This window comes from Dama dama, chromosome 4, assembly GCF_033118175.1.
Source record: "Dama dama isolate Ldn47 chromosome 4, ASM3311817v1, whole genome shotgun sequence".
In the NCBI taxonomy this organism is placed as follows: Eukaryota; Metazoa; Chordata; class Mammalia; order Artiodactyla; family Cervidae; genus Dama; species Dama dama.
The window spans coordinates 36,348,216-36,492,394 of NC_083684.1; positions in this window are offsets into that span (position 1 = coordinate 36,348,216).

Here is a 144,179-nt window from a genome sequence, read left to right on the forward strand (position 1 = left end):
GTTATAAGTTTGGTCCAAACTGTTTGTTTTTGCTTTTATTTCTACCAAATTTGTATTCTATTACTGCATAACTAACTACAACAAAATTATCACTTTAAAACAACAAAAATGTATAACCTGCTATTCCCAAACCCCACACCATGGTACCCCATGAACATCTGCAACAGTGTTCAATGAATCATGAAACATAAACTCTAAAGTGAAAGTGAAGTCGCTCAGTCGAGTCGGACTCTTGGCGAACCCATGGACTATGGACTGCCAGGATCCTCCGTCCATGGGATTTTCCAGGCAAGAATACTGGAGTGGGTTTCCATTTCCTTCTCCAGGAGATCTTCCCGACTCAGGGATTGAAGAAAGTCAATTAAATATTGATTTTAATATTAATTAAAGGTTTCCAAGAAAGTCTAATTAAATATTTAATGCAAAGTGTTTGAAAATCAAGGAAGGTAATATTGCCAATGCGTCGTTTTTGTTTTTTTTTTTTTTTTTTTGCTTGTTTGTTTTGTTTTGTTCAAATAGTTCTATTACTACAGTCAAATAGGTATGATTTAAAATGTTGATTGCTAAAAGGAAAACAACCAGCTAATAAGGACTGGAAAAGGCCAGTTTTCATTCCAATCCCAAAGCAATGCAATGCCAAAGAATGCTCAAACTACAACAGAATTGCATTCATCTCACAGGCTAGCAAAGTAATGCTCAAAATTCTCCAAGCCAGGCTTCAACAGTACGTGAACCATGAACTTCCAGATATTCAAGCTGGATTTAGAAAAGGCAGAAGAACCAGAGATCAAATTGCCAACATCTGTTGTATCATCAAAAAAGCAACAGAGTTCCAGAAAAATATCTACTTCTGCTTTATTGCCTATGCCAAAGCCTTTGACTGTGTGGATCACAATAAACTGTGGAAAATTCTTAGAGATGGGGATACCAGACCACCTCACCTGTGTCCAGAGAAATCTGTATGCAGTTCAAGAAGCAAAAGTTAGAGCTGGACATGGAACAGCAGACTGGTTCCAAATTGGGAAGGGAGTACATCAAGGTTATGTATTGTCACCCTCCTTATTTAACTTATACGCAGAGTACATCATGAGAAACACTGGGCTGGATGAAGCACAAGCTAGAATCAAGATTGCCAGGAGAAATATCAATAACCTCAGATATGCAGATGACACCACCTTTATGGCAGAAAGTGAAGAGGAACTAAAAAGCCTCTTGATGAAAGTAAAAGAGGAGAGTGAAAAAGTTGGCTTAAAGCTCAACATTCAGAAAACTAAGATCATGGCATCTGGTCCCATCACTTCATGGGAGATAGATGGGGAGACAGTGGAAACGGTGGCTGACTTTTTTGGGCTCCAAAATCACTGCAGATGGTGATTGCAGCCATGAAATTAAAAGACGCTCGCTCCTTGGGAGGAAAGTTATGACCAACCTAGACAGCATATTAAAAAGCAGAGACATTACTTTGCTAACAAAGGTCCATCTAGTCAAAGCAATCATTTTTCAGGTAGTCATGTATGGATGTGAGAATTGGACGATAAAGAAAGCTGAGTGCCGAAGAATTGATGCTTTTGAACTGTGGTGTTGGAGAAGACTCTTGAGAGTGACTTGGACTGCAAAGAAATCCAACCAGTCAATCCTAAGAGAAATCAGTCCTGAATATTCATTGGAGGGATTGATGTTGAAGCTGCAACTCCAATACTTTGGCCACCTGATTCGAATAACTGACGTATTTGAAAAGACCCTCATGCTGGGAAAGATTGAAGGCAGGAGGAGAAGGGGAAGACAGAGGATGAGATGGTTGGATGGCATCACTGACTCAATGGACATGAGTTTGAGTAAACTCTGGGGGTTGGTGATGGGCAGGGAGGGCTGGCGTGCTGCAGTCCATGGGGTTGCAAAGTGTTGGACATGACTGAGCGACTGAACTGAACTGAAATAATGGATAGAAGAGTTGAATGTATATTTAGCCAAAGAATGTATTATAAAAGCAAAATAAGGAGATAAAAATGATTTTCAAAATCAATAGTAATTAGGGAATTACAAATTAAAACCACAATGAGCTATGAGTATATAATTTAGTAGTATAGCTAGACCTAAAGATCAGAATTACCAAAAATTACAGAGCAGGGGTTGCCTGGAGTATGGAGTAGTTGTAAAAATTGAGTGAAAAGGGGTAATGAGGAACTTTCTGTTATAATGAAAGTGTTCTAAGTCTTGATTGTGGTACTTATTTCAGGACTACACACACTTGTTAGAATCCATCCAGCTATACATTTAAATTGTACACTTTAACTATGGAATTTGCTTGGAAATTATAACTGAAGAAAGATGTTTAAAATGTTTATGCTGTGTTATCTCCCCAATCTTCCTATAGAATTTTTATTTAAAAAATGTTTAGTTTCCAAAGAATCCTTTAAATAATGCTACATGCATCTACATATACATACTCACACACATACATACATGCCCAAGGAAACAGGTAGTTGTGAAAAGCTAGGCTGATAATAAGACTGATAGATTCTAGGCTAGCCTCAGATCCAGGGGAATTCAAATCCACATCCAAGGTAAGGTACAGGGTAAACAAAGTAAAGTCAAATATAGAGAGGAGAATTGAGCAAACACCTGACTGGTAAAAAGAGATCTCTGTGGTTGTGTGTGTGTGTATGTTTGAAAGAAGAATGCTTCAGTACATGATTTTATACTCTTGATCCTTCAGTCAGACAACTACTATTTGAGTGAATTTGTATGGAATTTTCCCCTTCCAAATAAATACACTTGATTAAAATGGAATGGAATAGAGAAGGAGGTTTTGAATGCTGAATTTTAAATGGTGACAAAAACCATATGTATGAATATGCATGTATGCATGAGAGTACCATGTGTTAGGATCTGGATATAATTTGGTGAATCTTGAGTGTTCATTAAGCCATAATTTTTTGTTGTGCTAGTGTGAATCTGGGCTGTTCTGAGTGCATTTTTATATTCTCCTACAATTAATTCTCATAATAATTTTTAGATGAGGATGTTGGTATTTCCAGCAAGTTATGTGAAACTTACCTCCGTCTTGTATTTAGAACCAGTATTGGAATAAGAGCTGGGGATGGACATAAAAATAACAGCTTAGTAAACAATAATTGCAGAATGTACAAAAGGTTTTTTACTAACCCTTTATAAAACATGTCACCATCTCAAGTATATACTTAGAAACAGCTCACTAGAGAGAAATTTGGCATCTCAAATAAATCAGGGTCCCAAAACATGTCTTGCACAGCAGAAAACCAAGAGGACTTGTTCTTAATCCCAAATCTTTCGGTTAGCACGACAGAACCAAGATACATGAACCAAGTAAAGTAAGCCATCCACAGTGAGATCATTGAATCTCTCTCTTCTCCCCTCAACACAATTAAAGACTCTGAATTTTCCCATTTTACAAATGGGAAATCTGTGCATTGATGCAGATGGTATACAGAGTTACATAGCATACAATTTTGAGGTGTACATTTGAATACCAGCTGATTTATATAAGGATTATACACATAACAATTATGTGGTTTTCTTTATTTAATGTGGAGACTTCAGTTTCAAAAGATAGGGTTTGATTATCTAGGCCTGCAGTGCTAAGGTATTCGAATTCCATACTGAAATTATAGAAAGCAATGTACAATACATTTTGGGAGGTACAGCAAATGACACATTTGTTTTTTAGAAGGAAAAAAAAGTCACAATAATGTTATATACTCAAATCCAAACTGCGCTCAGTCTTTATATTTTCAATATCTAACTTTTCCTGTGGTTATGTATTATACATTCCTTCTTCCTTCTGTGGGCATATTACATTTTTTCCTGTGGTGTTTTCACCTTCTCTTGCCTCTCAGGCACATTTGGAAAATAAGGTGATAAATTGTGTGACTGGAATAAGTGAATTTGTGAAGAAAAAGAGAATTTTTTTACCAATTCTTTTCAATGTTCTATGAGATTCAGAGTTAACACTGTGTGGATTCTGGGTGTAAATGGGACAGAGGCAAAGAAATTGACCTCTGAAATGAAAAAAGCATGTGGTATTGTAGTAACTTAAGAGGTAGAGATAAGTATATATGTATACACATTTTTCCAGTTCTGAATCCCAGTCAGATTCCTCAACTCCGCCAATGCGTCCTTCACTGAAAAATAAATGTCATGTTGAATCCTTCTCCAACATCTTGTTTCCCTAAGGGGATTAATTTCATATTAACTTCATCTTGATTGAGTATAGATACCCAATCCAAAAAAAAAAAAAAAAAAGAGAGAGAAACCACATCTAGCAAGGTTAGCTATTAGCTAGACCAATTCCTTCATTATTCAGATGGTAAAACTGAGTCCTCTTTCTGAATAGACACTAAACTGGGGGCCCAGTCTGGGGCTCAGTTACTCCAGTTTAGGAAGAATCCTGCAGACTCAGTTCAGCAAAAATCCCCTACTCTTTGTCTGACCACCCACTCACCCTGGCCTGCTCTCAGGTAAAATCCTTTTAGGGCAAAGAATCACTCTAGCCTCTCCCTGGTGGCTTAGATGGTAAAGAAATCTGCCTGGAATGCAGGAGACCCAGGTTCGATTGCTGAGTGGGGAAGACCAGGGAGGAAGATCTCCTGCAGAAGGGAATGGCTACCCACTTCAGTGGTTTTGCCTGGAGAATTCCATGGGCAGAGGAACCTGGCAGGCTACAGTCCATGGGGTTGTAAAGAGCCAGACACAACTGAGCAACTAAATACTTCCACTTAGTAGCTTTCCATCCATCAGGCCCCTCCTTACCCCGACTATGAAACCCCTGCCCTTGACTATAAATCCCTATTTTTCCTTATTGTGTCCAGAATTACACTCATGTCTACCAAAAAACTTCATTGCAGTAGCCCCTCCCTTGAATATAGTCTTTGCCATTGTCTTTAATAAACATCATGAATAACTTTTCTAAGCATGAGATATTCTTATTGATATGGGCATATCATTGATTCTAGACCTTCTATGCCAACTGAGATGGATTATATATGCATTATTATTATATATAAAATATATTACCATTATATATATGCATATATAATTATTACATTCTCTGTGGTCTACATTCTCTGTGAATGTAGTAAAATGTGAGTAAATGTAGTAAATGGTGAGGGTTTTACATCTATATGATATTTACATGTGTATGTATGTGCCTATATGTACACATACATATATATGCACACATGTGTGCTTTTCTATAAGTCATGCATTATTTCTTACAAGATGTTTTCCATTTAAAACTGGATTTTTCGATTTATGTATGTGAGTATATGCAAATAAAATGGATTAATTTTGTATTCAAGTCCAATATGTGTAAATATAACATGAAGCTTCAAAATATGACTGTTTAGTAGTCAAATGTATACATCACAGTTACATATAGATTCTACTAGTGACAGAAACTTCAGTTGCCTACAACTTCTATCGCAGTCTGCCAAAGATGGGAATGTGGGTGCTGAAAGAAAGAGAAGGCAGCACAACCACCTCCAGCTGTTTATAGAGGGGATGAGAGAACTGTCTCCTGGTACTGAGAAATAACCAGGTTGAAATCCTACCCTGCATCATTTGTAGAAACAGCTCCCTTGGAATAGCCTCCCTGAGGAAACCTTAGGATCATTTGTGACAATATCTTGCACAGATGACACATCTAGTGCTGTGATTTTTTACTCCGGGGAATATGCTTATTAATGACCATTGCTTTTTGAAATGACTGTTGGTTTACAATCTAAGCAGCACCAGGGGTGTTTCCTATTCCCTCACTTCCTCAAGCGTTAGTCAGCTTTCTACTCTATGGAAGTGACAATGTAAAGTGATCTCCCTTTGTTTTGTAAAATTTTAATTTGTTCATTGTATTTTTGTCATACACTTGTCATACATTTACATCCCTTATGTGACTTTCCTGTTCATTTAGTGTACGTGTTTTTCTTGATTTCCTGTCACTTTCTTGTTTTGCATCCAAACCTTATAAAAATTCAAGTTATTATTTACCCTAAGTTTTAAATTTTGCCAATAACTTTTCCCAACTTGATTCATATCTATATTCATTTTTTTGAGTGAAAATTTTTAAATTTGATACTATTTAACTGAGCAAGTTTTCCCTATGTAGTTTGTTTTCTTTTTTTTCCAGGGCTAACATAATCCTCTCTCACATTGACTAATGGTATTTCCACTCTTCCCCTTATAATTCTAAATTTTGTGTTTAAATACATAAACCCTTCAAGGTTTATTTTTGTACATTGTGAGATATTTATATTATTATTGTCCATATAATGTGAACTTTCTCAGTGTATCCATAAATTAATAGTTCTTTCCTAAATAAGTTTTGATCTCCCATATGGAACAACAGACTGGTTCCAAATTGGGAAAGGATGACATTGAGGCCATATATTGTCACCCTGCTTATTTAACGTATGTGCAGAGTACATCTTGTGAAATGCTGGGCTGGATGATGCTTTTGAACTGTGGTTTTGAAGACTCTTGAGAGTCTTTTGGACTGCAAGGAGATCAAATCAGTAAATTCTAAAAGAAATCAGTCCTGAATATTCGTTGGAAGACTGATGCTGAAGCTGAAACTCCAATACTTTGGCCACCTGACGCCAAGAACTGAGTCCTGATGCTGGGAAAGATTGAAGGTAGGAAGAGAAGGGGACAACGGAGGATGAGATGGTTGGATGGCATCACCGACTTAATGGACATGAGTTTGAGCAAGCTCCAGGAGTTGGTGTTGGACAGGGAAGCCTGATGTGCTGCAGTCCATGGGGTTGCTGAAGAGTCGGACATGACTGAGCGACTGAACTGAAATGATCTATCATAAACTAAGTTCTCACACATAGAAAATTCTGTGTTCCGTGTTCCATTTTATTTTTTGTCTATTTTAGCCTAATTATTTTTAATCACACCTTTAGAGAGTGTTTTCAATCAGGTAGAGCACATTTTCTATGTTTGCTCAAAATTTTCATGATTGTCTTGAGCTTCCAGGATTTTTCCCTACATAATTTTTTTAAATGCAGCTGAAATTTCATTAGACTTCCAAATATGTATAAATTTATTTGAGAGTGAATTGGCACCTTTATAATGTATCAGGAATTCCCTGGTGGCTCAGGCAGTAAAGAATCCAGCTGTAATATGGGAGACCTGGGTTTGATCCCTGGGTTGGGAAGATCTCCTGGAGAAGGGCATGGCAACCCACTCCTGTATTCTTGCCTAGAGAACCTCCAAGGACAGAGGGGCCTGGCAGGCTATAGTCCATGGAGTAGCAAAGAGTCAGACATGACTGAGTGACTAAGCACACATAATATATTAAGTGATCGTGTTCATCAACACATTTTATCTCTTTTTTCACTAAAATGGTTTTTTACTTGTCTTGCTATTCAACCCTTCCCATCATCTCAATCATATAAGCTTATCAGCAGTCTATATAAGTGTCTCAATAATACTTATTATAACCTCTCCAAATTATATTCCCTAAATAGTGCATACCCCACTCCTAGAATTCATGAATGATGTGACATAAACATAATGAGTTCAAAGAATAATGTTATATTCATTCATTAAGTTCCTTAAGACTAGAGTTTGTTACACCTTTTCCTTCAACTAACTGTGAATTTAGAAGAGGCATTGTACATCTGTATCTCCATTTTCTTCCCAGTATAGATTAATAAGACATGTGATGGTTTACTGTAAGATTCTGATTGAAATGTCTAGCTGTCTAGAGTGCATTAGACTCACCAACCCTTAGTAATAAATAATCATAATAAAATATACTATACTTAGTATTCTGCTTACTTATTACTTAGTAAACACATTAAATTCTTCATGTTCATGAACACTGACATGAATGTAATAGTAATCATTTTATGTTATCTGTGATGCCATTATAACTTCTGATTGCTTTAAATGGGTACCCACTAATTCTAGAGGATGATACATTTATAATAGTGTTTTTTTAAAGAGTTTTTAAAGGCCAGATCTATGATCAGTATTTAAATGAAAAATATTGATCAAAGTAAACAAGCACGCTATGTGTTAGATGCAAATATTACCCCTATTTATACATGGTTAAAATTTGCTCCACTAATTTTCCTTCAGTTCAGTTCAGTCGCTCAGTCATGTCTGGCTCTTTGTGAGCAGCACACCAGATCTTGCTGTCCATCACCAACTCCTAGGGTTCACCCAAACCCATGTCCATTGAGTCAGTGATGCCATCCAACCATCTCGTGCTCTGCCGTCCCCTTCTCCTCCTGCCCTTAATCTTTCCGAGCATCAGGGTCTTTTCAAATGAGTTGGCTCTTCACATCAGGTGGCCAAGGTATTAGAGTTTCAGCTTCAGCATCAGTCCTTCCAAAGAATATTCAGGACTGATTTCCTTTAGGATAGACTGGTTGGATCTCCTTACAGTCCAAGGGACTCTCAAGAGTATTCTCCAACCCCACAGTTCAAAAGCATCAATTCTTTGGTGTTCAGCTTTCTTCATAGTTCCACTCTCACATCCATACATGACCACTGGAAAAACCATAGCCTTGACTAGACGGATCTTTGTTGACAAAGTAATGTCTCTACTTTTCAATATGCTGTCTAAGTTGGTCATAACTTTCCTTCCAAGGAATAAGCGTCTTTTAATTTCATGGCTGCAGTCACCATCTGCAGTGATTTTGGAACCCTGAAAAATAAATTCAATGACTGTTCCCCCATCTATTTGCCATGAAGTGATGGGACCTGATGCCATAATCTTAGTTTTCTGAATGTTGAGTTTTAAGTCAACTTTTTAACTCTCTTCTTTCACCTTCATCAAGAGGCTCTTTAGTTCTTCTTCACTTTGTGCCATAAGGGTGGTGTCATCTGCATATCTGAGGCTATTGATAATTCTCCCAGCAATCTTGATTGCAGCCTGTGCTTCCTCCAGCCCAGTGTTTCTCATGATGTACTCAACATATAAGTTAAATAAGCAGGGTGACAATATCCAGCCTTGATGTGCTCCTTTTCCTATTTGGAACCAGTCTGTTGTTCCATGTCCAGTTCTAAATGTTGCTTCCTGACCTGCATACAGGTTTCTCAAGAGGCAGGTCAGGTGGCCTGGTATTCCCATCTCTTGAAGAATTTTCCACAGTTTCTTGTGATCCACACAGTCAAAGGCTTTGGCATAGTCAATAAAGCAGAAATAGATGTTTTTCTGGAACTCTCTTGCTTTTTCGATGATCCAGAGGATGTTGGCAATTTGATCTCTGGTTCTTCTGCCTTTTCTAAAACCAGCTTGAACATCTGGAAGTTCATGGTTCATGTATTGCTGAAGAGTGACTTGGAGAATTTTAAGCATTACTTTATGAGCATGTGAGATGAGTGCAATTGTGTGGTAGTTTGAGCATTCTTTGCCATTGCCTTTCTTAGGGATTGGAATGAAAACTGGCCTTTTCCAGTCCTGTGGTCACTGCTGAGTTTTCCAAATTTGCTGTCATATTGAGTGCAGCACTTTCACAGTATCATCTTTCAGAATTTGGAATAGCTCAACTGGAATTCCATCACCTCCACTAGCTTTGTTTGTAGTGATGCTTCCTAGGGCCCATTTGACTTCACATTCCAGGATGTCTGGCTCTAGGTGAGTGATCACACCATCATGATTATCTGGGTCATGAAGATCTTTTTTGTACAGTCTTCTGTGTATTCTTGCCACCTCTTCTTAATATCTTCTGCTTCTGTTAGGTCCCTACCATTCCTGTCCTTTAGTGAGCCCATCTTTGCATGAAATGTCCCCTTGGTATCTCTAATTTTCTTGAAAAGATCTCTAGTCTTTCCTATTCTGTTGTTTTCCTCTATATCTTTGCATTGATCACTGAGGAAGGCTTTCTTATCTCTTCTGGCTATTCTTCATTCAAATGGGTATATCTTTCCTTTTCTCCTTTGCTTTTCACTTCCCTTCTTTTCACAGCTATTTGTAAGGCCCCTTCCGACACCCATTTTACTTTTTTGCATTTCTTTTTCTTGGGGATGGTCTTGATTCCTGTCTCCTGTACCATGTCATGAACCTCAGTCCATAGTTCATCAGGCACTCTGTCTATCAGATCTAGTCCCTTAAATCTATTTCTCACTTCCACTGTATAGTCATAAGGGATTTGATATAGGTCATACCTGAATGGTCTAGTGGTTTTCTCCATTTTCTTCAATTTCAGTCTGAATTTGGCAATAAGGAGTTCATGATCTGAGCCACAGTCAGCTCCCGGTCTTGTTTTTACTGACTGTATAGAGCTTCTCCATCTTTGGCTGCAAAGAATATAATCATTCTGATTTTGGTGTCGACCATCTGGTGATGTCCATGTGTAGAGTCTTCTCTTGTGTTGTGGAAAAGGGTGTTTGCTATGACCAGTGCATTCTCTTGGCAAAACTCTATTAACCTTTGCCCTGCTTCATTCCATACTCCAAGGTCAAGTTTGCCTGTTACTCCAGGTGCTTCTTGACTTCCTACTTTTGCATTCCAGTCCCCTATAATGAAAAGGACATCTTTTTTGGGTGTTAGTTCTAGAAGGTCTTGTAGGTCTTCATATAACTGTTCAGCTTCTTCATTGTTACTGGTCGGGGCATAGACTTGGATTATCATGATATTGAATGGTTTGCCTTGGAAATGAAGAGAGATCATTCTGTCATTTTTCAGATTGCATCCAAGTACTGCATTTCAGACTTTTTTGTTGACTGTAATGGCTACTCCATTTCTGCTAAGGGATTCCTGCCCAAGGTAGTATATATAATGGTCATCTGATTTAAATTCACCCATTCCAGTCCATCTTAGTTCACTGATTCCTAAAATGTTGGTGTTCACTCTTGTCACTTCCAATTTGCCTTGATTCATGAACCTAACATTCCAGGTTCTTATGCAATATTGCTCTTTACAGCATTGAACCTTGCTTCTATCACCAGTCACATCCACAACTGGGTATTGTTTTTGCTTTGGCTCCATCCCTTCATTCTTTCTGTAGTTATTTCTCCACTGATCTCCAGTAGCATATTGGGCACCTACCGACCTGGGGAGTTCATCTTTCAGTGTCCTATCTTTTTGCCTTTTCATACTGTTCATGGGGTTCTAAAGCCCAGAATACTGAAGAGGTTTGCCATTCCCTTCTCCAGTGGACCACATTCTGTCAGACCTCTCCACCATGTCCCGCATGTCTTGGATGGCCCCACACAGCATGGCTTAGTTTCACTGAGTTAGACAAGGCTGTGGTCTGTGTGATCCATTGGCTAGTTGTCTGTGATTGTGGTTTCAGTGTCTGCCGTCTGATGCCCTCTCTCAGCGCCAACTGTCTCACTTCGGTTTCTCTTACCTTGGACGTGGGGTATCTCTTCATGCCTGTCTAGCAACGCACGGCCGCTTCTCCTTACCTTGGACGTGCGGTAGCTCCTCCCGGCTGCTGCCCCTGACCTTGGACATGGGGTAGCTCTTTTCGGCTGTACTTCCTTTAATGTGACCAATTTCACATAGATTCATCTGAGATATAAACTGAGGTCTGCTGAAATCCAGAACTTCTGTGCTTAAATACTAGGCAGACCTATTAAACAAGATTAGACAAGAGCATGTTCTTTCTGCTCTCATTATTGTGGAATGAAAGGACGTTTACACAAACTTTTCAACAATTAGTGGGGAAAAAAAGGGACATTTGTGGTTTGCTCTCAGGAAGCAGAACATAATAAAGAATAATTTTCTGTTGTCTGAAGGTCCTATTTACTTGAAGATTTTTCTCTCATTTTTTCTGAGAATCTTAGCTAGCCATTACAATTCTCTTCAGCAACTAAAGGGGAAAACAGGCTATCGAATGGAATTTGTTTATGGAAAAGCATTCTACAGGGCTGTCAACTCAGGCGCATGAATTGAAGAACTTAGTGTGTGAGTGGGAATTTAATGTTAACACCCTGGGACCCATTGCCCAGCTGTGGGTTTTGTCAGGCAAACATATGCAGCCACTGGGAAAATGCATGTACTTTAGCAAGAACTTTTTAGTCTCAGTTTGAAACTTTCATAGGTCTAAAAGTGTCGTATTGCCTTCGCCTATGTTATGTGGATGACAGGCATAATTCTCTTGTACTCACTGCAGCCCTCATTCATGATTTGTGTTACATTTGATCATAAACTTTCTGACATACTTTTATTAGATTGAATATAAATTACTCACTGAAGATTACACTCACATTGCAAAATGGTAAATATATTTTGGTCAAGATGCCCATTTTTCCTTTTTGCTTTCTGTTCTAGTGTTTAGTATATTATTTTCTCCTGCCTGTTCAGAATCATTTTGCCAAAGAAGCTTATATTATGCCACGTAACTATATGTCCTTGGAAGGCAGAGACCGGATTGGGATGGTGTATGCACAGTGACCAGGGAGAGGTTAATAAGAGCCAAGGAGGAGAAGTGGGAAGCAAGTCAGCCTTGGGTGAAGGTGACATTAAAGTTTTGTTTGGGCTCAGCCAGTAAGTAGATGGGTTATGCTTTGGCAGTCACTTTCTCTCTGCACGTTAGTCAACAGAGACACTAATGGAGGTCAGATTTCCCTACAAAATTTCAACAAAAAGTGCTTGCAGATCCTGTACCTCTGATATCCTCCCCAAGACTGTCTGTGTGTTCCCAGCAGTCTTATGTTCTCATTACCAAAGGTCTCTCATTTCCTAACTTGATTGAACTCTTAAGGACTGGCTTTATATCTTGAGGCTCTCCTCTATTGCTATCTTGTTGTTGATCTAAAGGTGGAATCCGTGCCCTTGCCATGATTTCCACAGTCAACAGAAGAAGCAGTAACAACAAAGAAGACATCAACAACAAAGCAAATGCAAATGTATTTTTTGCATTGCTCAAGTGTGGATTATGAAGATTTCTTCTGGGGGATTCCCTAGTGGTCCAGTGGTTAGGACTCGGTGTTTTCACTGCTAGGGCTTGGATTCAGTCCCTGGTCAGGGAACTGATATCCCACCAGCCATTTGGGATGGCCAAAAAAGCATTCTGGAGAAGATACAATCACATCCTCAAAACCCAATAAAACACACACACACAAATAAGATAAAATATTCTAATATGTTAGTATTATCATACTAGTGTTATCATAGTATTTCTGATTTTAGAAATCCATAGGAAACAGATGGCCCCAATTATCAGGTTACCTGTCCATGTAATTGTCTTTTTTCCCCTAATTTCTCCACCCACATCAATTACCTTCCCTACGTGTTCCTGCCTCACCCCTCGTCTGTACATTTCTCTATTTCTGTTCATCTTTCCTTTTTTACCCAGTAGCATGACTTACTTTTAAGTAAGCACACAATTTATTCATTTGTCTATTATGTGTATTTTCAGTCTTCACCCACATTGCTAGTAGAATTTAAGCCAAAAACAGAACATGATTTCTGTCTTTATTTTTCACTGATGGATCCAAGCACCTGGGACAGTTCTTTGCTGACAGTAGTCACTCAGTAAGTGTTTTCTTAATGAGTGAAGCTATATATCACTGCTGGGAAACTCTAAATTCCTCTCCTCTTTCAGGACACATGGCTGTGTGTGCTCAGTCACGTCCGACTCTTTGTGACCCCATGGACTGCAACCTTCCAGGCTCCTCTGTCCATGGAGTTTCCCAAGCAAGAATACTGGAATGTGTTGCCACTTCCCATGCCAGGGGATCTTCTCAGCCCAGGGATCAAACCCGCATCTCTTCAAACCCACATCTCTTGCATCTCCTGCATAGGCAGGTGGATTCTTTATCACTAGCATCACCTGGGAAGCCTAAAAGTCATCACTCAATAAATGTTTGGTCAATGAATGAAGACACAGATCATTGTTGGGAAACTAAATTCCTCTCCTCTTTCAGGACACATCACTATATACCATTAAAATTGAAAGTCTTTGTTTTTTTTTAATTTCGTCTTTGTAAACTAAAAAAATTTTTTTTTAATTTTTCTTTTTCTTAACTGAAAGCACTTTTCTTAAAATGCAGTTTTGCCTTAGATAACTTTGTCTGTTTTTAAATTTTTTTTGGAGGGGGCATTTTTTCGTTTTTGGTTAGTACATGTGTAGGATCTACCTTGGTCTATGATTTTCTTTTCAGGAGGCAGACAATAATTTTATGTGCGGTTAGTTTTTATTTACACATGAGCACAGTTTCTGTCAGAGGCTTTTCCTTAGATGAGTGTCCACCTCCTAAACAACGTACTTAAAAGAGTCAGTTTTACTGTTCTGGCCTTATTTTGTTTCTTCAGTCTCACATGAGGTAACAAAACTCTTAAAGTGAAGAGCAAATGTTTGAGACACAGTACGTAGAAAACTACAGTTACTGATCACCTGTGCTGGAAAACTGGCTTCCAGTAAGAACTTCTCCCTTCCATGCCCAGTGTCCAGTCCATCCTACCTTTTACACCACCAGCACATTTCAAAGACCACTCTCCACCGCCTTCATACATATGTGGGCATTCTCTTCTCTTGCATTTGTATATTCTTTAGTTTCAAGGGCTCTGTAAGTACAGTGCTTAAGATATACTGCTTAGTGAAATGTCAGATAATGTTTTTCCTCATATATGGGATCTAAAAGATAAATGAACAAATATAACAAAACAGAAACAGACTGATGGATATAGAGAACAAGTTAGTGGGCACCAGATGGGGACAGGGCTCACAGGAGGGGCAAGATAGGTGGCAGAGATTAAGAGGTTCAAACTGCTGATGTAAAATAATTGTTATAAGCATGTAATCACAGGGAATATAGCCAGTATTTTCTTATAGGGACTTTAGAAAATTTATTAAAAAAAAAAACAACCCCCTATGTTCTATACCTGAAACTCATATAATATTGAATTTAAAAACATGGTTTTTAAAATTATAGAAACCTAAGTTCAAATTCTGTTTCTGAAAACTTGTTTTCAATTCTGTATCAAAGTGACTATAAATGGGGCAGGTGACCTGTCTGCTTATACATAATATAAGGCTAATGGCACTGCTTATATCATGGGAGTTTAGTGAGATGTTTGCATGAAACGATGCATGTAACCTTCTTAGCAAATCACCTGATGCAGCAAAATCTCATTAAATAGAAGCTATAATTTTTATGGATATGAAATATTCCTATTTGAATGCTTATTTGCATACCAAATAGTATGAAATTTCATTTGAATTTTACCAGTCATTTCAAACAAGTTTATCTCCTTGCAGTATATGTGTGTGCATGCATACTTAGATATGATATAAACATTATCAAATTAGTTAATAACCTGTTCTTAAAAATCACAATATGCAGAAATCAGAAAGCTACAGTCTTGGTCATCTTTTACAAAATTTAAAGTCCTAGATATAACCTCCTTGAGGAAAAAAAAATGAAAGTGATTTGGCTAATTCTTAGATGAAATCAGTGGTACTTCATGTGGCTTGGCACTGAAAATAAACGCCAGGATGTAGGTAATCATGACGAGTATTTCTGGCTCTCTGGAAACCTGGAGACCTGAAGCTGCATTTTGGTGATGCTCCTCATTGATGTATATGTGCCTTTTGTGTGCTGGGTTCTCTCTAACTCCTATCCTTTTTTCATCAGGTCTATTTATTGGTCTACCTCACAACCTCAGGCTGTTTCTAGCTCTCAGTGTATACTGTAGTCATCAGTGGCATAAATTCTGATGTCAGATGATCTGGGTCCTAGTCATCCGTAAGCCCCCTGTTGTATATATATTACAGCACATTACTTATTTCTCTTTTTGCCTTAGTTTCTTCATTTACAAACTGAAAATACCTTTCAGGATTTGTGCTAAAGAAAAAAAATTAGTATACACAGAGCTCTTTGAAGACCAGCCTTACAGAGAATGATGAATAATATAAAATATTATTAATAGTATTATGTATTTTAATATCTGGCATGGCAAAGCTTTACTTTAGCAATGTCACACTGTTTAATAAAACAAGTATTCTATTTTTTTTTTTTTGTACATGCAATGTATACTATTTATTAAAGTTGTTTCTAAATCCCATTAACCCCACTGTGATTATAATTGGAATTATATTAAATCCATTTATCAATTTGTGAAGAATCAAAATTTTATTGGTATTAATTACCCCTGAATCTAGCAAGGACTATAGTATGTATCTCAATTATTAAAAATTTTAAGGCCCCTAAACAAATGTAATATGTACTTTATGTGTGCTCTACATATTGCTTGTTATTTTTAATCCACATTTTACTTTTGTAGATGAAATGTTTGCTATGGTTTCTAATCAGCTCTTGTGAATATATAGGAAACATGCTTTATCGATATAGTCATGGTAGCTTAGTTGCTAAGTGGTGTCCAACTATTTGCAATCCCATGGGCTGGAGTGGGTTGCCATTTCCTTCTCCGGAGGATCTTCCCAACCCAGGAATCGAACCTGAGTCTCCTAATTTGCAGGCAGATTCTTTACCAACTGAGTATCTTTATGCATATTCCCTAAACTGTCGGAATTTCATTTTCTTGATCAGTTTCACGTTGTTTAAGTTGCATGTTGTGAAAAGTTTATCACACAACTACAAATATTGATGTTTGACCTCTTTCTCTGCTTAATCCCTTGAGAAGGGAATGGCTGCCCACACCAATATTCTTGCCTGGAGAATTCCAGGGACAGAGGACTGGTGGGCTATACAGTCCATAGGGTCAGAAAGAGTTGGACAAGACTGAGTGACTCACACTTTCACTTTTCATCTTTGTATTTTACATCCTTTTCACATAATTTACAGTGTTAGGATAATGTAAGTTAAATTATATATTAGCCATCTTTCATCTTAACCTGATTCAAGTATGATTATAGTAAGGTTTCTTTTCTCCTCCATTAGGTGAAATATAGAATTTCATCACTCAGTATGGCTGAGAAATAATCTATTCCTAATTCTTTTTTTAAGGGGAGAAAATAAAAGATCACAAAGTGTAGCAAATCGTCTAAAGCTACCCAGTCAGCTAGAGGTGTAAGTCTATCATAGCCCGTTTTTCTTTAGTTGAGACAGTCCTATCTGGTGTATCTTATTCTGAATTAATCAAATAAATAATTAAGGGTTTCCTCTCACCTTTCCCATTGTGATTAAGTTACTATTTCAGTAAACCAAAGTTTAGAATGGTTAGTTCTACTAACGGTTGCTGAAACAGCAGCAGGGGAGCTTGTATCACTTTCTGATCTGGGAGGAGATATTCTTGGGTGTTCCTCAGTTTCTGGAGTTCAGTTCAGTCGCTCACTCATGTCTGATTCTTTGCAATCCCATGGACTGCAGCACACCAGGCTTCCGTGTCATTCACCAACTCCTGGAGCTTATTCTTACTCACGTCCATCGAGTTGGCGATGTTATCCAGCCATCTCATCCTCCTTTGTCCCCTTCTCCTCTTGCCTTCAATCTTTCCCAGCATCAGGGTCTTTTCCAAAGAGTCAGTTCTTCGCATCAGGTGGCCAAAATGTTGGAGTTTCAGCTTCATTATCAGTCCTTCCAATGAATATTCAGGACTAATTTTCTTTAGGATTGACTGGTTTGATCCCCTTGCAGCCCAAGGGACTCTCAAGAGTCTTCTCCAACACCACGGTTCAAAAGCATCAATTCTTTGGTACTCAACTTTCTTTGTGGTCCAACTCTCACATCCATACATAACTACTGGAAAAACCATAGCTTTGACTAGATGAACCTTTGTCAGTAAAGTAATGTCTCTTCTTCTTAATATGCTGTCCTGGTTTGTCATAGTTTTTCTTCCGAGGAGCAAGCTTTTTTAAAATGTCATGGCTTCAGTCACCATCTGCAGTGATTTTGGAGTGCAAGAAAATAAAGTCTGTCACTCTTTCCATTGTTTCCCCATCTATTTTCCATGAAGTGATAGGACCAGATGACATGATCTTCATTTTTTGACTGTTGAGTTTCAAGCCAGCTTTTTCACTCTCCTCTTTTACTTTCTTTCTTTTTTTTTTTTTTAAAGAACATTAGCATTTAATCAGGTTATGGGCACACAATCTCAGTTTAGAAAAAACATATTAAAGTAAATATTATGAAATCTTTCCTAAAACAATAACCAGTGCCAGGGAAGCACCTGCTACACCTTCAGTCCTCCTGGTTGTCAGAGTGTAAAGTATAGTCTTAACTGAGTGGGTCGATGTATACATACAACAAAATAACTATGAATCAGGTTAAATGTTGACACTTCAGTTACAGGTGAGATTCGTATATGCTTAGATTTGGACAGATTCCAGAATGCCCAATCTTTTTCTTTTTTTTTTCTTCTTCTTCTTTTTTTTTTTATTAGTTGGAGGCTAATTACTTCACAACATTTCAGTGGGTTTTGTCATACATTGATATGAATCAGCCATAGATTTACACGTATTCCCCATCCCGATCCCCCCTCCCACCTCCCTCTCCACCCGATTCCTCTGGGTCTTCCCAGTGCACCAGGCCCGAGCACTTGTCTCATGCATCCCACCTGGGCTGGCGATCTGTTTCACCATAGATAGTATACATGCTGTTCTTTTGAAACATCCCACCCTCACCTTCTCCCACAGAGTTCAAAAGTCTGTTCTGTATTTCTGTGTCTCTTTTTCTGTTTTGCATATAGGGTTATCGTTACCATCTTTCTAAATTCCATATATAAGCTCTTTAGTGCCTCCTTGCTCTCTGCTGTAAGGGTGATGTCATCTGCAAAACTGAGGTTATTGATATTTCTTCCAGCAGTCTTGATTCCAACTTGTGCTTCATCCAGCCCAGCATTTTGCATGAGGTACTCTGCATATAAGTTAAAAAAGTAAGGTGACAATAAAGAGCTTTGTGGTACTCCTTTCCCTATTTTAAACTTGTCCGTTGTTCCATGTCCGGTTCTAACTGTCATTTCTTGACCTGCGTATAGATTTCTCAGGAGGCAGGTAAGGTGGTCTGGTATGCTCATCTCTTTAAAAATTTTTCACAGTTTGTTTTGATCCACACTTTCAAAGGCTTCAGCTAGTCAATGAAGCAGAAGTAAGTGTCTTTTTTTTCTGGAATTCTCTTACTTTTTCTACGATTCAATGGATGTTGGCAATTTGATCTCTGGTTCCTTTACCTTTTCTAAATCCAACTTGAACTTCTAGAAGTTCTTGGATTTACATACTGTTGAATCCTAGCCTGGAGAATTTTGAGCATTACTTTGCTAGTGTGTGAGATAAGTACAATTGTGCAGTAGTTTGAACACTCTTTGGCATTGCCTTTCTTTGGGATTGGAATGAAAACTGACCTTTTCCAGTCCTGTTGCCCCTGCTGAGTTTTCCAAATTTGCTAGCTTATTGAGTACAGAACTTTCACAGCATCATCTTTTAGGATATGAAATGGCTCAACTGTAATTCCATCACATCCACTAGCTTTGTTCATAGTAATGCTTCCTACAGCCCACTTGACTTTGCACTCCAGGATGTCTGGCTCTAGGTGAATGATCACACCATCATGCTTATCTGAGTCATTATAATCTCTTTTGTATAGTTCTTCTATGTATTCTTGCCACCTCTTTTTAATATCTTCTGCTTTTTTTAGGTCCCTGATGTTTCTGTCCTTTATTGAGCCCATCCTTGCATGAAATGTTCCCTTGATATGCCTAATTTTCTTGAAGAAATCTCTAGTGTTTGCCATTCTATTGTTTTCCTCTATTTGTTTGCATTGATCACTTAGGGAGGCTTCTAGTCTCTCTTTGCTATTCTTGGATTTTCCTAACTTATAAAAAAAATGAATTTTATACATTTATTGTCACAAAGCAGCTAATAATTAAAGAGAGCTTAGGAATTCTCATAGTCTGTTTTCAAATGACTAGAATTCAAGATCTAAGCATCTTAAATTTCCTTTCTCCCTGAGAGATGAAACAAGGGTGGTTTCCTATAAAATCCAAGTTGCTAGATCCTGTGCAAAGAGACAGATTGTTTTATATTGCAGTTATTTGCTATCCGTTGACTTCAGTTAGGTTCATTGTTATACAACACAATACAGGCACACTGTTTTCATAAAGAATGTATATTATGGCATTGGGCCATCTCTGCAGACTAGTCCCACGGTCTTCTCTGTTATGATTCTAGCTGGGTGGTTTGTGCCTAGTTTGAGGCTCAGAATCTGAAAGATCCATTCTGAAGTTTCACTCCTGGGTGCATGGTCCTCCTAACGCTCCTCCTTACAACCTGGGAAAATACCAACCTTTGATTCCAGAGCCCTAAGACATGAAATAGGCATTTAAGGGTTATTATTACAGGTACAAGAATGGGTAGGGTTCTTGTACAAGGTAGGATGCAAGAATGGCAAACAACTTAAAGTGCTATGGAGTCTTAGTTACAGGGGCATCTATGTAGTTAGCAGATTTTCTGAGTGAGGAGTGGAGTTCCTACATACTCTCTATAGAAAAAAGAAATTCAGTGAACTAATGGAGGGCTGAGAGCTGATTCTGTCTTCCTGTGCTTAATTGAAGGCAGACTCAGGAACAGTGACTTGAAATGTATATCTCCCACTGGAAAAGGAAACAAGGCGTTTGCAGATTCCCTTTTCCCAGAGGGTAGTGTGGTTTACTTTGAGCATTCTAGCCTTTTCTATAATGGAGGGACTATGATGATTGAAGACACTATTTAGAAGGTTTGGAGAGACAGAAGGCATGCCTGTTCTTGAGATGGGATGGTAGTTATAAGGCGCAGGGGGTGGGGGATGCCTTTTGCAGATGGTATCTCTGCAAAGCAAGTCAATGCTCTTAGGTGTCATGAATCCTGAGCAGGCAAGTGTGACATACTTCAATGCTTGGTATAGACTGTTTTGTGAGAATCATGTTCTTAAATTCAAGTTATTCACTCTTTAAAAAATAGGAAGATTCAGATTGTCATTGTTTTTTAAAAAATATTTATTAGAGTATGGTTGCTTTAGCATGTTGTGTTTCAGATGCACAACAAAGTGATTCAGTTATACATGCATGTTCATTGTTCGTTAGATTCCTTTCTCACACAGGTTATCACAGAATATCGAGTTCCCTGCACTATACAGTAGATCTTTGTTGGTGATCTACCTTATGTATTCTAGGGTGTCTGTGTGTTCTTTCCAAGCTCCTGATATATTCTTCCCCCACCCCCCAGACTGTCAGTGTTAATGTACATATTTCATGAAATAATGCTTTTATAATACAGTCCTTAAGAATCTGAAGATACACTCACACACACACACATATATCTGAATCACTTTGCTGAAACCCAACACTGTCAATACACTGTATTTCAATAAAACAAGTATATCAGAAGAAGCCACAGCTGTAGATGAGGCACTAGGAGGTGAGGTAGGGTTGATGTGTCATCTGTTAGGCCTGTGGGCTTACAGTTTCATGAATAAAGAATCGTCTTCCATACATGTGGCTATCTCATGCAGGTGGCAGTATATTTCTTTAGATATATCCAATGATTAGCTCTTTGATACTAGACATTATAATTAGCCACTTCAACATTGTTCTACAGAGAACGGGATGATATAGGATTGAACAATTTAGGCAATCTCTCTTTTTTTTAAGAATAGCTCTTGCTAAATAACAACATTCTTTCAACTCACTACTTTTTCACATGATTTTTCAGCTTTGTGATGTGGTATATACATTTCTGAACTCTGAGAGAGTAGGATGCTCTGTGAGATTGATACACTCGCTCCAGCAATGAACTTGAAGGTGTTGCAAGTATCTGTGAGATAAAGGGTTCCAGACAGAATGATGTTCAAGTCTTTATGGCGCATGTGCTTTCTGTCTTTATCAAGTTAAAAATGCTTGCACTTAGCAGTCATTTGCATATTATATAGACATTTCCCCTGATATTTTTAATCTTTGACACCTTGTATCATTATTAAACCAATCACCATAACAGCTACTTCAAAAATGATACATTATATCCCTTGAGTTTATCAATCATAGAACAATCTCAGTCCATCATCACATGAATTATTACAAAACTCTTTGATATGTGTACCAAAAAGGGAAGAGTAGTCTCTTGTCTTTGAACTTTTTAAGACAATTGCATTAGAGCTGAACTGTAAAGCACTCTCATGTCAATTATAAAGACATTATTCAGTGGCTGTGCTCAATCCATCTGACTTACAGTTAACCCCACAACTTTCACTATTAACTTTACTTTCCACTTCTTTTAATATTTGACACTTACATATCCTAAAAGATTGGTAGGATCTTTGAAATAGAATTAGAAATCAAGTAGTACAGGGTTTGCCAGAGTGGAGGATGTGAAACAAGGGTATAAATCAGGATGAATTTTAGTGGAACACAAGATGGTTTTAGATGACATGCTGGCAAGGCAATAATTAACCTTGAGTCTTACAGTGAGAAAGTTATTCCCATCTCAGCCTTCTTTCATTCCCTCTGGATACATCAAGAAGAATGAATCAGAATGTTGCTAATGTGTCTTTAACACACCTTCAACACTTGCCATTATAGCCGAGACTGGACCTTAATCTCAAAGCCTGGAAGTAGAGCAGGATAAAGGTGTATATTTGTTATTTGAAAAATTTTGTAATCTTATATTTAAGGTAAGTGAATATGGTGATTTTCCATTTTTAATTGATTATGATAAAAACTTTCCTTTTAAATATATTTATAATTGAAATAGCAATTTGATTTAAAAATATCAACAAATAGTAAAGATAATGTGTGAAAAGTGTCCAAGTCACAACACTGATTTTACAGTTAGTTGGAGGACAGAGGTTTGGTGTTTTTCAGTGTTGTTTTTGTTTTTTGGCTGTGCTGGGTCTTAGTTGTATTGCTCAGACTTCTCTAGTTGTGGTGTGCAGGCTTTAGAGCACAAGGGGTCAGTAGTTAAGATGGGCGGACTTAGTTGTGCTTTGTGGGATCTTAGTTCTCTGACCAGGGATCGAACCCAGGCCGCCTCATTGGAAACACATCCATTGGGCCACCAAGGAAGTCCCGAGAACTGAATTTTTGAGTAAACAAAGTTGTTATGGACTGAATTGTGTCCTCTCCAAATTTATTTGGTGAAGCCCTAGCCCTCAGTTCCTAAGAATATGGTGACTGTATTTGGAAATATTAATAGGACCTTTAAAGAGGCAGTTATGGTTAAATGAGATGGTTTAAGTGAGGATTGGGGGGCCCCTAGTCCAGTCTTGCTAGGGTTCTTCTAAGAAGAGTGAACATCATAGTGTGGACACACAGATGAAAATTCATGTAAGGACAGAGTGAGAAGGTGGCCATCTTAAAGCCAAGGAGGGAGGTTCAGAAAAACTAAACCTACTAACACCTGATTTCAAGTTTTTAGCAGCCAGATAAAAGAAATACCTGTTTTTAAGCCACATAGTGGGTGGTATTTTTGTTATGGCAGCCTGAGCTGGCCTATAGAGTGGTCAAAAATTTAATCAGAGCAGGAGAGTCACAATTTGAACTGATGCTTCCTTACTGCTTTCTAATCCCTCCTTAAGAGTTATTGGTGTATTCTTCATTTATAGAAGCCAGAGTGTCTTGGGACTTAAGACACAAATGTAAATAAGGCAGTCTGTGGCCTCAACTACTTTTGAATGATACTAGTATTGAAAAGAATAATTATGTACAGTCCAAATAAATAGTCCTAATGGGAATACAACTGCCTCTATCAACATCTTCTTGATTGTGGATGCAAATTATAGTTTCTCAGTAATTATAGACCAGTGATGCTCAACTAGAAGTGATTTTGTTCCCTTAGGAATATTAGGAGACATTTTTTGCTGTCATGACTTGCAGGTGTGGACAGTTGTGCTAATAGCGTCTCATAGGCTGAAGTCATAGAAACTGTTAAATAACTTGTGATGCACAGAACTACCTCCAGGACAAATAATCATTTGGTCCAGAATTTCAGTAGTGGTGAGGTTGAGAAACTGTGATGTAGAGAGAACAGAATGATGGAGAACAACTCGACCCCAAGTTTGTATGAATTTAAAAACCATTCTCTGTGCCATGCAATAAAATATCAATACAGAATTGGAGATGTTGAAAACATGGTCCCTTGGTTAAAATGTGCTCAGGTTTCTTGTTTTATAACCTTTTTCTTTGTTTATAAGAGAAATGGGGATGAGATGATACATGTGTAAGACAGGTGTAGCCTGATATACTTTATTATTTCAATTATGTTAGACATCATAGACTGCCAGCTTCTAGAGAACTAGGACTTATTTATCAGTTTGTCTCAAGTCTTTGGTATGAAGATAGAATAAATTATTCAATTAATCAGTGAGTTAATACATGAAGTAATGCTCAGGTTAAGCTTCCTCACTTATTTCCTCTGTGAAATCAAGATTTAACATCTGCATGATGGAGATGGTAGAAGAGAAGCCCAGAATCTGATATAGGTAGAGACAAATTATACAGTATAAAACTATCATACATTTTCTTGATTTTCAGTAATTTTCAGTTACATTGAGGTGGTGCCTTGGAACACTTGCTTTTGTGAATAAAGACACATATAAATTTTGGTTAGGTTTTGCACACTTAATTCGTGACTTAGTTTGTTGGAGAAAATATCATTGAACTGGTGGTCATGTCCTTTTCTTTCATCTATTTTCCTCTCTCTAACAGATGGTTGGTTTGTGATCCCACTGGGTGCTCCAGTGCTGCTCATTAAAAATTTCTTGTTTTATAGGCCATGTGCCTTCATACCTCCCTTGTCTCTTAATTAAAAGAGACAATATTCCTTAATATTTGGATACATTCCTTAGGACTTTCCAGCCAATAATGCCACTGAAAGACTTCCACTTATTGGTACTACTAGAAAAAAAAATAAGAAATAAGTGTATCTAAGACTTTTTCAGATGTATAATGCAAATCATCCTGAATTCAACAGACTATTTAGTTTATTATTGTTCTTAATAATTTATTTTAAGGACTTTAAAAATTATTTATTGACTGCACTGTGTCTTAGTTGCAGCACACAGGATCTTTAGTTGTGGCTTTTGAGATCTAGTTCTCTGAACAAGGATCAAACCCTGGTCCCCTGGATTCAGGGAGTGTGGAATCTTAGCCACACTTAATGAATAATTTAAATATAGTATACCTAGCAATATCTAGAAATAGAATTATTTCTGTATTTCTCAGTTCAGTTCAGTCACTCAGTTGTGTCCAACTCTGCGACCCCATGAACCAATAATGCCAGGCCTCCCTGTCCATCACCAACTCCCAGGGTCCACCCAAACCTATGTTCACTGAGTCAGTGATGCCATCCAACCATCTTATCCTCTGTCATCCCCTTCACCTCCTGCCCTCAACCTTTCCCAGCATCAGGGTCTTTTCAAATGAGTCAGCTTTCGCATCAGGTGACCAAAGTATTGGAGTTTCAGCTTCAACATCAGTCCTTCCAATGAACACCCAGGACTGATCTCCTTAAGGATGGACTGGTTGGATCTCCTTGCAGTCCAAGGGACTCTCAAGAGTCTTCTCCAACACCACCGTTAAAAGCATCAATTCTTTGGTGCTCAGCTTTCTTTATAGTTCAACTCTCATATCCATACATGACCACTAGAAATACCATAGCCTTGACTACAAGGACCTTTGTTGACAAAGTAATGTCTCTGCTTTTTAATATGCTGTCTAGGTTGGTCATAACTTCCCTTCCAGGGAATAAGCGTCTTTTAATTTCATGGCTGCAGTCACCATCTGCAGTGATTTTGGAGCCCTGAAAAATAAAGTCAGCCATTTGCACTGTTTCCCCATCTATTTGCCATGAAGTGATGGGACCGGATGCCATGATCTTAGTTTTCTGAATGTTGAGCTTTAAGCCAACTTTTCCACTCTCCTCTTTCACTTTCATCAAGAGGCTCTTTAGTTCTTCTTCACTTCTTGCCATAAGGGTGGTGTCATCTGCATATCTGAGGTTATTGATAATTCTCCCAGCAATCTTGATTGCAGCCTGTGCTTCCTTCAGCCCAGTGTTTCTCCTGATGTACTCAGCAAATAAGTTAAATAAGCAGGGTGACAATATCCAGCCTTGATGTGCTCCTTTTCCTATTTGGAACCAGTCTGTTGTTCCATGTCCAGTTCTAAATGTTGCTTCCTGACCTGCATACAGGTTTCTCAAGAGGCAGGTCAGGTGGCCTGGTATTCCCATCTCTTGAAGAATTTTCCGCAGTTTCTTGTGATCCACACAGTCAAAGGCTTTGGCATAGTCAATAAAGCAGAAATAGATGTTTTTCTGGAACTCTCTTGCTTTTTTGATGATCCAGCGGATGTTGGCAATTTGATCTCTGGTTCCTCTGCCTTTTCTAAAACCAGCTTGAACATCTGGAAGTTCATGGTTCATGTATTGCTGAAGAGTGGCTTGGAGAATTTTAAGCATTACCTTATGAGCATGTGAGATGAGTGCAATTGTGCAATAGTTTGAGCATCCTTTGGGATTGCCTTTCTTAGGGATTGGAATGAAAACTGGCCTTTTCCAGTCCTGTGGTCACTGCTGAGTTTTCCAAATTTGCTGTCATATTGAGTACAGCACTTTCACAGCATCATCTTTCAGGATTTGAAATAGCTCAACTGGAATTCCATCACCTCCACTAGCTTTGTTCGTGGTGATGCTTCCTAAGGTCCACTTCAGTTCACATTCCAGGATGTCTGGCTCTAAGTGAGTGATCACACCATCATGATTATCTGGGTCATGAAGATCTTTTTTGTACAGTCTTCTGTGTATTCTTGCCACCTCTTCTTAATATCTTCTGCTTCTGTTAGGACCCTACCATTTCTGTCCTTTATTGAGTCCATCTTTGCATATACATATGTGATTTTTAATAAATAGAGATATATTAAATATTTTCAAAAATGTGAGTTCACTTTTTTGGATACTTATTACTTGCCTGGTACTGCTGAGCATGTTATATAAAATATTTCACTTCATTTCCATAACTCTGTATGAAGCATGATTATTTTCCACTTTACAAATGAGAAAACTAAGCTCAGAATTGAATACCTTATATACAGTTACACAGATTTTAAGATATAAAATTTAGATTTAAATTGAGAAAATAATAGGCTTTTCTTGAACTCAGGAAAAGCAACCAATATGTATTAACATACCTAGGTCAGTATCATTTAGACCATTAAAAAGATAACAAAAGGAAATTCTGAAGCATATAGGCACGAATGTTAAAACATTATATCAGAATTGTAAAGTGATCCCATATCCTTAGATATCACAGCTGTATTTTCAGAGATACTGTTTTCTGTTTGTATGCTGGTGATGTTATGTTACTGTTTCCTACTCTCTATGTGGCAATTAAAAAATATTAAGCAGATAAACTGTGCATCCATCCTCAGCAGTTTAGTCACTAAGTTGTTTCCGACTCTTTTGAGACCCCATAGACTGTAGCCCACTAGGCTCCTCTGTCCATGGGATTTTCCAGTCAAGAATAATGGAGTGGGTTACCATTTCCTTCTCTAGTGGATCTTCCTGACTCAGAGACAAAACCTGCATCTGCTGCATTGGCAGGTGGATTCTTTACCACTGAGCCACCTCAGTCTTCAATTAGAAGCTTATTAAAGGATAAAGAGTTAATAGAGAATTGAGTGCATGGTACAGAATTATTGAAACCCTGAGTTCAAATCCTGAAACATCATTTATGATTTTTGTGTTTTACAAGAGTGACCTTCAGTTTTCTCATATTTGAAAACTACCAAATATTGCTAATTTGTATTTAGGGTTAATGGGTGGTTATTTGTTATATTTAAAAGCAAAGAAATCAGACAACAACGAATGTAGTGTCTGACACATACAGCAAGTGCTCTCTAAAAATTATTGGCCTTTCCGTCATCTCATACATCTAACTTTCGGTTACTTCATAGTCACCTCATTTAAATCCTGCATATATGTTTGGCAAGATGAATTGTCTCTTAATGCAGAAATGCTGCCGGCATGAAGGTAACAAGTCTAAAGATACAATCATGCCGAAACTAGAAATCACCTCTACTCCAACAGGAGTTGTTCAGCTGCTACTTCTGTATGGATTTTGGACAGATTTCCCTTGTCCTGAGGGAGACACATAGCATTTAAAAGCCTCACCAACACTTGCTGGCTATATATCTTCCTTTTGCTTTTTAAATTTATGTATAGAACTATACCCATAAAACAGGTTAATGCTTTTCAAATCCACCATAACACTCGCTGTATATTTCTTGAAGCAGTTACCTTGGGATATCAATGAATTTAAGAGATGGATTTAAATAAATTGGTTAACTGTTGTTGCCAGAGGTGTTAGAATTTATTCTTTGCCTTGATAAGTGAGAAGTTCTGTGGCATGAGACATGGCAATAACTTTGATGTTTCACTTCAGGAAACATGATAGACCAGAAAGAATATAGTCTTGAGAGTCAAGCCCTGGGTTCTTATCCTAACATAGTTGACTGAGTGATGAGGGCAAAGGATAAAAGTGGACTTGCACATACTGGCAAAAATCACCAGCTTTGCAATCAGGATGCTTAGGTAAAAATGCAGCTTGAATCTTTCATTATTCTATGACCTTGAACAGATATCTTGATATATCTGAGTCCAGTTTCCCTGTCTACAAAATGAGGATAGTGGTAATATCTTCTCCATTTTGTGTGTGTGTGTGTGTGTGTTTGTGAAAACATAGGCAATACTAGATATAAAAAACTCAGGAAAGTGCTTGGAACAATGGACTCACTCTATAAGTAAGAGTTCATATTGTTGTTGTTATTATTATATTTGAACTCTATTTTCTTTCATAAGATATGAGAGAACTGGAATATTGACCTCTAATAGCATTTTCAACTGTCACATACTATGATTTTTTGTTTTTTTTTCTTTCAGTTCAGTTCAGTCACTGAGTCAAGTCCAAGTCTTTATGACCCCATGGACTGCAGCAGGCCAGGCTTCCCTGTCCACCACCAATTCCTGGAGCTTGCTCAAACCCATGTCCATCGAGTTGGTGATGCCATCCAACCATCTCATCCTCTCTTGTCCCCTTCTCCTCTCCCTTCAGTTTTTCTCAGCATCAGTGTCTTTTCTAATGAGTCAGTTCTTTGCATCAGGTGGTCAGAGTATTGGAGCTTCAGCCTCAGCATCAGTCTTTCAAATGAATATTCAGAACTGATTTCCTTTAGGATTGACTGGTTGGATCTCCTTGCAATCCAAGTGACTCTCACGAGTCTTCTCCAATACCACAGTTTAAAAACATTGATTCTTCAGCACTCAGCTTTCTTTGTGGACCAACTCTCATCCATACATGGTTACTGGAGAAACCATAGCTTTGACTAGATGGACCATTTTTGCCAAGTAATATCTCTGCTTTTCAATATGCTCTCTAGATTGGACATAGCTTTTCTTCCAAGGAGCAAGTGTCTTTTAATGCCATGGCTACAGTCACCATCTGTATTGATTTTGGAGCCCATGGAAATAAAGTCTGTCACTGTTTCCAATGTTTCAACCATCTATTCGCCATGAAGTGATAGGACCAGATGCCATAATCTTAGTTTTTTGAATGTTGAGTTTTAAGCAAGTTTTTTTTTTCATTCTCCTCTTTTACTTTTATCAAGAGGCTCTTTTAGAGCCTCTTCACTTTCTGCCATAAGGGTGGTGTTATCTGCGTATCTGAGGTTATTGATATTTCTCCCAGAAATCTTGATTCCAGCTTGTGCTTCATCCAGCCCAGCATTTCACATGAGTTACTCTGCATATAAGTTAAATAAACAGGGTAACAATATACAACCTTGCTGTACTCTTTTCCCAATTTGAAATGAGTCCTTTGTTCCATGTCCAGTTCTAACTGTTGCTTCTTGACCTGCATACAGATTTCTTAGGAGGCAGGTAACGTGGTCAGTATTCCTGTAAGAATTTTCCACAGTTTGTTGTGATCCACACAGTCAAAGGCTTTAGTGTAGTCAAAGAGGCAGAAGTAGAGGTTTTTCCGGAACTCTCTTGCTTTTTCTATGATCCAGCGGATGTTAGGAATTTGACTTCTGGTTCCTCTAACTTTTCTAAATCCAACTTGAACATCTGGAAGTTCGTGGTTCATGTACTGTTGAAGCCTGGATTGGAGTATTTTCAGCATGACTTTGCTTCCCTCTGAGATGAATGCAATGTGTGCTAGTTTAAACATTCTTTGGCATTGCCTTTCTTTGGGATTGGAATGAAAACTGACCTTTTTCAGTCCTGTGGCCACTGCTAAGTTTTCCAAATTTGCTAGCTTATTGAGTGCAGCACTTTCTCAGCATCATCTTTTAGGATTTGAATTAGCTCAGCTGAAATTCCATCATCTCCACTAGCTTTATTCGTAGTGATGCTTCCTTTGTGGATTTCTTAAAAATCCATTTTTAGATCAGATCATTGAAAGTACATAAGAATTTGTCTTGTTTACTACTGATTTTTATCACTGAAAAGAGCATCTGGTGATATGTACAATAAATATTAGGTTTCCCATGTGGTGCAGTGGTAAAGAATCTATCTGCCTGTGCAGGAGACATGAGTTTGATTCCTGGGTTGGAAAGATCCCTTGGAATAGGAAATGGCAACCCATTCCGGTATTCTTGCTTGGAAAATGCTATAGACAAAGGAACCTGGCTGGTTACAGTCCATAATGAGGTTCTAAAGAGTCGAGCACAACTGAATGAGTGGGCACACACCCACAATAAACATTAGTTGAATGTGTACAAATTCATGGGCACCAGATAGACCTAATCAAATCAGCATCTCTGTGACTGATACTTAGCGAATTGCTTCCTAATCAACTGCCTCAGGCTATGTAGATGTAGTAATCTGTGGTCTACTCTGTGAAAGGTATAGTTTTAGGGGAGCTAAAGTGACCATATAATGTATTGTCAAATAGGGGACACTTTTAGGTGTAAGCAGGGACTTTGATAAGTATGACTACAAAGCAGGCATAAATCTAGACTTGATTTATTGTGGGGGGATGTGGACACCCTGAAAGTGACAGTGTGTCAGTAAGCCAAGAGGAATGATGATGCACAGCTCTTGACTGTCTCAGCAAGTCATCTGTATGCAAGATCTCTAGAAGTTTATTTTCTTGGGCTGAGTTTTGTGGAAGCCAGTTGAGCTGGCAAACTTATAAGACTGACTGGACCCAGAGTCAGGAATTTATGTAACTATTATATTCTTATTTAGGAAAGATGTTGAATCAGAAGCAGCAAGTAATATAGGGGAATTCAATCAGTGATGCCAATTTGAACACATATGAAAAATACACATTTTAAAGGTATGTTTAAAGATCAAGGGGTACAAAACCCAAGAACAACCTATAATAGATCAGCACTTCCAAAATCCTACCTAGTATTTCAGGGGATTCAATCTCCTTATTGGCACTTGATCTGAGAAAGTGAATGCCTCCCCCCAGTTAGAACCCTTTGCTGTCTTTTTTGAAACGGTTTCTCTCTTGATTCCATGTTCCTCCCAACTCCAAAACACTGAAGTATGAACAGGCTACTTACAAACTGTTTTCTTTCATCCTTTTTCATGATCCAGTCTCATTCAAAAAGAGGATTATCTAGGTATGGACATCAGTTCTAATACTGTATTAGTTATCCATACTAGTGGGAAATTGATGCAGTTGGGGAGTAACAGGAAACTGTTTATGGAAAGCATCAGAAGTGAAGCCAATCCTGGCATCAGGTTTGAAGTCAGATCGTGTTTACTTGGGATGCCAAAGGAAAGGCAAAGGAAGTAGGCACATGCAAGCATAAAAGTACAACATCAAGTTAGCATTCAGGAGACACTCCTGAATGAGCTGGCCAGATTCCCTGGCTGGTAGAAGTTGTTTACATCATATGTACACAGATTTGTTTGTGTTTGTGTGTGTGTCTGTGTGTGTAATTAGTTTCCGGCATTGTTTCTTACCAGGTATAAGTGTGTTTCTCTCTTTCTGCTCTCAACACTATATTTCCTAATGAGCCAAATGAGCACACTGAGAAAGCTTTTTCATGGTCATAAGGCTGAAAAGAAAAGAAAAAAAAAAAGTGAAAAGTCCACTGCATAAGGCAAGGCAATGGATGATACCCAGACAAGACAGGGATGATTATTGGCCACTTCAGGCACCTGGGTGATCAGTGTTTTCAAACAGAACCATCATTCCACTGCAGAGTCTCTCTGTGTCTAGCAGCTACAAATAGATCCAAGAGTTGCCAGGGTTTCTGTCTTCTAATCTCATTATACAGACCACTAAAATGAGCAAAGGAATAAGTCCCCAAAGCTTTCATGTAGTTAATGGCAGCAGGGGGAAGCCTGCCTTTGATACATACCTGTTCAGCATACCTAACTCACCGTGTGCCTTTCTTTAAAAAGCAATTTAATGGGGGTGTCTTTCTTTCAAAAGCAATACTGCAGCAATGTTACTGACCACTTCAGTGTGTGTGTGAGTGAGTGAATGTGTGTGCACATGTGTGTAAAAGAGAGAAACAGAATTGAAAACAGTTCCATTTTTAGGACAAATACTGTTGTGTTTGCAAAGTCCGTGTTAGTTGCTCAATCGTGTCTGACTCTCAGTGACCCCATAGTCTGTCCATGGAATTCTCCAGGCAAGAATACTGGAGTGGGTTGCCATTACCTTCTCCAGGGGATCTTCCCAGTGCAGGGATTAAGCCCGGGTCTCCTGCATTGCAGGCAAATTCTTTACAGTCTGGGCTCCCAGGGAAGCCTAATAGGCAAACTAGTGTGCCCTATGCCTAGGTTGTGAAGGAATTTACTAGAGAAGATGGCACTAAAATTATTTAGAAGAGGTCTGCACCAGAAAATAAAAACTATGAAATTTTATTGTGTTTCTGTACTCAAAGTGATGTAATAAAATTACTTTGCAAACAGGGAGGCTGTGTTGGTATCCATCTATATTTTTGAGGTTCAGGACAGTGTGTCTTTAGAATTTTACTTTGAAAAATTACTGTTGTGTTTTCATTCATGGATTCCTTGGTTAAACTTTCATGGTAGTAGAATGTTTGTGCAGTGATGTGTATGTTTTAGAGTACTTGAATCATTACGTGGGGCTTTGATTAATGCATTGAAAACTGAGAAACTCAAAAACAGACGGCTTCTGTTTCTCTCAGTACTTCTGAGCATTTGCTGGAAGTCAAATACCATTAATGAATCGAGTGGGTGCTTCTTGGCACTTTATTATTCAACAGTCATCTTAATTGTGAATAATTCCTAAGAGCACTGGAGTGAAATATGAAAGGGATGGATGTTAAAAAAAATCAAGTTTTCATCACAAAGCTGAATCTCAGAAACATTTAGCAAAGATCCAGTGTAATGAAAGACAAAATTTTAATTTTAAAATTAGATAAAATTTATTGGATATTCATACCAAATGGGAAACTTTGCAAAAAATGTCACTAGCAATTTGGGGTAAGAATATGTAGGCTTTTTAGGGTCAGAGGCTTTTGTAATAGACTCAAAGATTAGCACACCAGAGACCTAAAGAGAAAGACAATGATAACGATGATAATTGTGACAGCACTTCCTGTACTCCAGAAGCTGTCCAAATATTCTCTGTATAACATTTGATACCATCAACCACCCTAGGAGGCAGATCCTATGGTTGATATGTCCATTTCACTGATGAGAAAACTAAAGTACAAAAAAGGATTTACAATTTGCCCAAGGCATCACGACTTTTGAATGAGAACTTGGCAGAAATTGGATTCAGACATACATAGTCTGATTCCAGAGCATGTCTTTAAATCATGCTTTGCTTCCTTTGGTAAATATAAATGTAGGGATAAATAGGTGAAAAATAGTTGACAATATAATAGTAGCTAACATATTTCTAGTCGGTATGTATGCCAGGCACTGTACTAAAGACTGTGCCAACACTAACACATTCAATCCTTAAAACATACCTGGGAGGTAAATATCAGACTGCTGCCTGCCAACCCGTTACACAGATGAGGTAACTGAGGTGTAGAGGTTAAATAACTTGTCAACAGTCGGTAAATCTGAGAGACATTTGTCTGTCCCACAACTCCATCTTTGAAGCCAGTATTTGTAATTCTATACTTCTGTGAATGAATCTTCGACATGTGTCGCAGAGACCACACATCCAGTTCTCTTAAGAGGCCAAACTATACGGGCTGTACCCTATCCAGAGTGAAAGTAGGGGATTGTCAAAGTCACTTCAGGACAACAAGCGTAAGCTGGATCTTTCTAGATTGTCTTCACTTGGACTAGTGACAGAGCGCTGGACCCATAAGCTGTGTTTAAGAAAAAACTCAGTTAAAATCTGTAAGAGGCCATCCAATCTTGTATTAATTTTTCTATTTAGACCTCTCGTGACAAAGAGGGCAGTGGTGCTGGTTTGAGCTGCTGTAACAAAATACAATAGGCTGGGTGGCTTATAAACCACAGAGAAGTATATCCCACAGTCCTTGATGCTGGAGTCTAAGATCTGAGTGCCAGTGTGATTTGGTTCTGGTGAGATCCCTCTTCTGGCTTGTGGACGGTTGACTTCTCATTGTATCTTCATATGGTGGAAAGAATGCTAGAGAAATGTCTGAGGTTCCTTTTCTAAAGGTCACTAATACCATCCATGAGGGCTCCACACTCTTGACCCAATTACCTCCCAAAGGCCCTATATTGAAGGGATTGGGGGAGTAGGATATTGACATTTTTAATTGTGTGGGGACTCAAACATTCGGTCTATTGTAGGTGGTATGATTACTTCTGTGTGTCTTTCCAGATCCACAAATTCTTCTCCAAGAAGCCCTCCTTAAACTCCCTTCTCCTGTTAGTCTCATACATTCTTTGCTTCCCTCTGTTGTAACTCTAATCAAATAGTATCCTCTTATTTGGTTATTGTTTGTCTTCTCTGTTCCTCTATGAGGCTGGAGAGGACTTGAAATGTCTATTTTTGTATCCTCTTGACCCAGTGCAGTGCATGACACATGGCAGGCACTCAATGCATATTTAAATGTGGCAAGTTTTCTTGGTGACAGAAGTATTGTCATGTATTAGCCAGTTTTTCTTGTATATTCATCAACATTGCATCAAAATTTGGGATCATCATTGCTTGGAACAGATTTTCTGATTAAGGAGTAAAATTATCACATATTAAATTATTCAGTGGAGAAGGAAATGGCAACCTACTCCAGTATTCTTGTCTGGAAAATCCCATGGATAGAGGAGACTGGTGGGCTACAGTCCATGGGGTCACAATGGGTTGGACATGACATTGTGACTGAACACACAAATTATCCAAATACTCATTCAGTCACTCGTAGTAATAGCTCACAGTCTTTCAGGCAGTAAAGGATAGCACTGATGATTGAGCTCACATTTCATTAAAACTGCAATTCAGTTTCAGAATGTGGTGGTGAATCCATCCCAAACTATCTCAGCTTTGGAAAAAGTTTCTAATCTCATGGGTGAGAACAGAATGATCTGATTGGTTGGGCTACTGAGGCGACATTAAAGGGACACTCCAGAGTTTGAGATCAGGTTCTATACTGGAGTAAGTCTGCAGCCTCCCTGGGTACCTGTTTCCAAAACTCACTTGCATTTGGCTGTATAAGTTCTGGTCTATTTGTGAACAATTAGTGACATTACATTTTCTCATAACCTGTATTAGACCCCACTCAAGCATGTAATCAGCATTGCTTAAAGCAGAGTGTGGGGAGACTGTGTGCTGTTCCAGTGCTACTTTTGGGGTGGGAGGGTCACCCAGCTTCCTCCACGGCCTTAGTATTTACGTGGTGCTTCTTAATAATTCTGATAAGACTTTTTGATTTTTGTTGCATGAATAAAAAAGAAACTTTGTATCTTTCTAGATAAAGACTCTTAAAAAAAAGTTGTCTTTCCTAGGGGAGGTGGGTCCCACCAGGCTATAAAGTAGTAATTTCTCTTAAAGTATTCACAGACACGAACATTTAAGCAAATTAGGCTATTATCTCAACTTCCAAATTAGAGACAAACATTCCTTTCAAGTCAATAGAAAGTTCTGTTTGAGATAATATGGTTGCCTCAGTATTATTATTTCTTTTGGGTGTGTTTTATAACTGTATCCAGTAGTCACAGCATTTGTATTTTATGCCAAATATCCATTGCATAACCAATCAGTTTGAGCATTTAGGTTAGTTTTCTATCCTACTTCTTTTTGTTTTTACTTCTACTTTTATTTTTGTTTAGGAGCATATTCTTCTAGAGAGCTTTCTTGCCTTCATCCCCACACCTCCGCCCCTGCCAACCAAATCCATTCTATGCTTTAAAATTCTAGAAAATTAAATTTGTGCAAGTTAGAAGATAAACAAATGGCTTAAAAACATTACAATCAAGTATGATAATGGCAAAGTGTTATACTTTTAATAAATGATTAGGAACGGCTGTAATGCAAAGATTTATTTCACAGAACAAAAGCACTTAGGTAGGAGTTTATATTACTGCTATGCTTCAGTGGTGATAACATTGGGACTTCAACCTGCATAGCTACAATGATTAATTAACGGTCTTGTTCGGGATGAGTGAGCACCATTATTGTTCTTAAATAGGAAAAGGCAGATAACCATTACTGATTATTTCACAATTCCCAGTCTTACTTGTTAAAGACTAAAGAATGCTAAAGTAGGTTGTACGATTTCCAAGTTGCTATGAGCAGCAGAAAATAATAGAATTTCTATACCATGCATATAAGATTAGTGAAAAGGTCCAAGTTAGCAGTCAGAATTGTCTCTGAAGGTCTAAATTTAAATTTTATTCATATCAGTAATATTTTAACACCTTTATGGAGAAGTAGTTTAGGTTGCTAGTATATGCTTCAAGCTGTGTTTCTCTACCAAAACTACCTTCCATCAAAATAAGTACAGTTAAGATCAAAAACAACAGTCAATGTAATGAAAGTATTTTCCATAAGCATGGCTTTGTTTACTTATTTTTATTTTGTTTTGTTGCTTTCTGGGGCATTAATGAGTTATATCAGGTATTGTGTTCTTAAATCATAACACCACACTGATTCTTCTGATGAAAATTAATTTGGGCAAGTTCTGTAAAAGTGAAAGTCGCTCAGTCTTGTCCAACTCTTTGTGACCCCATGGACTATACAATCCATGGAATTCTCCAGGCCAGAATACTGGAGTGGGTAGCCTTTCCCTTCTCCAGGGGATCTTCCCAACCCAGGGATCGAACCCAGGTCTCCCACATTGCTGGTGGATTCTTTACCAGCTGAGCCACAGAGGAAGTACATGTTCTATGAGTTAGATACAATTTCTTTTTGAATCCTTGAAATGCTTCTACCAAATCTCTTCTGGAAATTCTACCACCATTTTAAAATTGGAGGAGTAAACACTTTTCAGCTTATTTCTGAAGGAATTTCAGCATATTTCTTTGGGATTCTATGACTGGTAGGATATAGAAGTTTAATGCTGTTGATGGACCCTGGAAAACTTCTGAGATGCCCTGACTCTAGAGCAAGATAGGAATATTTCTTTTGCTTTTGACCACCAGATAGAAACCCTGAATATTCATTGGAAGGACTGATGCTGAAGCTCCAATATTTTGGCCACCTGGAGAGTGGCCAAAGAGCTGACTCATTAGAAAAGAGCCTGATGTTGGGACAGATTGAAGGCAAGAAGAGAAGGGGGTGACAGAGGATGAAATGGTTGGATGGCATCATTGACTCAGTGGACATGAGTTTGCGCAAACTCGGAGGGATGGTGAGGGACAGGGAAGCTGCAGTCCATGCAGTCACAAAGAGTCAGACACAACTGAGAGACTGGGCAGCAGCAACAACCAGACCGTGAGGAGCATCACAGGGTCTATGACTGACTAAGGTCATAGACTGCATAAAGTCAGTTATGCTGACTAAAGTCAGCGAAAGTGATGGCTTGGTAGCTGCCGTAACACTCACTGAAAAGATTCCAAAGAGAAGAATTTGGTGGCTTTTATTTATATTTTTAAGAAAACATTTAATTTTTTCCAGTATTTAGCTCTCTTCATTATATTTCTTGCTATTTTGGAAGAACAGATTTACACATTGTTATGTTTTCTTAATGCCTGTAAAACTATTGAACCATTTTGCAGATGAGGGAATGGACAGCAAGAGGAATTAATTCTCTAATGTTTCACAGCCAGTAATGAAAAAAAGTAAAAAAACAAGACTGAAGCATAGGCCACCGTCTTAAAGCCTAAGACAAAGAACGGGCTTTCCTTCTATAATATATAATATTTCCAGGGAGGGGATGTTACTCTTTATTTATTCAAAAGTCATGCCCTATCTAGTTCCAAAAAGTGTGAGAAACTATTTGTAAACTATGAATATTAGGGATATGGGTTGTAAAATAGTCAAACATTAAAACTATTTAATTCAAGGAATTTTTAGAGGAATAGTTCATTCAAGTACATTTCAAGTAAAGAGGTAGATCTGTACACACTCTATTGTACATATCAAAGAAATGCAGGTCTTCTGATGAGCTGAGCATGTGATCTTGTTGATGTACTGGATTTGTGTGTATATCTTACTGTTTCTATACATATTCATGAATAGAAGTTTTTGTTTTTAATCTTAGTTTTTATTTTGGCCATTCTGCATGACATGTGGGATCTTAATTCCCCCACCAGGGATTGAACCCATGTTCCCTGCACTGGAAGGTGGAGTTTTAACCACAGGACTCCAAGGGAAATCCCTAGAAGTTTTGTTTGTTTGTTTTGTCTTTAATGTTTCACAACATTAGTTACTTATAGCATAGTTACTTACAGCATAAGTAGTTACTTATAGTTACTTATAGCATGATTAGTCAAATGCACCAGGGCTAGGGGTCCAAAAGATTTCAAGGTACTTAGATTTTAGTCCATATTCTATATTATTTGAATCTTTAAAAATACAGGTTCTTAAAAAAAAAAATACAGGTTCTTGTTCCTGATGCGATTATCTCCCGCTTTATACCCTTCCCTGCTTCCCCTGATTAAGTACTTAGATTTTAGTATATTTTCCATATCTTCAAAGACAAAACTTTCTATAAACCCAAAGCCCTGCAATTGGAGTGCTCTAGCTAGCACATGGCATAAGCTGAAGAAAAAAATCTTTGAGAAGTTTGACCTTCCTCTGCCTTGTCCGACTCCTGGGCAATGCTTTCCTAATGAGATTATGGGTATTACCAGTGATACCCAAATCTGGCTATGCTTCAGAGTCATCTGTATAGGCTTTTGGGAGCCACTGATGGCTGTGAGAAGTGCTTTAGTAATTTAATTTTCTGGCTGGAAGGACATTTTTGAACTGAAGTGTATTTTTTTTTTTTTTTTGGCTACATCTTAAAAATCATTGACTTTTAGTTATCTGAAGAATTTCAGATTATCCCCTTCAATCACTTAATTTGACAAATATTAAAAGTGAGGTTCAGAGCAGTTAAGCGAATTTTCCAAGGTCACAGAGCAGGTTATTGGAAATCATTGTTACATGTATCAGGACATTCTCCTGCCTTGTTAGCTACAATCTAATGAGTAAAATTTAATCTCCTTGTGATCCTCAGGTCTTCTGGTAGGCCTGTAATCATTATGAACATTAGTGATTAGCATATAGGAAAGCAAGATGAAAAATGGGTTAATGAGTGGAATTTTTTCATATTTTAATATTTAAGAGAATGGTTTATTACTTTCCCCCAGAACCACTCCTCTAGCCATTTTACCCTTTTCTCCTAAAAAACAAAACAAAACAAAACAAACAAACAAAAAAACCATATAGAACAGAACCTTTCTTATAACAAAGTTTGTAACAGGTCAGTTTCTGGAAATTCAAACTTCTGTTGCTTTTTAATTGAACTTAGAGTTTCATTTTTAACAAGAACCTAGACATGGACTTCCGTGGTGGTCCACTGCCAATAAAGGGGATGTGGATTCAATCCCTGCTTGGGAACCAGGATTCTACATGCTATGTGGTATGGCCAAAAGATTTTTTTAAAATGGAAAAGAAAAAACCTATAGAAATCTGTCTAGTCCCTTTATCCATTTTGTCCTTCAGATCAAATTATATAATCTTTTTACAGATAACTAGTTTTTTCCACAACTGCGCCTATTTCAGGGGGCAGAGGTGATCAGGTCTCTAAACAAGTTCATTGGATCTGACATCTCACTCATTAACTTGTGGTTTCTGCAAGTCTACAAAACTGTCATGATTGTGAAGAATGAATGTCTGTGGGAAGGTACCTATCTTACTCCAATGTAATTTTTCCAGACAATACTGAGAAAGAAAGGGCAAAGCATATTTATATATAAACAGTTTTCAAAAGATGTTGAAACTATCAACTACATGCAGAAGTTAATATATAGGTGTATGTTACATACCTATCTACAGATACATGCTGCTAATTGCAAAAGAAAAATTCTAAGTTTTTAAAAATACAGAAAATTAATACTACTTTTTTTGTAAGAAGGAAGATTTTTTTTTAAAAAAGTAGCCTCAAGTTTTGCTGAACTTACAGTAGTTTCTGTGATGGAACTTTTAAATTATTTGTAAAATAATAAACTATGGTTTCTCTTTTCCATTATTGAATTAAAATGGATATATTTGTCCATAGATACCTTGGAAGAGCTCATCTGCTAAATCTCAGGGTTATGAGATGTTAGACTGATAGCCTTGTACCAAATGAAATAAATAGATGTTAGGAACCTATATTCATCAATGCAATTTTTCCTTCCTCTAAAATTCCCACTTCTCTTTAGGCTTTGATTTGGGGTGACATGCATGCTGTGACTGTTACAGCTATTACATATGAACATTTGCCTTGTTCACGGCCCTATGTCATGTGCTACGTGAGAAACCAGGGGCCACAAAAAAGGTCCCAGTCCCTGGGGCCATCTGAGAATTATTTGGGTCAAACTGACAATGGAAATTAACACACATTTTTTTTTTTCTTCCTCTATTATACCATATACCTTCTCCTTTCCTATTCTGTCTTCTTGGCTTATTAAGAGGAGTTGCTTATATAAGGCACTGTTTAAAGACAGTTTTAACTCAGAAAACTAATCCACAGATAAACCATAGATTTTTTAAAATTATATTTATTTCTTTGCCTGTGCTAGGTCTTAGTTGTGGCTTGTGGGATCTAGTTCCCTGACCAGGAAGCGAACCCAGGACCCCTGCATTGAGAGCAGAGAGTCTGAGCCTCTGGGTCGCCAGGGAAGCCCCTGTCCCATAGAATTTAACAGCATTTGCACACTCTGAATTTTTGCCCATCAGCAATTAACAGACAGAGCTAGTTTGAGTGTTTCAGAGGTGACATACTTGATCTGATATTACCCACACTTTACAAATAGCCCTTTCAGTCTGTCAAGTTAGAGTCTTAGAATCAAACGTTATAGCTTTCACATAAAGGACAGTTTAAGAGTAAATTTAGAGACATATACTACCACAGAAAATGTGGTATTTCAGCTGTCTTTTAGAATTGGACATATAGGGAGTTTGTTCCAGTTATCAGTGTAGAAAGTCACTTTAAAGAAATTCCAATAGTAAGCGGACAAGAGAGACTCCACAGAGAGTTGATTACCCAAGAGTCAAGTAACTAGAAAAATCCACCGGCAAGTAATGGCCTTGGTCTGTTTTTCTCCTACTCATCCATTTATAAATCACCCATTCTAATCAGTGGAGAACATTGAGCGACTGTGCCCAGTGTAGAGTGGTGATGGGACAAGCAGGTCTGTGGGATGAATAATCAGTGATGTTACTGAGACCCACAGGGCATGACATTGATGGAGTGGCTGGATCTCAAGGGACCAATGGCTGTGATGTCTCCGTGGTTTCAGGAGGCTCTGGCTGGGGTGTCTATTGCTTGTTGATATGCTTTAGTATGTAAAGGCACTTACCGTGTTAATTCATACGTAAATACACTCTAGCTTTTATTCTTTAATCCAAAGAACAGAAAGGGGAGCAAGAGAAGCAAGACAACTTCTTTAAAAAAAAATATAAGACTCTGGATTGCATCATTGGATTATGATGGTCTTTTAGAGTAAGAGACTCTAGGAATAGTATTGCTCAGGAGTGAGTCTGCTCCTAGTTACACCAGGTAAATAATCTGAATAAGAGGAAACCATGTGTCCTCCCACCACCCACCATGAACGATTTCTTCTCTAACTCATTCTTTCATGTGCCTTGACTGGTACATACTCAGTATTTTTCCTTAAGACTCTAATCTCTTGTTGAACTTCAGAATTTTTCTAGATTCAGGAAGTCACATTTTCCCCTTTCCCCAAACTCAAAATCCTTCTTTGATTTTTTGCTTTCTGTTTATTGACAGTACTTTTTTTTAATTTCTGTGTAAATTTCCATGTATATTTAAGCCTCCTGAGCAGTACTCTTTAAGCCCCAGTGACTATAACAGTGTATTCACTATAGAAGATGCTGACTACATATATATTGAATAGATGAAGGATTGCAAACTGACCATGTCACACATTCAACACTTACCTGGTGGGCACTTTCTTTGTTCCAGGCATTGTTGTAATTGCTGCAGATGTGGAAAGAGATGAGAAGCTTAAAGAAAGTTAATAGAGACATTAGCTTGGCTTCAGAATACCACATGGAGAATCCACACTAGCTCTACATACAGTCCTTGTAGGTAGATCTCTTTACCCATGTTCTTTTCCCCTTTCCTTCATGACCTTATGCTAAGATTACATAGCTTTTAAATATTTTAGAACCATAGAAAGATCTAAAATGAAGGCATTGATCTCTGCCTATTGGCACCTGCAGATTGAACCTACTCTGCCCCTAAAACGTGGAGTAAATTTTCTAGAATTAGCTACTTATTAGTGTTGGTTCTGGGATTTTTTTTTTAACATTTTGCACCCAGCTACTCATAAGCTTAGGCTCCTGCCCTTCCTATTGATTCTTTTTTTTCTGAAACCGAAGTTTGAATTTCCAATTCCATGAGTTTGCATCAATGATGAGGTATCTCCTGCTTTTCTTCAGCCACCAAACTTACTGAAGCTATAAGTGATGTTAGCCTTGCTGTACTGGAAAGTTCAATGTCCCTCTGAGCTCTGTGACTTCCTTCACTTCTTTCAAGGGTATTCCCTGCCCTCTGATTCAAGGACACAACCCAAGTCCTGTTTGTGAAACTGAAACATGAAATTTGTCATGGACTAGCACAGGTATTTCATCACTCGCCTCCTTGATTCTGATTGAAAGGCAATCAGACAGTCTCTAATGCAGAGGCTGAAGGCATGAGCTTTGAAACTATCTCTGCAGCTGGTTATGTGATCTTGAGTAAATCTCTTTGCGTTGCCGAGTCTTGATGTTCAGATCTCTAAAATGGGAAGTAGTTGGCATACTGGTAGTCACAGCGGTAGTTTTGTTAGAATTAAATGAAATACACATCACACGGGTACACCAGGTGCATGTGTGCTGCAGTTATTATTATTTTTACATTTTTAAGACCTAAATATATGCACTCATCTACCTCCTGTGTGTCCAGTAACTTCATCCTCATTCTTGAAAAACAAAAACAATCCATATAATCTGTTAGTTTCATTGAACTGAATCTAAGTCTTGCCTTAGTTCCCCATCAAGGCAGCATTCATTAAGCGTCTGGTACATATTCCTATCATATCACATGGTCTCCCACTGTGCCCAGTGCACATTTCTTTCTATTGCATGTCTCTTGTAGCAATAGGTGAGAAATAGTTATGTCCACAGGAAAACTTTTTATGGTCATTCTTTTCTGCAATAGTAATAACTTATGGAAGCAAGAGTCATTCCCTTTATCTCTTTAGCACAGTTTATTCAATGTAGTTTTGAGCTCACAGTAGCTGCTGAATAAGTCTGTATTGATCAGTGAATGAATTGCTACCTTTTTCCTAGATCATGCATTAACAGTTTGAGACTCTGGCTTGGAATTTTAAAGATAAAACAGACTATAGACAGCATGACTTATAAGCTCTTAAAAAGGGGTCAGTATATCTAGGCTCTATTTTTCAAGTTCTGTTCCTTGTATCATGAAAATACGGGCAAGACTCTTACATTCTTCAGATTTCAAACAACTACCATAAAAAAAATTGTATTATGTGAGGTTAGGGTTAGTGAATAGTTTACAGTATATTCAGACAGTTATCCCTCTTCATGTCTGTGTTGGGAATGAATTCTGATCCCAGATGTAGCTAACCCAGGAAGAGTACCACGCAAAAACACTGCTGCCTATCCAGAGAGTGAGAGAACAGCGCAGTCTGCATATGCTATATCCTTTTCAGCCCTGGCTGTTTCTATTTCAGTAACGCTGTGTTTCCAGTGTTACAATGTTTCTTTTAAAAAATGATTCCAGTTGAACTCAGAAGGATCATATAGCTTATACAAAGTTATGTATAGCATGTGTAAGTGTGGAGTTCCATATGTATCAAGTTCAACATGGAATATTTGCAGGTAGAAACAGCTTTTTCCTAGCATGGATCAGTTATCTCTTTCATTCTGTATGCCATCAACAAAAAGAGCATAAACATAATTAGAAATTCTATTAAGAATATCTTAAAACAGATTCCTTAATTTGAAAACAAAGATAATGAGGGGAGAGTAGGAAGGAGAGGTTACCAGAATTGGCCGGGTGGAAGCATTTTCAAATACAACTTCTGCAAATCAACAAGAGGCAGAGTCACAGATGTAGAGACAGCTCCTCAGAGGTCAGAACACTTTCTTCTGCCTTGGGTTTGGATATTGTGACAACTTAGTTGTGAACCAGCAGCACCATCTAGAGGTACACAGCAATCCTGCACACAAAATAATGGAGCCCAGCTATTTAAATAGAGCAATGGCCAAGCCATTACTTCATTCCCCCCCGACCCCCAAGATATGTATATATAATGCCTTACAAAATGCCTGTAAACAAATTTCTTCCCATTCCCATCAAGAGATGACTGCAGTGTTCATTATTGGGAACATTCAAGGCTTCACTTCAGAAGCTGAAACTTCCCTCCACAACTTCTCTATTGAGAGGAAAGTCACTGACTGTCAAATCAGTTAATTCATTTCACACATTTACTGGATACCTGCCATGCCTCGGGCTTTGTGCTAGGCACTAGGGAAACACAGACACGAATACATTACTGGCTGCCCCTCTATACACCTAGCCACACATCCACACTTAACCACATGGATAAATCTTCTGTCTTATCCTTTTAAGCAGTTTTTGAGTAATAGGAGTGGGAATCTTTCAAAGCATTCATTCAATTTAAAAAATATATGTTCTGTATAAAACCACCAAGAACTTTTACAATGAAATCATAAATTCAAATAAATTTAGAGAGATGAGGGTTCCCTATGGTCTTAGAGTGAAAGTGAAAATCGCTCAGTTGTGTCCGACTCTTTTCGACTCCATGGACTATAGCCTGCCAGGCTTCTCCTTCTGTGGCATTGACCAGACAATTTGCATTCCCTTCTCCAGGGGATTTTCCTAACCCAAGGATTGAACCTGGGTCTCCTGCATTGCAGGCTATCAAATTCTGGTGTATGGGAGAATTCCCTAGTACACTTTTAATTATAATCCAGGGTTGTAGACATCGAGCCCCAGATATTCTCATACTGTCAACATGTGGTATGGCCCAGAATGATTAATTAGATTTGAATGTTTATCTGGTATTTAAATCAGGCTTTCAGAGAGAAACGCTCTAACTTTGACACACAGGGGAGCTGATTCCAGGATCATCAGTCAGAAGTGTCTTTTTAAAATTGTTTCCACATTTGTTTAACCTACCTCTGTTTATTGTTTAGACTAGATAACACCTAAGGACCACACTACTAGAGTCTGGTAGTGCCAAGTGATTAATTTACCATTCCCATCTTGTCTTTCTCTTTGTTTTTTTATTTGGCTGCTTTGGGTCTTTTGTTGCAGCACATGGGCTCCGTAGTTGTGATGCATGGGCCTAGTTGCCTCGTGGCATGTGGGGTCCTAGTTCCCCCACTAGGGATCAAACCCACATCCCTGGCGTTGCGAGGTGAGTTCTCAACCACGGGACCACCAGGGAAGACCCAATCCATTCTCTGTATGTCAAATGCATTAACTTTGTAACAACTTGGCCATGGCTACATATTAAAATAATTTTAAGAATCATTCTATTAAAATATAGACCTTTAAGTTTGCTTGATGCTTGGAAGAGAAGCTATGACAAACCTAGACAGCATATTAAAAATCAGAGGCATTACTTTGCTGACAAAGGTCTGTATAGTCAAAGCTATGGTTTTTCCAGTAGTCATGTATGGATATGAGAGTTGGCCCATAAAGAAGGCTGAGCACCAAAGAACTGATGCTTTTGAACTGTGGTGTTGGAGAAGACTCTTGAGAGTCCCTTAGACTGCAAGGAAATCAAGCCAGTCAATCCTAAAGGAAATCAATACTGAATATTCATCAGAAGGACTGATCCTGTAGCTCCAATACTTTGGCCACCTGATGCGAAGAGCCAACTCATCAGAAAAGACACTGATGCTGGGAAAGATAGAAGGCAAAAGGAGAAGGGGACAACAGGGGATGAGATGGTTGGATGGCATCACCAGCTGAATGGACATGAGTTTGAACAAGCTCAGGGATATGGTGAGGGACAGGGAAGCCTGAAGTGCTGGAGTCCCTGAGGTTGCAAAGAGTCAGACACAAGTGGGTGACTGAACAACATATTAGAATAATTTTAAGAATCATTCTGTTAAAATATAGGCTTTTAAGTTTACTTGTATCCACATTTTGATCTAGGTTTTATTTATATAGAAACATAACATCTGAGAATATTTGTGTAGTGAGCCCCTTGTTAGATTTAACTGGAAATCCATTATATTAGCAAACTCACAGCTGTGAGGCTGTGTGGGTGCAAGGAAGCTGAAAATTAGAAACTTGAGTGGATTTCAATACCTAATTCCACACCAAACATAGGCAAATTAGAGCTGGGGAAAAAAAAAATCCTTCTAAGTTGAAGGCAATTTAGCTTTCACTCTTTCTCATTTTGGCAGCCCCTGTTTTGAAAGATGCCCAAATGTAAATCTGTGGGATTTAAAGAACTAAGCTTTTTGAAAGAAACTTGTAAAATGCCTGTGATAATAAATATCTTTCATGTATCTCCTCTTCTTTGCACTTCCTTTTATTCCCATGGGAAAACGTCCCATTATATCTCATTTGAACCATTAAACTAGCCTAGTAGTGAATTACCCTGATGACATTCTCAAATCGCCAAACATTCCAAATTTAATGTCTACAGCTCCACTGTGGAGAGCTTTTTACATGTCAATATGATTGTGTCCCAGGTGGCTCAAGTAGTAAAAGAATCTACCTGCCAATGAAGGAGAGGTAGGAGACGTGGGTCCAATACCTGGGGTGGAAAGATCGGCCCCAGGAGGAGGAAATGGCAACCCATTCCAGTATTCTTGCCTGGAGAGTTCCATGGATAGAGGAGCCTGGTGGGCTGCACTCCATGGGGTTGCAAACAGCTGGACATGACCAAGCATGCACCTGCATGTCTGTGACCATATTATTATAATTATGATTATCACTTATATAAAATCTTTCCATAGCACAGCACTGACTTCAAAACAGACTCCAAATTGGCAGCACTCATTCGTCATTTGACCTCATGTTTCTCACCTCAAACTTTTCAAAAGTGCTGAATTCGTTACCTCCTATAAACCCTTGACACCTCTATGACTTTGCACATTGTACTTCCTGGATTGTGGTCTGTGATTGTTGCCAGGATAATCAGCTCAGCCATCACCTGCCCTCTGGAAAAGCTTTCTCAACTGCTCAGGCTGTGTTAGATGGCCCTTCTCTTGGGTTTTTTAGAAACCTATAGATTCTACCATGAGAGATGCATAGCATATAAGAAACAAGATGAGGTGCTTAATTCTAATAGTCTTAAAAACCACAGGGTTTATAAGTCTTACCTGTAATTATCATTAAAATGTGAGCTCATCCAAAGCAGAGAATATCCATAATTCTATATTCTGTAATTTTGATCTCAGTGCATATATGTTTAACACATTCATGAATGCTCCTATTTATCTCCGTTTACCATGTACCTCAGTTTCCATCCTGAAACGATTGAGATGATTTTCTATAGGGTCACATTTGTTAATCAAATAATGTCATCTGTGACTCTTAACTATAGTTATTCTTAAAACATCAAGTTCCAGAAATATTAATACAAGCCTGGGGGGAGGGGGAAGTCTCAGGGAAGTTCTGGAATTGTAATGGATGGAAGATACTTTACTTTCAGAGAAATATTAGAAAACTCTTGTAGAATTAGCACATTGTTCATTAGTCATTTCTTAAGTTTTGAAACAAATATAATTTTTATCTTTATTGGTATAATTTGGAACTGCAAAGAAATCAGTATCTTGCTGGTGTCAAGTTTCACTTGTTAGAATATTTGATCACTCTGGGTTAACAAAACTAGTCATAATATTGATATTGTTATTTTCATATGTTTTGTGAGAGAGCTGCCATTTCATCAGTTAAATAAGCCCTGGCTCAAATGCAGGTCAGTAAAGCAGGCAAGCCGTCTTTATACTGAAAGATGAATCCTATCAATCAAAACCAATATGAACCTATGATGTAAAACTTGAACTTCCCAGTGTCTCCCCTCTTATGGATTTGGAGAGAACACAGTGGTGATAATCCCTTCACTCACTTTCTTTCACGATAAAAGACTCAAATTTGACAACATGGTATATTTTATATTCTTGAGATTCCATTTGGCTGTGAATTTGAAACTAATGTTAATTGAAATTTTCTAATATTTCTCCCTGACTTCCCATACTTTGGTCCTAAATACACTGTCAGATTTCTCAGAATTTATCCTCTTTTATTTTGTCCTCACCTTTTCCACCTTACCCCTCTCTCTGAAATGTACCTTCTATCCATTGATCCTCCTGATCAATGATTACTGTGTTTATAGAAAAACAATTTGATAATATATATGAAGACATTAAAAATGTTCAAATGCTTCTCATTTTTAATTCTCAGGAATCTATTCTTTTATAATATGAGGTAAAAGTGTTCATTGGTCAGTGTTGTCCGACTCTGCGACCCCATAGACTATAGCCTGCCATGCTCCCCTGTCCATTGAATTTCCCAGGAAAAGAATACTGGAGTGGGTTGCCATTCCCTTCTCCATGGGATCTTCCCAACCCAGGGATCAAACCCAGGGTTTCCTGCACTGCAGGCAGATTCTTTACCATCTGAGCCACAAAGGAAGCCCCAAATAATATGGAAACAGGAAAATCTTTGAATAACAGAGACTTGAATGACAGCTTAAGTTATAAAACAGTTTATAAATTGGAAACAATGAAACAGTAATGGTGAATTAAACAATTATCAATTCTCAGAGTAGAAAGCTATAAAGTTACTAGAATCTTGTCTATAAAAAGTTTGTCATAAAATTGCCAAAGTAAACTGGAGAAAAGGAGACAAGGTGTAGGAGTATCTTAATTTAACAAGAATAGAATATAGCACACAAATATAATAGAGTAGAATAGATACCAGCAACTTGTAAAATAGTGCTGAAGAATATGACAATGCTTACCTACCCACATTTTCTATAATGAACATTTGTTATCCTTCTAATGACTGAAAGGAAACAAAGTAAGCATGACTAAGAAACCAACATACAGAGTGATAAGGCTTTAGACATTTTGCTGTTGTAGGATCACAACATTCAAGTTAACATCATATTTGGATGTTGTGTCCTAGAACTTAGAAGGATTTTAAGATCTATTGATCAACTGATCTGTCTACCTACCTATTTATATGTATTAACACCTATTTTCAAGTATCCTCCACATACCTGTTTTGAACCATTCATTAGCCATTGTTTTTGCCAAACTTTGCCATTTGTTAAGATGTCTTTATAATACTTGTTTCATCTCACAGAGCTGGAAGTTTATCAGATGAAAAGGGGGTCAACACATCAGGAATTATAAAAGGGGTTATAAAGAAGATAGGGTTAAGAAAAAAAAGTGAACACAGATAAAAGTTCCTGGCATAGAAGAAATTTTTCATCAATCAATGAAAATTATATCCCCTTGCTAGTTGGGCCCAGTGTATATTTAGGATCCAGGGCATTTTTCATAACCAGGCAGGGAGCAGGCATTAAATAACAATAGCAATTTAAGTATATTCCAGATCCTGATTCTTGGGAGATACTGTTCTATTTCCTTTATTTTATTTTATGTGCCCTTCCTATGGTAACCTGATGTCATGGATACATGAATGGAATTAGTTGAGGATGTTTCCTTCCAAGTTTGGCATGATAGTACTATCTCACGAGGTATCTTTCAGAATCTCACAAAATAAGAAAAGAGATGTACATCAATAAAAATGAAAAATGGAATGATACAGGTACTTTGTTAGTGTAGATTCTGAGAACTTGAAGTAATATTATATTCATCTTTTATTTTCATCCTCATAGAAATCTTAAAAGGAAAACATGGAGGATTTAAATGCACATTTTAACAATTTGAAAACTGTTCCGAATTGGTTTACTGAAGGCTCACCTATCAGTCATGGTGGCTGCAGTGCTCTGTTAGTAGAAGTAATAATTGTATAGTAATAATCATAGCAGTAGTGTGATGATAACCAGAGGAGAGTGCTTAATATTTGCTAAGCCCTGTTAGCAACTTAAGCTACATGTGGTTATTATTCCCATGGTGCCAGTGACTAAGCAAAAGCACAAGGAGTTTGAATGAAATATGCAAAGCTACCTAGATTTATTTATAGCAGGATTCAAAGCCAGGCATTTTGATCCTAGAACCTCTGATATCTTACCTCTCCAGAAATGATGGGCTTAGAATAAAACTTCAGTCTAAGACACAGTAGAATGTCACAGTGAAATAAAACTGCAGGAAAGATAGCTTAATGGATACAAGTGTGCACTCTGGAGTCAGACTACACAGGTTTGTAATCAAGGGGCTACTTATGTGTGACTTTGGACCAATGGGACTATTTTTTGCAACTGTAGTTTCCTCATCTGTAAAATAGTGACAATTGTATAAGGATGATGTGAAGACTGGGTGATATAATCCACATTAATAGCTGACATAAATGATGGGTGTGTTTCAGCAAATATTATCATGATGAGCTTAACACATGCAATTAACCTGAGGCTAGAGGCAATATGGTTATTTATTTTCCACACTTTCTTCTTCTTCTCTCTCTTTTTTTTAAACAGGTGACTCTTTTTAAAAAATTTTATTTCACTCTGGCTGTGCTGGGTCTTTGCTGCTGCACAGTCTTTTCTCTAGTCATGGAAAGTAGGGGCTACTCTCTGGTTGCAGTGCGCAGGCTTCTCATTATGGTGGCTTCTTTCGTTGCAGAGCACAGGCTCCAGGCCATGCAGGCTTCAGTAGTGTGCTTCGTGGGCTCTGGGGCACAGGCTCTATAGTTGTAGCACATGGGCTTAGTTGCTCCGTAGCATGTGGGGTCTTTCTGGATCAGAGATTGAACCCAGGTCTCCTGCGTTGGCAGGCAGATTCTTTACCACTGAGCCACCAGAAAAGCCCCTTATTCTCCATTCTTAACAAAGCATATAGACATGGTTAAGTATAAAATAAATGGATGTGAAAATGTCTACAGTTGGAAAAGATACTGCTATGGAAATGGCTGTAGAGCTTACTGTCAAAGTTCAGTTAAGTCCATATGTAGAGGCATATAGACAACCCAGTGATGGCTTCTGGAGGGGAGCAGTCACCTAAGTCTTGAGTGTGTAGGGAGAAGTCTAACAGGCATGGAGTGCTGTGGCATTGTCCTGTGGCATTCTGTGTCACACCTATCATAGCAGTTATTCCACTTGACTGCAACTGCCTTCTTTTCCTCTCCCTCACTAGACGCTATGTGTAGTTACTGGCTTGCATATTGACTGGAAGCAAGCCGACATTTTTAATAATTTACCAAATAGATGGAAGACACACTTGCCAGTGGACTAGTACAGCTTAGATTGAGAAGCACTACTGAGACCTTTCTATGTCTTGCATTAGGACTGTCTTGCATTAGGAGTCATGGTGGCAGGTGGAAAGCCTGCCCAACATGGCACCTGGTACTCATTAGAGACTTTCCAGAGAAGGTGACTCTTAGTTGAATTTTTTTAAGTATGTATTTGGCTGTGCCAGGGCTTTACTGTGGCATGTGGGATCTAGTTCATTGATCAGGGATCAAACCTGGGCATTCCACACTCCGAACAAGTGTGGAGTCTTAGCCATTGGACAAAGCCCCTCAGTTGATTTTTGAAAGGAGAAGAGAGGTTTGGAAGATATTGCAGGCAGGACATATGAAGATGGCATTGGAGTAGGTGGACATGGAGTACATCTCTCTCCACAGATACACAAGGAATACACCCTCAGACACAGAAGTGCATGCAGAACACCAGCTGAGAGCAGACAGGAGTACCTGAACACTGGAAAAGAATATATAGAACCATGCAAAACTCAGTAGGATGAAGGAACTAGGGGGAGAAACAGGAGTGTTAGTAGGACTGGACCTGCCTTCTGCAAGTGTGGGAACTGAAGCAGGAGTCCGATCCCCACATTGTAATTGTCTGAGTCAGAGGAGAAACATTTAAGGCTGAGAGTTAAACATCTGATCTGTGGCAACCAAAAAGGCATGAGAATCAGACAGTCCTTGCTGCAGCTATACATATCCCAGACAGGAATGCTGGTCCCCTGGAAGGCGCAGCGGTTGGGAGCTGGAGTTTGGGGAGCTGGAGTTTGGGGAGTGTGGGTGAGAGCTGCTGTTGACTGTGGAGAGACGGATTGAGGGGATGTGAAGGAGAAGATTGTTGTGGGAAATGCCTGTGGAGGAAAGCCAGGAAGCCATGGAAACAAGGCAATACTGCTGAGTCATGTGTAGGGGGTGGACCCATCACCATAGCCTCTCTCTCCCCACACACCAGCATCAGCCGTTGAACAGTAGAGAGGCAGCCCATCAAACGCCTGATGCACTGAACTATAGAGTAGGACCCCACCCAGGGCTCCCCTTTAAGTGCCTAATGCCCCCGATCTACAGACTAGGACTCCAGCCAGGGGGCCCCCTCTATGTGCCTGACATGCCAAACTACAGAGAAGGACCCCAGGCAAGGGGACCCTCTATGTGCCTGAACAGGTGGAGATACGGAGAAAGACTGGCCTTCTGATCGCCAGCTACAAGAGGCTCGAATAAAGGCTCTGTTAAGGCCATAACTCCTGCTGCGGAGGCAGTCCATGTCCCTGCACAGTTGATGCCACCAGGGTCCCTGCAAGCCAAGCAGCTGTGCCACCTTCACCTCAACACTCACTGGGGCAGACTTGCCACAGGAAAAAAAGTCTTGTGTCTATGCATGCAGGGTCACTTCGGTCGTGTCTGACTCTTTGCGACCCTGTAGACTGGACTGCCAAGCTTCTCTGTCAGAGAAGGGGCTCTCCAGGCAAGAATACTGGAGCGTTTTGGTCAATCCTGGTTGCCACACCCTTCTAGAGCACTATATTTCCTGCTGCCGTAGCTGCCAACCCCCCTGAGTGCCTGGTGCTGCCAGAACCCCTGTGGCCCAAGCAGCTGCACCACCTCCACCCCTGGCCCTCACAGGGGCAGACCCAAGTCCTCCAGGGCAGCCTCAGGAGCAAACCCCAGTGGACGACCCACATGCAGAGGTGGAAATAAAGCCACAATTGAAACCCAGGGCAGTGTGGCTAAGGAAGAAGACCCAAAACCTTCCCAGCAGCTGTATGAGCTGCAGATTAGATCCACATGATGAACTAAGCAAACTCTGTGTCTATGGAATATATAAAAGGCCATTGAGAGATTTGACAAAAGAAAATGCACTAGTTCTGACAGCTGTATACATTGGAGGCAAGAACACACGGAAATAGGACCAGATTAGGATCTGAGCTGCCCCCACAGCAGGTCCAGAGATCAGCACAGTGTTGGAGGACATCCTAGGGAGATAAGATAGACTGTGACTTCCAGGGAGGGAAAGGATTCTGACAGCAGTGACTCAACAAAAACATTCATTATTCTTATTTTTTGACCTGTTCTGTAGATTCTTTTGGATTTTTTTTTTTTTTTTTTCATTTTCTTTCCGCCTCTCCCCCTCCCCCATTGTAGCTGTCGATTTTATTGGCACTAAGAAACCCAATTAAACTTTTGAGCTTTTTTTTTTCCCCTCAGTCACATTTTTTATTGTTGTTATATACCTCTGTCTCTACATTGGGTTTTTGCAGTTCTGTGGAGTTTTCCTTTTTTTTTTTTTTTTAATTTTTAATTTTTCAAACCTATTATTATTTTTTCTACATTTGTTCCTTTGTTTTCTTTTTCTACTGTTCTTTTCCCCTTGCAGTTAATCTTTAACATATGTAAATCTTCTTTATCTAATGCTAATTAACTTTGCATATCTATTCTTTCTTTCTTTCTCTACTTTCCTCTCAACTTATTTGTTAGTTTTATTTTCATTGCTTTATTTCCCAATTGGCACCTCACTTTAGTATTGTTTTCCAGTTTGTGCTTTAGTTAGTTGTGTTCTGGAAGATATAATTTTTGGTTCCCTTCGTTCACTGGATCAATTTATTGTACTTTATTTTTGTTAGACTGTTTTAATTTTGCTTATGGGTGTATATGTGTATGTGTATATTCAGTCATACTTTTTATTTTTGTTATAAACCCCTGCCTTTACATTGGGCTTTTGCAATTCTGTGGTGGTTTCCTTTTTTTTTTTTTTTTCTTTTTTCTTTCTTCTTCCATGTTTTTTCTTTTTTTTCATTTTCTCTTTTTTATAATTTTAATTTTAAACTTTTTAATCCTATTATATTTTTTCTACATGAATTCCTTTGTTTGCCTTTCCTACTGTTCTTTTCCCCTTGCAGTTAATCTTTGATGTATATAAATCTTCTTCATCTACCTCTATTTAACTTTGCATATCTATTTTCTTTCTTTTCTTTCCTCTCAACATACTTCTTTTGTTTTCATTGCTTTATTCCCCACTTGGCACCTTGCTTTGGTTTTGTTTCGAGTTTGTGCTTTAGTTAGTTTTGCTCTTAACTGTTAAATATAATTTTTGATTTACTTTGTTCACCAGGTCAATCTACTGTACTTTATTTTTGTTGGACTGTTTTCACTTTGCTCATGGGTATATATGTATATGTGTATATTCCATTATTTTAATTATTATTTGCCTGATTTTGTAACTGCCATTTGTCTGGGGTTCATCTTTGGTTTCTCATTTTTGGTTATTTGTTTTAATCTCACTTAATGCCATAAAAAACCACTTGTGGAATCTTCATTCCTGACCAGACATCAAGCACTGAGCCTTTGGAGTGGGAGCACTGACTCCAAGACCCTTATCTACCAGAGAACTAACCCTAGGGAGTATCAAATAGTTAAAACTCACACAAAGGAAACCACTTGAATACAAGACCCAGCATCACCCAACCACCAGTAGCACCCTATACAGGACCTCTCATCTAAACAACAAACAAAACAAAAATACACACCAAAACATCAGCAAACAGGATTACCAACTTACTCAGCCTTGCCCATCAGAGGAAAAACAAACAAAACTCAGCACAGATCTCACCCTACAAACCACTGAAACAACCTGAGGAAGGCAGAAACCAAAAGGAAGAAAGAATTCAAACTTCTTCAAGGAAAGAATTCAACTTTCCTTGAAATCTGGGAAAAGGAGACCTCAAACACAATAAATTAAAAAATAATAGTAATGAAAAGGCAAAGAAATACTACACAAATGAAGGAACAAATTAGAAACATAGAAGTCCAAATAAATGAGGAGGAAATAGGCAAACTACCTGAAAAAGAATTCAGAATAATGATAATAAAGATGATCAGAAACCTTGGGAAAAAAAATAGAGAAAATGGAAAAATCAATTAACAAAGACCAAGAAAAATTAAAGAATAAGCATAGAGACCAACTACACAATTACTGAAATTAAAAATACTCTAGAAGGAATCAATAGCAGAATATCTGAAGTAGAAGAACAAATCCATGAGGTGAAAGATAAAATGGTGGCAATAACTTCTGAAGAGCAAAATAAAGAAAAAAAGAATGAAAAGAACTGAGGACCGTCTCAAAGACATCTGGGACCATATTAAACACACCAACATTTGAATTATAGGGGTCCCAGAAGAAGAAGAGAAAAAGAAAGGGTATGAGAAAGTTTTTGAAGAGATTATAGTTTAAAATTTCCCCAACATGGAAAAGAAAACAGCCAATCAAGTCCAAGAGGCACAAAGAGTGCCATATAGGATAAACCCAAAGAGAAACATGCCAAGTCACATACTAATTAAACTAACAAGGACTACACACAAAGAAAGAATATTAAAATCAGCAAGGGAGAAGCAACAAGTAACATACAAGGGAAACCCCATACACTTAACAACTGATCTTTCAGCAGAAACTCTGCAGGCCAGAAGGGAATGGCAGGATATATTTAAAGTACTGAAAGGAAAAAACCTACTACCAAGATTACTGTACCTGGCAAGGATCTCCTTCAAAACTGATGGAGAAATTAAAAGTTTTTCAGACAAGTAAAAGTTAAGAGAATTCAGTACCACCAAACCAGCTTTACAACAAATGTTAAATGGACTTATATAGTCAAGAAATAACAGAGAAGGAAAAAGATCTATAAAATCAACCCCAAATAATTAAGAAAATGGCAATAGGCAATATATATATATATATATATATATATATATAGTTAGCTTATTTTTTTCCCCAATAGTTACTTTAAATGTAAATGGATTAAATGCTCCAACCAAAAGACACAGACTGGCTGAAGGGATACAAAAACAATATGCATATATATGGTGTCTGTAAGAAACCCACTTCAGACCTCAAGACACATATAGACTGAAATTGAGAGGATGGAAAAATATATTCCATGCAAATGGGAAGCAAAAGAAAACTGGAGTAGCAATCCTCATATCAGACAAAATAGACCTTAAAATAAAGAAGATTACAAGAGATAAGGAAGGACACTACAAATGACCAGGGTATCAATCTCAGAGGAAGACATAACAAAGGTAAAATTCTATGCACCCAACATAGATGCACCTCTATACATAAGAGAAACACAGACATAAAAGGAGAAATTGACAGTAACACAATAATAGTAGGAGACTTTAACACTCCACTCATACCAATGGATAGATCATCAAAACAGAAAATTAAGAAGGAAACACAATTCTTAAATGATACATTAGTTGAGATGTATCTCATTGACATCTTCAGGACATTCCATCAAAATGCAAAAGAATACACCTTCTCAAATGCACATGGAACATTTTCCAGGATAGACCACATCTTGCATCACAAATCAAACCTCAGTAAATTTAGGAAAATTGAAATCATGTCAAGCATCTTCTCTGACCACAATGCTATGAGACTAGATATCAATTAAAAGAAAAAAAAAATGTGAGAAACACAAACACATGGAGATTAAACAACACATTTCTAAATACAGAACAGGTTAATGAAGAAATCAAATGGGAAATCAAAAATATTCTAGAAACAAATGACAATGAAAACACGGCAACTCAAAACCTATGGGGTGCAGCAAAAGCAATTCTAAGAAGGAAGTTTATAGCAATACAATCCTACCTCAAGAAACAAGAAAAACATCAAATAGGCAACCTAACTTTGCACCTAAAACAATTGGAAAAAGAAGAACAAAAAACCCCAAAAAATTAGTAGAAGGAAAGAAATCATTGAGATCCAAGCAGAAATTTAAAAGAAGTGAAAGAAGCAATAGTAAAGATTAATAAAACAAAAATCTGGTTCTTTGAGAAGGTAAACATAATTGACCAGCTTTTAGCCAGACTCATCAAGAAAAAAAGAGAGAAAAATCAAATCAACAAAATTAGAAATGAAAAAGAAGTTACAACAGACAATGCAGAAATACAAAGGATTATAGAAGACTATTATGAACAACTATATGGCAATAAAATCGATAACTTCAAAGAAATGGACAGATTCTTAGAAAGTTCAGTCTTCCAAGATTGAACCAGGAAGAAATAGAAATTTTGAACAACCCAATTACAAGCAATGAAATTGAAGCTGTGATCAAAAATCTCCCCAAAAAACAAAAACCAGGACCAGATGGCTTCACAGGAGAATTCTATCAAGCATTTAGAGAAGAGTGAATGCCTATCCTTCTAAACTCTCCCAAAAAACTGCAGAGGAAGGAACACTTCCAAACTCATCCTATGAGGCCACCATAACCCTGATACCTAAACCAGACAAATACAGCAGAAAAAAAGAAAACTTCAGGCCAATATCACTGATGAACATAGATGCAAAAATCCTCAACAAAGTTTTAGCAAACAGAATTCAGCAACACATCAAAAAGCTCATACACCATGATCAAGTTGGATTCATTCCAGACATGCAAGGATTCTTTAACATACACATATCAATCAATGTGATACACCATATTAACAAATTGAGAGATAAAAACCATATGATAATTGCAATAGATGCAGAAAAAGACTTTGATAAAATTCAGCACTCATTTATGATTAAAACTCTTCAAATAATGGGTGTAGAAGGAATCTACCTCAAAGGTCATATATGATAAGCCTACAGCAAACTTTATTCTCAATGGTGAAAAACTGAAAGTATTCCACCTAAGATCAGGAATAAGACAAGGGTGTCCACTTTCACCACTGTTATTCAACATAGTTCTGGAAGTCCTAGCTACAGCAATCAGAGAAGAAAATGAAATAACTGAATCCAGATCAGAAAAGAAGTAAAGCTCTCACTGTTTGCAGATGACATGATACTGTACATAGAAAACCCTAAAGATAGTATCAGAAAATGTTAAGAGCTAATAAGTGATTTTAGCAAAGTTGAAGGATACAAAATCAATACACAAAAGTTATTTGCATTTCTATATACTAACAATGAAAAATCAGAAATAGAAATTTATGAAACAATCCCATTCTCCATTGCAACAAAAAGAATTAAATATCTAGGAATAAACTTACCTAAGGAGACAAAAGAACTCTACACAGAAAATTATGAGACACTATGAAAGATATCAAAGATGACATAAACAGATGGAGAGATATTCCATGTTCCTGTGTAGGAAGAATCAATATTGTGAAAATGGCAGTACTACCAAATGCAATCTACAGATTCAATGTGATCTCTATCAAATTACCAATGGCATTTTTCACAGATCTAGAACAAAAAGTTTCACAATTCATATGGAAACACAAAAGACCCCGAATAGCCAAAGCAGTCTTGATAAAGAAGAATGGAGCTGAAGGAATCGACCTTCCTGACTTCAGATTATACTATAAAGCTACTGTCATCAAGACAGTATGGTACTGGCACAAAAACAGAAATATAGAACAATGGAACAAGATAGAAAGCCCAGAAATAACCCCATGCACCTATGGGTACCTTATTTTAGACCAAGGCAAGACAATGGGGCAAAGACGGCCTCTTCAGTAAATAGTACTGGGAAAACAGGACAGCTACTTGTAAAAGAATGAAATTAGAACACTTCCTAACACCATCCACAAAGATATGCTCAAAATGCATTAAAGACCTAAATGTAAGACCAGAAACTATAAAACTCTTAGAGGAAAACATAGGCAGAACACTCAATGACATAAATCAAAGCAAGACCCTCTATGAGTAATGGAAATAAAAATAAAAGTAAACAAGTGGGACCTGATTAAAATGAAAAGCTTTTGCACAGTAAAGGAAACTATAAGCAAGGTGAAAAGACAACCCTCAGAATGGAAGAAAATAATAGCAAATGAAACAACTGACAAATTAATTTCCAAAATATACAAGCAGCTTATGCAACTCAATACCAGAAAAACAAACAACCCAATCAAAAAGTGGGGAAAAAAACCTAAACAAACATTTCTCCAAAGAAGACACACAGATGGCTAACAAACACATGAAAAGATGTTCAACATTGCTCATTATTAGAGAAATGCAAATCACAACTACAATGAGATATCACCTCACACAGTTCAGAATGGCCCTCATCAAAAAGTCTACAAACAATAAATGCTGGAGAGGGTGTGGAGAATAGGGAACACTCCTGCATTGTTGGTGGGAATGTAAATTGATACAGCAACAATGGAAGACAGTATGGAGTTTCCTTAAAAACAAAGAATAAAACCACCATGTTTGTGTGTGTTAGTTGCTTAGTCATGTCTGACTCTTTGGAACCCCATAGCCTGCAGCCCACCAGGCCCCTCCATCCATGGGATTCTCCAGGCAAGGACACTGGAGTGAGTTGCCATTTCCTTCTCCAACAGGAACTATGGAAAGAAAGAAATTGAAGTCACTCAGTTGTGTCTGACTCTTTGTGATCCCATGGACTGTAGCCTACCAGGCTCCTCCATTCATGGAATTTTCCAGGCAAGAATACTGGAGTGGGTTACCATTTCCTCCTCCACCATATGACCCAGCAATCTCACTCCTAGGAATATACCCTGAGGAAACCAAAATTGAAAAAGACACATGTATCCCATTGTTCATTGCTGCACTATTTACAATAGCTAGAACATGGAAGCAACCTCGATGTCCTTTGACAGATGAATGGATAAATAAGTTGTGGTATATATACACAATGGAATATTACTCAGCCATAAAAAGGAATGCACTTGAGTCAGTTCTAATGAGGTGGATGAACCTAGAACCTATTATACAGAGTGAACTAAGCCAGAAAGTGAAAGATAAATATTGTATTCTAATGCATATATATGAAATCTAGAAAAATGGTACTGAAGAATTTATTTACAGGGCAAGAATGGAGAAACAGACATAGAGAATAGACTTATGGACATGAGGAGAGGGTGAGATGTATGGAAAGAGGAACATGGAAACTTACACTACCATATGTAAAATAGATAGCCAATGAGAAATTACTGTATGGCTCAGGAAACACAAACAGAGGCTCTGTATAAATCTAGAGGGGTGGGATGGGGAGGGAGATGGGAGGGAGTTTCAAAAGGAAGGAGATATATATATATACATGCTGCTGCTGCTAAGTCACTTCAGTCGTGTCCGACTCTGTGTGACCCCACAGACGGCAGCCCACCAGGCTCCCGCGTCCCTGGGATTCTCCAGGCAAGAATCCTGGAGTGGGTTGCCATTTCCTTTTCCAATGCATGAAAGTGAAAAATGAAAGTGAAGTCGCTCAGTCGTGTCTGACTCTTAGCAACCCCATGGACTGCAGCCTACCAGGCTTCTCTGTCCGTGGGATTTTCCAGGCAAGAGTACTGGAGTGGGGTGCCATTGCCTTCTCCATATATACACATAGCTATGGCTGATTGATTTGAGGTTTGACAGAAAACAGCAAAATTCTGTAGAGCAATTATCCTTCAATAAAAAATAGACTAAAAAATATATTGCAGGCGGAAAGGCAAAAATGGAACTTCGTCAAGAATGGATAATCTGGAGTTTGCTACCAGCATGTGTGTGTGTGACTTTAGTATGGAGTCCACACTGGAAAAGTACCCTGAGATAGGGCATGCAGCTGAGGAATAATGTAGGCACAGGACAGACCACAAAGAACCAAAGATGCTCTGTACCAATGAGAAAAGGCATAACTCCTACTGCTAAAACAGTTTGCTCAACAATTATACCCACCCTCACAAATCTTTATACAAGAGAGATGGGCAGGAAAATTTTCTTTAAACAAAAAAAAAAAAAAAAAAAGGGGGATTTACCAGGTGATTCTGACTTAAGGATCATGTTTGAAAAGTACTGCCTTATGAGGCTTTTAAAAAAGCAGTTGTTAATATTAGCTGGTTTTACTCCCTTTGGATATTCCAAAGCTGTGCCTCTCCCATATACATACCCATAATTAATCCTTTTGTAAATCTTGTAAAATTTGTGACTTTTAACAATGTTTTCTGAATGCTGTACACTGGGTTCCTTTTACAATATCCTCTCTATTTATATAATTCCTCAGTACAGGAAGTTCTTTTTCTTACCAAGTTTCCCATAAGGAAAAGCTTGACTCATTCTTACCCGCCTCTCACAGCCCTTTGACTTATCTAAGCTTTTAAGTCTCAATCGAAACTGGGCTCAAATGCTATCTCTGCAAATAGCCTGACCTTGCCAATCACTCTTCCTCCTTTTGGATAACATGTGACCCTTCTCACACCTCCTCACCTGCTGCCTTTGACAATCTCACTGGGGGTTTCCCTCGGACTTTGTTCCTCAACCCGGAAAGTTCCTGGTTCTGTACTTTTTCCATTTCCCAGGGTGACAAGCACTCTGTGCTACCTGACTACATTAAGAATGAAATGATCTCCACTTGAAGGAGAGACACATGATGGCATGACATTCAAATGAATACAGGTGGTGGAGGTGAGGCTTCAAAGATACAGTCCAGTCTGCAGACTTCCTTGACAATGTAGGTTATTCAATCAGAACAAGTTTAAAAGCCCATGTTTCTATTCTGGCAGCAGTAATTGTTTTTAACAGGCATATTAATGTGTGTCCCTTATTTAAGCAATTAGTATTTTGATTTTGGGGGCATATGGAAAAAGTTTATCTATACTTTTTCAAGGGATATTATATATGTATAGATGCTTAGGCTAGGAAAGAAATTGAAAAGGGAAGAGACAATACTGAGTAATACTTATCTCTGTAAAATGTGATATCATGATTCACTGGAAAATAAACTCCATATAACAGGGACATCACCTGTTTTGTTCACTGCATTAGCTCAGCTTCCTGGATCAGCTGCCAGAGAGTGGTCTTTAATGAGTATATGGTGAATAAATGAAAAAAAAAATGAAAAGTCACATTAAAATGTCTGGTTCATATGAGGTCCTCAAATGGCAGCCATGGCTTTTACTATAACTAAAACTCCTTTAATACTAAAATACTAACACTTACTATAATAATTACTACTGCTTTTTTTGCTTGAAAATAAATGAAAAGTAGTTCACAATAGCGTGAATGCATTGTACTGAATAAAAACAGAAGGGATGTATGTGAGAGTTATCAGACACATTAGATAAAATTACAAAGGGTAATTTATTTTACATTGTAAGCACTGGGAAGAAAATTTCTATGTATGTATGTCTTAAACATGGGAGTGGTGCAAAAAAATGTATACATAAGAAAGAGGACTCCAGCAGTGTCATGAAAGAAGTATAGTGAGTGTGGAAGAAAGAAGGAAAAGTAGAGAAAGAATGAAATAAGTTACAGGTAATGAACTGAACCAAAGAAAATTTTACTTTGGATTTAAATATCTAATGTTTATAAAGGTAATAATAGAAAGCATTATTAATTACAGTATTTGCATTTTCAGTGGTAGGATGTAAGCAGAAAAGGAATAAGACATATCTTAAATCGAAGCTCTATCTTTATGCTAATTCTGTGGCTTGTTGCCAGTTCTAGGCAGGGACCAAGCTGAATCTAGGAAGTCAAGACTTTTGGGTAGGAAAATCTATCAGAGTGTCTTTCAGCAAAATGGTCCTCACTTTGTAAATAAGGTAAAAATTCCATCTGAATTCCACATACAGAGAAATTATGTTATTTTTTCTCTAGTAGTAGGTTGCTGTTGAACATTCAGATTTGTTAATTAAAAATCTTAGCATCTGAACCAATTTTGGAGAAGGACCCCTTGTCCAAAAGTTCATGCCAGTTATGGAACCAGTTGTACAAGATCCGGAGAAGCAGAAATACATCATGACTCCTTGAATGTCTTTAGAGCCAGAGAACTGACAGTGTCACAGAGCTGCCCATCATTTTATTGACGCTGTCTGAGTATAAAAATGACTCTACTGAGCTGAAATATGTCTCCTTAGATATGCAGCTCATTGTTTCCATCTCCTTCCTCCCATAAAAGACCCACTTTCTCTTAACCCTCTTTCTCAAAGGAAGTAAGCATGCCCAATTCTTTCCACAATATTTAAATGGCATGATTTCTAGAGCCTTTGCCAAATGTTCTTGTCCTTCTCTGTTTGTGTTCCAGGTTGCTAACATGCTAGTAAAAAATGAAATGTCAGTGCCTGAAAAGTTACACTCTTGCCCCTCTGTAATCCCTTTACTTCATGGCAATCAAGTTATTCTTGAAGCATAAATCTTATGAGGATACCCTCTTACTAAAACTCCCAATAGCCATGTAACATGTTATAGGAAAAGATCAGAATCTTTCACCAGCTCTAAAAGGATCTGCATGCTCTTGGCACACTTCACTTTTCTCTTTAGCTCTATTATGTACATTTATCCCAGTGTTTGGTACATCATGGTCACACTGGTATCTCTGTGCTTCATATGCAAGCTCTTTTCCAACCCAGCACCTGTACACCCACTATTCTTTCTCCTTCTCCTTCTTTTCTTGTCTTCTCTTTTCTTGGTGTAAATTCTCTTACTTCCTTTAAGCCTTATCTTGACAGCCACCTCCCTGTTATATCAATGGACATGCACTCTTATATTGTTTTACAGTACCTCCTATTAATCTTTAGTACATTTAAGGTACTATAAAAAGTACTCTTAGTACTTAACTACTTTGGTGTCATTTTTTGCTTAATATCCCATTCACCTGCTGAGCTGTAAGCTTTGTAAGAAATATGTGTATTGTGTTCCCTTTGTATCTTCAGCAAGAAACACAACTCCAGACACATGGTAGAAATTCATGAATGTTTATCAAATATGTCAAAGTTGTTTGTTTTTTTTTTTCCCCCTCACAGAAGAATAGCCAAATCATACTTGCATGATGCATGGGCAGAATTGCATAATGCTTAAGACTTCAGGCTGAGGGTGAAATTCTGTTAACCACCCAACAGCTGTGTGATATGGGGGAGAAGCTACTCAGACTTAACATTTTCAGTCTCCTCTTATATACACTTGGGTTAATAATCACATCTCCCTCCTAAGCATAGTATGGCAGTGAGAAGAATCAGTAATACATGTGAATATCTGAGCACAACTCCCACCACAGAGTAAGCTCTGGTTAGCTATGGTTATTTGTCTTCCAAGAGTCCTATATGGGTTGATAAATACTGAGAGTTTGCTAATAGTTGTTGGATGAATGAATTCCAGTCATAATATATGGAGGCTCAGGGAAAAGTCTGAACTGGAGTCAAGATAGTGTATGTCACTTCTGTTCCCACCAGGGAGTGTCTTTGTGGCACCACACAATAGCACTAATGAATGAAAAATTTTGAGCCTCAGTTTCTTTAAATATAACAACAAACAATTTACAGCAGAATCTCTCTACCCTCTCATTTCAATACTGAAATGTTATGGATCAAATGTGCTTTGTAGAAAGACCTTATATCTGTAATACTATTTGAGACACATTTGGAGTATCTACTAGTCTCACAGTTGCCCTCAGGCTCTGTTTATGCAAGCAAATTGAAGAGGAGACACAGGGCTATTATAGAGCCGAATCTGGGAAAAGGGGACTCATTTGACCTGAACTGTCTCCATCAATACCCTTCCCATGGTGATGGCTCAACTCCTCATTTGACAATGTAGACAGAGCCCTGAGGAAGGTTTGAGGGCAAATACAGATTGAGATAGTGAAACTTGCAAAATACATGCTCACTGCAAACTGTTTGATGATAGGGGATTGTATGCTGGCTAAGAGCGTAGTGTTTTGATGGAATGCAGCTTAATTTGCTTAATTCTACTTAACTGGCAATATCTGCCAGTGGTTTTGATTATACAATCAAAATGGAAGTTTTCAAGAAAAGCACCAAATTTATGTGTAGAGATTGTGGAAATGTAAAGTGCCTCTGAGTTCCAAGTGTTTTCTGTGTCATATTGCATACAAATGGGAAATGATTTTAGGAGTTAACAAACCATAGCAATGGAATTGGGATTAGCGGACCGATTTTTGAAGTATGGTCTTCCATAGACACGTTTTTCATGAGTCACCAATCTATTGTAATATTTCCCGCATCTCTTGAAACTCTCAAGACCTCTTGGTCTCCATATAAATCTTCAGATATACTGTCCTCCTTACCTCCTTACAGGAATTTACATTGGCTGCTCTATCTGCTTAGATCATTTTCCTATCCTTCCCCTTTTTTGGGGAAGAGGATTTGGTCTAATTCTGTTTAACTTTTAGATTTTAAATTCTCATTCCTCAAAATGGACTTTCTTTGACCTATTCCAGCAACTCTCTTCTTATCTCATTTCAACTTGTAATTAATTTCAAAAAAGGGCTTAGTACAGTTAAAATGTATAATTAGCTATGTACTCATATCTTTCATTTTTTTCTCCTTTCGTTTGACTGAAAAGACTGTGAACACAAGAATTATTTCTGCTTTGCTCAGAGCTGAATGCCCAACAAAGATCAGAGTAGGCAGTCATATCTCTGGTTCCTGAAGTACTGAGTGATATGGTACATGCAAGGCCCTGAGAGGTAATCAGTAAAAACATTCTTTGAAAGTTGACTTGGGAAAGGCACTCCTATGAACTCAGTTTTGTGCCCTCTGTCTGAAGAAACTATTGAATAGGATGATTCCCCTTGTTCCGTCTTAGGCAAAGTCTTCTGATTTGTGCAGGACAATTTTTGGTCTGAAACAGGTTACCTTCCTTCATTATTGCCCATTTTCAACCTATTCATGTCTGTAATTCAGTAACAACACAATCTTCTCATATCATGTTCTTTTGAATCCTAAAAATGCATAACAGTGCATTTAGAAGACATTCTAAACAGAATCCCTGAATTTAATTCTGTCCCCAGGTCACTCTTCAGATCAGTAAACAACTGGGCATCTTCAGTCCTTAAGTAAAATGTGTTTCTGTTGTATGTAGAATGGGATGTGATATCAAAGACACTGTTTCTTGGTCTGAATTTCCCAAGTTTCAGATTGTTTTGTAACTGGAGCAATCATGGGGGAGGGAAAAGGAGCATGTGTGGGGAGTTTTTGCTGATGGTGACAGAGCCTTAGGAAGCGTCAGAGGTAAAGGACCTATTGTTAGTGAGAGGTTGCTGGTGGCAGTGCTGTGTCTCTGGGGAGGAGGTTGAGCTTGAATCTTTTCATGGGCAGTGTTTGAATTCAGTACACTGCGGGGTGGATGGGAGTGGGGTGCTGTCTAACTTCCGCACACCTGTTCTCTTTGTGAGATTAAAATGTTTGCTTGGCCTGTCACTTTCACGTTTATTTAATCAGGGCATACTCAGATATCATAGAAAAGGTGGGTAAATCACACCCTAAACTAATGTGACAGCAAAGGCAAATTATGCTTACCTGAATATCCAAAGCTTTTTTTTGATGAGGCACGTTACATGAAAAAAAATGTAAATTTGTTTATTCTTTAGAGATATCAAAATGGCAGTTTATGCAAATTAAGTGAATGAGATCCCCAAATACAAAACCATATAATTTTATGATTCTAACTATAATTTTATCAGAAGAAGAGATCCCTTCAACAAAAACCCTTTAGTTAATTTAGGTGTAATAAGAAACATAAAAATATACTGATTTTTCAGTGTAAATTCAATCCTAATGTTTACATTATGGAATATTTGCTGCTGTAACAAATGAAGAAACAGACTGAGTTAGTATTAATAGCAATTCTTTCACTATTGCTTTTTCTGGAATTCAAGAACTAAACAGGAGAAAGAGATGCCCCAGAAGGCACCTGGATTTCAAATTTATTTATAGAGGCATTAGTTTAATAAATAAGAACATTTTTATCTTGCCTTACGGGGTTGTCTTGAAACTCTCCTGATGGAAGCAAAGAAAAAAAAGAGTTGAGAGGTTTACTAATAAATGAAGAAAAGACTTCATTTGGAAAAGACTTGTGCCTGTTACTCCATTTCAGTGTCCAACAAGCTCAATTGGGACTTAAATGCAAGTCTTTGTGAATCCATTAGAGCAACAGAATGCCAATGAAAAATAAGAGAGATAGTCATTGCACATGGACCTGAGAGGCACAAAAAATATGATGGTGACTGTTGTGCTAATGTTTGCCAGAGGTGTCCTACGAGCCTGAGCAAAGTCAGTTTCATTGAAATTTGCTCCTTAATTGACACAAAATGCAAGTCCCTGGAATGAGATCTGGCTGCTACCTAAAGGGCTGTGGCTGCTTTATCTTAATGTTTTATTGATGGAATTCTGCCGTGCCCATCACTGGGACAGCAACAGGAGACTCATTAGTGAAACTTGCTCTCAGTTCCAAAGATCCTTTACCTGTCCTCTTTGCTGGTTTAAAAAGCAGTAAAGAGAAAGACAGTGATTTGCGCAGTGGCTAAAGGGTTATTTTCTACAGGATGTCATGAACTGCTTTTGGCATTCCATTTTTGTAACTAGTATTTTATTTCATTTTCTACTTTTACCTGTGGTTCCCCAAGAAGGAGCTCTTCTACAAATTGAATCTCTCTCCCGTGACAGGTTTTTGTTGTTGTTGTGCCCCTCTTAAGTTGTGGCCAGTGTACACTCTGACTCAAATGCTGAAGACTTTGTTAACTTTCTGAATAAGCTACTTTGTCAGATTAGGGTAGTATTCAAAAATGCAAAAATTAGGGTTTTACTAATATCATGAATTTATATGTCCTACATATTCAGTAGGTATGTTCTTTAAATTTGTGGGGTAATTGTCATCCCATAAACATAGATGATTTAAAAAAAAACATAGATAATTTTTGAGAAGGATAATTAATCACCGAACTACATGTTCATTTATCTCTCTACTTTTATAGGATTCTCCCTATAAACACAGTCCAAAATTGAAAAAAAAAAAAAACAAAAACCTACCTTTCATCAGGTAATTCCCAAAATTTTACTTCTGAAAATGTCATGTTCTAACACTGTACATAGACACCAAATATTTTAAAATGACAACAAGCACAATATTCAAACAATATTGAGAGCTATAAAACCATACATATCTGTGGATTAATAGAATTTAGGAAAAGAGGATTTAGAAAAAAAACTTGAAAGAAGCATATTAGCAAAGATTTTTATCCTCTTTTTACTAAGAATATTATCTCAGAACTGATTGTAATAGTTCTCCATGTATTACCTGATGGCTCAGTGGGTAAAGAATCTGCGTGCAATGCAGGAGACACAGGAGATGCAGCTTCCATCTCTGGGCTATGAAGATCCCCTAGAGAAAAATGGCAACCACTCAGGTATTCTTGCCAGGGAAATCCCATGGATAGAAGAACCTGGTGGGCTACAGTCCATGGGGTCACAAAGAGTCAGACATGACTAAGCAACTGAGCACACACATATATATCACTTTAATAATAAAATTAATTTGATTTTCATTGGTTGGCCTAAGATTCAGGCACCCTCATTTAATAATGATGAAATATTAATGAAACTGAAAGAGTGTCTCTAGAGATACTTGTAGGCATCTGGAATAGAGAGATCACATCCTAATCCCAAGTATATGTAAATATATTATTTATATGGCAAAAGAAACTTTTCAGATGAGGGTAAGGTTACAGGTCTTGAAATAGGGAGCTTTATCCGAATCACATGAGTTCTCAAAACTGAAAAATAATGGAAGAAGAGAGATGTGATGTAAGAAATACTAGACTGACTCTTGGTGGTTTTGAAGATATAGGATGGGGTCATTAGCCAATGAAAGGAATGAATAAACCCTCATCTTATAAACAGCAAGTAAAACAGGGACCTCATTCCTGAAACTCCAAGGAGCTGAATTATGCTAACAACCCATCAAGCCTTTGTGATGGGAATATAATTTGCTGACACTTCAATTTTAGCCTAATGAAATTTGTTTCAGATTTCAGACTTACAGAACTGTAAGATAATATATTTGTGTTGTCTTAAGCTTGTAAATTTTGGGGAATCTCTTATGCAGCAATAGATAACTAATACAGTATGTTATAGAGTCATTTGTCTTTTGCAGAGTATCCTTTACAGAGAGTTTTCTGAATACCCATTGAAAAAGAACTTTAATAAGGTTCTATAGTGAAACTATAGTCATCAAATATTCTCCTACATATGAATTAGTCAGACAGGGTTTGACGCAGAGTCTTGAGGATGGGGTTAGAATTTTCATTCTTTTCTTGGTGTTCCATGCAGTGGATGGAATAACTATAACTATTAAAATAATATTTTTAGATAAAGAAACAGGATTACAAAGAAAGTTAACCATGTTGAAATAAAATTGTCAAAGTGTTTTAGTCATGGTGTAGAAATGTGAGAGCTTCCTCATTAATATATTAAGTAATTTCTTAAGTGCTATGATTTTTAAGTAGCATTATTATAAACAATATTTCAAGGTGTCTGAAACTCAGTAATAAGATCAGACATTTGTGGCGGCAATGAATGACAGTGCGTTAAAGACTCTGCTTTGTTTCCTTCATCAAACATAAAAAATACTAAATTAGGTGTGTGTTTTCCCCTCAGAATTCACAGACCTCCTAAAGTCTATCATACACCCATGGATAAGAATTCCTTCTCTGTTTGTGGACTCATTCAACTCCAGATCAACTGGTGAAAAGTCATCTCTTAGAGATTATCAAAGAACAGGTATATTTTAAAGACTATCAGTTATTTATCTCTGAGTAACATGAACCTATCACATTTTTATGAGCAAGTGGAATAAGTTTTCCTCAACTCTTATCAGAACAGTAAATTCTTGATAGATTCAACTAAATGGCACCTTCTTGTTTCACCTTTTGTTTATGATGGCTAAATTGAATTTTGCAAACTTTAATGATCTCATTTTCTTTCAATATCTCATATTAGTCACATGGAAAAGTACCCTAAAATCAGCAACAACAAAATAGGTACTGTGTACTATGAAAAATTTGGCTTAAAACTCAACATTCAGAAAACTAAGATCATGGCATCTGGTCCCATCACTTCATGGTAAATAGATGGAGAAACAATGGAAATAGTGACAGACTATTTTTGGGGGCTCCAAAATCCCCTGCAGATGGTGGCTGCAGCCATGAAATTAAAAGACGCCTTCTCCTTGGAAGAAAAGTTATGACCAACCTAGACAGCATATTAAAAAGCAGAGACATTACTTTGCCAACAAAGATCCATCTAGTCAAAGCTATGGTTTTTCCAGTAGTCATGTATGGGTGTGAGAGTTGGACTATAAAGAAAGCTGAGTGCTGAAGAACTGATGCTTTTGAACTGTGGTGTTGGAGAAGACTCTTGAGAGTCCCTTGGACTGCAAGGAGATCCAACCAGTCCATCCTAAAGGAGATCAGTCCTGAATATTCATTGGAAGGACTGATGCTGAAGCTGAAACTCCAATACTTTGGCCACCTGATGTGAAGAATTGACTCATTGGAAAAGACCCTGATGCTAGGAAAGATTGAAGGTGGGAGGAGAAGGGGATGACAGAGGATGAGATGGTTGGATGGCATCACTGACTCGATGGACATGAGTTTAAGTAAGCTCCGGGAGCTGGTGATAGACAGGGAAGCCTGGCATGCTGCAGTCCAAGGGGTCACAGAGTCGGACACAACTAAGTGACTGAACTGAACTGAACTGTGGCACAGATACGATAATTGCGTTCAAGATGCTCAAATTCAAGTGAAATTAGGCATGTAAAGAAGTAATTGATAATATAGCAGCTAAACCACATGTATACTTTATCAGGTCTGTGAGAGAGCGATAGGGTTGGATGGATGGGGAAGCCAAAATCAGTTAAGTATGATTAGGCACTTGGCCACTTGATGTGAAGAGCCGACTCATGAGACAAGGCCCTGATGTTGGGAAAGATTGAGGGCAGGATGATAAGGGGTGACATAGGATGAGATGGTTGGATGGCATCACCAACTCTATGGACCTTAGTTTGAGCAAACTTTGGGAGATAGTGAAGGACAGAGAAGCCTGGCGTACTACAGTCCGTGGGACTGCAAAGAGTCAGACATGACTTAGCAACTGAACAACAAGAAGGCATGTATTCAGAGAACAGGTGATAACTGAGCTGGTTCTTGAAGACTAGATGCCCTCTAGATGAAGATTTTTTCAGCTTCATAGTGACCTTTTGGCCTGAGTAAACCTTTGTCATGATAGACGGTCTTGGGGATTATACAATGTTTAGTAATATTCTTGGTCTTTAACTACTAGATGCCAGTACTCACCTCCCTCTACCCAAGGCATGACAAAGAAAAATGTCTCCAAAGGGTTCCAAATGGCCCTGGGGAGCAAAATCATTCCTGAGTTGAAAATAAGTGCTCTAAGACCATGGTACTCAGAGTGTCCTACAAGTCTCAACAATATTACCATCACCTGGAAACTTGTTATAAATACACAGTCTAAGACCCTGCACCAGATAAATTGAATCAAAACCTTCATTTTATCAAGATTCTTCAATGATTTGAATGCACATTGATTTTGAGAAGCATTCTGTTGTCAGAAAGCCCTCCTAGAATTAGAAAAAAGATGCACATTGGCAGGGGGACATGACAGAGAAATTCACTACAGCAAGGATAGGACACAAGCATGGAGAATCAAACAAGAGCCAGGAGACAGCATCCCTTGACAAGCTCATAAAAGCAACCAGATACACTCTGGGGAAAAAAGAGTCAGTGAATGGTTTTAAACAGAGAAAGAATCTGAACAGATTTGCCTTTAAAATACAATGTGTGTGTGTAGCTCTACTGTCACTTTAATTGAATGACTACGATAAGGAATTGGTGATTTGTGAAATTTTTTCATGTCATACCTTAAATTAGCAACAGTTAAGTTTCTGGTTAATCTAAAAAGATGATCTTTCCCTCTGATCAAAGCAGCTCTATGACAGTACAAGCTATTGCCAGGGGAAAATGCAAAGGAACATTCAATATTTCTTTAAGAAGGAAGTCATGTATAATGTCTGGAGAGATATCAGGTTGAGATTAAATCTTTATATCATATTGAGGTGGGCTTCCTGCTGTTCTAGAAATTAATTTGAGTTAATCATGATCTTCCCACCCTTTGTCATCCTTTTCTCCATAGCTGAATTAATCCATAACACAGCAGCCTTATAAACTGGGAGGCCTGATTTTTGAGTTTGGCCCAAGGATAGGAAGTCAAAAGCTGGCAGAAGACGGATGCTTTGCCGAAGTGACAAATTTCTTTTCCTGAAGAAATTTGCTGACTGCAGTGTTCCAATTGGAGCAGCTTATCTGCCCCTCCAGATGTTGAAATAATGACAGATGCTCAGAGAAAGCTTGACAGGAGGAAGAAAAGAGCCTGCTGAAGAGTCCAACCTGTTTGTATGCGGGAAAATAAAAGTAACACTTACTGAGATCCCTACTCTGGTAAGGTGTGTATATACATCTTTTTTAGCCAAAAGATAGTGTCGCTGTATGCAAATCCACTGTAGGAAATTAGAGGATTTTGTGTTGTTGGAGATGTGGATGGTACAGAATTTGTATTAATTAATAAATCACTATATCACTTTACGAAATATGAAACGACCTCTGGGTAGCCGTGTTGAATGACAGGACACCAGTTTATAATGACTGGATGTGTATGACTACATTTTTTACAGCTGTGGCAGATGATTGAGTTTCTTATTGTGCATAAAATTGCCAGCATTTAGTATTGAAGATGTATTCTAAAGTCATTAACTGGTTACTAGGTATCTAAATGAAGTATAATTTAATATGTAGTAAACAAGTACAAGAAACATCTTTTTTAACAAGTTGAAATTTGGGGCAACTGCACAATAATTTAAAAAAATATTGATCTTTGTGATAGATTAAAGCATGGATAAGTAATAGAGTAAGTAAAAAGATGAATGATTAAGAGTTTGACTTATTTAAAATGCACTTAGGTATATAGTGTTTGAAATGTCAATGATAATTTATGTGTGTGTTCTCACATATGTGTGTGTGTGTAGAAGAAAAAACCAAAATTGTACTGTTTTCTGTGTATCTTTTTCTGTATTGTTATATCTTTGGCTTTTTCCTCTCTGATTTTTTTTTTCAAGAGGTCATCAACCTCCTGTGAGAGAAACTTGTTCTCACCAGAGGAAAACCACCCAGTTGTAAAATATGGTTTGCAAGATGAGAGAAACATTTCTCCAAACATTTCACCTTTCCTAAGAGATTTCTTTGTATCTTACTTGGACTGCTGAAAGAAGATTTTTACAGTATCCTTTGCAGTAACTTTTCATTCATGGCTGAAAAGCACTTAATATGAAATTCTTTCTGCATTGAATTGAAATGTAAATCTCCATTGTGGACCCTGCACTAAACTCCCCAAGTAAATCACTATATGACTGAACCTGAAAACTATATTCCAGGTAGATTAATTAGCATACCAAAGAGGGGACATGGGGAATTCAGAAAGAGACAAGAACTAGAGAGTAGTCAGGGTATAATCAGACTTGGTTTGAAACAGCAAATTCCATTGCTTCCTGATAATGTTTTGGAATGTGACACCTCTCAGGTTTCCCTCAGTACCTCTAAATAATCCACGGAGGAGAGAGCACATTTATATTACATTTGTTTACACATAGAAACAAGCTACAGTCCCAGAACTCTTTGAAGGTATAACAAGGGCTGCTTCACAGATAATATTTTTTCTCAAATCCTTAACTTGGTGTTTAGGGAAAAATACAAATCATTTGAGTCTTCTGAAATTCCACATAAAGTGAGTAACAGAAATGGATAATTTTTTTCCTAATTTCCTGATAAGTAAACCAGACAGTATGCTTATGTATTCCCTTTGCTATCTATTATCTATATTGTTGGAGAAGAGATAAGATATGGGCTATACAAACTTAATGCTCTTAAATACTACAGTTCCTTCAGGAATATTTGTGTGGCAGGATCTGTATTCCAGAATGATTTGGCCAATTAATAAATCACATTTCCAATCTGTGAAACTTATAATAGTATACTTGTTTCCATACAGTTAGATACCTCTTGGTCAAAATGTATATATTGTTTTTGCAGTTAAAAAAGAAAAACTTATAATTCATTCTTAACCATTTTAAAGTGTATGGTATTGTTAAATATATGCACATTGTTGGCAATAAGTCTCTAAAACATTTTTCATTGTGCAAAACTGAAACTCCACATTCACTGAACATCAATTCCCCATTTCTCCCTCTCTCAGCCCTTGACAATCACCATTCCACTTTCTGTTTCAAAGAGTTTGGCTGTTTGAGATATCTTATATAAGTAGAATCATGCAGTATTTGTCATTTTGTGACTGACTTATTTCACTTAGCATAATATCCTCACAGTTAATGAATGTTGTATTCTATAACAGGATTTTCTTTTAAAGGCTGAATAATATTCCATTGTATGTAAATATAATGAATTTTATTGATTCATTTGTTGGTGGATATTTAGGTTGCTTTCATCTTTCAGCTATTTTGAATAATATTACATTGAGTATGGATGTGCATATATTTATATCTTTAAGATCCTGTTTTGAATTATTTTGGATATATGCCCAAAAGTGGAATTGCTAGCATGTGTGATAATTCTCTTTTTAATTTTTAAGAAACCACATACTGTTTTCCACAGCAGATGCACCTTTTAACATTTTCACCAACAGTGTACAGGGGCTCCCTTTTCTCTTGTATCCTGCAAACATTTATTATTTTCTGAATGTTCATTTGTTTTTGTTTTTTTTTTTTTTTTTTGGTTCATTTGTTTTTAATAGTGATCAACCTAATGGGTGTGAGATGACATATCATTGTGGTTTTGGTTTGCATTTCCCCATTGTTTAGTGGTGTTGAACATCTTTTCATATGTGTGTTGTCCATTTGTGTATCTTCTTTGGAGAAATGTCTGTTAATGTCCTTTGTTCATTTTTGAATTAGGTTATTTTGGTTGTTATTGACTTGTAGGGTTTTTTTTGTTTTTTTTTTAAACATATTCTGGGTATTAATCCCTTAACAGATATATAGTTTGCAAATATTTCATTCTATTACATAGGTTGCCCTTTTGAATATTTATTTATTTCTTTGGTTGTGCTGGCTCTTAGTTGTGGCATTCTGAATCTTCGATTTTCATTGTGGCATGTGGGATCTTCAGTCGTGGCTCACGGGGATCTAGTTCCCAGATCAGGGATTGAACCCAGGGCCCCTGCATTGGAAACTCAGAGTTTTAGCCACTGGACCACTGGGAAAGTCCCAAGGTTGCCTTAGTTCTTAGGTTTTTTTAGAATTTTGTACATTTTGAAGCATTATCATAATTTTTATCTTGAACTTTTATGTATTCCTCAATGAAATTGCAATTTTGATGGTGTTTCATTAGACTGAATAAAAATATTCCTTCTACCACTTCTACCTATACCTGTAAGTATATACATTCTCTCTTCTGTTCTCCCCAGTACTTTCTAATCTGTATTGCATTCCCATTTGAATTTTTCACTTTTTCATGAATTAAAATTTATGGTAAGACAGATGATGATATTAATTAAAATATATAATTGTATTTAGGGAATAGTATGAAACTATCCAGTTTTCTTTTGTATCAATTAGAAATACCATGGGGCCCAATATAGTTTTGAAGGCTCAAATTGCATTGTAAGATTGAATACCTTACTTATCATATTATCTAATCTGAAATTCCGGTCACATGGATGATAGGATTGTATGCTTCTTCAGAAAGCAGTAACAATCTGAAATTTTGGAATATTTTGTGTTGATGGACCAAGGATAGGATATTTAGAATATAACATCTCAGGAATTCCAGGTCTTGTGAAAATTTCTAAAAGTAGTAACAGAAAATAAATCCAAAGAACAACTTCAATTCAATAACAGCTATAGCGATGCATGATAATCTACTGTCTCAGTAACTATCATACATGTTTAATTTGTAATATGGCTTTTAATCTGTGGGTTTCCCAGGTGGCTCTGTGGTAAAGAATCTGCCTGCCAATGCAGGAGACAGGGTTCAATCTCTGGGTCTGGAAGATCCCCCTAAGAAGGAAATGGCAACCCACTCCACTGTTCTTCCCTGGAAAATTCCATGGACAGAGGAGCCTGGTGAGTATAGTCCAATGAAGTCACAAAGAGTCAGACACCACTGAGCAACTAAAGTGAAAGTATAGTGAAAGTGAAAGTCACTCAGTTGTGTCGGACTCTGCAACACAACAGACTTAGTCCATGGAATTCTCGAGGCCAGAATACTGGAGTGGGTAGCCTTTCCCTTCTCCAGGGGATTCTTCCCAACCCAGGGATCAAACTCAGGTCTACCCACATTGCAGGCGGATTCTTTACCAGCTGAGCTACAAGGGAAGCCCAAGAAGACTGGAGTGGGTAGCCTATCCCTTCTCCAGCAGATCTTCCCGACCCAGGAATTGAACCAGGGTCTCCTGCATTACAAGCAGATTCTTTACCAACTGAGCTATGAGGGAAGCCCCAACAACAATTATTACTCTTGCAAGTGAGAGTTCAGTTGCAATGGAATATGCCCATGGCTACAAATATGGTAAGAGAAAGTGAGCTAGTTTGAAACCCGTAAGTTTGGCAGATCTTGTGTTTTACTACCCACAACATTACCTCCTCCTGAGCTTACCTGTTTTAATTGCCTGAATGTATTATTTGATCCACATATCAGTGTATAAATGAAAATTATTAATTGTCAAAAAATCTGAGATTAAGGATATTTATATTAACATGACCTTGGAAATTGATGGCTTATGTCTATTTTGCAAATATTTAATATCTAGGAGCAGACCATGCCTATTGGTTGGAAAATAGGATTTTCATCAGAAACTTGGTTTAGAATAACTTGTTTCTTTTATAATGAGGTGAATGGCCAGATTCTCCAAATTGTGTTTCATGAGACCTAATTAAAATCAGGTGAGAGGGCAAGCATGCGTCACCATGTTGTTCTTAATAAAATAAAATCAAACGGGATTAATTAGAGTGATAGGCTTCCTTAGATTCCTTGGAGATTGCAGAATACTATGACTAATTTTCCTGAATATCCAAGAAAATATAAAACTTGAAGCTTATCTTTTGTCACGAAATGTTCCAAGTATAGAAGTAAACAAAATCTGAATTATTTACTTTTCTCTGGTACTCATTACCTATGGGATCTCAGAATAGTTACACTGGCTGGGATTCTCTATTTACAAAGCACCACACTGGAGTGTGAAATAGGTTTGTAGCCAGAGTTCTGTGTGGCAGTTATGGCCCTAGGCCTTGGAGGGCTCCCTCATGTCAGAGTGCTGCAGGGGAGCAAATTCTGCCACCCCAAAATGTTTCCTTTCCATGTGGATCATTTTGAGCTAGAAACTGTCAGGCTCACAAAACTCAAGATGAAACTTTGACCTTCCCTCTAACAGCCTAAAGAATGTAATTAAAGGATCTGTTTCAGGCAGGGAGCCATCACCATAGACAGCTATAGTATAGTTAGTTAGGTGTGCCGACAGGGGTGAACCCAGCAGAGTCTGCTTGTTAAAATCCATCTCTGTGTCCCACTGTCTCTGCAGGGCCCAACAAACATGTGTTTACCAAACATTTGCTTTTTCATCTCCATCTCCATGAGAATTGCCTTCTTCCTCTTTGAAGACCCAAACCACTGCCCCATCTTTCTCTTTAGTCTTTTTTATGAAGGTGAGGCTTTTTGCCATTTTGGCAAGTTACCTAGTTCTCCAGGGTCTCTCCCATATATATATACATGTTATTAAAACTTTGTCTGATTTTCTGCTGTTGACCTGTATCCTCACAGTTGAATTCTTAGATCAGCCAGAAGAACCTTGAAGAGTAGAAGAAAATTTCTTCCTCCTTGACTATGATTACAGCTAGTTGGAGAGGAAAGATATATAAATAGAGAGGTTAATTATAAACACTCCGAGGAACTTGGTTTTAGGGGGACTTGGTTTCATAAATGTCTGGGAAATAGCTAGGGTCAAACTGTATAGTTTAGCTAAGTGGCAGTTGCTCTGAACTTAATATGAAAAGTCACACACACACACACAAAATCACTCACAGGTTATACACTGATAATTGTCTCCCTAGTGAACAGAACCAGCTAGGATGAGGTCAGGACATTTATTGTCCAGTGTCAGAGTCTGATTTCATATCCAGAGAGGCCACACATGTTGTAGGAACTTGAAATAGTGATGCTGCCTCACTTTGTCTCAATTTCTTCATTTTTAAATGCAAAGCATTGGTGCAAGTGAATATTATTCAGCAGTGAAAAGGAAACAAACTACCCACATATGCTACAGCATGGACAAACCTCAAGTTACTGTGCCAAGTCAAAGAAGCCAGCACAAGGGATAACATGTTGTGTGATTCTGCTTGTCTGAGGGCCCATAATAGGGAGATTTGTAGAGACAGGAAGTGAAGAGTTGTTACCTAGGGTTGGGAATGGGAACAAAGATTGTCTTCAAATATGTATAAGGAATATCTGGGATGAATGAAAGCTTCTAAAACTGATTTGTTATGATGATTGCACAAATCTTTAAATTTACTAAAATTATTTAACAATTAAAATGGGTGGATCTTATGATGTAAATTGAAACTCAATGAAACTACTATCAAAAAATAGAAAATTTGATCACCTGGGGATAAATTCCTGAAGGCCTTTCTAGCTCTGAAGTCCTCTGATTCTATGATTCCAAGTATGATTTTCTTGAATTTCACTTTTCTGTATTTTTTTCTTTAATGTTTAAATGAAATTGAGCTGTCTCTATTTAAGGATCTGCCCTCAACAAAGATGTTTCTATCTCTTGCTCTGAAAAATGTGCAAAATGTTTGTGTGGTATTTTTTTATTGTCATTCTACTGAGGTATAAAAATGCTCATCGTCCTTATCTTACTATATGTCATACAGTTTATTCCAATCAAATAAGCTTCCACTGAACAGAAAAATTAGAGATAAATTTTAGACCCTACTGAATCTTTCTTGTCCTCTAAGTGATATAATTCCTAAGATTTTGACACATTTATACTTTCTAAGATGAGCTGTGGAGGTCTATACCTTAAGAAGATTATGATAATTTAAGTATTATTATTTAGATCTTCTGAAGGGAAGGAATTCTGCTTTATTTCATAATAATCTGCTTCTTCTAGGGGACAATGAACAACATGAACCATCAGTGTCCTTAGTAGAAGTTATTTTTACCTGTTAAAAATAAACATATGCATCTTAGCATTATCCTCTTATTTAGAATATTAGGATTTGTTTGGTCAACCTTATAAAAAAGAAAAAAAATGATGGAGTGCTCATAGACAGATTTTATAATAACAGACACATGTGTTTTGTCACCCAAATGCTTCTTTATTTATTTAATGATGCTTGAAATTCCATTTATCATTAATTAGGGATGACATAAAAGTGAATATAACCTTGAATATAAAGTCCAGAGGAGATATGGACTTTAAGTTCATTCTTTTATTTCTCCTTTCATTTCTTGCTTCTTTCTACACTGCTATAAATTCCATGAAGTGAAGGATAGGGTAGTATTTTTCTTTCCATTCTATTCCTAGCACCCCTCAAATAGCCTGGTTCAGTAGATAGATATTGGTGAGTGAGAAAGTGAACAGTTGACATGACTGTGCAAAGTCACAGGAATGAATCCTGAGAAATCAAACTGTGAATGAAACAGATCTGGCTGTTATTACCATGTGGCATGAAGGAGGCAGGTATGTGACAAACTATGATCCAGGTGAAGGTCACATAAGACAATAAATAAAACATTTCCATTCTCCTTAGTTACCATTTATAGCAGTGAGTCTCATCCTCCTTGCATGTTAGAATCTATAAACTTATAAGGACAATGTCAAAGGCTGTGAACCATACAAGGGCAAACTTAGGATCACTGGAAATGGGATCAATGGAACTGGTATATTTTTTAAACTTCTAGGTAATTCTAATATATATAATGGCTAGATCTGAGGTCTTCTACTTTGCAAACTCATGATAATCCGGTTTGGACAGGGGCCTGACATTTGTGCTGACCTGGAGACTCTGATAGCCTCTTACCAGTTGTCTCTCTCTATTCAGGTGAACTCTGACCTTTCTACCCCAAGCCTCACCCCACATCCTTGCAGACTGCTTACACAGTCCTCAATATCAAGTCATTGATACAGCATTTAATTTGGCAAACAATACTCTACCCAGTCTTCAGAAATAGAAACGAATGCTCTGTGTTCTCCCTGTGTACTTTAAATTACTCAGGAAGTCTGTCGATCTCACTGTCTGTATTTATTTTTAAGGTCATTTTTCTCCAACTCAACAGCTATAATGAGATGTCATAGCGTATGATCTGGTGACGGTATTGGCATCCTAAATATTTTCCTTCTCCCCTCTCCAATTTACTTGGTACTCCCAGAGCAAACTTATCTCCCTATAACACACATCATGTTATCCTCTGCTTTATAAATACACTGAGTAAAGACAAAACAAAACAGAGTTCTTTCAGAGAAGACTGTTAACATTTTAGACTCCTTAAGGTAGTAAATACAGTTTCTTACATAGTTTGAATCTAGCGCTTAGTTTTTGTTGTTGTTATATTTATTAAAAAAAAAAAAAACTTTTTGTTTTGCATTGGGGTAAGCAGACTACAACGTTGTGATAGTTTCAGGTGAGCAGCAAAGGGACTCAGCCATACATATACAAGCATCCGTTCTCCCCAAACTCCCATCCCATCCAGCCATCCAGGCTGCCACATAGCATTGAGCAGAGTTCTAAGTCTAGCACATATTTCTGATCTCTCTCTGCCTGCGTTTCCTCTGCCCTGTAAGTCCTTTCCTTTAATTGTATCTGAGTTTTAAACCTCTCCTGATCTCTATGTGCCACACTCCTAAAGTCAGATGCTTTTCTCCCCTACATCCCTGAAACTTCCCACTACCTTTTCAGAAGCAGGCCTGTTTTTCTTCAAAGTCAAGTTCAAGTGCAAATTCCTTTGTGAACTCTTGCCTGCCTCCCTGCATTTTAGGGATTTGAAGCCTGCTCTTTGTTTTGGCAAAGGAAATGAATTAGTCTTAGCCCTTCTAATCCTGATTATGTGACCAGGAAAAAAAGCTTTTATTAATCAGTGGATTTTATTTAAAGCTTGCAATTCGACCCATTTCTCCACAATCACCGGGAATCTGCTTGAATCACTGTTTACTTACAAGAGAATATTGAATATGGAGGATGGTTACTTTTTATAAACCAAAATTCTGGAAATAAGGTTGAAACTGAGATGCCAGATGTGATGGGTGTAAGTCTGTCTTTGTGTTTTCCAGCATGATAAATACAGCTAATGAATAGTTTACTGTGCTATAGAACATAGGAGAAAGAAATTTAAATGAATATTCAGTGTGATTTGTGGAGAGACAGCTCAGAGATGTGTATCTTGCAGTGGAACGGTTCTTATGAAATATTGTTGCCCCTCAAATATATATACCATTCTGTCTTTTTAACGTATTTTTCTTCAACACTTTTCCAATAATTGTGACTGGAGAATATATACTGTGTAATTACTATAGACGATTTAATACTTTAGCGAAAGCTGCAGCTTTTTTGGCACCTGATTCATAACTTAAGGAACTGCTGGAACTTTAAACAACCAGGGAGCCCACACATTATGAGCAACAGTAACTAGGAAAAGTCTAGGGGGTACGTGGCAGAACGTTGTATCCTCACATAATAAAGCAGGTTATTAGATTTCCTAAAATAAGTAATCCCGCAGGAATGGCTGTATGTTGCTAACTTCATGAGTCACCCTGAAGACCCACTTCTATTTAGAGAGTGAATCTCTTGGATTAGAAGATTTGCATTTAAATGGTCTCTTTCCCCCTTGCAGCTACAGGTTTCTGCATAGGAAAATACTCCTCTTTCTTTGTGCTGCACGTACAGAAAGGGTCCTGATAAATCCCATCATTGTCATGATCCAAGAGTTTATCAAAGGACTTCGAAGCTATTCTAACAGACCCATTTGAAATAGTTCTTCCTGTATCTCCTTTGGGGAGTTTTTAAAATATATTTAGGATAATTAGCTATTTCCCTGCAGGCTATCTTTATGAATTTGAGAAAGATGCCATCCATTTTCTTAGTAAATTAAAGGAAAACACATATTTGAAAACTGCTAATTTCAGTAGCAAAATAGACACTAGCTTAACATTTGGAACAGTTCTTTCTAATACTGAATGCCTCTTAGTCCACAGTCTTAGAAAATTAACTAAATAAAAAATGAAATATAACCCAGAATCGTGGTGTTAAATATTTCTCACACAGAACCTTAGAAACAGCCACTGGGGCTGGAAATTCTCTCTCATATTATACGGTATGACATCCTAATTTTAGAAATCATATGTCCAGTTTGCAAAAACGGAGACTCCTGATTCGAATGTAGAAATGTCTGGGGCTTGTTGTAGATACTGTATCAATACCATATGATTTTAAGACCCTTGTGAGACTTAGTCCAACGTGCTGCCCATTACAACAGCAGGTGCCTGTAACAGAAATATCTATATGAAGTGGATGAGAGAGAGAGAGAGGAGGAAGAAGAGCTTTGTTCACATATCCCATCTCGTGTGTGTGTGCGTGTGTGTGTGTACAACATTTTCAAACTTGATCTAATGGAAGAATATACCCCTTGCTCTTTGTTAGAATATATCAACACATCACAATTTCAAGTCTCACTAATTTCATTTATTAATTTATTATGATTCTACTATAAACACAAACATTTATTTTCTAAGGGATGATAAATATAACTTATAGAAAAAGAATAAACATGTAAAGGTTGCTAGGAAAACCATGTATAGAAAGAATAGTAAGTAAGGTGGAGGCATCTAATCATATATCAAACATACCTCATGTGTGCTCAGTCGTGCTGGACCCTTCGGGACCCCATGGACTGTAACCTGCCAGCTCCTCTACCATGAGATTTCCCAGGCAAAAATACTGGAGTGGGTTGCCATTTCCTTCTCCAGGGGATCTTTGTGACCCAGGGATTGAACCTGTGTCTCCTGCATTGCAGGCAGATTCTTTACCACTGAGCTACCTGGGAAGCCAAAACATACCTCACAGCTTCTTCTTTAAAAAAACAAAAAACAAAAAAACCTCCAGAAAACAATGTAATACTGTCACATAAGTAGAGGAAACAGTGAAACAGAATAGCTTCCCTAAGAATTCCTAAGTGAAACTTAGCAAGATGCAGTGGGTCCCTCCTCGCTACAGATTCTTTCTGTGTCTCCCATTTCTTGTTTGTAGGAAATAGGCTCCATTCAGAGTTCTTGACCTGCCTTGAATTCCAAAGGGTAGATTCAAACTTGCTAACATGAAAGGCAGGAAATGCGGAAACAAAGGAGAAGCAGTCAAGAAACAATAGTGAGGCTATGGAGCAGGGTCCTGGTTCCTCCTCAAAGAATATACATAGCAGTATCTTTGAGTTCCTCTGCAGGAACTCAAGCCCCCACCCAGGTGGAGGACAGTAACTAAAGGCTGAGAACAAGAGACCTGGAACACCACTCACTCACCTCAGCACCAACAGGTCTAGAAAGTCTGCATGCAGTGAAAGATAACAAATACCCTGACCCTTCTCCCCAAATAACTTCCCCTTTCTCTCTTTAAATGCTTTTATGGTCCAGCAGGATCTTCAGATATGGCTCTTGGCTGTGAGTCTGCCTTCTCCCCAGGTTGCTGGCCTCCTGAATAAAGGAAACTTTCATTTCCCACGAACACTTGTTTCTCAAATATGGGCTTTCGAGCAGCCATCAGCCAAACCTGGGATTGGTAACAGATTCTGGCCCCCAGCATGGGGTTGCTCTCTGGTAGAGTCTTGCTCCTCTGGGTTCCCCAGAGTAGTCAACTGGCCACACAGTGTTCCAGGACAATCTCAGAGACAATTCAGCTGCTCGTGGCCAGCTGGCCCTGAAAGGGGTATTTTCAGGGATATCTCAGCACCTGCTGAAACCGTTAGTTTCAGGGATTCTCTCTGTTTCTCCCCTGCTTGGCACTGGCTGTGAATTTTTGCTTTTGGTTGGTGGAAATGGAACTGTGCATCTGAAATGAACTGATGAGCTCCAGGACTGTTGTAGCTATGCGTTCCGGGAAACAAACTCACTCAGAAGGACAATGCAGATAGTGGAGTGCAGTTTATTACACCGGCGGGCCCAAGGCAGAGTCTCCTCTTAGCCAAGGACCCCAACCAGCATTTGTGAAAGTCTTTTATACGCCATGTGTACGTGTCTGAACCTGAAGAAGGAATTCATAGGGCCTGGACTCCATATGAGGCCTGTCCATGCTGATCGTGCTTGGCCACCTTTCCAGTGGACTCTGAACTCTGCTTAGTGCCTATGGGAACAACAATGGAAGGATACGACCCCCTCCGGACAGGGTAACCTTGAAGATCATATCCAGGTTACTCATCCCCTAAGAGAACACATACTCTAAACACCCCTGCCTCCAGACAGTTATCTATTGGAATGTAACCACAGGCTTATCGGTTATTAACTGGTTGGAATGTAACCACGGGGTTATTGATTATTAACTGTTTGAACACATAACACGTGAATGATGGGGTTATCGTGACTGTATTTACCCTTCCTTTGTAAGTCTTAAGGAATTTGGGGTGGTGGGTTCAGACACATACTGTGTGGCCACAGTATTCTTTAGGCTGAAGAAAAAAAAAAAAAATGGTTGAGATGAAAGAATTTTGAAATTCCAAAACTGGTTCCTTTTGCGTATGCAGTTAGAAGAAGATGGCTTGATAAAACCAGTCTTGATAATTCTGACTGTGAGCAAACATGTCTGAGGAGAAAGTTGCATGTTGCATCCCCCCCCCCCCCCCCCCCCCCCCCCCCCCCCCCCCGCCACCAAGTCCTTAAAATGTAAATATTCTGCCTTAGTGCTCAGGAACTTATCTGTTATTTTGTTGTCTTTGAAACTGAAAGAAAGAAAAAAAAAAAAAAAAAAGGAGAGAGAAAGGCCTTTTTAAGCTCAAGCAGAAAAACTGAGATTTCTGGTTCTGTGCTTATATAAAAATTAACTTGTGAATGTGCTCTATTTAATTGACTTGAAAGTAAGCACTTCGAAGTTAAATACTTGTAAATATAAAAGAAACTACCTGGGACTAATTTCAGGTTCACATGATCTGGGTAATAGTACTGAATATTGAGTATTAAAGCTATTTTAAGATTGTTGGTTTGATTAATATAGACATGTCTTTAGAATCATCAGTATTAAGTATAACACTTTTATTATACCTAGGTTTACTAGAAGTGAGATAAGACCTTATTATATCTTTTTCAAATTTTTCTTCAAGGAAAGTAACTTAGTATATGAACCTGACACTGTTTCCCTCAGGTTGGGAATAGAACCCACATGGCCAGGACTCCAACCAGGTCAAAACCCAGTCTGGGACTCTAACCTACATGGCTGGGACTCAAATCCGGCCAAAATCCAGTTTGTGACTTGAACCCATGTGGCCAGGACTGGAACCCAGGCAAAACTCACTTTGGGACTCTAACCCACACAGCCGGGACTGGAACCCAGTCAAGGCCCAGTTTGGGACCTGAACCCACAATCTTTTAATTGGAATCACTCACCTAATGTCTTGACTTACTGAGGATCAGTAAGTCAGATAGAATTTAGCACAGAAATAATTCAGTGAGAGACAAAGTGATAGGTAAGAAGTGGATTTATTCAGATGCAGAGAGAAGCACGGTCCACAGACAGAGTGTGGGCCATCGTCGAGGGCAAGTGCAACAGCAGAATGTGGCTTGGTTAATTTTTATAGGCTGGGTAATTTCATTTGCTAATGAGTGGGAGGATTATTTCAACTATTTTTGGGATATGGTGGAGATTTCCAGGAATTGGGCCACCACCCACTCCTTGGTCTTTTGAGAGTGCCTTGGAACTGTCATGGCACCTCTGGGTGTGTCATTTAGCTTGCTGATTGAGGATCAAGGTCTAAATCAAAGTTGACTTATCTGCCATGTTGGACCCATTTGATTCTGTTCAGTTTATGTTGTGTCCTTGGGCTATGTCATTCTTTAAAAAATGGTGCCCTGCCCCTTTCCCTCCAGTTACTAAACTTTCAGTTCAGTCAAGTCACTCAGTCCTGTTCCACTCTTTGCAACCCCATTGACTACAGCACGCCAGGCCTGTTCATCACCAACTCCTGGAGTTTACTCAAACTCATGACAATTGAGTTTTTTATGCCAATAAAAAATTCTGAGCGCCATCATGAGCAAATATCAATAATATCAGATATGCAGATGACACCACCCTTATGGCAGAAAGTGAAGAACTAAAGGGCCTCTTGAAGAAAGTGAAACAGGAGAGTGAAAAAGTTGGCTTAAAGCTCAACATTCAGAAAACTAAGATCATGGCATCCAGTCCCATCACTTCATGGCACATAGATGGGGAAACAGTGGAAACAGTGGCTGACTTTATTTTTCTGGGCTCCAAAATCACTGCCAATGGTGATTGCAGCCATGAAATTAAAAGACGCTCCTTGGAAGGAAAGTTATGACCAACCTAGATAGCATATTAAAAAGCAAAGACATTACTTTGCCAACAAAGGTCCGTCTAGTCAAGGCTGTGGTTTTTCCAGTAATCATGTATGGATGTGACAGTTGGACTGTAAAGAAAGCTGAGCACCGAAGAATTGATGCTTTTGAACTGTGGTGTTGGAGAAGACTCATGAGAGTCCCTTGGACTGCAAGGAGATCCAACCAATCCATCCTAAAGGAGATCAGTCCTGGGTGTTCATTGGTAGGACTGATGTTGAAGCTGAAACTCCAATACTTTGGCCACCTGATGCAAAGAGCTGACTCATTTGAAAAGACCCTGATGCTGGGATAGATTGAGGGCAGGAGGAGAAGGGGATGACAGAGGATGAGATGGTTGGATGGCATCACCAACACAATGGACATGGGTTTGGGCGGACTCCGGGACTTGGTGATGGACAGGTAGGCCTCGCGTGCTGTGGTTCATGGGGTTGCAAAGCATCAAACACGACTGAGTGACTGAACTGAACCTGGAAAAATTTGAGGAAGTAGTGTTGAAAAGTAGTGGGGATTGAAATGAACTACCTTTAAAACCAGGTTTTGCTGCCAAGTTTATGATTCACCTGTCTGTCCAAAACATTATTCTCTTTCTTGTCTACTACCTGTTCTCTTAAATAGTGAGAAGTATCAAAAAAGGGAGGCAGGCATATTGAAACAGAGCAGGACCCTGTGGGGTGCTCTTGGATACAAATCTTTTCTGTGTCCCCCATTTCTTGTTTGTAGGAAATAGGCTTCATTCAGCCTCCTTGACCTTCCCTGAGTTCTAAAGGGCAGATTCAAACTGTTGCTAATCAGGGAAGAGAGGGAATGCTGGAAGAAAAGAGGAGTTCAAAGAGAAATGTGAAATACCATCTCATCTATAGGCTCATTTATCTCTTTAAGAGCAGTTATACTAATAGTCTTTATCATCTGAACTATGAGGTGGAGTCCTGGTTCCTCCTCCTCAAAGAATATACATAGCAGTATCTTTGAGTTCCTCTGTAGGAACTCAGGCCCCCACCCTCGTGGAGGGCAATAACTCAGGCTGAGCACAAGAGCCCTGAAGCACCAGCCTGCTATCTCACCACCAACCAGGCAGAAGACAGTGAAAGATGACACTCTGCCCTCCTCCCCAGATAATTGCACTGTGCTTGTGCTTTTTCATCCAGGTGTGTCGGACTCTTTGCAACCCCACTGACTGTAACCTGCCAGGCTCCTCTGTCCATGGGGATTCTCCAGGCAAGAGTGGGTTGCCATGCTCTCCTCCAGGGGGTATTCCCAAAAGAGGCATAGAACCCAGGTGTCCTGCACTGCAGGCAGATTCTTTACAGTCTGAGCCACCAGAGAAGCCCAAGAGCCCTGGAGTGGGTAGTCTATCCCTTCTCCAGGGGAGCTTGACCCAGGAATCGAACTGCGGTCTCCTGCTGCAGAAGGAGTCTATCTGCTTTCCCCTTTCTCCCTTTAAAAACTCTCATTGTCCAGCAGAATCTTCAGAGCTGGTTCTTGGACATGAGTCTTCCTTTCCCCCAGGTCGCTGGCCTCCTGAAGAAAGGAAAGTTTCTTTTCCCGCAAACACTTATCTCTCAAGTATTCACTTCTGAGCAGAGACAGGTGAACCTGAGTTTGGTAACATAAATACATATGAAGTTGAATATAAGTTAAATATCTCAGAGCACTAATGCAAAGTTGGCCTTTTAAAAATAGATGATAGTGGAGAAATGGGTAACGTTGAGGAATATGATTATATTTGATCTACTCACACTGTATACAAGAATAAATTTTATTTATTTTTAAATGTTTAACAAAATGTATATTTATAAATTTTTGTGTTTTTTTTTATATTGGAGTATATTTGATTTAGAATGTTGTGTTAAGTTCAGGTGTACATCAAAGTGATTTAGTTATACATATATACATATATCTGCTTTTTTCAGATTCTTTTCCCATTAGGTTGTTACAGAGTACAGAGTAGTTTTCTGTACCGTACAGTAGGTCCTTGTTGATTATTTTATATATAATAGTCTGTATATATTAATCCCAAGCTCCTACTTTATCCTGCTCCCCAAACTTTCCCCTTTGGTAGCCATAAGTTTCTTTTCTAAGTCTATGAGTCTGGTTTCTGTTTGTGAAAAAGTAAGTTCATTTTTACTATTTTTTTTTATTCCACATACAAATGATATCATATGATATTTGTCTTTTTCTGTCTGATTTACTTCACTTAGTATGATAATTTCTATGTCCACCCATGTTGCTACAAATGACACTATTTCATTCTTTTTTTATGTCTGAGTAATATTCCACTGTGTATATGTGACACATCTTCTTTATCCCTTCCCCTCAGTGGACATTTAGGTTGCTTCCATGTCTTGGTATTGTTAAGTAGTGTTACAATGAACACTCGGGTGCATGCATTTTTTAGAATCATGTTTTTCTTCAGATGTATGCTCAGGAGTCAGATTGCCAAATCCTAATGTAGCTCTATTTTTAGTTTTCTAAGGGATCACCATACTGTCCTCCATAGTGGCTGTTCCAGTTTACACTCCCACCAACAGTGCAGGTGGGTTCCTTTTTGTCTACACCTTCTCCAGCACTTATTGCTTGTAGACTTTTTAACGATGACCTTTCCGATTGGTATGAGGTGATACCTCATTGTAGTTTTGATTTGTATTTCTCTAGTAATTAATAATGTTGAGCATCTTTTCATGTGCTTTTTGGCCATCTGTATGTAGTCTTAGGAGAAATGCTTATTTACATATTCTGCCCATTTGTTTTATTGGGTTGCTTTTGATATTGAGCAGCATGAACAGTTTGTACATTTTGGAAATTAATCCTTTGTGGGTCACTTTGAAGATATTTTCTCCAATTCTGTGGGTTGTCTTCATTTTGTTTATGGTTTCCTTTGCTATGCAAATGCATTTGAGTTTAATTGTCTCTAGTTTGTTTATTTTTGGATTTATTCCCATTTACTGCTTTGATTTATGTCAGTAAATAAATCAGTTTTATATATGTTTGTTTATTTATTTATGATTTATATTTTCCTCTAAGATTTTTATAGCATCTGATCATATATTTAGGTCTTTAATTCGAGTTTATTTTGTGTATGGTGTTAGAGAATGTTCTAACTTCATTATTTTACATATAGCTGCCCTGTTTTCCAGTCACTGCTTGTTGAAAGGGCTGTCTTTTTCCATTGTAAAGACTTGCCTCTTTGCTGTAGAACAATTGACCATAGGTGTCTGTGTTTATTTCTGGCTTTCTGTCCTATCCCATTGGTCTGTAAGTCTGTCTTTGTGCCAGTAGCATACTGTTTTGATTACTGTAACTATACAGTTTATTCTGAAGTCAGGGAACCTGATTCCTCCAGCTCCATGGTGCTTTCTCAAGATTGCTTTGTCTATTTGGGGTCTTTTGTGTTTCCATACAAACTGTAAGATTTCTTATTCTAGATCAGTAAAAAAATGCCATTGGTTATTTGATAGGGATAACACTGAATCTATAGATTATCTTGGTTAGTATAGTCATTGAAAATACTGATTCTTCCAATTCAAGAACATGATATATCATTCCATCTGTTTGTGTAATCTTTATAAGACAGTGATGAAAGAAATCAATTATAGGAGTATAGGTCTTTTGTCTTCTTAGGTAGGTTTATTTCAAGGTATTTTACTCTTTTTTTTCTTTAGAAAATGGTCAATTTATTATACTGTTTGTTTGGTGGGATGTCAGTGCCTTTTAGACCCCTACTATTCAAGTACAAATGATTATATTTACAAAGTATTTACAATTTCAGTCTTCATTTATATTTTAAAACATAATGGTTGTCTTGTTACAACTGTAAAAAGAAATCATGAAGCTCACAAAAGGGAAAGCCTCTATCTCAGTAGGCTCTAACCAGCATCTTGCTTCCCGTGGGATCCTCTAAAACCCACTTGGCCTCCACTGGGACAGATGTCTCTGAATTAAAGAAAAACTGGATACCTCCTTTCCATGGCGACCATTTGCAGTTTGACAGTGTATTGGCTGCTGTCTTTCTATTTTATGTTCTGAAGATCGCTTTCAATCACTATTGTGTTGAGTGGGAACACTATTACACAAGGCAATGCTTTTAACAATAACAATCTGAGGATGTCTGGACAACAATTTCCTAAACTCACACTTAAATATAGAATGTTTAACCTTTAAAACCGAAGACCAGAAAAACAATACACACTGGAAAGAGGACTTTTACCTAAATAACACTGTTGAAGACTATGAGGTCAGTGTTGACATCTGGATGTTACTAAATCGAGTGATATAGATAAAACTATTTTCTGTCCCCTGTTTTGCAGTAGGGACTCACTGAAAAAAAAAAAAAAAAAAAAACCAAAAATAACCACTTCTTTCACTCACACAGTAAGATAAAAGAGGAGTAGTTGCATACTGCATGTATTTAGATCCTAGCTCTGTTCTGCTAGAAAGCTTTTGAGAGAGTTTCTAAATTCTCTTCTAGTGTTCCAGAACCTCTATTTAGGCAGCCATGTCTAGGGACTGGTATTTTATTCTTCTTGATGTGATGGTAAATGGAATTATTGCTTTAATTTCTTTTTCTGATTTTTCATTGTTAGTGTATAGAAATGCACCAGATTTATGTATATTAATTTTGTATCCTGAAACTTTACTGAATTCATTGAGCTCTAGTAATTTTCTGATAGCATCATTAGGATTTTCTATATGTATAGAACCATATCATCTGCAAATAGTGATAGTCTTACTTCTTTTTCAATTTAGATTCCTTTTATTTCTTTTTCTTCTCTGATCACCATGGATAGGACTTCCAAAATTATGTTGACTAGAAGTGATGAGACTGAACACCATTGTCTTGATCCTGGTCAAGGAAATGCTTTCAGCTTTTCACCACTGAGTATGATGTTAGCTGTGGGCTTGTCATACATGGGCTTGCTATGTTATATTCCCTATATACCTACTTTCTGGAAAATTTTTATCATAAATGGATGTTGGATTTTGTAAAAAGCTTTTTCTGCATCTGTTGAGATGATCATATGGTTTTTATTCTTCAACTTGTTAATTGATTGATTTGTGGATATTGAAAAATCCCTGAAACCCTAGATTGAATCCCAGTTGATCACAGTATATGATCCTCTTTTTAAACTTTATTCTTATTTTGGAGTACAGTTGATTAACAGTGTTGTGGTAGTTTCAGGTGTAAAGCAAAGTAATTGTTAAACATATACCTATTCATTCTCAGATTCTTTTTGTATCATCCCAAAAAGTCTCTGCATACTGCTTCTTATGTGGAAAGAGAAACCGTACAGAGTTGAGAAACTGGATTAATACCTTTACTAGAAGATCATAAACATCACCGTGAAGGATAGTCAGATGTGACTGGATGTGTTTGATACATGAGAAAAAAAGTGATTCTGTTTTTACTGTGCCATTATCTAGCAAGGGATACATAACCTGACTGTAATCCCTAGGAGCACTAAACCACAAACTGAGGAATAATCTACAAGATAAGGGGTGTGTATTTTTCAAAATGTCAATTACATGAAAAATGAAGTTAATGCTGAATCAATTTCAAAATAAATAAAGGCTAAAGACAGGAGCAACTCCTGGTGAAGCATGGCCCTAAATTAGAACTACAATATTGTAAAGTAATTAGCCTCCAACTAATAAAAATAAATGAAAAACAAAACAAAAAACCAAAAACAAACAAACAAAAAAAAACCTATATTAAAGAGGCAATGCTACAATAAAATATTATTGGAGAAGTGCATATCTAACAAACAAGTAGAAAGAACATAAATTATCACACCTTTATTGAACTTAAAAGTCTTGTACACCATCTGAAATGGATACATTAGGTGAAGTTGACATAATGGGTAATACTATGGTGGGAAAATGGGAACGTGACCCCTTTTCATTGCTTTTCAGGAACGATGCTATGTGCTTTATACCTATTATTCTGGATAATCTTAATGATTGAGTTGAGATATAGACATTAAGGGCAATTGATGCTCAGGAAAGAGAAATAATTTATCCAGTACCCAAGGTTCTTTGAAAGACATGTTGCTTTAGATATTTAAAATAATTCTTAGTTTCTAGGTTTAAACTGATAACTATGTTTCTGCTAAAAGTCAAAAATTTAAAACCCAGTATTTTAAGTGGTATAGATCTCTCTTAGAAAACTGGTCCACAGCTTTATATTTGGCTCACTTATAACTACTTTTGTTATGTTGTTTTTGCTGAAATTTATGTCACAGTACAGAGAAATATACTGTTCTATATAAATGTGTACCTACAATTCAGGCATTCTCTTGGACCCTTAATAAAAAGATATGGTTGATAAAACCAAGACATAAATAATTATGTAGAACAAAGATTAATAGGTTACAGTTCTGATAGAGATCTATACATGTTTCAAATATGAATGAAGTATATACATCTTTATTTCAATGGGAAAGTAAGTCCTCTACCCCATTTAGAAAATTGAAAACATAGGTTCAATTCCCAATAGAATATCTAATTTGAAGAATAAAGTAATTCCCATTTTTTAAATATAACTGAGTTTTTTTAGTTATGAAGTTACTTCTTTTGACTTTGCTGTCAACCTCTAGGTGAACTGTTTCAAAAGTTTGCATAGTGAGTTTTCTCATTAAAATGCAAATCAGTTTCCTTAGTGACAAATATTAAATTAAAATCCTAATATAAAATGGAGACATGCCTTAATGGCTGCAAATTTAAATCCAATCCTATGTTAAGAACTGAGTTACAGAGTTCTATCAGAAGTAGAATAAAGTTTGGAGAGTGGTTTCTCACATTACTTCTTTCCTGGTATAGTGATGTTAACTCTTCAAGGAAGTATTTTTTAAAAATTAATTATTTTTGGCTATGCTGGATCTTTGTTGCTGCATGGGCTTTTTTCTAGTTGCAGAGAGCAGGTGTTACTCTCTAATTGCTGTGTGCGGGCTTCTTGTGGTGGCTTCTCTTGTCGCAGAGCACAGGCTCTAGGGTGCTCTGGATTCAGTAGTTGTGGCTCCTGGGCTCTAGAGCAGAGACTCAATAGTTGGGTGCATGGGCTTAGCTGCTCTGAAGCATGTGGGATCTTCCCCGACCAGGGATGGAACCTGCATCTCCTTACACAAGCAGGCAGATTATTTATCACTTGAGCCACCAGCGAAGCCCAAAGAAGTATTTCTAACAAGGAACAAATTTTTATTGTTAATAAATAATTAACTATTTGAAGTAGTTAATTATATTTGAAATTGTATGTATTTGTTTATAACTTTGACAAAGAACATCAAAGAATTTGGCACTGAAATCTCATTTTGCTGTGATTAAAAGGAATCTGAGAGCTTGAATAAGAGTAGGGTCAAGAATAATAATAATAATTTGACTATGATATCTTATTTCTGAACGCTTTGACATATTTGATAGTGTTTTTTTTTAAGTTCAATAAATAAATACAGTATGGTATTCTGGATTGGGTCCTGGAATGGGAAATGATACTAGTGGATAACTAGTGCATACATATGAAGTCTGGGATGTAGTTTATGATAACGTTCTGATGTTGTATCAGCTAGGACTCTTGTGATTGAAAGTATCTGAGGCTCAGCTTAGTGTACAAGGGAAATGGAGCTTTCATGAGTTCTTCTCAAATTAGACTTGGTATGGTACGAACATCTTTTTCTCTACCCTGCTTCTCTCTCTCTCTCTCTCCTCTCTGGATGCCTCTCTGTTGCTCTAATTTTCACTCCCTAAAAGAAAACCTGTGCAGTTCACTAAGATGGCCATTGTTAACCCCAACTAGTTGTCTGTTTAACATAGGTATGTTAAAGTGGAGGAAATATATACTTCCTGTCCTCAGTATCTATGTATTAAAACTGCTAAAGTCTATTTTAGTGTATTTATTTATGCCTGAAATGATTACTAACCTGTTCATTTTGATCATCCAAACTAATGTGATCCAACCAGAAGCAGGCAACTACAGGGAAAATAAATTGTCTTAGGAAACTTAATCTGTGCAATCATATCATCAACATGTAAGGTATCTTTTGTGCCATGTCCCATAGCATCCTGTATATTCCTCAAATTACTCTAAATCACCCCAAGTCTACATTCCTTATAAGATCATTTTTGGCAACATGAGTTACGAAATAATGCCTTACTCATCTTTATCTCTGTGTTTATCCGACATTGGTAACTACAAAATATTTGATGAATGGAGACAGAAAATAAATGTCTGGCTCAAGTACGACAAATGGTTGGAGTTAGCATGGAATATGTTGACATTCCTTTTTGCTTTTTCGCATTTAAGCAAACTTATTTTTTTAATGGAGGCATTAGATTTTAGTCCATGCCTGTGTTTATCTGACTATAAGTGACATTTAATCTTATGTTAGTTTCAGGTGTATGTACGATGATTGGCTATTTATATACACATTGTAAATGATCGCCACAGTGAGCCTAGTTAACGTCTGTCATCACACGTGTCATCATACAATCATATGCTTGTGGTGAGAGCTTTTAAGGTCTGCTCTCTTAGTGCCTCTCAAATGTACAATATAGTGTTAGTGACTGCGGTCACCAGGTTGTAACTTAAACCCCCACGGCTTATTTAAGTTATAAATACGCTCATTTTTAACATAGCTCTCAGATGCTATCTCTTCCTATCTTCTTAAAATGATTTACAAGCCAGGAAGCAAATATAAGACCTAAAGTGATTGAATTCTTTTGAGTTTCTATGGGTAGCACCAGAGGCAAACTGACTTTTTTACTCCTTTCTGTCTCACATGTGTGTGTGCGCACTCGTGCACACACGCACACACACACAGTCTTTGTCTCTCTCACAAATAAATATTTTGCCTGTTACTGATCTGGTCCCAGGAGAGTCACTGATTGATGGATTGACATGGCTGTTTGGATATTTGTCTCCTTGCTTTGTGCTTAGCCCTATCATATTTTAAGTTTTTTCAAGAGTAAGTAACCTTTATCTTTGTTACCATTTCCTTCTCCTAAACCATCGTTTTTCTCCATGCCTTCCTTTTCAAAATGCATCTAGATTCTGTCCCGTAGTTCTTAATTCTTAACACAGATTTCTTTAAATTAAGTTTGGCAAATAATACTGGGAGTTTGTTTTGTTCTTTAGTGGCTAAGTCATGACTGACTCTTTTGCGACACTATGGACTGTAGCCTGTCAGGCTCCTCTGTCTGTAGGATTCTCCAGGCAAGAATACTGGAGTGGGTTGTCATGCCCTCCTGCAGGGGATCTTCCTGATCTAGGGATCAAACCTGTGTCTCCTGCATTGGCAGGGGGATTATTTACTGCTGAGCCACCAGGGAAGCCCAATACTAGGAGAAGACTGTGTAACTTCTCCTCACTACTGTAATCAGAATGTTGAAAATCTGCAGTGATTATAATCATCCAGCGGGATTGCTGATTGTACCAGGGAGGCAGCTGTGAAGTTCTAACTTCCGGTCTAATTCCTAAAGAAAATGTTCAGAGGCAATACCTCATGTGTAGAACATAATGCTTTTTGCCATGTCGCCCTACCATCATGAATTCAACTTGGTGGACCATGTTTTATAATATAACAAAATGATTTATAGATTGGGCATATAGGTTGATAGCCTATGGGGTGAGCTATACTCAAAATCTGCCCAATGGAAATATTCTATATAAAACCTAACAAAATTAACCAGAAGTATTTTTTTTCCTGAACTATTCTGTTATGCTAGACTCAAAGGAAGACCTTCTCGAACAAGAGAAAGGAAGTCAGAAATATAGAGAAAAGCAGATAAAAATAAAATCTGTTTCACAAAAACAATAAAGTTAACATTGAGGAAATTGAAGATCAGAAACATTAAATAACTTACTTCATTTGCAGATCTGGACAGTGGAAGAGGCAGGATTCAATGCTGGGAGTCCAGTCTGGAACCCATCTTTTTAATGTCTGGTTTAGGAGAACTATGCACCTGCTCCTGAGGTTGCTGGAGCCAGGAGTCCTTGGAAAAGGAACGCAGTGGCTAACATGTTTGGTTTCCACGAGCCCACACTGTGTTTGCTCACCCTCAGCCCCTTATGTTTTAGTCAACTCCGGCTGCCCTGAGAAAATGCTGTTGACTAGGTGGCTTAAACAACAGAAATCTATTTCTCTTAGGTCTGGGACCTCTGAATCTCAGTTGCTACACGTGGGTTTTCTCTACTTGCTGCAAGCAGGGCCTACTGTTCCTTGTGGAGCACAGGTTTCTCTTCGTGGTGGCTTCTCTTGTGGCAGAACATGGGTTCTAGGCATGTGGGCTTTAGTAGTTGTGGCTGCTAGGCCCTAGATTACAGGCTCAGTAAGTTGTGTGCAGAGGCTTACTTGCCTCGCGGACATGTGGGGTCTTCCTGGACCAGGGATCGAACCTGTGTCCCCTGCGCTGGCAGGTGGATTCTTGACCACTGGACCTCCAGGCAAGTCCCAACTGGTCAGATTCGGATGAAGGTCCTCTTGCAGCTTGCAGACAGCTGTCTTCTTACTGTGTCTTCACTTGGCAGAGAGCGAACTCTGGTATCTTTGTCTTCCCATGTGGACACTAGTCCCAACATGCCCCTCCCCTTCATGACCTCATCTCTGTATAATTGCACCCACCCCAGATAGCATCTCACTGGGGCTTAAGGCTTCAACATATGGATTTCAGAGGACACAGACATTCAGTTCAACGCACCTTGTTTCCATAATGGTTGAACAATCAAGCTGACCACATCTAAACTAATGTACATTCAAAAGAGTGCAACTCATATGGTGGTGATTTCAGTAACATCACTTTTCTTTTAAATCCTGTGGGTTGTTTTTGTAATTCTTCATGGTAGTGATAGGGTGAGGAGGTTGTTATTTTGTTTCATTTTATTTTAAATGTAGACTTTTTCCTTCATAGCTGCTACATAGGCTTTTTCCTGCTGTAGCTGTTTTATCCTCTTGCTGGTTGGGCCCTACAAAATGTTTACCTTTGGAGAAAAAAAATAAGCAAATAAAAGGAACAATACTAGGCATGATAATTATGACACCCGCGTGTATGTGGAAGATACTTCACACAAGACACTTTTAGCTACCATATATTAATGTGCTGATCATAGAATAAATTAATCTATTTTGTTAATGTCATCCTATCCTGGATCCAAAAGCAGAAAAAAAGCAATATTCATACTTAGAGAACATGAGAGAGGAATAGTAACAGCATACACCCATTAGTGAAGATGGTCAATGGGATTTACCAGATGGTGAAAAAGAAAATGTGTCAGAGATGAATGGATAAAGAGGATGTAGTGTGTGTGTATGAACATTATATATATATAGGCATACCTATATATAATGGACTATTACTCAGCCATAATAAAGAATGAAATAATGCCATTTGCAGCACATTGTTGGACCTAGAGATTATTATTCTAAATGAAGTCAGTCAAACAAAGACAAATATATGTTATCACTTATATGTGAAATCTAAAAAAAAAAAAAGACAAATGAACTTATTTATAAAATAGAAATAGACTCACAGACATAGAAAACAAACTTGTCTTTACCAAAGGGGATAGCAGAGGTGGGGGAAGACATAAATTATGAGTTTAGAATCAACAGATACATACTACTGTATATAAAATAGATGAACAACAAAAACCCATTTTATAGCAAGGGGAACTATATTCAATATCTTGTGTTACCCTATAATGGAAAAAAACTAAGAAAGGATAGATAACAATCACTTCTCTGTACACCTGAAAACTAACACAATATTGTAAACCAACTATTTTTCAATTACAAACAAGAATGTGTCAGTTCAGTGAATATTAACTACAAAAATTCCATTTTTATCAAATTTGACAATCAGGAGAATGAACTTTAAGCACTGTCTTAATGACTTTGGTGACAAACCAGAGTAGATCAGCATAGAGAAATCTGAGAATCCAATCTCCTCTGTAATGAGAACTTTTATTACCAACAGCATGATCAAAATGTTTAAACTCTCATGAAAGCTGAAATGTGAAGAGTAAAACATCAGTGGTTGTTAACAGGGATGATTTTTAAATCAAGATCATTAACCAAACTGGTTTCTGAAAGAACTGAGTATAAATGCTGCTGCAGTAGCACATCAGTTTAGAAGGGTGCTTATACTGGAAAAAAACGAACATTGATTGATGATTGAAGAATTCAAGCTCAAAAATATTGACTTCAAACTTTTAAGTAGATGAACTCCACTGGGGAGACGTACAGAAAGAACCACTGATGGGGCTCCAGATTCTAAGCACAGTCTTTCCCTTGGAGAAGCTGAACTCAACTTTGAGCTCATATTGAATTCACAGGAGCTTCAAGGGAGTTCAGATTAGCACAACAGGGGGTTAAAGCAAGATCAGATTGTGGCCTTTTAATGCTCTCTGTGTTCACTGCCTCAGAAGTCTGTGGGAATGCTCTGTGTGGAGGAACTCAGTAGGGGCAGTGAATAAGGAGAGTGCATCTGTATCTTTTCTGTCTTGGGTGGCAGACTGAATTCCCGCATAATGAATGAGCTAATTTATCATTTGGGGCTCATTATCAGAAAGCATTGTGTAAGCAGATTATTAATAATTCAAAGTTTCCAACCTTTCAATAACTCCAAAAGTGCTCATTATATAACCCTGTCTTGAAACAGTCAGATAAAACCAGGGTATGAAACCAAATTGTTCATTTCCTACTTTGAAGCCTCATGCACATATAAGCTCTGACCCCAGTGCTGCCCTGCATAAAATATTACCTACTTCATAAGATTGGCTCAGACAGTAAAGAATCTATCTGCAGTGCAGGAGACTCGAGTTCGATCCCTACATCGGGAAGATCCCCTGGAGAAGGGAATGGCTTCCCACTCCAGTTCTTGCCCAGAGAATCCCATGGACAGAGGAGCCTGGTGGGCTACAGTCCACAGGGCCACAAAGAGTTGGACACAACTGAGCGACTAACACACTTTTTATAAGATAGTCCTGAGTATCAATGTGGTAACATACTTATAGTGCCTACACTGGTTACCAGTGTGAAAAGATAGCTGAACAGATGCTGTATGCTTTCTTTTTGGATTCAATCTGACATTACTAGCAAAAGTAAAATGTTCGTTAAAGTCAGAAGAATAAAGTAAGTTGAAACTTGATCCATTCGATTGTTTTAAATGCACTAATTTTACGACAAGTAACCATAGAGTGACTGTATTGTTTAAGTTCTCAAAAAACTAAAATGGAGATATCTTAGCATGTGGTCAGATTGATGTTATTTAAATGTGTTGATGTATCTATGTGAGTGTGGATGTTTTAGGAACAATTCCAAGGACTGATAAAAGATTGCATTTGGGAGTTTTCCCGAATAAAATTTTGGGGAAACAGCCAAACTTTTTTTCTGGTCTTAATATTTGGGAAGCTACATAATCTCATGGCTATCAATTAATTCACATGGTTCTTTTGTTGGTTGCAGTGAACAATGATACTATGTTAGGCTGGGTCATTGAGACAGCAAGACTGGGAGAAATATTAGAGTGCTAACACTGTATTCAGTGGAAACAGTGTCAGACTTTAATTTTTTGGGCTCCAAAATCACTGCAGATGGTGATTGCAGCCATGAAATTAAAAGACGCTTACTCCTTGGAAAGAAAGTTATGACCAACCTAGATAGCATATTAAAAAGCAGAGACATTACTTTGCCAACAAAGGTACATCTGGTCCAGGCTATGGTTTTTCCAGTGGTCATGTATGGATGTGAGAGTTGGACTGTGAAGAAAGCTGAGTGCCGAAAAATTGATGCTTTTGAACTGTGGTATTGAAAAAGACTCTTGAGAATCCCTTGAACTGCAAGGAGATCCAATCAGTTCATCCTAAAGGAGATCAGTCCTGGGTGTTCATTGGAAGGACTGATGCTGAAGCTGAAACTCCAGTACTTTGGCCACCTCATGCGAAGAGTTGACTCATTGGAAAAGACCCTGATGCTGGGAGGGATTGGGGGCAGGAGGAGAAGGGGACGACAGAGGATGAGATGGCTGGATGGCATCACCGACTTGATGGGCATGATTTTGAGTAAACTTCGGGAGTTGGTGATGAACAGGGAGGCCTGGCATGCTGCGATTCATGGTGTCGCAAAGAGTTGGACACGACTGAGTGACTGAACTGAACTGAACACTGTATTGGAAAGGTTCAAAACCAGTACAGGAAGCATGATGAGAGAGAAAACTGAGTCAATACGAGATGAGAATCTCTGCAGTGTCAAACTTTGTGTTCTGGTCACCTCCTCACAGTGAGTTTGAAGGATACCCAGCGGTTCAATATGGCTTACATATCTTCTGAAGGGCTACGTGAAAAAACATATCTTGTAGGGTCCATGAAGAGAGAAAGGAGCAGAAATTTGTGTATAGCCTATCCCAAACTGCCACTTAACACTGGCCAAGGTTTACCCCACAGGGAATGGACTCCACTAAATTGTGGCATATGAGCTTTGGTGGCCACTTATGACTGACTCCCTGGTAGCTCAGACGATAAAGAATCCTCTTGCAATGCAGGAGACCCAGGTTCAATCCCTGTGTTCGAAGATCCCCTGAAGAAGGGAATGACTGGCCACTCCAGAATTTTTGCCTGGAGAATTCCATGGACAGAAGAGCCTGCTGGGCTACAAACCATGGGGTTGCTAAGAGTTGGACATGATTGAGCAACGAACAGTTTTCACTGAAAGTAATAAAGGCACTTCTATATGGATAGGACTTGACATATGGGGCCCAAAGTTTCAGATTTGGGAAACCCAAAATGAGGACCATTCAGAGGTTGCCACCATTTCTCAGTTTCAGTGGCTTGTCTCAGAAATCTTTCCATGGTGCCTGTGTGCAGAAATATCTAACAGTTCTATTATTGCACGGATGGATCAAACAGTGTAGTAAGTACGTCCTGATAGATTAGTGGTCATTTTTAAAAATACATGTAAATCGAAAGAAGATATAACAGTATAATTTCATCCTTAACTAATTACAGTTACTAATATGATGTGTGCTGTACAGTTTTCAAGCCTTGAAATTGAACTGCATATCATCATTCTCATTTATTATTCACATTGATTTTCATGCTGCTTTTCCAGCAATAAGATGTCACCAAAAGATATATATCACATAACCTCCCCTCCACTGGGAAATCTTTCCATTCTCTCCTCCAGGGCCCACTCCCTTGGCATTCCTACTCTCCCTGGGGCTTTCCTCATCCTACAGGACAGTACAGAGGAAAAAAAAAAAAAAAAAAGAATAATGTTTAAATCGTGAAACCCATAAACCTAGGATTTATAGTTTGGGGTAAATGTCTAACAAATGCCAACCATTGGTTAAAATTGTAAAATATCCTATAGAACCCCTGTGTAGCCTCATAGCACTCCAGGACACCTTTGTGTGTGGTATGAGAATCTCAGTTGTCAGCAATAGCAAAGGAAGCAGGTGGCATCTTATGAACTCAGGATAGGTTATATAGAATCTGAAGTAGCTCACAAAGTCAGTCTGTGTTGTATCAAAATCCTTTCTACATTTTCAGACCAAAGCCTTCAAAATTATCAAATAACCAAATATTAACTATATAGCATTGTAGAATACAGAATCTGTTCTGTATTCTCTTTCAATAAAATCTTAATTGTTTGGCTATAGGAAGAGATCTAAAATCCTATGTTTTCTCACATATGAAATGAGACTTAGTTGTAGACACTCACTCCTTCATGAATTTTTTGGGAGTATTATGTAAGCTGTTTCTTTAAAGTACTTTCCACAATACCTGTGTCTTAGGAGCCCAATCCCTTTCACACTCCAACCACTAATATCATCTGTTAGACTCTTTCCCTAGAACTGACAGTACCTTCACCTGGAATAGAGGCAAAATTAGTCTAGGTAAGAAGAACAAATTCTAGATACTTTGGGGAGGTTGTCCCCTTACCCACATCTGTAGCAACTTGGCCTCAGTGTTGCTGAAAACCATTTAAACGTTGCTTGAAAATTCCAGCTGTTTCAGTTATGGCAGTTCCCCAGAGCAGATAAGGTGCTGCAAAAAATAGACATGGTCCAGCTAACCTCAAACTGCAATTCTACATGCAGTTTAAAATTATAGATAACTGAGTATATTCATCATACTTGTCGATTAGCTTTGTCTCAAGTATTGACTTCAGGTCTTATGAATTTCAGCAATTGATCATGTTCTTAATCCCATGTATTAGATGATCACCTAATGGATTTGTTTGTGTGTGCTGTTGCTTGTCTTCTTGCCTGGGAAGTCATATGTCAACTTTAGCTCTCAGATTACAGAGTAGGGCAGCCTTTTCTTGTCTACTGCCTTAGTCAGAGGCCATCTCTAGACCCAATCAGGACTGATCATTTGAAGGATATGACAACATGCCATGTTGTCATTACACACACACACACAAATGATGAGCCAGACATGATGGGTAGCATCATATAGTCTTATTTGGAAGGAACCACACTGGTCAGCAGGCCAAAGTTCAATTCAGTTTAAGAAAGCCTGTCAACTGCACCCAGATATGCCCAGTAAGGAGAAAAGAGAATGCGTGCTAAGCTATTAAAGTAAATCCCCTGAAGGTATTGATTAGCTGAAAGATATTGTACTCAGAACCTGTTGCCTTAAGAAATTGCTTTAAACATACAAGTAAGTCAATAATTGTCTTTCAGATTTCAATTTCAAAAAGTCAATATTGAATTTCAAAAAGTCAATAAAATAGAGAATGTATACTTCCTAGGTGGTGCAGTGGTAAAAAATATACCTGCCAATGCAGGAGACACAGGTTTGATCCCTGGGTTGGGAAGATCCCCTGGAGGAGGAAATGGCAACCTGCTCCAGTGTTCTTACCTGGGAAATCCTATGAACAGGGGAACCTGGTGGGCTATAGTCCATGGAGTCACAGAGTTGGACACGACTTAGCGACCGAGCACACACACACATAATACCTAAAAAAAATTTTGGTGTAGGTATACGTGTGCGTGTCAGTGAGATAATAAAGAGACAAAGGTTGGGGGTGGGAGGAAAGATATATATATATATCTTAATGTATATAATTATATATATATACCTTTTTCTTTCCTAGTGGAGCTTACTACAGGTGTTTCACAGTAAACTATTCACAGAAGTTCAAAAAGGAGCCAACACAAAACCAGAAGAAGCCATGTAGAAACTTGCTGCTAATATAGCTGGATGACAGACTACAAATTTACTTTTCTAAAAATATTAAAATTCCATTTCTTCGATCTTGAGTTCAAATGAAAAAAGTCCTGAGTTCTTCCTTGTGAATGAAATTTTACTTCCTCTGGTCTTGATCTATCCTCAATGGTCTTATTCCAAAGAGGCCCATTCACAGAAGCAAAATGAGCTATAGGCAGGTTGACCATATTTATATACTTGCTTTATTCCTCTAATATACACAAATATATTACATATTTCATTCTACTTGAAATACACTGTCTAGTGTTTCTCACTAGACTTGTTAAGCCTCTTTTGGGCAGCAGTCTTTATTTTGTCCCTTCCTTGATTTAATAAGATTGCAATATCAGAAAAATACTGTTATATTGGTGGTGTATACCTTTTATGTTATATTGTTTGGTGTGTACCAGTTTACCAAGTGCTTACATGTACCTTAGGTGACTGATGACATTTTCCATTTATTTCAGTCAGTGGACTATGTGCCATAACTTACATTTTATTGATGACATAGCTGTGACTTGTAGAAGCCTTTCATAAATATAATGGAAGGGTTGTGATTCAGTCAAGTTTCCATGTCCAGTGTACATTTGGGTACACTTAATTTATCTCAACACATGATACCCTAGCACTGTCTCATAATATATATCCATAAATGTATTTAGATATACACAATAGAAAATTTTTGATATTCCTTATGGTACTTTTCTCAGAAAAAAGATAGGTAATATTTTGAAGAAGGAACCACGTCTTCAAACATGAATTCCCAACAATGACAAGGAAGATGCTTGTAGAGTGTGAAACTGCCCTAGTCTCTCCAGTGTTCACTTTTCCTGGGCTTAATTATACATGAAATATGCAAATCACAACTTTCTGAATGTACACAGATTCCACAAACAAACACAAGTGCATTTTCAAGAGCGACTTTAATTTTCCTTCTTTTCATCCTAATTGACAACATTCATAGAAGGAGCACAGTTTGAGCAGTAAAAAGTCGGGAAAAATTAACTACAGAGACAGTTTGAACTGTATAATATGTTTCCTCTTTCATTAAAAGAATGAAATATTGTCAGTGCCCTTTATGGTTTTAATTAAGTATGTCAGTATAATACTTAACTGAGAGAAATATGCAAATGATTGTTTTTTTTTTTTTATAAGGCCACAGCTAAATAAGCATAGCACTCTGCCAATACCCATCTCATTATATGTCTATGCAGAAGTCCTGTGCAGATTAAGTTGTTATAGGTGTTTCTTTTTAACCTAGAAAGTTATTCCTAACATTTTCATGCTTAGGGATCTGCATAAAAATACTAGCAAGTTTGCATTTTTTTCAGTATTATCATGCAGTACTCTTCTTAGAGAAAATGAATATGATGAATTCCAATGATAAGCATATTCCATGTTTGTGATCATAGAAGCCAAAAGGGAACTTTGAGGAATAGATCAAGATGCCTTTCTATCTCTCCTTGAGCATCAGTCTAAGCATGCTTGATTGAAACTTGCAGAAATGAATGTATCATATCCTTCTAGAATTTAAGAAGCCCTGTGAGATACTGACAGACTATGTAGACTTAAAAAAAGATACCTTGTTAAACTTCTAAAGAGTTGCTCTGCCTAAACCATCATGGCAGATCCATGTTGCAGACTCTAGTGCCTGTCTTCTGGTTGCTCTCAAACACCCTACACTCCACTTAAGCCATACCACTAACTTTTCTTCAATGTTGCTTTTCCCTGCTTTTATCCTAAGCATGTGCAATCGTCTTTAATTAATAATGTCTTTTCCTTCCTCTTCCTCTGGACATTGTACTTTTCCATGTAATTTAAATACCCTGTCTTCTCTGAAAGCTTCCCCTCGGTGATCACCTGTTTGTGCTGTTTTTAGCCCTTTACACTTATCTGTTGCCATTAATTGGTTTTGTGATGCCATCTTCAACCTCTTCACACCCACTGCAAAATTATTGTTTCCTTGCCATTCTGAACCTATTGTTATTTGTCATTTCATGGTTCATGTCCCCAGTCCCATGGAAACCTAATAGGCATTGTTGGCAATTTAAAGTTTCTTTGTGTGACACATTTATTGGTAAATGTCTAAGACATATTTTTGATAAAGATTGTTATAGGTATTCTTTGGGGGAAATATTCAGATATTTACTGAGCAATCTCTTAAATGGGATTAAAGTGATTTTCTAAGTATGCAGCGGACTAAAGAATAAAGAAATATGCTCTGACCTTCACTATTTTAAATAGTTGCTTGCAATTTAAAACTTTCCTAGCCATAATATTCATAATTACCTAACCTTTCCTTCATCCTGAAATGCTGCATTCTGTGTGAATCTGATAAAGGTTAACTGAAAGAAAAGTAGAAATTATTTACTCTCTGATATAAAAAATATCTCTATCACCTCATATAAAAGCAAACCCCTCTGTTAATAGTGAATGTAAGTCATTTGTGAAATTATTTATTTTTCTTGTTTCTATACAATGAGAATACCCATTCCATTATTTTCAGACTGAGATAGAAATACTCTTTTCTGGAATGGAACCAGTTTCTTGAATCGAAAAGGGGCTGTCTCATCTGCGTTCTCTGCTGTGTGCCTTCTCTCAGCCTCAGTTGCTCTTCCTACACTTCTCCACCTGGGTGACTCCATCGTCTATCAAGGCATGGCAGCTGTCACTCCTATCTGTCTTCCCTGCCTGCCCCAAATATCAGAATGAATGTTTTTAATCTATGCCCCAGTAATACGCTCTTCACTCCCCGATTTCATTCAGTTATTAATGCTTCCATTCAACAAATATTTACTGAGAACCCCCTTTATGTTTGGAACTGAGGGTTCACTGGTGGATGACAGCGCCCATGATGTCTTTCCAGATGTTCAGTCCGGTTTAGGGTTTCTCTCACATAACATGTTTCAAACAGTATTAATTGTGTTTGTCTGCCCTATCAGATTCTGTACTCTGTCCTGGAATGGAGGCTGCATCTTATATTGCATCCTGAGCACCTAAGTCCTGAGAAAGAAGGCAATCAGTCAATTTTTTACTAAACCGGTGCCCAGAGAAGCTTGCATTTGTTTAATCTCACTCTCTGTCCATTGACCAGTAAAGATTTGGTCAACTCCGCAATTCTGAGGGGTCCAGATAGAATTGGAAATATGTTTTAAATCTTCTTGCAATGTAGTATTCTGCATAAAATTGGAGCTCACTGAATATTCTTTATTTAGTTAAATGCCACTCTGAATTTTGCTGCATGCTGTAAAACATATGAATGAGTAGAATAACTGGTAAGGCTGTTGCCTGTCACTGTTTTGAGTTCTGGGTACCTCCCATTGAGTATTTAATCACAGCTCAGTCCTAATGATGTCAGTTCTGAGAAAGTAAGGCCTTCTGTTTGGTGTTAGGGCATGACTATTAATGTGGACAACATGGATCAGTCAGCAAGTATATATGTGCAGGTTCCAATAACTTGGTTTCTATTGTTAATACCTCTTCCCATAATTTGTCTCTTGCTCCAGTAATTAATAATAAGAGCAAATGTCATTCAATTAATATTTGGAAGATATTGAAGATGCCTCAAAATTTGTCCTTCATGGGCAGGAGTGACACTATGCTTGTTTGGAAAGCAGGGGGATGTACATTCTAATGTTTATAATGAGAGCTCAGCAAGAAAGTGGTTGGACCACTACTGGCACACATGACAAAAGCCTTCTGGAGGGAAAAATGTCCCTCAAGGTTCCCTAGTCCAGTTACTTCCCAGTGGACACCAAATGCTTGACATTAGAAAGAAGAGGCATTCTATATAGTAAGAAAGTTAAAGGATCTAAAAATCAATTCTTACTGAACTTAAAATGTAAAAGCTGATGCAACTGTAAGTACTTGTATTTTAATTTGCCAAGTAATTAAGGAATTATAATCATCTATCATTTATACTATCTCTTTAGAATAGCACCTTAGAAAAATTACATCTGTTATTACAGTTAGCAAAATAGAGTTTGCAGCTCCTAGTTGACCCAAAACTGGCTAATGTTGTGTGACCTAAAATGAGTAAAGCATCCATTTTTCCACCATCATATATATGAAAAAAATCTAACCTTAAACAGGGTTAATAGACACATGATGGTAACATATCACAGCAGACAAGATTGTTTGGCAGACCTAACTCCCATTCTCTAATGCTTTTCTCCCTCTAATGCTACCGCCACTTAAATGGCTGGAAAAAGCTGCTTATGCACAACCCCTCCCTCTCTACAAGTCAGAGAAGGGTGACATATTTCTCTAGAATTATAATTAACAGGATGCATTCTAGAAACAAATCTTTGAGTTTTAATCCCATCTCACCCACTCACTAAGCTGTGTGACTGTGCAAAACATGACTCCTCTTTCTTCTGTGGAATAAGAGATAACCAGAGCATCTACCTCATCTGGTTACAGTGAGGTAGGTATTTGAATGAGTTATTATGTAAAATATGCTTAGAATGGCCTGTAGCATAGAGTAAGTGCTATATGTGTATAAGCTATTACTACTCACCATGTTCTTGTTAATCTTGGCAAAGAAGGTAAATTGGAAATCTGCTGTTTTTGGAAAGCTTTTACTTTCCTAATAAAATCAAAAGTTGTAGCTGGCACTATACTGCCTCCCTAATGCCAATCATGAAACTGGAAATGATACCTGCATCTGGAACAGATGGGTGGACATTATGAAAATGTAAGCAATGGGGAAAAGCTCAAGAAAATTAGAGATAAGCAAAATTTGAACTCAGACCAACAGCAACATCCCTCCTTTTGGGTGTTTAAACCACTGTAATCAAGTTTTACATTAGCTGAAATGCACAGCCTTTTTTTCACTGAGATGCCGATGGATCTGATCTGATAGCTAAGTTTTCTTACTGCCAGAGTTATGTAAAATGTTCTCTGCTTCTCTAAAGGATCAAAAGATGGAGCACATTTTATGAAGTGTTTCACACATAGCTTCTGGAACACTTAGATCTTTTCAGGTCAAAAGAGCTTGTCCCTCAGTTAGCATTATGTCTCATCACACATTTTCACTGTGGCATTAAGTTAATTGTCCAGATCTTACCTGTGGAGAGAACAACATTATTTCTAAGCCCCTGAAGAAGTCCTTGGCAGTTTTAGAGACAGACTGTCTTTGTATAGACTATTTGATATTAGCTATGACATTTTTACTTTGCAGTGGAAATGTACACATTGATACTTGTGGTAGCCAGCCTCCCCGACTCCCCCTACTAATGCCTGCCTCCCAGTACTCAGACCTTGCAAGGATTCCTCCCACATTTTACCAGTGTTTGTCTGCGTGATCAACAGCACAGAGAGCAGTGATTGTGTGTCACTTCGGATCAGGTTATAAAAGACCACAGTTTCTAGCGAGGATGTTCTCTTCCTAGCCAGCTCTTTCAGATCCCTCACTGTGGGCAGAGTGAGTTGCCATGTCCTGCGGACACTTAGGCTTCCTATGGAGAGCCTCCCTTGGCAGGGGACGGAGTCGATGGTCAGCAGCCAGTGAGGAAGCGAGGCATGGCAACCACATGGATGAGCTTGGCAGTTAATTCTTCAGCCTCAGTTAGACCCTGAGGTGACTACAGTTGGGCCAAGCCAGCAGCTTACTGTAACCTTGTGAGAGACTCTAGACCAGCACCACTCAGTTAAGCCACTCTATTCTGACCCTAAAACCCTGTCTGAGATGATAAATGTGTTGTTTTAAGCTACTAACTTTTTGGATTTCCAGGTGGCACTAGTGGTAAAGAATCTGCCTGCCAATGTAGGAGACATAAAAACACAGGTTTTATCCCTGAGTCAGGAAGCTCCCCTGGAGGAGGCATGGCAACCCACTCCAGTATTCCTGCCTGGAAAATTCCAAGGGCAGAAGAGCCTGGTGGGCTACAGTCCATGAGGTTGCAAAGAGTTGGGCAGAACTGAGCATGCACACACACACACACAAGCTACTAACTTTTAGTTTTTTTTGTTTGTTTTTAGCAGTAGATAAGAAGAGTTATCTAGTTATATTACAGTAAAAATTGAAGGCATCAGTCTTACGTGGTATGTCACAAGAATGTGTTCAAGGTTGCCAATTCCCCAAGAATGTTCTATGAAATCTGAGTACTTTTTTTTAAGGTATGTATATACATACATATACACATATATATGTGTGTATTCATCAGTATGCAGGCATAAGTGTAGTGGCAATCTATGGACCTTAAGTGACAGATACTTTATGTGAGAAAAGAAAGGCCACATAACTGGAGGCAAATGCCTTGACTAATGAGGCTCCAGTTATAATACAAAGAGAGGTGAGGAGTTTTTCCTTGCTTGCTTTCAGAGTCCTTTATTTCCAGAAGAGGCCAAAAAGCCTACTTCATGAAGACGCTAGAAAGTATAATAACATGACAAATATAAAATATCCAGGTCATAAACTGGTACATATCCAGTACCCTATAAATGTATATCTCCTTCTATAAGAACAAACCTTGAAATACAAATTAATAAGAGTACTGAACTACTTTGTTCATATTTAAAAATCATTGTCATTGTATATCCATTTAAAAATTACTTTATTTAAAAGCTATCAATAATGTATTATATATATATAACACATATATATATATACACATATACATACACACACACACACATATATAGCCATGCTATAAAGGCAATTCATTTTCATTCATATATATTGAATGTTAGAGACTTACTCAAGTAAAACATAGTTGTAGTTTAATCTAACAGTGATGAATTACTGGAGTGAATTCATGCAAACAGGGAAATTGAAATTAAATTCATCACACCAAGGAAAACACTTCCTACCCATGTAAATTAGCAGCTTTTCCGCTAAAATCAATTTGTTTTGGTAAATTATGCAAAAATCCTCAAAGGGCTTAGGTAAGTAATTTATTATACTCTTGGCTGTTTCATAATGTTAGGAAATAAAATGTATTCACACAATATTAGATGGCATAAGCTGAGAGCTTTAGTGACAATTTTTATTACAATTAATCTAACTTGACTGCACTGTCAGAACACCCACATTATATGGGACATATAATTTTTGTGCCAGTGCTTAGAAGATGCTACATTAAAAAATAAAGAAAAAGCTCTGTCTTTAAGAGTGCCAATTATTTCCTGAAACATTTTATGGCAAAGGTCAGTAATTTCAATGAAAAATGCCTTGAATTCTGTAGTTCCAAGAGAGGAAATTGCCTTTCTAGCCAATATGAGAATACAGGTTTGCACAAGACTATTGTAGAATTCTTGCTATAATTCAAAGTGAATGTGTTTGTTTAGCAGATGATATTATGCTAGTGTATCACCAAATCTAATATGCACCTGTAGTCACATAGAACATCCAATAAATCTCTTTTAGCAAAAGGGTAGAAGTGTTATCTTTAAAAATCTCTCTCTCACCCTATATCCAATTGTTTAGGTTATTGGAGTCATTTTAATTCATCTATACTTACAACCCTCTATTCTACTGTGTGAGATCAGTTTTAGAAACATCATTTCTTGTCCAAACTGCATGAAATAGGCACTGCATGGTCTTGTATCTCCCATCTAATTACCCCCAAATCCCTTCCCCACGTGGTAAAATGAAAGTGAAAGTGCTCAGTTGTGTCTGACTCTTGTGACCCCATGGACTATACAGTCCATGGAATTCTCCAGGCCAGAATACTGGAGTGGGTAGCCTTCCCCTTCTCCAGGGGATCTTCCCAACCCAGGGATGGAACCCAGGTCTCCCACATTACAGGCAGATTCTTTCCCAGCTGAGCCACCAGGGAAGCCCAAGAATACTGGAGTGGGTAGCCTTTCCCTTCTCCAGGGTATCTTCCCGATCCAGGAATTGAACTGGGGTCTCCTGCATTGTAGGCAGATTCTTCAACTGAGCCATCAGGGAAGCCCCCTACAGGGTAGGCAAAATCAAGTTACCAAACATGAAGCTGGTATGACACTCCACTGCTTGAGGTTACTTAGTGGCTTCTTGTGACCACAGTAGGAATACTAACCATATAGAATACCACATAAGACCTAGTGCATCATTACTTGCCTTGTCTTAATCCTTCCTTCAGGCCCTTCATCCCTATCCCATCAAATTCCTTGCCTACCCTAAAACACATCATGAATTTTTCAAAGTATATTACTAGCATAACCCCACCCACTGAAGCATGCTCTACCTTTTGCCTGGCACCTCTCTTTTTAGATCACTAAAATTTAGAGGATTTTATCCTTTTTGGCTTCATATTTTTAAAGCACCTAAAATCATAATCATTTGTTTGTTTTTCTGTTCTCTCTCCAGAATACATAAACTTCATAAAGACTAATACATAGTTGGTTTCATTAGTAATTTTATGTGTATGTGTGTAAACATATTTCAAATACTATAAATGCTTTTATACTAGCTGGTTATTTCCTTGATACTTCTAATCTGCTTTACTTTATTCTCCACAAATCTTGGAACTTCCACAAACTAAGATTTCCATGGTATGGTCTTTTGCATCCAATTATTTGCTCTCTTGGTCACAAAATTGGAAAACTGAAAATCTACTTAAGTGCTTTAAATATATAATCATGATAATACAATGGAAAAATGATAAACATTTTGGAAATTACCCTGGAACCATCTTAGCTTATTTTCTGATTAGGATCATTTCACCTGTGTAGTCTTGTGCTTTTGATATAGATGGTAGCTGATCTATTTCTGTGTACATTGGAAGCATCAAGTAGTTTTAAAAATAAATGGCCATCTACTGGCACGAAAACAGAAATATAGATCAATGAAACGGGATAGAAAGCCCAGTAATAAACCCACAACCTATGGACACCTAATCTGTGACAAAGGAGACAAGAATATACAATGGAGAAAAGACAGCCTCTTCAATAAGTGGTGCAGGGAAAATTGGACAGCTACATGTAAAAGAATGAAATTAGAGCACTCCTTTTGTGTACAAAAATAAACTCAAAATGGATTGAAGATGTAAACAAAAGTGCAGACATTATAAAAATTTTAAGGGGAAAACATAGGCAGAACACTCTTTGACATAAACCACAGCAAGATCTTTTTTGACCCAACTCCTAAAGAAATGAGGATAAAAACAAAAATAAACAAATGGGACCTAATTAAACTTAAAACCTTTTCACAGGAAAGGAAACCAGGAACAGGACGAAAAGATAACCATCAGAATGGGAGAAAATATTTGCAAATGAAGCAACTGACAAAGGATTAGTCTCCAAAATATACAAGCAGCTCAATAAAAAATAAAAAAATGTGCAGAAAACCTAAGTAGACACTTCTTCAAAGAAGCCATACAGATGGCCAACAGACATGAAAATATGTTCAACATCACTAATTACTAGAGAAATGCAAATCATAACTACAATGAGGTATCATTTCATGTTGATCAGAATGGCCATCACCAAAATTCAATATAGAATAAATGCTGGAGAGGGTGTGAGGAAAAATGGAAATTTTATATTTTCACCCTCATGCACTGTTGGTGGAAATGTAAATTGGTACAGCCACTGTGGAGAACAATATGGAAGTTGCTTAAAAAACTAAAAATAAAATTACCATATAAGCCAGCAAACCCATTACTGGTCATATACTCAGAGAAAACTATAATTGCAAAAGATACTTGCACCTCAGTGTTCATTGAAGCACTGTTTACAATAGCCAGGACATGGAAACAAATGTCTACCAACAGGAAAATAGATAAAGAAGGTATGCTACATATATACCATGGAATATTACTCATCCATAAAAAGGAATGAAATTGAATCATTTTGTAAAGACATGGATGGACAGAGATTGTCATACTGAGCCAAGTACGTCAGAATAAGAAAAATACATTAACATACATATGTGGTATTTAGAGAAAAGATACAGATGTGATCTTATTTGCAAAGCAGAAGTTTAGATGCAGATGTAAGGAACAAATGTATGAATACCAAGGAGGAACAGGGGGTTGGGATGAATTGGGAGATTGGAATCGACAAATATAGTGTTATGTATAAAATAGATAACTAATGAGAACCTATTATATAGCACAGGGTACCCTACTTGCTGCTCAGTGGTGCCCTAATGGGAGGGAAATCCAGAAAAGAGGGGTGATGTGAGTCACCTCGCTATACAATAGAAGCTAACGCTGTAAAGCAACTATACTCTATTAAAATCTTTAAATAAAATAAATGGCCATCTTTGAAAGACCTGATGGTTTCAAGTAACACTGGCATCCATTCTCCATATGATCCTTAAGACGATATTGGTGTTGAGACAGGCCAAGATTCCTCTCCTCTAACCTACTTCCTAACATCAGGAGTTGAAGCCTAAGTTAGATTCATGTCATGATTCCAAACATCATATTTTGTGTTCATCAGATTCTATAAGAAAGCCACAATCTGCATGTGGATTCAACTTTACTCCACATGTATACCATTTTAAACAGTCAATGGAATTTTCACAAGTAAAATTGAATCATGCTACAATAAGGGATTATTTTGTTTCAAGGAAGAAATTGGTACAGCTTTAAGTAATGCAAATATCTATTTTTTGATCATTGGAATAACTGAAACACATTGCAGCTTGCTTCACAAGACTGAAATACTGATACAGCAGTGCTTCATATTCAGGGAGTCTGGAGTTAATGTCAAGCACACAAGGATTTTGTTGCTTTTTAGTGAGGGTTTTCTTGTTGTAGGGCTTCCCTGATAGCTCAGTTGGTAAAGAATCTGCCTGCAATGCAGGAGACCCCTGTTTGATTCCAGGGTCAGAATGATCCACTGGAGAAGGGATAGGCTGCCCACTCCAGTATTATGGCCTGGAGAATTTCATGGACTCTATAGTCCATGGAGTCACAAAGAGTCGGACATGACTGAGCGACTTTCACTTTACTTTCTTATTGTTGATTTGTATTTTCTGGTTGATTTTATTGGGTAGTTAATAATTGTCTTCTTTTCCATGTCATTTATTACTATGGTTATTTTCAGAAATGTTTAAGATCGAGATATTCCTTCTTTCAGAATTACTCTATCTGACACATATATACATATATATACACACACACACACACACTCATATGCACTTTAAATATGATTACTCCATATGAAATTGCATTTTAAACATTTAAAGAAACACTAGTTTCCATTTTGAGGTTTCCTTTTAATCAATATTATTTTCAGGTTTCAAGCTTTCATTGACAGTAAGTAATGTGTTTAAAGGATGTAATGCAAAAATAAAAGCCTTAATGTTACCCAAGAGACTGTGCTATTATGGGTAAAGTTATTACTCTATTTAAGTGGCATGGGAGGCTTTCTAAAACCCAAACCTTTGGTTTTTATTCCACACTTCTGGCTTTTCAGCTGCTCTCATTAATCTTGCAGTAAATGATGCAAATACAGGACTTGCAGGGTGCATCCAGTCTGCTTATTCTCTGTTTGTGGTCCCCAGTGGGTGTGAGGTTGTAGCAATTAAGGCGGTGTGTGTGCTGTTTTGAGGCACCACAAAGATAGATTAATTAGGCTGCAAATAGTCCCAATGACATTGCCAGCAGAGCCTTTGATGGGCTCAGTCCGAGGTGGTTGAGTCTGAAGATGTTGATGGATAGGTGATCTCCCAAGAAGGGAAGTGATGAGGAGAAGTAAAGGGGGAGCATCTGGTGCCTGTAGCAAAGAACAGGCCATGGCTGTCGCTTCCAGAAACCAAAAAGCGACACATTCATAAAAACATGATTTAACAAGACTAATGCAAAATAAAAGGAGTAATAGGAGGACTAACAACCTTAAATTTCTAATGATAAACCTCACAAAGCAAACTCTAGTCCCAGATTAGAGTAACATGCAATCCAAGTCAAATATTTATAGATAAAGCATACTAATCTTAACCAAACATTTTATTACTTGTATTTCTGATAACTCACTGCTGAATTTTATCTAACATTTGAGAGAGCAAAGAGAGAGTGAAGAACTTCCCAGTCCACAAATGTAAATAAAAGCATTTGAAAGAATTCAACACTCATTTATGACAAAGTTTTCAGACTCAAGAAGAGAGAAACTTTATCAAAACTTCTAAAAGGGAACTTTGTACATAGCCAACATCATAATTAACTGATTTTTGATCACTTTTCCTCTACTAGCAGGAGCAAGTATTGTCCAATAAGGTAATCATTAGCCACTTGTAACTACTGAGTATTTGCAATATCAGTAGCTGAAATTAAGATGTGCAGTTAGTGTAAAATATACAATAGATCCCAATAACTTAGTTTAAGAAAATAATGTAAAATATTCTACTACTAATTGTATAGAAAAGTTTATTTTAGATACATTTCATAGATTAAATTTGGTTTTAATTTCATTGTTTTTTACTTTTTAATGTGGCTACTATAGAAATGAAAATTATATATATGGCTCACATTATTCGGTTCACATATATCCATTGGACTGCACAAGTCCTAAAGTTTCAGTTTAATTTGGTACAGCTCTGAAATGAGGTCTGATCCAAAGGGATTCTCAGCATTAAAACTTTAAGACGTAGCTTGTTTTGTGTGATTTCCCTTTCCTTATGTTGGAACTGGTTCAAGTTGGGATCTCAGTTTATAACTGATTACAGAAGCCTATGGGCCTCTCATTAAGTTGTAAAATTTCCTTCAAAATTATTTTCAGGCCAAAATTTTCTTTCTAGCTCCACCTTTTATGAAGTATGTTCTAGTATTTTATGTCCTCAAGAAGTGGTTCTCTTTTTCCCCAGTTTTCTTTTATACCTGCCTGCCTTTGCACCAACTATTTCTTTTAGGCAAGAAAATTCTGTGCTCCCTCAAAAACCAGCTTGACACATCTGTGAGATCTGATCACACCTGCTTCTGATCCTTCCTGTCCTGACTCTGAGCCTGACTGTGTAAAACAGACCTTGTTTTTCCCTTACCCCATATCCCAGTGAGATGCCCTGTATCTGACCCTGCCCTGATGCGCTCTGTGACCCCTACGGCCACGGGACTTCCCGCTTGCCTCATTCTTAGCACCTAACTCAATATGCACATGACGCTTGTTTCCAGAATTAATTTTCATTTTTGTATGCTATGTGTGTGTACTTATTAATTTATAAGAGCAATTTGTGAAGATATGAGATATTCTTGGGCTTATTTAAAATGCCTCTTTGGAGCTGGAGTCTCCTCATTAGCAATGCACCAGGGTTCTAATTGCATGTGACACCATCGATGTATTGTGTCCTATTTTCTAAATCCCTGGGTGGAAATACAGACAAGGGTTCCATCTAAAATAAACAGAAGATACACGGACATTTCCTCTCATAACTACCAGTCTGAGTAGGTGGAGTAGAATATTCCTACCTCAAAAAATATTTTTCCTGATTTGTTGGAGAATCGACAAGATGTGGTTTTTATTTACCCTGACTTGAAACTTTTAGCTTTAATTTGACTTAAGAAGCCTCCCTTTAAGGTAGCATTAGTGACTTGTTCTTTAATGTTATTAGCTCAACATACCTTTTTGAGATCAAGTTTTGATAAGGAATAGAGGTTGTACATCTAAATGGAGAGATGGGGCCTTGGAAGACAAAATGAGCTGCTTCTCAAACTTGTTTCATATCTACCTTCCAAGTCCTAGTTACCCCAGCACCTGTAGGTACCACAGCCCTCATGACTCCCTCCATCCACAGCCCTTTCCTCAGATGTTTGCCTACAGTAGCCCTCCATTTAATTACAATCGTTAACCTCCTGCAAGTGCAGAATGACCGTGTGACTGAAAACCCAACCAAGACAAAGGACAAAGTCACTTGGGCCAACTATGCTCCCATCATCCCATCCCAGCATCAGTTTTACCATCAAACAGTGTAAAAGCTCAGAAAAGTTTGAGTTAACTGTTCTAACCTCTTCATGTTACAGATGGTGAAACTCTCCCAGAAAAGTAAAATGTTTTCCCAATATTAACCCATACTTAAGCAGACTTTTAATTATAAACAAGTTATTTGGACACCCGACCCAGCTCTTTTTCCACTACATTTTGATCTGGAAATTTTTTCATTTTCACGTTGTGGACAAAGTCAAATGCCTTCAGTCATTTCATATCCTGTCTCTTCTCTTTTTCCAGGCCATCTCTGACTTCATTATCACCTTTGCACACTGCAGCTGCAGTTCAAAACTGGTCTTGCACTGTAAATGACCAGTCTCAATGGAACTGCTTTTCCTGTTCAATGACAGGTGATGAGATAAGAGGAGGGTAGGCAGTTATAATGACAAATATTAGTTACCCATAATCTTATCAAACTACAAGGAATGTTTGGGTGTATAGCCTCCCAGAATTTTAAAAATAATATGATATTGCTTCCTATTATATCATTAAAGTGTTTATAGTAAATTTAATATACCTGGGGATGCTGCCTCATGTTTTATTTTATAATCTGCAGTAAATACTTATTTACTAAAAATCATATATACACACACACACACTTATGAGCATATATATAACTTACATATGTTATATAAATATAAGGACTTCCCTGGTGATCCAGTGGTTGACTCTACACTCCCAATGCAGACCCTGGATTCAGACCCTCGTCAGAGAACTAGATCCCATAGGCTGCAATGCTGCAACAAAAGATTTTGTATGCCTCAGCTAAGACTGGCACAGCCAAATAAACAAATATTTTATATATATATAAAAATATACTTTATATGCACACACACACATGTACATTTACATATAAACATATACAAACTAAAAAGAAACAATGGCAGCCTTTTCTGCTAACCTTTAACTGTAACAGCAGTTGTTTGGGGGGGAAAAAAAAAATATATATATATATATAAGCATCTAAACTTTATACGGTAATAGTTCAGCTGGTATCATTCAGCAGAAACTCAGTAGAAGAGACTTCCCCTCTGTTCCTTTTGAGTGTCTACTGGTTTGCAGTTTCTAACTCTCACTCCTGGGAAGATGCCAACGTGGTTTCCCTAATTTGGCCAAAAGAAGAAGTGCGTGGTAGCATCCTGCCCACAAGATGGCAGTGGCGAGACAGTGTTTGATAACAGAGGTTCTTGGTTGCCCCTAGGTGTTTTTTTTTTTGTTTTTTTTTTTTTTTTTAGGCTTGTTTGGTAATTCAGTTTGTGTCTGTCTATCAGAAGAGGATAAGGGGATCTCAGAGGCAGACGGCAAGTGGAAAGAGCATTAGTGGTAAATTTCTTTATAAGAAACAAAAGACAGAGCTGCTTTTCTGTATGTCACACACTTACTCATCTTTTTCTTGAAGTGAAAATATTTTCTCATCATTGCAGGGCTGTGTTTAATAGCTGTGTACCCCTTAGCAGAGACATGTCCTTATAGGGCAAGCCCCCTCACTTCCCCTGCTCAGATAAAAATATTTGGAAGTGGGATCCTTATTTGTGTTTTGTGTTTTCATTTTACTAGTGAAAATACTCTGATTTCAGTTAAAATTTTTATACAATGTAGACATTGCTCTGCTGCAAACCAGTAATTACTTTCCATTCATTTACAGTAACATTCATTACAGTGATGACTATTTGGCCAGTGTCGAAATTCTCGTCTTTATTTGAGTCATAAGATAACCAGATTTTCAATAAATAGCTTGCCCTTTGCCTGTGTTGCAAAAATACAACCACCTTCATTTCGCCTAAAAGGAAGCCAAATACTTCTGCTCTCTGTCCATGTCTCTTCAAATGTGCCAACAGATGGTACTGCTGTTAGCTACAGTTATCAAAATATCTGTTATATATAAGTAGCACATGAGATAGTGTAAGTTGATTTTTATAGAATGGATTTATGAATGGAAAGAGAAGTGATGGCCATTGTCAAGTAACTACCGTAAATTAAGGATCAAGTCAATTAAAAATAATTCAAAATTATTTTAAGTTCATAATGGATATAAATGAAATTCTGCATTATTGAAACATCTGAGAGTATAGAGGTTTACACAGAATATACCTATTGCCTATCAAAGACATTCTGTTCTCAAGATAGATGACTTTCTAAGAATAAACTGTTATTTTGGTTATTTTTGTGTTTTAAGAAGACATGTTGGATTTCCTGTCTAGAGAAGAGGTGCCTTATTCCAAGAATATGCTTGCTTCCCTTCCTTCATTCTCTCACTGCCCCTCCTTCCTCATTTCCTTCCTTCCATCTGTTCATCCTTTCTCCCACCTACCTTTCCTCCCTCTTTATCTTTCTTCTAAAAAACATGGATAAAACTGTTGTGTGCTGGAAGCTTGTGACACTGAGATGCAATACTGTGAGGGGTTGTTATTCATATCAACCTTACATTGTAGTTTTGTGGTGGAGAAACATGGTATTGGTGGACTTTTTGAGAAAGTAATATTTAAAATGAGATTTGAAGAAAGGCTTTGATCATTAAAAGGGTGTGTGTGTGCGTGTTTGTCTGAGGAGGCTAAACTTGTGTGACTGTTCAGGCCTTTGGGGCTACCTGAGCAAAATCTTTAAAACTGTCTAGAGCTTTGCTTTTTCCACAAAATGAAACGGTATTAGGGGTGTCTGGAGCCTAAGAAGGAAGGGAGAGAGACTGTAAGTTGAGTCTGAAGAAGCAGATCACGTAAGATCACTGGCCTTTAAAAGCAACAGGGGACCCTGTCGGATTGTAGAATGAATGTGTATGCGTGTTCATGTCTATACGTATGTGTACATGCATGGCATATAATGCCTTGAGCTCTTCCTTGGGAGCCTGGAGAACATTGTTGCTCTCGTTCAGTTGCTAGGTCATCTCTGACTCTGTGACCCCATGGACTACAAAACGCCAGGCTTCCGTACCCTTCGCTGTCCCCCAGGGTTTGGTAGATCCATGTCCGTGAGTCAGTGATGCCATCCAACCGCCGCCTCCTCTGCCACACTTCTCCTCCTGCCTTCAGCCTTTATGGTCCCTTCCAATGAGCTGGCTCTTCGCATCAGGTAGCCAACGTATTGGAGAACATTAAAAGCCAATATAGCTCCATGCATTGCCCACAACCAAAATTAAAAATTAAGGAAACCATATAAATACAGTAAATTAAATGACTCTTAATAAGTAATAATAGAGACACCTAATTCCAAAGCATAATGGGATAAAAGTTGTTAGGCATTTAAATCACATGATGGCTTAAAAATGTTGAGCTAATCTCTCTCCTGAGTATGCACATATATCTCTAGCAGGGCTAAGTTATTAGTACTGTTGTTCTCAGATGATTAGAACTTGTAACTAAGGTTGAGAACCACTGATCCAAGGAAGATGCAGGCACCTTGCTAACTAAGAATGACTCCTTCCTTGAGATGAGTTCAGCGTGTCCTCGTGAGGCACGTACTTAAACCGAACAGTGAGAGGAACTGGCAAGCCTGCAGCTCAGCCTGGAGCTGAGGTCGTACGGGAGACACAGCTGTGGGTGGCACTCCTGCCCTTGTGAGCAGAGGCCGCCCGGACTTCTCCGCCTCCCTTCCCGGGATCTGAGGCCTCAGACCTGCACATCCACCCTGCAGCAGTCTGAACACCGCTCACAGTGCAGATCAGCTCCCGGGGAGTGAAGGGGGAGGGTTTAGGGGAACTGATCACTCCGTGGAGAGCGGGTGTGGGGAACTGGGGGCTTTGGGGGCAAGGGTATACATATGTTTTTTCAAAGGATGACTTCAAATGTTAATTATCTGTATATGAGGGAGATGGCCTTGGAGTCTGGACAAATAACAAAAAGCAAAAACAGAGAAGGGGAAGGTGAGAGAGGGGAAGAATACAGATAAACAGACAAAAAAGTAAAGAACAACCCAGAGGCAGTATGGAAATGGTTAGCCTTGTAAACTGATCAGCTGCAGACACAAGTTGGTGAGTCTGATCATCTGCCTTGAGAAGGCTGGCTAGGGGTCTCCAAGTGTAAAACTTTCTCCAAAAGAAAAACTGGGGGACTGTAACTGTGATGAGTATGTATGTGACCCATGCTCTCTGTGGTGTCCGCCACCGTCCTTCCCTTATCACCTCCACCGCCACTACTGTCCTCTTCAGGATGTGATGACCGATTCACTGGTGTCCGTTTTCTGGTAGGGACATATCTCTAGGTCTCCTCCTTACTGGGGGCCTATTTTATCAAATGTCTTCATCAGAGACTGCAGAATATAGTCGAATTAAACTTGACTTCTCACTTCCTGTGTTTGATTATTCCCTGAAATTTCTCAAACCCAATGATATACAGTTTGCATATACCTGACTAATCTAGTGGGCTGTCTCTGGAATTTTGGAAGGAAGAGGGAAATAAGAGGAGTGGACCTGCCATACCCCATTTTTTTATATAGGTTCCTCATGAAAGAAGCAACAATTTACCCAGGGAGTTAAATGTAGTTAGAAATGATCAACTTTAGACAGTGCAGTGTGGTTCATAGCTCACTAAGAGAAACAGGAAAAACCAAGACAAAACGTGAGTGCCTTGGTATGTCTGCAGGTGTGCGAAATAAAGACAAAATCCCATGCATCCTCCTGTATGTTAAATCACAGGTGATCCAAGCATGGGACATTCACCACTCGTACTGTGAGGTGGCAGTGTAAGAGAACAGATATGTTTTGAAAAACATGCCTGTCACACTTTTATGTCAGTCTACCCACTCACAGCAGGAAGAAGGTCTTGGTGTCACGTGACCATCTTAACCATTTTCCTTATATATGGTATCTCTATGTTCAGCAAAGAAAGGTTTTAGGCTCAAAATTTCAGATAAGCAATGTTATCTATCTAATATTTAATAATCATATTTTGGTTATATCATGTTTATTTCATTTTAAAATAGGTATTTATCATTTGCCAGAGTGACCTAAAATTAAAATAAATTTACATAAGTTAAATATTAGTCAATAAGAAGAAAATAGTAAATAATTAGCAGTAACGTGGTATGTGAATATGGGCAGGTTTATGAACAACTGAATCCTCATTATGATGCTGGGTCAAAGCAATTGTTTTCTCTACTGACTTTGTGTTAGAGTCATGTAGGGAACTTTAAATATGCAGATGTTAGGATACCACCCTAGGCCAATTAAATTAGAATTGCTATGGAGGGGAGACTGGATACTGATTTTTTTAAAGTGATCTTAATGTGCAGCCAGTTTTGAGAACCACTGGGTAGGAGATGCTAAAGAATAAAGAGTAATGTCCTCCTCACCCCCCACACACAGACTCAGAGAAAGCCGCAGATCAATGGCTACAAGGTGATATCACATAAAATTTTTACGTTAAATATAAAGCTTTGTTTTTAAAGAAATAAATTGTCATTCAAAATAAACTGTTCTCCCTGACTCTCCAGATTCAAATTCCTAGGCTGCTGAACACATTCTACTGGGACCCAGCTCAGGTTCAGCCATTAGCTTAATTTGTCACCTTGGGCAAGCCACTTGACTTTTCTGTGCACCAATTTCCATTTTTATAAAATAAAGGGGGAAAGGATATTTGACATGGATGATCCCTAAAGACCCTTCCAGCTGCAAATCTTTATGGTTCTTTATTTTAAATGGAAAGGACCAGACAATTAGTTGTTCCTCCTTGGTTTTGCTTTAATGATGATAATTAAAAATAGAGTCATAGATGTGGTGTGTGAGATTTTCCGTTACTTTTTTTTATTGGAGACAGATTTTGAAAACTAATTTTTTTCTCTCCCTGAGCTGACAGTTCAGCCAGCAAGCAACCTTTTAAAAGCCTGACTTAGAGCAAGGAAACCAGCTTGAGTATGCACACAGAAGACATGGTTGACCTAGTAATGAGGACTGTGTAAAATCACATTGATTTCCTTTTTTGACCTCCCTTTCCATTTAACCATTTGTCAATACTGGGGAAAGAAAGCTGCAGAATGTAATTTTTCAGCAACTGGAGACAAGACAACTTGTCCAGGAGAAGGAAGCTGGAATACAATTTTTGACATGGACTCAGAACTTTAAGTGACTTATCTCAAGGTTTTTGCTGAATATAAATCTTTGGACTCAAACAAGTATTCTGCATCCAGAAAGACCTGAATGCATGACTGGCCTTATTCCCTTTTTGCCTCCAGGCCTAACCTGGACTCCTTTTCCTTTTTTTTTTCTCTTATCTAACTCCAAAATGTCTTTCAAGAGAGTTTAAGGGTCACTTCTATAAAGTATCCCTTAGTAATTCCAATAAAATCTTCACCCCTTGACAGAGGTAAGCACCCCAATAGTGTCTTGTACCTACCAATAGCCAGGTACCCATATCACTGTCTCACAACTATTGGGTTTATTTGTCTCAGTTACGAGATTGCAAGGTCTTCAAGGTCATGGGCATATCCATATTCATCTTCATTTCTCCAGGAACTGACACAGTGCTGACACATAGTGGAGGTTTTGGAAATAGTAAAGAACAGGTAGTGCTTACAGAATGCATTCCTCTAAGATAAAAATGTCCCCAAATTCATGGACTCTGTTTTATTTTTATTTTTACTATAGAAAGAATATGCTTGCTTGACAATCTATTTGTAATTTATTCTGAAGTCCATACTCAATTCCTGAATGTGTGATTTCCTTTTTCTAAACTTTGAATTGAAAAGCAGTGACCAACAGGTAGCATATTACAAACCAACATGGATCAATTGGTTGAGCCCGGCTATAGTATTGAGTTAAAGATTTCATACATATATTAAGGCTAACTAACGGTTTCTTGATCATTAGCAATATTCACCAAGGGTACTGATAAGAAGATTGCCAATAAATAGACTTTAAGTTCACCAAATTAATGAAATATCAGCAGTATTTAGATAGCTGAGATGTTTGAATAGCAGTAGCCTGGACAAGCATTTTAGAAGTAGGCCAGTTACAGATAAAACATTCCAATTATCTGAGTTACTCTTTGGGGCTACTGTGATTTATATACAGCAATGCTTTCCTATTTAAACCAACTTTTTTCCAAATCCATTTCACTCTTGTGTGTCTACAGTGTGTGTGTGAGTGTGAGTGTGTGTGTGTGTGAGAGAGAGTGACAGCTAAGAGGGTAAGAAGAGAAGGCAAAATATTTATTACCTAAACAGATGATGTACTTGCAGTATAGCATGACCCCTTAGAAAGCTAATATGCTATTTTGATAGAAACACAGATGTTAGCTACAGTCTCCTTTACCACTTAAGGGTCAGTAAACTTTAGATTAAGATTCTCTGTGATATGGTAATTATCTCTTTACCTATCTGTCTCTCCTGTTAAGGGAAAGAGCTATGCAAGAGCAGAAACTACAAACCATACCCATCTTTGTTTCTCCACCAAATTTATAGACTATACAGTGTGTGTGTAAAATTAGACATGCATATCATTTCCTGAATCCATGAAAATGAATATAAAATATTATTTACATCCCTCTAACATCCCAAAGTCTCTCTTCTATATACAGTATGTATTCCTATGTGGGGCTTTAGTGATAAATGTGTTTCAGAGTTTTGGAGATCATATTTTCAAATTGAACCAGAACTTGTAATCCTACCTAGTTTTTCTCAGTTGTGATATTGACCTACTTTAGGCTAAAACACTATGCAGGGCAGAAAATCCTGGTTTGGCTGCTTCTAAGAATGGAAGATGCAGAAAGTGCAGAATGCATTGCAAACATTAGTCTTTTAAAAAATGAAGAGCAGCAATGAAAGAAATACTATAATTCCCACCCCTTTACATACATATGCACACTATAGATAGAAGGTGAATCAACAGATTAAATACATAGATATCCTTTGAGAGGCAGACTTCCCTGTTTCCCTGTAAAGTTTTCTCAACCTCACCTTAATAGTTACACATGGAAAGATTCAATAACCCTAAATATCCAGCTTAAAAAGTGCTTGCTTACTAACTGAATATATCCATGTACCTGGTATATGTGTTTGGTAATCATGTTCATGAATTTTCATTGAGTGATTATTAGTGGAATTGCTAGGCTTTTGAGGTTGCATATTTCCAGCTCTTGGCTGTTTGTTTGTTAAGTACTGATAGCATGCTTCTAAAGGACAGAGTTCCCCTAATTCAAGGAAACAGTAATAAAACTTATAAATTGGGTATGAGTGTGACTGGTTGAAATCAATATATATATATGTATGTGTGTGTGTGTGTGTGTGTGTATACATATATATATATATATATATATGTATGCTTTTTTTTAAAAAAAAAAAAGACTTATAACAGATCTCAAGGACTATTTATTCAGAATGTTGGTGGAAACGGAGAAATGTCCTTTACTTTGGAGATAAAAATGAATACCAGCTAGGGGAAAAGGAGGTTAGGAAGAGGCACTTAGATGCCTGGAGCTAAATTTTAGTGTGTGTCCAAAATATGATCTATTTCTTGAAAAATATCAGGAAAAGAAACTGAAGGAAGGAATCTACAAAAGAGGATGCTGAATACATAGTGACTTTTAGGATTTCAGCACATCTTCAGGTATTGCGGCACTGGTGGAGTGACGAGAAGAACATCTTTCAATTATATTTAATTCATGATGAACACCTTGAAATAGAAGACTGGTGGGAGTAAAACCCTGTTTTATGCCTCATGAAAGGAGCACCACATATTTACGAGTGTGATTAAACAAATAAACAAAGGAAACATAAAACAAAATTCCTTCCAAATTCTGCAGGGTCATGCTTTGGCTTATGGTGCTGAGTTTTAAAAATATATTTCTAGAGTTGAAAAGCTCAAATTTGTATTGTAAGTTAAACTGCATTATTATACATTTGCATTACTGTGAACCTCCACCAGAATAGAGGAAATAATGAACACTCTTCATGTGATTAAAATATCAAGTATCTAGTGTATTTCTCTAAAAATTAATAAAGACTAGTCTACACAATTGGTTTTATTAAATTATCATACAGATTGATTTGTTCAACCAAATATATGATTTACAGTCTCCTGCAGATGGCTGTTCATTTTGCTTGATTTTAGTGCTTAAAAAAATAGGCATTTTATCCTTTTAAAATAAGGTTAGTCCAAATGGACAAATAATTCTTAGAAAATACTGGCAATTCTGGTGCTTTAAATAAAATGTTACATGCATTTTTGAGGTAAAAAGTTTCCAGAGTTGGTTTTGTTCTTCCATGACAAAATAACAGGAATAAATAGCTCAGGACCCATGAGTGTGATCAGACAGCCAGTGCCTGGAGGATTTGAGTAGAATAGAGCAAATTTTACCTTATCTGTCTTGTAAAAAGAAATACAGCCTTTTTTTTTTATGATAGAAAACAATAAATTGTTATATATCCAACCTCTTCTTTCTGCCCATATGTAACTCCTTTGAACAGAGTCCATGCTGGATAATGTTCAAGTGTTTATTAACATATATTTTTGGATCTCTCAGTAGAGTACAAGTTCTTAATTCTGTTATGGGTGAATTCTGCCCTCCGAGAAATTTTTATTGACATCCTAATGCCCAGTAACTCATAATATGACCTTCCTTACAGACACAGTCTTTACGGAGGCAATTAAGTTAAAATAAGATCATTAGGGTGAGCCTTAATCCTATATGACTGGTTTCCTTTCATGATGGAGCAAAAACAGAAGGGAGACATATAGACAAGGAGAATGTCATATGAACATAAAGACAGAGATCTGCAAGCCAAATGAAAGAGTTCTGGAACAGAATCTTTCCTCACAGCTTTCAAAAGAAGCTAAATCTGCCAACAATTTGATTTCACATTTCTCACCACCAGAACTGTAAGACAACAAATTTCTGTTGTTTTAGACACTCTATTTGTGGTATTAACTCTAGAAAATTAATACACTAACTAACTCAATTTTGTCCCTGGGTCACAAGTAGTAATCAGTACTTTATAAGATTTTACTAAGCAAATAAGTCAATGTAAGCAAAGAAATGAATGAATGGATTGATAATTTTTAAATGTATCATGAAGTTGATACATGGTACATTGACTTGAAATATAGGGAATTTCATATTTTTTTAGAAATCATTTTAAAAAATCAATTAGCAGGGGCTTCCCTGGTGGCTCAGTGGTAAAGAATCCACCTACCAATGTAGGAGACACAGGTCTGATCACTGATCTGAGAAGAGCCCACATGCCACAGAGCAACTAGGCCCATGTACCATAACTGTTGAGCCTGTGCTCTAGGGTCCGGGAGCTGAAACTACTGAAGCCTGAGCACCCTAGAGCCTGTGTTCTGCAACAGGAGAGGCCGCCACGACGAGAAGCCCTTGCACCATAACTAGAGAGCATCCCCCACTCGCCACAGCCAAAAACTCAGCACAGCCAACAATTAATTAATTAATTAAACATTTAAAAAATCAATTAGCATTTGGTGTTTTTCTGAGATTAATATATTTTCTAAGGGAGAGATGGGAGATGACATTTGTTGGATTTAAACTGTTTCATGTAACATTCTAGGCTCTCTATGTGTACTTTTAAATTAATCTGAATGCCAAATTTTCACAGAAGGTATTATCATTTCCCTTTTACGGAGGATATAATAAAAGTTGTAGGTAAAATGAGTCACCAGAACAAAATAAATTGAAATGTCTGCATCTGAATGAAAAGCAAAGAAAGAAACAAGGGGTCTTGTCTATCCTCAAATCTATTTTTCTATCTTTCCAATTCACTTGGCATATAAGACAAGATAGTTAACCTTATGATCAGTAAAGAGACAATTGGAATTTTAAAATGGCAATGGTAGTAGAAATCTCACAGAAGACTTCTAATAGAAGATAATAGTTCCCTTTCACCATTTAAAATGTAAATAAAAGGGGAGAGCACACAGTAGTGGATGATGAGCTTGCCACATTCTGTTGACCTCTTTTAGTCATTTTGTTAACAAGAATCAATTCTACTTTTTCTTGAAAGTTCAGCAGCAAACAAAAATGCCATTTTCATTTATCTAAGAACCCTACAGTAATTATTCATATTTTAAAATGCTTTCAAGAAAAGGCAGAAAAACCTCATTGTATTTGTTTGGAGGACCAGATTAGCATCAGGACTCTCAGAACTTTCTTCACTGTTTTCTTCATTTGAGAAAAGGTAGAGGGAAGAATATTCCCTGCCTAAAGATAAACGGAAAATTTTGTATGTAAGTAATGGAAAAGACAGTCAACTTTTAAATTACCCACTAGAAATGAGAATTTAAGTTTTTTTGGTCAGTTTTCAATTTTCATTCCAGTCCCAAAGAAAGGCAATGCCAAAGAATATTCAAACTGCCGCACAATTGCACTCATCTCACACGCTAGCAAAGTAATGCTCAAAATTCTCCAAGCCGGGCTTCAACAGTATGTGAACTGAGAACTTCCAGATGTTCAAGCTGGATTTAGAAAAAGGCAGAGGAACCAGAGATCTAATTGCCAACATCTGTTGGATCATAGGAAAAGCAAGAGAGTTCCAGAAAGACATCTACTTCTGCTGTATTGACTATGCCAAATGCTCTGACTGTGTGGATCACAACAAACTGTGGAAAATTCTGAAAGAGATGGGAATACCAGACCACCTTACCTGCTTCCTTCAGAAATCTGTATGCAAGTTAAGAAGCAATAGTTAGAACTGGACATGGAACAATGGACTGGTTCCAAATTGGGAAAAGAGTACATCAAGGCTGTATATAGTCACCCTGCTTATTTAACTTATATGCAGAGTACATCATATGAAATGCTGGACTGGATGAAGCACAAGCTGGAATCAAGATTGATGGGAGACATATCAATAACCTCAGATACACGGATGACACCACCCTTATGGCAGAAAGTGAAGAAGAACTAAAAGAGCCTCTTGATGAAAGTAAAAGAGGAGAGTGAAAAGCTGGCTTAACACTCAGCGTTACAAAAATGAAGATCATGGTGTCCAGTCCCATCACTTCATGGCAAACAGATGGGAAAACAATGGAAAGAGTGAGAGATTTTATTTTGGGGGGGGGGGGCTCCAAAATCACTACAGATGGTGACTGTAGCCATGAAATTAAAAGATGCTTGCTCCTTGGAAGAAAAGATATGACCAATCTAGGCAGCATATTAAAAAGCAGAGATTACTGACAATGGTCCATCTAGTCAAAGCTATGGTTTTTCCAGTAGTCATGTATGGATGTGAATGTTGGACTATAAAGAAAACTGAGTGCCAAGGAACTGATGCTTTTGAACTGTGATGTTGGAGAAGACTCTTGAGAGTTCCTTGGACTGCAGGAGATCAAACCAGTCAACTCTAAAAGGAAATTAGTCCTGAATATTCATTGGAAGGACTGATGCTGAAGCTGAAACTCCAATACTTCGGCCACCTGATGCAAAAAAAATTGACTCGTTGGAAAAGACCCTGATGCTGGGAAAGATTGAATGCAGGAGGAGAAGGAGACAACAGAGGATGGGATGGTTGGATGGCATCACAGACTCAATGGGCATAAGTTTGAGCAAGTTCTGCGAGTCAGTGATGGACAGGGAAGCCTGGCATGCTGCAGTCCATGGGGTCACAAAGAGTCGGACATGACTGAGCGACTGAACTGAACTGAAACTTGCTGGAGACAGTGGCTACTGAGACACTCCAGATGATCATAACATATAAAGGTAATACTGTTCACTCCCCAGTTATTTCACCAAAGATCCTTTGAAAACTTTTATCTATTCTGCTATGTGATTAGGGAAATATTTTGATAATACTGACAAAACTGAAACACACTGTAGAGCTCAGGTCTGAAAATTTGGAAACTTTTAGTATGATGGGGGACCACATTCTAAAGGATTCAAACTGGACACTTATTCCACTTGAATAAAGTTACAGAGATGCCTTGAGGCAGTCCAATAAAACATTATAGTGATTCTCTTCTATCACATTTGAAAAGGAGTGAACATTAATTTGGCCTTTGTTGCTCTAAATAATCTCATGTAATTTACCTATTGATTTAGAAATACAGGAAGAAGAGGAACTATTATTAACCTATGTAGCTTTATTTTCTGGGCAGTATTCCCAATAAAAAGTCTGGCCTTGGGCATCCAATCATTTTGTTTATTTGTCTTTAGTGTGTTTGTTTCTTTACAGCCTGCTTATCTTGCTGAGGAATTACTTTATTTTGTGATTTACAGATAAGCACTTATTTAATGAATTGAAAATCAAAGGTTGTCAGTGAGTGAAAAAAACAATAAAAACACTTCAGAACAGACTTTTAAAAAGGAACAAATAAATGAGCCTGCGTAGACCATAGCAGTGAGGTACCTGTGACCCTATTCTGAATTACTTGACAAGAATTAGTAGAATGTGGAACTTTGGTGTTCTTGGTTCTGTTTGCTTCTTTTAAACATCTACTTCATGTGTATTATTCTATTATTATATCGCTGGTAATGGTGCTGGTAGTGATGCTTTCTTTTGCTTTTCTAAAAAGTGCCTGAGAAAACACCCAAACTCGCTTTGTCACCTGGTCTTTGAAGAACCTGCAGCCCAGGAAGAAAGGGTAACATTCCTCTCAGGTACCAACAGGGCAAGGTAAACTTCAATGCCTTTCACCTTCAGCAAAGACAGTCAGTATGTGGGTCCATCATAGTTGCCGGTGGTGATTAACTGGTAGTAGTTGAGTGGCATGCTTTTCCAAGGGAGATTCTGTGATATGTGAGCAGATCAGGAAATGCCGTGAAATATTATTAAGTAATGTCTCCCATTTGTGCAGGAGAAGAGTCAGACATATGCTCTATATGTCCATCCCAAATGACATGATTCTACATCTCTTTCTGGGAACAAATACATTTACCCAAATATTTCTAACTGTTGGGCTAAATTATCTTTAAGTTTTCCATTTTCTATTTCTTATATGTACAGGGTGATATGGCACTGGCTAAGTAAGCTAATTATATTAGATAAAATTCATAGAATTTTGCCCTAAGCTCAAAATTCAAGATAAATTCACTATTTGTTATCTGAATTACAAATGTGCTATAATAAAAACTTTCAAAATTTTGAGAGCTTGGATTTAACTTGTTTTTGGACTTAGAACTAAATATTATATTTGTCCAACAGACCTCAGTAAAGTAATGGCTATCCCATTACTTCCAATGACTATTTTATCCACATGGGTTAAGATGGGCATTTTTGTTTATAACAGACATAGTAGAAAAATATAAAAATTCCAATAAGAACTGGACTCAATACTGCAAATGTACCTTTCAACTATGAGGTTCTACAGTTAAACATACCTATCCAGGTGAGGAGGTCACTATTTATGTGTTGCTGGGTTTCTAGGCAATGGTTTTCTCTGGAGCAGCCATTTTCAATATACTAAGGGTTTTATACAATTTCATAATTTATTTCCTACAATTTCATAGTTTTGTAGGCTTTCCACATCAAGGGAACAACTGACCTGTCTCTTCTTTAAATACCTTATTCTTGAGTACCTATTTTATTGTTATATGCCTGGAGTATAGTGGCAGATAAAAACAGAGACCATCTTGACTTTCATGGAGTTTGTATTCTGTAGATTTAGAAAGGTATTCATGACCAAAAGGAATCAGTTCAGTTCAGTTCAGTCGCTCAGTCGTGTCCAACTCTTTGCGATCCCATGAACTGCAGCACGCCAGGCCTCCCTGTCCATCACCAACTCTCAGAGTTTACACAAACCCATGTCCATTGATTCGGTGATGCCATCCAGCCATCTCATCCTCTGTCATCCCCTTCTCCTCCTGCCCTCAATCTTTCTCAGCATCAGGGTCTTTACTAATGAGTCAGTTCCAAAGTATTGGAGTTTCAGCTTCAGCATCAGTCCTTCCAATGAACATTCAAGACTGATCTCCTTTCAGAAGGACTGGTTGGATCTCCTTGGAGCCCAAGGTACTCTCAAGAGTCTTCTCCATGGCTGATTCATGTCAATGTATGACAAAACCCACTACAATATTGTAAAGTACTTAGCCTCCAACTAATAAAAATAAATGAAAAAAAAAAAAAAGAGTCTTCTCCAGCATTACAGTTCAAAAGCATCAATTCTTCAGCGCTCAGTTTTCTTTATAGTCCAACTCTCACATCCATATGACCACTGGAAAAACCATAGCCTTGACTAGACGGATCTTTGTTGACAAATGTCTCTTCTTTTCAATATGCTGTCTAGGTTGGTCATAACTTTAGATTTAGAAAGGTATTCATGACCAAAAGGATAGCTGGATGCAAATATACTATGTACTGTTGGTGCTCACCTTTACCAACTGGTGCAATCATCCATCCTCTCTCCTGAGGCTTTTGAGAACTAGGTGCCCTCCTCTCAGAGCTGACTGTGGCCATACGGAGCCAGTTAGCTCCAGAGTCTAGTACAGCCTCTCTCAGACATGACTGGTCAAGCACCAAGGTTTCAATGATAAAGAATGTTGCAAAAAGTTGCTTCCTGAGTACAAGGTAGGACTAACTCTGTGGTGAACTTTGTATTCAAGACCTTCAGAAGAAATTAAAGCTTGTCTCCAGCTGAGTCTACATTTTTAATTTTTATTTTCTTCCTTATATGTCTTGCCTCCCTCACTTCCATTGTCCCCAAAAAACTATATAAGCAAAAATTCATACCTGCCTCAGACCATACGTATGATGAAATATAATTGCAGTTGTGATAACTCCAACAGTATGTGTGGGTGTTCCTTTCAGAACATATCAGAGGTGGAGTTTGACCTGTAAAGCACAAGAAAGGCTTTCTCCAGAAATGGAAAGTGTAACTGAAATGTGAAGAATGCTTAGGAAATATGCAGATAAGTTTCCCAGACAGAGAAAAACCTATGTCATACAATGGTTGGAAAGTGTCATGGTACATTTTAAGAAGACAGATTGGGGTGATGAGGTGATGAAATGTGTGCTGAAAGCAACATTGAAGAGCAAAGAGGGGCTAGAGTCTTGAGGCTAGTAGTAGAGTTTGGTTTTTTAATTTAAGTGTTGAGAAGGCATTGAGATTCTAAACTAGGATAACATGAACTGATGGAATTGAAAGTTCATTTAGCTCCTGTCCAACCCTTGGGCTTGCTCTCTCATGGTGATCTCTGAACCAGACAAAACATTGCTCAGATGTGAGAATAACATATGCAAATTATGTTAAAATATTTCAATAAAATGCCTGACTGGTTTTGCACTGCTCCTAAAAAAACGAAAAATTTAGCAAGATAGACTGAAATGTACCAACACATATATTCCTCCCTGGTTACTCTTTGCTTTGCCCATAGTCACCTTTTCCATCAGATATTCAACAGACCTAGCATTCAACTGGCTGTAAGCATCTTCATGACCCAGATAATCATGATGGTGTGATCACCAGCCTAAAGCCAAACATCCTGGAATGTGAAGTCAAGTGGGCCTTAGGAAGCATCACTACGAACAAAGCTAGTGGAGGTGATGGAATTCCAGTTGAGCTATTTCAAATCCTAAAAGATGATGCTGTGAAAGTGCTGCACTCAATATGCCAGCAAATTTGGAAAACTCAGCAGTGGCCACAGGACTAGAAAAGGTCAGTTTTCATTCCAATCCCAAAGCAGGGCAATGTCAAAGAATGATCAAACTACCGCACAATCATATTCATCTCACACAGTAGCAAAGTAATGCTTAAAATTCTCCAAGCTAGGCTTTAACAGTACATGAACCATGAGCTTCCAGATGTTCAAGCTGGATTTAGAAAAGCAAGAGGAACCAGATATAAAATTGCCAACATCTGTTGGATCATCAAAAAAGCAAGAGAGTTCCAGAGAAACATGTACTTCTGCTTTATTGACTATGCCAAAGCCTTTGACTGTGTGGACCACAACAAACTGGAAAATTCTTCAAGAGTTGGGAGTACAAGACCACCTGACCTGCCTCTTGAGAAACTTATATGCAGGTCAGGAAGCAACAGTTAGAGCTGAACATGGAACAGACTGATTCCAAATTGGGAAAGGAGTACATCAAGGCTGTATATTGTCACCCTGCTTATTTAACTTCTATGCAGAGTACATCATGAGAAACATTGGGCTGGAGGAAGCACAAGCTGGAATCGAGATTGCCAGGAGAAATATCAATAACCTCAGATATGCAGATGACACCACCCTTATGGCAGAAAGTGAAGAGCTAAAGAGTCTCTTGATGAAAGTGAAAGAGGAGAGTGAAAAAGTTGGCTTAAAGCTCAACATTCAGAAAACTCTAAGATCATGGCATCCTGTCCCATCACTTCATGCCAAATAGATGGGCAAACAGTGGAAACAGTGGCTGACTTTATTTTTGGGGGCTCTAGAATCACTGCAGATGGTGACTACAGCCATGAAATAAAAAGACACTCCTCGGAAGAAAAGTTGTGACCAACCTAGACAACATATTAAAAAGCAGAGACGTTACTTTGCCAACAAAGTTCTATCTAGTCAAGGCTTTTTTTTTTTTTTTTCCAATAGTCATGTATGGATGGGAGACTTGGACTATAAAGAAAGCTGAGTACCGAAGAATTGATGACTTTGAACCTGTGGTGTCGGACAGGCTCTTCAGAGTCCCTTGGACTACAAAGAGATCCAACCAGTCCATCCTAAAGGAAATCAGTCCTGAATATTCATTGGAAGGACTGATGCTGAAGCTGAAACTCCAATACTTTGGCCACCTGATGTAAAGAACTGACTCATTGGAAAAGACCCTAATGCTGGGAAAGATTGAAGGCAGGCGAAGAAGGGGACGACAGAAGCTGAGATGGTTGGATGGCATCACTGACTCGATAGACATGAGTTTGAGTAAACTCCGAGAGTTGGTGATGGACAGGGAGGCCTGGCGTGCTACAGTCCATGGGGTTGCAAAGCTTTGGACACGACTGAGCAACTGAACTGAACTGAAGCATCTGCTTATTAGGCCAACTTACCCACCTAGAGTTCAGGACGTAGACTCTTTTCTCTTCTTATTCTGTCTTGGAGCTATACTATACAGTCATCCCTCTGAATCCATGGGTTCCTCATTCATAGATTTAACCAGTTGGGGAATGAAAATCATTTTGGTGAGTAGGGGGAAATCCAGAGAGTTCTAAAAACTAAAGTTTGCTTGCACCAGCAATTATTTATATAGCATTTAGACTGTATGTACAACTATTTACATTATATTGGGTATTACAAGTAAACTAGAGATGACTTGACTTCCCTGGTGGCTCAGACTGTAAAAGCGGCTGCCTATAATGTGGGAGACCCGGGTTCGATCCTTGGGTTGGGATGATCCCCTGGAGAAGGAAATGGCAACCCACTCCAGTACTGTTGCCTGCAAAATCCCATGGACGGACTTAAGAGATATCTTAAAGTATAGGTGAGGATGTGCATAGGTAACATCAAAATACCATGCCATTTTATATAGCAGAGTTGAGCATCCGTTTGGTATTTGGGGGGTCCTGGATCCAAGTTAACATGGATACCAAGTGGTGACTGCTTCCTTTCTGTTTGCAAACCCATACACATTGCCAAGTATCTCCTTTCTATTTTTATTTTCCAGGACAAATATTAAAGATTCTTCAAAATGTGTGTGTGTTCCACCAGTATTTTAAAATATTCTTGGTTCCAGGAGGCAAATAACAATTTAAATGACTGGGGGAAACCCCATGGATAATAAATTGAGATATAGGAGATTCTTTAGATATAAATGGATTCTGACAATTTTCTTATATTATCTCAATGATTACCAAGAGGACACTGTCATCTTTTTTCCCATTACTTTCTTACTAATCACATATTTGTAAATAGAGACCTATAGAAAGAAAAGTAAATAAACCAATCATTGAGTGATATTGAAAAAGACTAATATTGTAGTTGAAATAACATTCTAGTATTGATAGAAGCTCAAAGCCTGCTCTGAATTTAAGGAAAGGTTTACAGTATATTTGCCTTCATGATTACATGGCACACCAGATTAGTGTGTGATGGTGGGCACTTCAAGGAAAGATCCATAATGGCCTATAGATTGCCCATTGGTGCAAACATTGATTATTTATGAATCTTGGGATTTTTTTTTTTTTTTGCTCCAGTAACTCATAGTCTGATAATAAGAACTCTCCACAAAATCTGCTGAATATAGAAGACATATACTCGTGAGATGCTCTTCTGAAATTTAATGAACTCAAAGATTTGTTGTTGTTAAAATAGTTAGGTCATCTTTGGAATATACCACCCCCATATTACAACCAGAATTATTATCATGGATATAATATCTTACTGACCTCACCACAGAAACTAGAATTCATGGAATTTTTGATTTTAAAAATCCTCTTAGATAAATCTTATTTCAACCTTACTATCAGGAACATGGTGTGTTTTGGCACTGACGCTCTGGAGGTGATATGTAATTATTCTTATCAGTAGTAGCCATCAGCATCATCCTCCGTAAATGTATATAACTAAAGCTATCTCTGTATCTGGGGCTTCCCAGGTGGCACAGTTTTAAAGAATCTGCTTGCCAGTGCAGGAGACTCAAGAGGTGCGGGTTCAGTCCCTGGGTCAGGATAGGGATCAAATTCCCTGGAGTAGAAAATGGCAATCCACTCCAGCATTCTTACCAAGAAAATTCTATGGACAGAGGAACCTCGTGAGCTACAGTCCACGAGGCCTCAAAGAATCGGACATGACAGAGCACACACAGACAGATACATCTATTTCTACATATCTATTCAGGATCCACCCATGCATATATTAATGTGTGTGTGATATACACATAAGCATTTATAATTATATCTTATCTAATTAACATTATAGCATGGAAATTTGCTCAAAATAAAAAAAACTTAATTATCAGGTTTAATGACATGTTATCTACTAATAACCGATATTATTAACCATTCTTCTGAATCTGAAATGTTAATATTTTTTAAAAAAAGAAATAATGTACCAAGAATGTATTTTATGTACTTAAAAGAATTTCTATATTTTAAAAATTAGAATAGAATTATCAAGATAAAATGTAGAATTGTTTCACGATGCTTATTATCTGGAAAACTTGCTTTATAAATGAGTTTCACTAATGAGCACTTTCACAAGCACTCAGTTCATGTGAATGGCCATACTTAAACATTCATTATCTCACTTTGAAACAACTAATTTAATAAATAAGATGTAGTATTCATTTTTTATTATAGTGATTTTAAAAGTTTTTTCCATCCCTTATACCAGTTAAGTACCCATGTTTTAACTGTCTGGTATTTATCCTCCTATAGTTGACAATATAATCATACAGGAACAAGTATAATTTGTCACTTTTTTTATGTTGCTAGTATTTGAATGTCTAAACAGATGGGTATGTATACACACACATGCACAGATATATACGCATACTCTCTTTAGAATTTCTTCTTTTGTGAATAAGACCTATACGCCTGTGAAAGTTTCAAAACACCTAAACAAATTCTTAGGCATTCTTCAATGGGAGGATAGAGTGTGTGCCCCATATCCTTGAATCTGGGAGGACCTGGGGAAACAGTGGAAATAGTGGCTGACTTTGTTTTTCTGGGCTCCAAAATCACTGCAGATGGTGACTGCAGCCATGAAATTAAAAGACATTTACTCCTTGGAAGGAAAGTTATGACCAACCTAGATAGCATATTAAAAAGAAGAGACATTACTTTGTCAACAAAGGTCCATCTAGTCAAGGCTATGGTTTTTCCAGTGGTCATGCATGGATGTGAGAGTTGGACTATAAAGAAAGCTGAGTGTTGAAGAATTGATGCTATTGAACTGTGGTGTTGGAGAAGACTCTTGAGAGTCCCTTGGACTGCAAGGAGATCCAACCAGTTCATCCTAAAGGAGATCGGTTCTGGGTGTTCATTGGAAGGACTGATGCTGAAGCTGAAACTCCAATACTTTGGCCACCTCATGCGAAGAGCTGACTGATTGGAAAAGACCCTGATGCTGGGAAAGATTGAGGGCAGGAGGAGAAGGGGACGATAGAGGATGAGATGGTTGGATGGCATCACTGACACAATGGACATGGGTTTGGATGGACTATGGGAGTTGGTGATGGACAGGTAGGCCTGGCGTGCTGTGGTTAATGGGGTCGCAAAGAGTCAGACATGACTGAGCAACTGAACTGATCACTGCCTCAGCTCATAAAATATAGCTATATGAATTCCAACCCTAGACCATAAAGAAGTCATACAGTTTTCATGTTGTCTACTATGACACTTGCTCTTTGAAATATTAATACAACTACTTTGAGTCCACCCTGCCAGGAGCAGCAGATAGGTGCTAAGCCTCCTGAGTCTATTATCCAGCCGTCACAGTTCAGGCACCAGACATATTGGTAAAGAAGCTACACAGAAATGGACCCACCTTCCCCACTGTTCCAGCCCTCTAGCGGTTGAGTCACTCCTAGTCATTTGTGGACAATTGGAAGCCAAGAAAAGTTGACCTTCATTGTGCTCTTGCCAAATTCCTGACTCACAGAATTTGTGAGCATACATAAATTGCCGTTTAATACTGCTAAATTTGGGGGTCTAAGTCTGGGGGGTCATTTATTTGTGAAACATCATCCTGTTTTCATTTTTATTTAGCCATTCCCTTCTCTAGGGGATCTTCCTGACCCAAGAATTGAACATTGGTCTCCTGCATTGCAAGCAGATTCTTTACCATCTGAGTCACCAGGGAAGCCCTTCATTTTTATACTGGGAGTTTAAAACAAATTCCAATTCAGTATTATTTTAGGTAATTTCTCTTAGAATAAATGTGCCATTAACAAGTTAACATAATTAACAAATCTTTAACACAAAGCCTAGAAAATAAAACTGGTACCAGATTTCCTCTGATAATATCTAAATGGGTTGCCCTGGTGGCTCAGATGGTAAAGAATCTGCCAGCAATGAGGGAGACCTGGGTTTGATTCCTAAGTTGGGGAGATGCCCTGGAGGAGGGCATGGCAACCCATTCCAGTATTCTTGTCTGGAGAATCCCCAAGGACAGAGGAGTCAGGCAGGCTCCAGTCCGTAGGGTGGCAAAGAGTCGGACATGACTGGGTGACTAAGCGCAGGCCAGGACAGTATCTAAATAAGTGGATCGTAGAATTGCCAGAAGAGGCAGATGGAAGGAAATAGCATTGTGTACTGATTCATTAGCAAATGTGTCCTAATAAGTAATGTACAATTTAATTAGATGCTTTCCCATTTGTAATCCCCTTCCTTAAGAAAGAGCTAATAAGGGAAGGGAGATCTGAAGGAAATAAAACACTGAAGACAAAAATGAAAAGTCTACAAAAATACCTAATAGACACAGGAGGGTTGATGAAGGAACTCTGGCAAATATGTAAAAAAACAATGAATTTGGGATTGAGTTCTTGAAACTGCCACACACTGCTCTAAATTCGGATTGCTTTAAGGATGGGGCTACAGAGTAGGATGATTCATCATATGACATAATTGAAAGAACATATTTTTAAGTTTCCTTCTAATTCCAGGTATCTGTGAATTCAGTTTTGTGAACTGAAGTTCACAGGGTGAGCTGTATACAAAATAATTGTTTCAACATGCATGTGGAGGGCTATGCTTCACATAGAAATGGAAGCACAGGTGATAGTATTTTATCAGGAAATCTTCCAGTTCAGTCCCCTTAGCACATAGAAACTGTACATGCATTTCAAATGCCAGTGTTATGTCTTACTTTCCCTTCGTTTGTGTTGTTCCCTTAGTTCACACTCTAAGGGGCTGGAGTGACAATGATATATATTTCATCCTTGGAGGTAATTGTTTATCTCATCCCAGCCAGTCTAATACAGGATTTCTGAATCATTTTTTTTCCCCTGGTGGTCTATGATAATGATATCAGTGATTTTCAATAATCCATTAGTGTGTGAGCACTTGAGTTAAAGCAGTAATTACCTGTCATTCTCACACTAGCATCACATGTGATTAACATCTTTATCTGGTGACATTTCCATCTGGTAGAGGTAGAGAGAAAATAAACTGAAGTCGAAGATAATAAACTGAATCTGATTATTTGGGATGCAGATACATCAAAGAACTTGAATGTAAATGAAAAGCTATATAATTTAAGATTTACTTTGCTTTAAAGGATGAATTTAGCTTCAAAGGTTATCATAGGTTAAACTTATAAACAGAGGTAGGTTGCAGAATTTTGCTGAATCTGAACCTCTGACTTCCTACATAAAAAAAAAAAGTTTTATGATAAAACAATCTGCTAGTTGAGGCAAAGATAAATTCCACACCATGAAGTCTAAAGAAATAATTTCACATATGTTATGTGTAGTCCAGTGATTGCATTACTTTGTTTTCAACGTTTAATTTTAAATTAAGTTTGAATGATATATTTGGGGGAAATTGAATGTGCAATCACTAGAGTTGAGAGAGATTTCAAGTCCTACTACCTGTTTCAGAAAAGCCACAGAGTCCTTCTGAATTGACTCTTTTATATATTGAAAAAAATGATAAATATCAATTTCACAATTATAAATTTCAAACAAAAGCAGTGTTAAAGGCTCACCCACATAATCTAAGATAAAACTGGTAAGTATGGAAACCACAGTGAGGCAGAGAGATCAGGGTTTTATCCTCTACTCTGAGAAAGGTTTGAAAATGAAGAGAGGTTAGAGCCATTGCCTATAAGCAGTAGCGGAGTTCTTGCAGGTAAAACTCAATGCAGAAGTTTTGCATTTTCCATCTAATGTCCAGTGAATATGCTGATCTCCTGTCTGCATTACTACAGAAAGAAGAAATACATTGAAACTACATCAGAACAAGATGACTTTGGAGAGGAATAAATTCATGAAATTACACATTTACAAGATACAATTTTAGTTAAGAAAAGGGAGGTGCTAAAAGACAAGACTGAATTTGGGCACATTTTTAAAAGAACTGGTAAGACTTGTGTAAGTTATAGTTGTAGACACCTGGAGAACTGAGCCACTGGTGAAGTTACCTGAAAAGAACCAGATCACCTCAAGTTAAAGGTTCATGGAACATGGGTGCATATGAAAGACTTGGGGCTTTGGAATCATTCAGATCAAGGTATAGTTTCTAGCTCTGAAATGTAATAGATGTGTGAATTAGGACAACTCACTGATCACTCAGTCTGTTTCTTTATAAACTGAATGTTTAATCTTCCTCACACATACCAGTTCCTATGGATCTCGTCACTACCCTCTGTCCGAACAATCATGGAAAAGTTCACCCAACAGAAGCATATATTTTAGGGAAAATTATACTAAAAAATTCTGAAGCTAAGAAATGAAAATTCTCTTTATTGCTCATTACATATGCAATGTTTTATCTTTTATTTATGTTCTTACTATTTTAAAAATAATTGTCATTCATGAATGAAGTTTGAAAAAAAATAACATAGGAACAGAAATGAAGTTCTCCCTTTCACCCAGAGCAAACATTTTTAAAAGTTTCCTAAAATTTCTTCTGCAAAAAAAGTGAGTCATGGTGCAGTGTGTACATATGTATTTATTTATATTACTCATATAGTGTACACTATTCTGTGTCTTGATTTTGATATAAAATATTTAGGAAAACAGCTTTTTCTGTGAGAAAAATTTTTATCTTAGTAGGATGTATTTATCAAGTCTTAATTTAGATATTTAAAAACCAGTGGAAACGAAGAACATGCTTCAACCAAGCACACCGGTTTGGGCTTCCAATATTCTTGGTATGACTTTACTCAGATTGTGAGTGGGGCGTGATTTTTATAGGTGTAGTTAGAATTGTGATGGAAAGTAGACTCTCCCCATCTATCACTTGACAGAAGACTTCTGTGTAAGAAAAGGCTGTGAGGTGCAATAAACAATGAATTAAATTCAAATCACATCTCAGCCACTTGTTTTTTGTATAAGAGGACATCACTGAAAAGATATCTCACTTCCCTAAGTCTCAGGGCTTTTTTTTAATATTTAAAAAAAGGGAGCAGAAGAAACCTATTCATTTTTCTTTTCAAAACAAGCTACAGGGTTGGAGAATGTATTTAGAAATCACATGAGGTGAAGTGAAGTAAAGTGAAAGTCAGTCATATCTGACTCTTTGCGACCCTACAGACTATACAGTCCATGGAATTCTCCAGTCCAGAATACTGGAGTGGGTAGCTGTTGCCTTCTCCAGGGGATCTTCCCAACCCAGGGATTGAACCCAGGTCTCTGACATTGCAGGCAGATTCTTTACCAGCTGAGCCACACAGCTAGCCCACAAGTCACATAGCCAAAAACTAATATGTAGACTATGTAAAGAAACATCCAAACTTAATAGCAAAATAGTCCAATTAGAAAACAGGCAAAAAATATGAAAATGCATTTCACTGAAGAGGATAAACAAATAGTGAATAATCAAAAAATATTCAGCAGTATCATCCATTGTGAAGTGAGGTCGCTCAGTCGTGTTGACTCTTTATGACCCCTCAGACTGAAGCCTACCAGGCTCCTCTGTCCATGGGATTCTCCAGGCAAGAATACTGGAGTGGGTTGCCATTTCCTTTTCAAAACCACAATTAGTCATTACTCTATCCTCATCAGAACAGCGGCGAAGGCCATGGCAACCCACTCCAGTATTCTTGCCTGGAAAATCTCATGAATGAAGAGCCTCCTGCAGTCCATGGGGTCGCGAAGGGTCGGACACGACAGAGTGACTTCACTTTCACTTTTCACTTTCCTGCATTGAAGGAAATGGCAACCCACTCCAGTGTTCTTGCCTGGAGAATCCCAGGGATGGGGGAGCCTGGTGGGCTGCCCTCTATGGGGTCGCATAGAGTCGGACATGACTGAAGTGACTTAGCAGCAGCAGCAGCAGAACAGCAAAAAAGAAAGAGACAATCCACAATGAATACTGGTGAAGGGACAGAGAAACTGGATCACACATGTCTTGCTAGTGGGGATATA